The 144,179-nt window shown below is 38.8% G+C and overlaps 1 protein-coding gene across 8 annotated transcripts; it reads right to left on the bottom strand.

Moving 5' to 3' along the window:
• Positions 1-34,214: 34,214 nt before the first annotated feature.
• On the bottom strand, positions 34,215-104,543 carry GPRIN3 (GPRIN family member 3). 8 transcript variants are annotated; one of them, XM_023195434.3, is made up of 3 exons: positions 103,879-104,371; positions 56,941-57,010; positions 34,215-45,588 (listed from the first exon to the last, which is right to left on the bottom strand). In XM_023195434.3, exon 3 carries the CDS (start codon positions 45,460-45,462, stop codon positions 43,132-43,134), a length of 2,331 nt encoding a protein of 776 aa, XP_023051202.2. In that variant the 5' UTR covers positions 45,463-45,588; positions 56,941-57,010; positions 103,879-104,371; the 3' UTR covers positions 34,215-43,131. The 8 variants fall into 8 exon arrangements, 6 of the variants coding, with proteins under 6 accessions (XP_023051202.2, XP_023051203.2, XP_023051200.2 ...); XM_023195435.2 differs by lacking the exons at positions 56,941-57,010; positions 103,879-104,371 and adding an exon at positions 104,521-104,543; XM_023195432.3 differs by lacking the exon at positions 56,941-57,010 and having other exon boundaries at positions 103,879-104,370.
• Positions 104,544-144,179: the final 39,636 nt, after the last annotated feature.

Here is a 144,179-nt window from a genome sequence, read left to right on the forward strand (position 1 = left end):
AGTAGAGTCACCCAGGGCAGCCAGACAATCAGGAATACCTACATTGGGACTATATGTATATGCAAAAAGTCTTTATGGTGCTAAACCACTAAGATTTTTGGGTTGTACCAGAAATTATCCAGTAATTTCTTATAGTAAGATATGTTGTCTTAAATGTCCTAGGAGGCTCTTTAAATGTGCCAAGACAGCTACCACTTATTTTAGAATAATTTAACGATTAGCTACACATTTAAAATAAACAGCTTTGAAATGACGCACGCTGTTTTCCTCCTGCCATTGTCACTATAGAGAAGGAACAATGCCAAAAATACAAGTTGCTGTATGAACAAATAATATGAAAGCTGGAGATGAAACTAGATGTTTGAACTTGACTACATATGCCTCAGGGTTAGATGTTAGTGTGGACTATTTCCTTTGGCATGTTAAGGGTGACTAATTTCCAGGAAAATGCAAGGATTGGGCTTGCTTTTTCTAGCTGTGGTAGCTCAGCAAAATACATTTCTGATTGCTAGGACTCCTCAGATTTTATCAGTTTTAATCTTGGATTATGGTTGTCATGAAGAGTTGGGGTTTTAAAGATATTCTTTACCTTGAAGAATTTTTACTTTTCAAGTAGAACAATGAAATGAAAAAGATTTGAAATGTAGTAAATTTGGTGGGATGGATCTGAGCAGTTCAACCATTTAGATACTGAGAGGAACATAGGTGCCCTGAGACTGAAAACAAATAGCCGTGGGATGGTAGATGGCAGCCTTTCCAACATGTGAGGTCATGACTCAATCCAAACACTTTTTGGCCATCCCTGCCACACTGCCACCATCTCTTGCCTGGATTATTTAATAGCTTCCAGACTGTTCTGCCTGCTGCTGCCTTTGCTCATGGCTTCCCGTGTCACTCAGAGTAAAAGTCAACTCCGTAAAATGGCTTCCAGGTTTTCCACCATCTGTGTCCTTCTTCTCCCCCCATTCATTTCTCACCTCATCAACAGTCCCTCACTTTGCTCCAGTCACGCTGATTTCCTTGCTCTTTCTAGAATATATCATCCATGAATGACCTCAGGGCATGGAATTTGCTGCTTTCTCTACCAGGAACACTATTCCCTCTGTGGACTGAATGTCACTCCAATGTCACTTCATCAGTGAGACCTTCTCTGACCACCCTAAATATAGCAAACCCTTTCCTAGCACCCTGTCCTCTGGAGCACGTTCTACTCACCCTCTCAGTGGGTGCTCCTAATGCTGTCTACTCATTATATTTTCCCCTGTACCGCATATTACCACTTGATATTTTTATGTTTAAAAAATTTTTTTTTATTTTACTTTTGGGATACATGTGCTGAACGTGCAGGTTTACTACATAAGTATGCATGTGCCACGGTGGTTTGCCGCATGTATCAACCCATCATCTAGGTTATAAGCTCCGTATGCATTAGGTATTTGTACTAGTGCTCTCCCTCCCCTTGCCTCCAACTCCCCTCTAAGCCCCAGTGTGTGATGTTCCCCTCCCTGTGTCCATGTGTTCTCATTGCTCAGCTCCCACTTCTGAGTGAGAACATGCAGTGTTTGGTTTTCTGTTCCTGTGTTAGGTTGCTGAGAGTGATGGTTTCCGGCTTCATCCCATGTCCCTGCAAAGGACATGAACTCATTCTTTTTTGTGGCTGCATAGTATTCCATGGTGTATATGTGCCACATTTTCTTTATCCAGTCTATCATTGATGGGCATTTGGGTTGGTTCCAAGTCCTTGCTATTGTGAACAGTGCTGCAATAAACATACGTGTGGATGTGTCTTTATAGTAAAATAATTTATAATCCTTTGGGTATACACCCAGTAATGGGATTGCTGGGTCAAATGATATTTCTGGTTCTATATCCTTGAGGAATCACCACACTGTCTTCCACAATGGTTGAATTAATTAACACTCACAACAACAGTGTAAAAAGTTCCTATTTCTCCACATCCTTGCCAGCATCTGTTGTTTCCAGACTTTTTAATAATTATAATTCTAACTGGCATGAGATGGTATCTCATTGTGGTTTTGATTTACATTTCTCTAATGACCAGTAATAATGAGCTTTTGTTCATATGTTTGTTGTCCACATAAATGTCTTCTTTTGAGAAGTGTCTGTTCATATCCTTTGCTCACTTTTTGATGGGGTTGTTTTTTTCTTGTAAATTTGTTTAAGTTCCTTGTTGATTCTGGATATTAGACCATGTTTTTTGTCTCTTTTAAAAATCATCTTAACCATTTTTAAGTGTACAGTTTAGTAGTATTAAGTATATTCACATTCTTGTGCAACAGATCTCTAGAACTTTAGTTTTGCAAAATAGAAACTCTAAACCCATTAAACACTAATTGTCCCTCCTTCCAGCCCTTGACAACTACCTTTCTATTTTCTGTTTCTATGATTTTGACCATATTATATACTTAATATAAGTGGAATCATATAGTATTTATCTATTATGGCCGGATCATTTTGCTTAGCATAATGTCTTCAAGGTTCATCAATCTTGTAACATGTAATAGGATTTTCTTCTTTTTTCAGGCTATGTAATATTCCATTGTGTGTATACATCACATTTTCTTTACCCATCATCTGTTGATGGACACTTGGGTTGCTTCTGCTTCTTGGCAATTGTGAATAATGCTGCAATAAACATGGGTGTGAGAATATCTTTAGAGAGCTTGCTTTGAATTCTTTTGGATATGTACCCAGAAGGGAGATTTATCTCTTTTAAATTATCTATTCCCCCATCCCCAGAATGTAAGCCCCAAAAGGGAGGGAAGCTCTTTTATTCAAGACTACATGCCCAGTGCCTATACAGGAACATGCAAAACATGCCTGTTGAACAAATAAGTGAATATTATCTCTTTATTTGAAAACTCTCTGCCTTTCTACTAGAATGCAAGCTCTCTGAAGGCAGCCTTACTTTCTGTTTTGTTTACTGTGGTGGCCTTGGTACCAAGAACAGTTCTTGGTTTGTGATAGGCTCTTGTCCTAGTCTGTTTTGTGTTGCTATTAAGGAGTATCTGAGGCTGGGTAATTTATAAAGAAAAGTGGTTTATTTGGCTTATGGTTCTGTAGACTGTATACATGTATACAATAAGCATGGTATTGGCATGTCTAGTGAGGGCCTCAGGTTACCTCCACTCATGGTAGAAGGTGAAGTGGAGCCAGTGTGCGCAGAGATCACTTGGTGAGGGAAGAAAAGAGATGGGGGAATGTTGGCCCCTTTGTTTTAACAACCAGCTCCTGTGGGAACTTCTCTCACCCCTGAGGGAGGGCAGTAATCTATTAGTAAGGGATCCACTCCCATGACCCAAACACCTCCCATTAGGTTCCATCTCCAACATTGGGGATCAAATTTCAACATGAGGATTGGAGGGGACAAATATCCAAACCATATAGTTCTCAAAAAATATTATACATATTTTTAAATGAAAAAAATTAATGTTCTTACATGAGCAGACAGGTAACAGAGGAGCAAATATAAGTTGCCCAGAAAAATCTGAAAAACAACAAAATTATTCTATCTAGAGATAAAAATACAAATTTACATGAGACCATTTTGCCCTGTCAAATTAATACTTTTTCAAGCATGTGTTTCAAACTGTAAACTTAAAAGCGAAGTTGTGAGAATAGTACAATGAGCTGAATATCAGCTGCATTTGCCTTTGTTAGAATTTTTGTCAAATTTGCTTCTCTCTCTCTCTTATGTGCTCTCTTATTAGGAGCACATAATATCCTAATAATCCTCCTAATCTCTCTCTGTGTGTGTGTTTATTCATTTATTTTGCTGTACCATTTGAATTTGCTGCAGATATTATGACCCTTCATCTTTAAATACTTTGGCCTGTATCTTGTAAGAAAAAGGAAATTCTTGTACATAATCATTATTTAAAACTACACTCAGATAAATTATCATTAATATAGTACTACTATACAACTGTAGTCTGTATTAACTCATTTTCATGCTGCTAATAAAGACATACCCAAGACTGGGTAATTTATAAAGAAAAAGAGGTTTAATGGACTCACATTCTCACGTGGTTGGAGAGGCCTCACAATCATGATGGAAGAAAAAAGGCACATCTTACATGGAGGCAGACAAGAGAGAATTAGAACCAAGGGAAGGGATTTCCTCTTATAAAACAATCAGATTTCGTGAGACTTATTCGCTACCATGACAACAGTATGGGGGAAACTGTCCCCATGATTCAGTTATCTCCCACTGGCTCCATTCCACAACACATGGGAATTATAAGAGCTACAATTCAAAATGAAATTTGGCTGGGGACACAGCCAACCATATCATAGCCCCTATTCAAATTTTCCTACTTGTCCCAACCATGTTCTTTAATAGTATCTTTTAAAAAAAATCCAAGATCTACTCAAGGGTTATTCTTTGCATTTACTTATAATGTTCCTCTAAGTCTCCTTTAATCTAAAACAGTTTTCCAGCCACTTTTCCTCTTTCATGACTTTGGCATTTTTAAAAAGTCCTTGCCAGTTGCTTTGCACAATGTCTCTCAGTTAGGATTTGTTTGATTGCTTATTTAACATTATATTCAGGTTAATCATTTTTGCAGGAATATGTCTTGCCAGTTGCTTTGCACAGTGTCTCTCAGGATTTGTTTGATTGCTTATTTAACATTATATTCAGGTTAATCATTTTTGCAGGAATATTACAAAATTGGTATTGCATTCTCAGTGCCTCATAATAGGAGCACATAGTATCAGTTTGTCCCAAATTTTTAAAAAGTTAAATTTAACCTCAGGTTTAGCAAGAGTGCAGTTTCTAGGCACTCATATGCTGCTGTGTACTTCCATATTATCAATTTAAAAAACTTGTATGAATTTTAGACAGCATGTTTAGCAAATAAGTATTTTCTTTTGGAGGAAGGAAAGTCAACTGTTTTCCCCTCCCCTCCAGTGAAGAAGAAACTGAAAAGTTTGCCAAGTAGACACTGTGGACATTAGCTAAGGGAATTATAAATTTGAGATTCTAAGCACTGCAGCAGTTCCTGACATTGTCCTTGGACAGGTTATTTAGTTGCTGGTTGCCTTGTTTTGTCTTCAAAATGACGGGAAATCATGCCTGCTGCTTACCTGATCTCTTTCACAAAGGTTGTGGTTGTCTGGGTCAAACGAAGGCATTCAAATGGGTGCTAATTTTGTAGTGTAGATAAAAAACATGTAGAGGCAACACTCTAGTATTATACAGACTGTTTTCATAATTAGCTTAATAGCATTTTTTGGAAGCTGCAATTTCAATGTGTTGTACGTTTACTAAAAAGTAAACAACAGATGAGGCTGGAATGAGCATATCCTGAAGAGCAAATAATACCCTTCTCTCCAAAATCTTTCTGGTAGTGAAGAATCTACACTCTTAAATGCAATCCTGTAATTATAATTAAGTCTCATTTATTATGAAAAATTATATATTATTAATTGGCCTTTTGTACAAAAGTGGTGTATCAGTTTAATGGATCAAAGCCTATTAGACTGGATATTGTCATGATTCCAGATGTCAAGGTGTCGGGATGATGGCATTGCAATTGTTACACTAGTATCTGTGTAGAAAACAGATACCATGTAGCTGAACAAGATTAATTATATTTTAGCAATTATTTTTTAGATAAGGTCTACATAACTGTAAAAAGTGCACATAACTGCTAGTCAAGGTGCTCTTTCTTCTTCATTGTCTTTCTTGGGGTTGGTTCTTGACAAAGGGTAGTGCTCCATGCAGCAACTTGTTCTCCCAGATCCTCATGTACCAAAAAGACATAAAGGGCATTCTTTTAGTTGTCCCTTGCTTCCAGACCTTGGCTGTTTTACCATTGTGAAGCTTAGTCATCTAGCTAGAGCCTCTAAAATCCCATTTCTGCCAATAATCTGATGTTCTAAACTTTTGTCCATGTTTATTCAACATCTTGGGGTCTAGCTGACCCATCTGCCCCAATTCATGCAATTGGAAATTTCAAAGTATATAGTTAGAAAGATAGATTGAAAAATAGATAGAGAGACAGATAGATACGTAGGTAGATGGATGGATGGATAGATAGATAGATAGATAGATAGATAGATAGATAGATAGATAGATAGATAGAGATATGGTTTGGCTTTGTGTCCCCATCCAAATCTCATCTCAAATTGTAATGCCCTGGTGGGAAGTGATTGAATCATGGGGGTGGTTTCCCCCATACTGTTCTTGTGATAGTGTGTGAGTTCTCATGAGATGATCTTATAAGGGCTCTTCCCACTTCGTTCTCTCTCTTTCCTGCTGCCTTTTGAAGAGGCATCTGCTTCCTCTTCCTTTTCCGCCATGATTGTAAGTTTCCTGAGGCCTCCCCAGCCATGCAGAGCTGTGAGTCAATTAAACCTCTTTTGTTTATTAATTACCCAGTCTCAGGTAGTATCTTTATAGCAGTGTGAGAATGGATTAATATAGATAGCTAGCTAGGTAGATTATTACAGGGCCAGTTTCATGAGTATGCAACCTGTGCAGTTACACAGAGCTGTGCTTAGAAGGACCCATTACATGGTAGAATGTTCTGCTATTGCCATCTTGAAGTTCTTAATTTTTTAACAAAGTGCCTGTAGTTTCATTCTGCTCTGGGCCCCACAAATTATATAGGCAGTCTTGACATTTGTTACGAGTTTCCCAGGAAGGAGATTCTGAGATGAAGATTAGCAGAGGTTTATTGGGCATTGCTTTTGGTATTGCCACTTGTGGAAGTGAAAGGAAGGAAGAGCATTGAGCAAAGGGAGGAGCTGATATGCTGATATAAACAAAGGGAGGAGCTGAGTTCTGATATGGTTTTGATGGAGACCTCAACAACCCCATAAAAAACTCTGATCCTAGGATGGCCTTTCAGAATTGTTCCAAATTGAGGCAAAGGAGCCAAGCAATTAAACAACTATGTTACCCAGCCATTTGATATGGGACTTCCCAAGAAAGGAACATGGCCTTGGGAGAGCTTAATCTCTTTTCAGCCAAGGAAATTCCAAAGGCAGCTTACAGCTGAAGGCTGTCTCAGCAGCCAGGGGAATGTTGGCAGTGCACCACAGCATCCACTTCAACTATCCATTCAACAATTTAGCCTGTAGGTCTTCTTCAAATGCCATTCATCCAATAACCTCAAAACATTCCTTGGCACTTTGTCCTTGCAGGGACCCTGCTTTATATGAGAAATCGTCATGTCCATGTCCTTCCGCAACTGCTGTGGCTGAGTTGATATAAGTTCACCATATAACTCCCTTTTCTGGGGACAAAAGCAGACTACATTTTTCTTGTATTTAGGTTGAAACAGAGTCCTTGTCAATAGAAATGGATATAAAGTGCCACTTCCCATCTGAGACAGTTAAGTGTGGATATGGGTGCTTCCTGCTTTTTTATTTTTTCTCCATTGGTTGGCTATGAAGATCTCCAAGACTGGGCAGAGTTATGAGATAGAAGCAGCTCAGGACTGACTCACCTTTGGAGGAAAGCCTTGAGGGAGAACTGCGTTTACCATATTGGACTGTGATGAAAGTGACTGAAGCACTGCTCTTCTACTTTAAATTAAACCAAATCAAAACAACTCCATAATACCCTCCAGGAAACTTCAGGCTTTTACTTTCTGCTTGTATTTCCCCAAAGCTGTGGGTTCCTCTTGGCCGTCTGCCTTCCCAAGCCAGTCAGCAAATAATAGTTGATGAAAAGCAATCTTTCATCTATACCTTTATTTGCTTTGCACATTTTTCTCCTGCTGTATTCTCTCAGCAAAACCCAGCTCAAGAGCAATTCAGCAACCCACTTTTTCAACACCAGTGCCAGAATGGCTGAGGATTGCTGGAGACAATCACACAATTTATCTGAGTAACATCACTAAAAAGTCATGATTTCCATTCTCAGTGGAGTCTTTGGCATTGCCTGGAAGTCCTGGGTCAGAATCGTCCTCAATTACCTCAAAAACCTTTTCCCAGTTTACCTCTTTCATATGTTCTCTACTCAGTCCCTACCCCACTTAATCTTAGAATCTTGCTTTCTTTAAAAAAAAAAAAAAATGCTCTTTGAAGAATCTTCCTCTAACTTCCTTTAACTATAAACTTTTGAACCATACTCAAGACAGATATGGAGCAGAAAGCGTGATTTTGCCCCTTTAACTTTTTCTCCTTTGTGTTTTGAAACGAAATTACAAATTAAACTTGCCTTTGCCTTCCCATTCACCAGGACTGTGAAAAACTCAATCAAATTTTTGTCCTGAGATTGATCAAGGATCCTAGGAACTTGTGTGGGGCCTGGCCCATTGGGACTTCATCTGTTATGGCTGCTGTTGATACTTCAGTGTCCAAACCTGAGGCCTGGCAGCCCCATTATTTTGTTTCTACCCTCTGCTTGTACTCTGAGAGGTGGAGTATTTCTCTGCCTGATGTCCAGCATCCCTAGATTGGCCACATCTCATTCCCCTCTGAGTTTAAACCATCTCCTGAGATGCTTTCAAAGACTAGATAGTGGTAGTGGGTGGCAGTGGTGGTGGGGAGCATCATCTAGGTTTCTCTCCAGACAAGCCGACACCTCCGTGCCTTCCAAGTTTAGGAAAATTCCATCACTATTCTTCTCTGTTTCAGCCTCTCCTCTTAAAGTTTCTCAGCCTGTCTCCCTGCTTGCCAAAGGAATGACCTACTATTGACTCTCTCAGTGCATTTCAGCTTTCAAACACAAAAACCTGGGGCACTCTGTCTTCAAGAAAATTCTGCTTTCTGCTTCCGCTATGCAAATGCCCCTAAGGAAGAGAACACAAATGCTTGGCCACCTTATTGTGGAGAAAAATTTAATAAGATCAGATTCCAACTTCATAAATTTGTCACTTATTTTGCCACACTTAATTGTATCTATCTCCTTCCCCCCTTTCTTCAGGCTTAAGACAATTTCTTAAACTTTACCTGTATCTCTTCCCTTTCTTCTCCTCTGAAACATTAATAAGAAATGTCTTTTCTTTTTACAGCATTTTCAATGTTTCTCTCTCTTCTTCCATCACTCTGGAAACATGCTCCAGCCTCTTCCTGTCAAAAAATTGTCCTTCAATCCCATGTCCCTCTTGAGGCTTTCCACTTCTCTCTTCTCTTTTATATCCAGATATTCTCAGTCTTCACTTCCTTGTCTTGCATTCACTTCTTAAGACATTTATCTGTCTTCTGACCACGATTCACTAAAAGTACATCTGCTAAGATGACTTGTGACTTCCAGTTGCCGATGCCAGTTAGATAAAAAAAATTAATTCTGATTTCACTAGACTATCTTAATCCATTTAAAATTACTGATTGGCCCTCTTTCTGGAGACTGTCTACATGGTTTCTGCTTAACTCCAGTCTTTCTCTGACCCCTTGGAGGGCTCCTCTTCCTCTGGGGTCCTTTTACCTATTGGTGATTCCAAGGGACTGACCAAGAATCACTGCTTTCCTCATTGTGCTTAACTTTCCTGAGTTATTTCATCCACTCCCATGTTTCTTTTTTTAAACAGGTAAAAAATGGGTCAAAAATTTATATCCAGAGGTCTATTAAATCAAAAACTCCAACCCTAAGCTCTCTGCAAAGGCTCAGATGTTCATATCCAGTGGTTTACAGGGCATTTGTTCTGGGTGGGAAACAAATTTACTCTCAGAAACCTCCAAGTAGACATATATGGCAAAGTCCTACCACCTTGTTATGACATTTGCATATTGATTTAAAATATTGTCTCATAGATAGTACAAAAGTATATATATGAATATTTTAGAGACATTCACCAATCTTGCATGAATAGAATATAAGAGTTTAATGAGTTCTATAGGCTGCAACCTTTGTAATGGTGTTCTAAGCTGGATCCCACGGACCTGAAGTGTCCCATGGGCCTCAGGCAGTCTGGATTCTTTGATACCATATGATTAAAACAAGTGCTAGCCAAAGCTTATCTTTGGAATGGCTTTACACTTGCCTCAGGTGAAGCTTTTCATGAAAAGTATTTTTGGAGCTAAAGGATAAAGAGCTGAGACTTCTTCATTGTCTTTTCTCATCATTGTTAAAGAACAGGTTACACGACTGTGCTGTGCCTGTTTGCTAATTGTGGCAGACTGTATTTGCCAGAGCCAGCCAGCACAGATTGTATTTTCCCCAGAAAGATGTGACCTTGTCATTCTCCCAGTAAGATACAGCGGCCTCTTTCTTTACCCTGTTGAATCTGGAGAAGGCCTGTGGATGCTTTGGTGTTAGAATATGACAGAAATGACTCTGTGCCATTTCTGGGCATAGCCCTTAACTGGCCTGGCAGTTTTTGCTTCCAGTTGCCATGCTGTGGGGGGCCCAAGCTCTATGGAGAGAATGTGCATAGGTGTCCTGGCCCCAGCTGAGCTCCCAGCCAAAGTCATCATCAAAAACCAGCCATGTGAATAGCCATCTTGGATATTTAGTTCAATCCATCCTCCAGAACCCCAACTGGAATGACCCCTGGAAGTCCTCAAGAACAAACAATCCAGCTGAGATTGGTCATATGTCAGAATTGTAAGAGATAATAATCAAATTGTTTTCAATCCATTAGGTTTTAGGGTGGTTTGTTATGAGAATGGATAGCTAGAACACTAATAAATGTCTGTCTGTGCTACAGAGTTTGACGTGAGACTTGCTCTGTTTATAACCTGACATTGAAGTTTTAGGGACATTTAGTCCTTATCGCCTACCTCTGAACATTCTTGGTCATTGAGATATAGTAAAAAGAACCTTAGAGTTTTACATGACCAAGTTGACTTGGGTAGATAAGGTATTTTTCCCCAGTGCTAACAGAGCAAGAATTTCAAGGTCCATAGCTCAAATCTTAGGCCTGGGTGATGTGGTTTGTGGAATAGCAGAGCTGTGGCTTCAAATATTACCATAAGTTACTGGTACTGACATGGCTGAGAGTACAAAAGCCAACAAGCCCATAGATTCATAATTCTTTTGTCTTAGTGGGCAAAATTTCCATATACATTGCTAAGACAGAGCTTTTTTAAAATCTCCTTAAGATAAAAAGGAGACAAGGAGGATATATGTCAGCCATTTGCATCCTTATCTTTGCATTGCTTATTTGCTGCTTCAGAAGCAAGCCAAGCAGAAGCAACCTTGCATGAGTCCAAGTCAATATTCTCACCCGTTCTTGAATCTGGACCAGGTGGCCTAATGCAATACATCCACCTGAACACTCCACAGGCATCTCAAATGCATTGTGTTCCAAACAGGCATGTCATATTTCCTCCTAAACATACTGCTATTATTATCTTCTCTATCTCAGTAGGTGTTAATCTTCCACCTGTTCACCAGATTGCTCTTTCTACCTCACTTGGCACTTCCAAACAATACCTGAGGCCATCTAATATGACTTCCTAAACAGTTTTTAGGAATCCCTCCTAAATGTTGTGTCAAGAGTCTGTTCTTGATTGTGCTTTACCTGGATCTCCTGCTTCACCTCCCTGCCTCCTCTCAGCTAGCACAGTAAGCTATCCATCATGTAAATCTGACCACTTCATTTCCTAGCCTTAAATGCGTTGTACTAACGGCAGCACACTGGCATCCCTGCCCATCTCCCATGCCTCATTTCTCCCCACTCCTGTAGTCTGAACTTTCATACCGGGCCTTTTTTTAAAAAAAAAAAAAAAAAAATTCCCTTTTCTTAGAATGCCTTTCTTGCTAACCAAGCTCCTTCTTGTCTTAGTGCCTTTGCTCATGCTCTTCTCTGCTTGGCATAGCTTCTCTCTGTGCCCTTTCCCACCTTCTCTGTTTTCATCTTGGGTAGTTCCCATTCATTCCTTGAAGTATTAGAGCTTTAAAAAGTCCTTATGCATAGGCAACACCCCAGGTCAATTACTACAGAATGTAAGTGAGTGAATTAAAAAATATAAGAATCAGAGTTTGAATAATCAGTTTCCCAGGTGACTTCCATGGAAGCTATGGCTGAGAACACTGCTTTAGAGTCAGTTTAGTCATCCTCTCTCCAAGGATGCCTTATCTGATCTGACACTCTTTTTCTCCTCAGATTGAAACGCTCTTTTATGATACCATAATGTTCTATAACATCTCTATTATCGCACATTCCAGAATGCATTATAATGAGCTGTTTACAAGTTTGTCTCCCTAGAGGACATGAGCTCCTTTAGGGTAGGAGCTGTTTTCACTGTAGTTTGTATTTTCAGTATTTAGCTTAGTGACTGGTAGGTACCAAATTTTAACCAGCCTTTATGAAAGAACAAATGAATGAGAGAACAACTAAGCTTAGGCTAATAACATTTTCAGAATATTCATATATAAGTAAATGAAACTGTCCTCCTGTTTCACTCCAGTCCTGTTCATTTTTTTTGTAAGCTCCAAAGCACATAGGCATAAAAAATAAGGTTGGAATAAATAAAGTATGTTCTGTTAATTTTGGAATGAAGATGATATGGTTCAGATCCGTGTCCCCACCAAATCTCATGTTGAACTGTAATTCCCAATGATGGGGGTGAGGCCTGGTGGGAGGTGATTGGATTATGGGGTGGATTTCTCATGTATGGTTTAGCACCATCCTTTTGGTGTTGTCGTCCTTGTGATGGTGAGTTCTCGTGTGATCTGGTCGTTTACAAGTGTGTAGTGCCTCCCCCAACCTGCTCTTGAGCTTGCCATGTAAGACTCTGTTTCCCCTTTGCCATCCCCCATAATTCTAAGTTTCCTGAGGCCTCCCCAAAAGCTGACAAGATGCCAGCAGTATGCTTTCTTGTACAACCTGTGGAACTGTGAGCCAATTAAACCTCTTTTCTTCATAAATTACCCAGTCTCAGGTATTTCTTTATAGCAATTACCCAGTCTCAGGTATTTCTTTATAGCAATGTCAGGTATTGCTATAAAGAAGATATTACCAAAGGTGTGCACACACTGTGGGTTTTGAGTAGGGTCCCCTTGAAAAGGTACTGACAGGTCCGGGAGTGGGACCCAAGCTAGTGAGCTGGCAATGGGAGGTAAGGTCCTGCCTCATAGAGAGAAATAGAAAAGGGAAACATTTAGTATTTACTCAGCATTTTTGTAGAAAAAATGTCATTTATTTGCTGTAAGTTGACAAGAAACTTCAAAGGGATGGGCTAGATAGAATATAAATATGTACTTTTGAGAGTTGAAAATTGCATAAAAAAGACAACTCTAATTTAGAGCAGAATATTGGTAAAATGAGAATGTTTGACAAACATATAAACCTGAAAAACCATACTCTGAAACCACTTCAATTCACTAACCCATTTTTTGAGCATTCACATTTCAAGTTTCTATGAACTTCAACAAGAATGTCCCGGTGCCAAGAAACTTAGTTAATAATAATGGTAATGGAAACCACAATAGAATACATATTTTGAGCATCAACTATGTGCCAGATATTGTCCAAATATCCTTATGTGTGTATGTCATCTAATCTTCACAATAACTTATGGTTAACTTATTATCCTCACTTTTTTTAGATGAAGTGCCCAAGGCTTAGGGAAAGTAAGTCATTTGACTTAGGTTGGTAGAACTAGGATTTAAACTCATATTTTTCTGGTTCTAACCCATTCTGCCTTCCTAATAGGTGAAATTAAACATATACAAATGTCACCTAATAGGTGAAATTAAACATATAGTGATAAGATTTAGAATGTGCTATAAGAAATTTAAAAAGTCCATCAGAGAATGTACTATACAATTTTACTTGTAACCAAGGGTGTAGAAGCAGACATCATGGGGAAGGTAATATCAGTTAATAAATCTAACATGAGCAGTAATTTTCCCTATTGTTCTGAGTTTATTAACTCTCCTGAAATTTTTTCTTTAGAAAGTATTTATTACAGTTATATTCTGCATAAAGACATTTTGGTCAAGGATGGGCCACATAAATGCTATACCCATAAGATTATAATACCATACTTTAACTGTACCTTTTCTATGTTTAAATGCACAAATACTTACCATTGTATTTCAATTGCTTACAGTATTCAGTACAGTAACATGCCATGCAGGTTTGTAACTTAGGAGCAATAGGCTAGACCAGGGGTCCCCAATTCCTGGACCATGGACCAGTACGAGTACCGGGCCGCACAGCAGTCAGTGAGCCGTGGGCAAGCATCATTACCACCTAAGCTCCACCTCCTGTTTCAGGTCAACGGCAGCATTAAATTCTCATAGGGGCACTAACCCTATTGTGAATTGTGCACGCGAGGGATCTAGGTAGGTCGCAGACTTCTTATGAGAATCTAACTAATGCCAGATGATCTGAGGACAAACAGTTTCACCCCAAGACCATTCCCACCCCCTAGTCCCATCCGTGGAAAAATTGTCTTCCATGAAACTGGTACCTGGTGTCAAAAAGTTTGGGGACCACTGGGCTATACCATATAGCCTAGGTGTACAGGAGGCGATACCATCTGGATTTGTGTGAGCTCTATGATGTATGCACAATGATAAAATTGCCTAATGATGCATGTCTCAGAATGTATCCCAGCATTAAATGACACATGGCTGTATATTTGGATTTAGAGAAGACTTGTGTGGGAGACCAGAATACGCCTTACCATAGCATGAAGGACTGTTGAGTTGAAGGCATTTAAGAAGAAACAGATATAGCAGAGCTGTCTGCCTCCCTCTGTTTGCCTGAAAGCAGGACATAGATTTATAAACACAGAAGATATTCTGCCCTTACCCTTTATTCTTCCCCCGAGCAAGAGCAAAGTTTAACCCCTGAAGAGAGCTTTAGACCCTTATCTGCCTGGAGATGATACCAGAGGAATTTATATTAGCAAGCTTTACTCACTAGTCTTTATCTGCCATATATTTACCTTTCCCCACTTTGCTGTCCATAGAAACTCAGAGTTGTTTTCTTTTGTGTTGTTTCTTCTCTTAGAATGTACTATTCTTTGTTGAAAATGCCATATAAGCCAGAATTCAAAGCCACCTCTTTGAGCACTACTCATTTTCTGGGTGTCTTCCATGTATATATGAAATATACATGTTAATAAACTTCTGTTTGTTTTTTTCTTGTTAATCTGTCTTTTGTAACAGAAGTCTGTGTTCCAACCACAAATGTATGAGGGTTATGATTTCCCCTCTAAACTTGCAAACAATACACATAGAATTTATATCTATCCTTCACTCAATTTCCCCTCATGTTAACAATTTCCCCCTCATCTTATATATCCTTGGCACAACTAGAAAATTAATATTGATACAACACCATCGCTAAACTATAGGTTTTATTCAAATTTCTCCATTTTTCCACTAATGTTCTTTTTTCTGTTCTGGGCTCCAAGAAATAGAATTTTATTAAAAGATGAAAGAGGAGGATATTTGAGAGAAGGGGAAGTGCCTAATACTGAAAAGTAATGCAGTCCAGGATACATAGAAGATGATCAATAACACTTATTCAATCTAAATTACCCTATTAACAAGTAGAGAATTCTCTCTCTAGATTGCTGTTTTCTATCCTGCCAGTCAGCTCTGTCAGTTTGAATAGAAGGTGATAAATAAAGAGGAAAATAATTCATTTTGTGTCCTTGCTGCACTGTTGCATTTTCCTTCTGTACCACCAGTAAGAGAAAACTCGGCAGCATTTCAGTGCTAATGCACTCCAATGGTTTTTCTGCCTTGGACTTTCAGCTTTCGCCTCACTGCATCACACTACTGATTGGAGAAAAATATGCCAGTCTGTGCTGTGTTTTCCCAAGCAACTTTTTTATTTTACAGGGTAGAAAGAACTGATGATAACGTGCTCTATAAAAAGGGAAAAACAAAGGTATTTTCATCAAGGGCCTTCTTTCTAAAAGGCTTTCCAAATAGCCTATTTTTAAAAACGAACAAACACCCACAAACCCATAGAACAATAGTATACTAGACATACGTTTAAAGAGTATGTCTCCATTAAAAACAGCTATGTCACAAACAGGCACCTGAGTTTCTGGGGAAATATTCATGATAGAAAATCTTAAACCTGGCCAAGTTCTCCAAGTTAATCTTCTTTGTTCTTATAGGATTTGATGACATTCAACCATGTTCATCTACTTTTCCATCCTGTCCTACAGGTGGACTATCTATATATTTTTAAAAGAGAGTCAAAAAGAATTGATAGATTAAGAAAGGCTTTTTTAATCTTTATTTGTGGTAAAAGCATTTAAGATCGCTCTTAGAAAATTTCAAGTAAAAACACAGTACTGTTAACTCCAGTCACCATGCTGTATATTAGATTTAGATCCCCAGAACTTACTCATTTTATAACTGAAAGTTTATACACTTTGACCAATACCTCCCTATTTCCCCCACTCCCTTACCCCTGGCAAACACCATGCTACTTTCTATTTCTATGTGTTTACCTTTTTTAGGTTCCCTATATAAGTAAGACCATATAGCATTTGTTTTTCTGATTTTTTTTTTAAATAAAAGAGTTAGTGCCAATTTCCATTCTTTGACTTTGAGATTAAAAAGTGTGGATATATTGTGGTATGACCTAAGGTAGAGGCAGGGCTGCAAGCTAGAGGTGCCCCTGTGATCAAGGACAGTGGTGCACAGGTCACTAGTCATCACTATTTCCTGTCATCGGTGGGATTGCAAACTAGCACATTTTTAGTGACATTACTCATAAGCACACTGTGGTTGTTTAAATAGGTGGGAATGATAATGAGAGTAATTTGTGGGTAATTAAGTCTCTCCTTTACACCTGACAGTTATGCAAACTAGAAGGAGATGAACAGCATAGTTATGTGTTGCTTCAACTAAGAAGCATTTCATAAGAATTTTGAGTAATGTGGGTAGGTGATTAAAATGTTAAAGAGGAAAAAGTTAGAAACTGTTATGTTTTTAAAAAAGTTTTATTGAGGTATAATTTACATACCATAAAGCTCACCCATTTTAAGCATACAATTCATTGAATTTTAGTATATTTACAGAGTTGTATGGTCATCACAATCTAGTTTTAGAACATTTCCATTATTTAGGCCGGGCATGGTGGCTCAAGCCTGTAATCCTAGCACTTTGGGAGGCCGAGACGGGCGGATCACGAGGTCAGGAGATCGAGACCATCCTGGCTAACCCGGTGAAACCCCATCTCTACTAAAAAATAAAAATTAGCCGGGCGAGGTGGTGGGCGCCTGTAGTCCCAGCTACTCGGGAGGCTGAGCCAGGAGAATGGCGTAAACCTGGGAGGCGGAGCTTGCAGTGAGCTGAGATCCGGCCACTGCACTCCAGCCTGGGCGACAGAGCGAGACTCCGTCTCAAAAAAAAAAAAAAAAAAAAAAAAGAACATTTCCATTATTTAAAAAAAAATCCTTTGTGTCCATTTACAGTTACTCCCTATTTCCACCACCAGTCTTAGGCAGCCACTAATGTACTTTCTGTCTCTATATACGGTATTTATCTTTCCAGGACATTTCATTTAAATAAAATCATACAGGGGGTATTCTCTTGTGTCTGGCTTCTTTCATCAAGAATAATGTTATTGAGGTCCATCCACATATAATGATGTATATTAGCACTTCATTCCTTTTCATTGCTGAATAGTTCTCTATTTTGTGGATAGATCCCATTTTATCTGTCACTCATTAATAGATATTGGGGTTATTCCAGGTTTTGACCAACGTGAGTAATATTCTCATGAATATTTGTGTGCACATTTTTTATGACATTAAAGAGTGAAATTGCTGGCCAGCTGTGGTGGCTCACACCTGTAATCCCAGCGCTTTGGGAGGCTGAGGCAGGTGGCTCACCTGAGGTCAGGAGTTCGAGACCAGCCTGGCCAACATGGTGAAACCCCATCTCTACTACAAATACAAAAATTAGCTGGGCGTGGTGGCTCACGCCTCTAGTCCCAGCTACTTGGGAGGCTGAAACACGAGAATCGTTTGAACCTGGGAGGTGGAGATTGATTTTCTGTTCTTGCGACAGTTTGCTGAGAGTGATGGTTTCCAGCTGCATCCATGTCCCTACAAAGGACATGAACTCATCCTTTTTTATGGCTGCATGGTGTTCCATGGTGTATATGTGCCACATTTTCTTAATCCAGTCTGTCATTGATGGACATTTGGGTTGGTTCCAAGTCTTTGCTATTGTGAATAGTGCCGCAATAAACACACGTGTGCATGTGTCTTTACAGCAGCATGATTTATAATCCTTTGGGTATATACCCAGTAATGAGATGGCTGGGTCAAATGGTATTTCTAGTTCTACATCCTTGAGGAATCGCCACACTGTCTTCCACAATGGTTAAACTAGTTTACATTCCCACCAACAGTGTAAAAGTGTTCCTATTTCTCCACATCCTCTCCAGCACCTATTGTTTCCTGACTTTTTAATGATTGCCATTCTGACTGGTGTGAGATGGTATCTCATTGTGGTTTTGATTTGTATTTCTCTGATGGCTAGTGATGATGAGCATTTTCTCATGTGTCTGTTGGCTGCATAAATGTCTTCTTTTGAGAAGTGGCTGTTCATATCCTTCGTCCACTTTTTGATGGGGTTTTTTTTTCTTGTAAATTTGTTTGAGTTCTTTGTGGTTCTGGATATTAGCCCTTTGTCAGATGAGTAGACTGAAAAAATGTTCTCCCATTCTGTAGGTTGCCTTTTCACTCTGATGGTAGTTTCTTTTGCTTTGCAGAAGCTCTTTAGTTTAATTAGATCCCGTTTGTCAATTTTGGCTTTTGTTGCCAATGCTTTTGGTGTTTTAGATATGAAGTCCTTTTAAATTGGGTTATTCTCTTATTCATCTCCTTTTTACCTCCAGGATGGAAGCACTACCTCAATTTTTTTTTTTTTGAGAGGGAGTTTTACTCTTATTGCCAAGACTGGAGTGCAATGGTGTGATCTTGGCTCACTGCAACCTCTGCTGCCAGGTTCAAGCAATTCTCCTGTCTCAGCCTCCCGAGTAGCTGGGATTATAGGCATGAGCCACCACGTCTGGCTGATTTTGTGTTTTTCATAGAGATGGGGTTTCTCCATGTTGATCAGGCTGGTCTCAAACTCCTGACCTCAGGTGATCTGCCGGCCTTGACCTCCCAAAGTGCTGGGATTACAAGCATGAGCCACCGTGCCCTGCCAGCACTATGTCACATTTTAAGGTCATTATTCCTTTGCGTTAAAAAATTGTTTTCCACCACGTATTCCTAAACAACACGTTGTTTTGTTTTGCTTCTTTTCGAGCTTTATAGAAAATGGATTTATACTGCATGGAGTCTTTAACATAAAATCCTGAGTGTCTTCCTATATTAAGTTTTCATGCTGGGTGAAAACAACTGTTTTCCAACAATGGTACTATGATATTTAAAGCAGAAAGTTATCTTTAAGAAAGAAAAGATTACAAATGGAAAACAGGGCTGCTGATTCTTGTCTTTTGGAAGATTTAATGGAGTTATTGTAAGTGGGGTATAAGAACAACAAAAAGATGTTCTTAGGACTTATGAACATCAACTATTACACTCATTTGATATTAGAGTGTAGAGGTATTTGCCTCTAGGTAAGTCTCTCCTGCAGAGATTTTTTCACTTTGTGAGACTAATTTTTGTAGCTTTCATGTCTCTTCCTTATGCCAAATCTGTTAATTATATATCTTATTTTCTTTTATTTTTTGAGATGGAGTCTCACTCTGTCACCCAGGCTGGAGTGTAGTGGCACAATCTTGGCTCACTGCAAGCTCTGCCTCCTGGGTTCACACCATTCTCCTGCCTCAGCCTCCCGGGAACTACAGGCACCCGCCACCACACCTGGCTAATTTTTTTGTATTTTTAGTAGGGACGGGGTTTCACTGTGTTAACCAGGATGGTCTCGATCTCCTGACCTTGTGATCTGCCTGCCTTGGCCTCCCAAAGCGCTGGGATTACAGGCTTGAGCCACCACGCCCGGCCTAATTATATTTCTTATTAATTTCAGTGCTTTCAACATGCTGTTTCCTATCTGACACAGATTTAGAAAACAGATAATCTAGAATTGTGATAAGGATTAGACTGAATAGGCTCTGATTACGAGTCTGAGGAATTCCCTCTGGGATAAGTTAATGAGCTTTAGCACATGGACTTTGTGACATTTATTTTGGTTGCAGAGACATCTTTTTGTTTCCTTTCTTATTCTCAAGTTTTACTGAGCAGAAATGTGGGAGTATGGACTTGAAAACAAACACATTTGGTTTTGAGTCCTTGCTCTGTCATCTTACTGACATTTTTAAAGAATAAATCACTCCATTAAAAAAATTATCTAAATGAAGATAGGAATGTATTGATCACAGTATGACATAATATAAGATGATATCTTTAAAGCACTCAATTATCGGGGAAAACCCCATCCCCAATATTTAACGTGGGTTCTTTTCTATTTGCCTAAGTGTCTCGGCTGGTCTGAGAAATAGAGAGAAAGAGTACAAAGAGAGAAATTTTAAAGCTGGGTGTCCGAGGGAGACATCACATGTCGTTAGGTTCCGTGATGCTCTTTGAGCCGTAAAACCAGCAAGTTTTTATTAGCGATTTTCAAAAGGGGAGGGAGCACACGAATAGGGTGTGGGTCACAGAGATCACATACTTCACAAAGTAATAAAATATCACAAAGCAAGTGGAGGCAGGGCGAGATCACAGGAACACGGGATGGGGTGAAATTAAAATTGCTAATGAAGTTTTGGGTACGCATTGTCATTGATAACATCTTATCAGGAGACAGGGTTTGAGAGCAGACAACCTGTCTGACCGAAATTTATTAGGTAGGAATTTCCTAATAAGCCTGGGAGTGCTACAGGAGACTGGGGCTTATTTCATCCTTTCGGCTTCTACTGTAAAAGATGGCCGCCCCCAGGGGGCCATCCACAGACCTACCATCAGGGCGTATTCTCTTTCTCAGGGATGTTCCTTGCTGAGAAAAAGAATTCAGCAAGATTTCCCCTATTTGCTTTTGAAAGAAGAGAAATATGGCTCTGTTCCGTCTGGCTCACCGGCAGTCAGAGTCCAAGGCCATCTCCCTTGTTCCCTGAACATTGCTGTTATCCTGTTCCTTTTGTCAAGGTGCCCAGATTTCATATTGTTCAAGCACACATGCTCTGCAAACAATTTATGCAGTTAATGCAATCATCACAGGGTCCTGAGATGATATACATCCTCCTCAGCTTACGAAGATGACGGGATTAAGAGATTAAAGTAAAGACAGGCATAGAAAATCACAAGGGTATTGACAGGGGAAGTGATAAGTGTCCATGAAATCTTCACAATTTATGTTCAGAGATTGCAGTAAAGACAGGCATAAGAAATTATAAAAGTATTAATTTGGGGAACTAATAAATGCCCATGAAATCTTCACAATTTATGTTCTTCTGCCACAGCTTCAGCCAGTCCCTCCATTCAGGGTCCCTGACTTCCTGCAACACTCAACAAGTTATAAATATTATGTTTTTAATACATAAAGAGGCTTATCAACATCAAACTCTTAAATTGCTATTTGGTGACATCCAAGGGTAGGAAAAATAAGAAGAGTTTAGACAATAGAATACAAAAATTAGTCTCGCAAGCTGAAAAAAAAATCCCTGCAGTATAGAACTACCTAGAGACAAAGTGTACTTCATAGATGAGATATGTAATGCTTATTAGACAGGACAAGGGAGGAAAAATTGAGAATAAGTATTGGATTGGTTGGAAGTGGTAGTGGTAGGAATGGTGATAGGGAGGAAGTACTCCAGGAAAGTTAGATAAGAAAAACTTCCACATTCCTGGTGAGCAAGTTGATGTCAGAAGTTGTATCATCAAGAAAAAAAAGTCCTGTAGGGGGGCTTAAGCATAACATAGCTCAGGGTTCTCAAATTTGATCACCAGCAAGACTTTCTTTTATTACTTTTTCCTCCATCTACTCCATTGAATAAATCGGTTGACCAAGAGAGTTGATCTATCAGTGAATTAATAAGTAATGCGTGTGGGAGAACAGAATTTGGAGGGGGAGAGATTTTTTCTCCTTTTCCTCTCCAGATAATAAAGACAGGATGAGTTTGGGGCAGCAGAGACCATAAGATAGAGAGGTTAAGAGGAGGTGGACTTTTAGCTCTGAGTTTGGCCAAGATTTATGGGCTTTCTCTGAGCCTCACATAGAGACACCCTTGTTTTTCCTTACGTGCTGAATTGAGTTTAACTTAAGTGCAGTGAAACTATAGGGTTCATTAGCTCAAGGGTTTTGCAGCATTGGAAAGTCAGGGAGACAACTTCATGGACTTGGCAGACAATCCCCAGAAAGTACCTGGAGCTGTGGTAATGGTATTTATGATGGATTTGCAGACAGCAGAAACCATCTAAAAGCTAGGAGGGGAAGAATACAATTTTACTGTTTTGTGGTCATTTGTGTAACTCCCCAGGATTCTCGGAAGTAGCTATGGGAAATACGATTAAGGAGGTAGCTGATAATTGTACAGATGAGCGTGATAAATCAGATAAATTTTGGCTTAAATCATGATGTATGGTCATTCAAATCCACAGAAAGGTAAGAGCTCAAGGTTTTTGAATTATGTAAATAATTTATTTTTTCAAATGTATCAATCTAGGGCAAAAGTAATTATAATTATGTAATTATAATTAAATTCTTTAGAAATATGTTATTTTAGTTAGCATACACATTACCATTCATGCATGGGTCTCTTGTAGGGCACAGATCTTTTCTATTCTATTCTAGAATAGCTGTGTGTTAAAAGAAGATAACTCAGAGGCATGAGTGGATTGTACAGCGATCAGCTATGCTTGTAGCCTATTTTGCCCATCTCATCTCTACAGATAAAATACTTTAGTGTTTTGGGTGGAATTGGTGAAGAGACAGATGTCTCAGGCTTGTGGCAGAATGTCACCTTGGCAATTAATAGAGAAAGCAAAGATCTATGGCTTACGTACCACTAATTAAGAAGTCACAGCACAGACCTAAGGAGAAGAAAGATTTAGCATGGTGGCAGGCTGGAGCAGACAGGGTGGAGGCTGTAGCAACTAGCCGATGGGGCATTTATGTGCTTAGTTGTGTGAACAAATGTGAACTTGGAAAGGTCAATCCTTCAAAATGAATCCCAAGTGGCTAACTGGGCCTAAATTTAAAATAGAGCCAAGGAGCTATTTGCTGACTAAAGGTCATACACACACTCTGAGTTGCACAAAAAGCCACACTTTTTTAACTTTGGGACTTTCAGAACTCACCTGAACCAACCAGTCAGAGCCTGGCTCTTATCAGTCAATCAGAACTCAGCTGTGCCAGGCAATCAGAAATAAGAAGGTTTGAATCCTTTGTTTGCATAAAGGACCTGCTCGGGAAGCTGGGCTGAAACTTTTGCTACAAAACTCACACTCTTTCTTTGTTCTCTGGAACCGCCTTTGTTTTACACCTAAGGCTGTGTCTCAACAGTTTGCAAACTGTTCACTGGAATAAAGTCTCTTTCCGTCAAATTCCTTTTCAGAGAACTTTTGTTCACAGTTGGCAGGAGCGAGCGTGGAAGGAAACTACCTCTAGGGCCTACAAAGGGGTTTCAGAGACAGGTCATCCACACCTCTCCAGCAGAGGGCAGTCACAGCTTGGTTTTTCTCAGGCAACCCGTGGCTTAGTTCCTTGGGTTTCACCGCCTGGGCAAGGCTAACTCCAGGTTCCAACGCTTAGGGTAGGGCAGTTCCCTCTCTTCTTCTGTAATCCATGGATACAGAAAAGGCTTTTATTGAGGTCTCAAATTCCAGAGAAGACCTTGGTGATACTGTAACTACATTTTTTTTTCATGCAGGGTACAGAAATGAAGATATATCCACGTAGATTTTCTTTTTGCTTCTCTGCTCTCAAGTTTGATCAATGATCATGTTGGAACGTGTCTGTTCAGAATTTAATATGATTTAGACAAAGGCTTGAAGTTACGGTTGCTTAATTGAAAGTTTATTGTAAAAGAGAAAAAATTTGGACATTTGAGGGTGGAAAACTTTAAGACACTTAAGAAATATATGAGGACACTCCTTTCCCCCTCCACCGGCTTGAGGAACTTCAAACACCTAGAAGGCACTTATATTCAAATACTTATTTTGTTAGTGATTACTGATAATTTATTAAAGTCCATAGTCCAGAAATCTCTGTTAATTAATTTTATATTTGAAAATTAAAATGGAATGTTATGCCATTCTTATCAACAACTAGGTTTTAGATAACGATGTGGTATAAATGATTTCAGTTAATTACTGTTTCCTTCTCTTCTCTTATTTAAATTTAGGATTCAATATTTATTTTTGCCAAATTATTAAAAAAATTTTTTCCGTTTCATTAGGGAAGTTAGTTCGAGAGACTTAACCTCACAATAAACTGCCAAGCAGGCAGTCTTACATAGTGCATTCTTAATTTAAATATTATTCATTTCTAGCTGAACTTTCATGAATGATGTAAAGTGATTAGTTACCGATACTACAGCTGAGTAAAGTAAGTCTTTGGTTCCAATTGAACCAGTAGAGAAAGGTCATTATATTTCTAAGAACTGGGCCCGCCTTACCTTTGGAAGAAGGGCATGACAGCATAGATGTTATGTACTAAAGATGGCGGCACCAATATAGTTATCAAACTTGCATGCTTTCCTTACAAGGCGATTAACACACCTCAGAGTGGGGTTTGTTTTCTCCCCTTGAGTTTGGGCAGGGCTTGTAACTGCCTTGACTAATGGAGTATCTCAGAAGGGATGCTATACAATTTCTAGTGCTGGTTCATAAATGGGATGTAGTTTCTGCCTGTCTCTACTGGAGGGACCTATAGGAGTGGACTGGTGTGCCAGGTGTGGGGGACATCAAGGAGTGGTGTTGACAGCTACAAATGCTAACACTTTTAAGGTGTCAGCTTATATTATAGGCAGCATGTGGGCTTAGAAGATTTTAACATTACTGCTATTCATGTTATGGGGATAGAAACCATCTGAAATCTATAGATTGAATAGTCAAATTGTGAAAAGAGGATTTCTCTCTGGCTCTTTTAAATTAAACTGGGATAATTTTGATTTTGAAGATTCTTCAATATCCCAAGAGAATAGTAGAGACTAAAAAAGAAAACCCAGGCCACCATAACCTTGCCTCTTCCCATGACTAAGATATTACACAGATAAGAATCATGAAAAAGAACTGTACAACCTTTGACCATGTAGGACAAGGTTGGAAAAACAAACGTGTTGTCTCTCGAGAACTCGAAAGGATGTGTTAGATAGATTTAGACCAATGGCATAATATCTTATTCGTTCCTGTTGCTTCAATAACCGGGCAAGGCATGGACAGTGAGGAGCCCTGTTGTCTGAACAGGGCTGCTGATGCATTGGTATCTGCTGTCACAAGAGTACAGTCACTAAATTGCGTCTGCCTCAAATCCTGACATACCAAATTCCTGATGGCTGTGTGAGAACACTCCTTCTACACTGTAGTTCCTAGTGTGGGGGTGTGAGGATGCAGAGCACTTCAAGGCAAACCAAGTTAGAGGACCCCCAAGGTGAGCATGATGAGAAGTAGATTCCTGTATTAGACCAATTTTGTGTTGATTCACATGACTTCTCCACTCAAGAATATAATGTGATTTATTGTTTTTGTATTAGGAAACATTGAACACTGGGAGGCCATTTTCTTTTCTGCACTGACATCTGGCATTCTTTGTTATGTGTATGTTCCATAGATCACAAACACAATAGGTGAAAGCAAAAGGAAACAATGAGCCTTATACGTTTTGTAGGAAAAAAAAAGCACCTTCCTCAACTACTGGCTCCAAATATGATTTAGGGATTCTAAATAACGAAGGTTCATCTCTTCATGTCATATATCATACTGTATCATCTCCTCATATTATATATATATTATATAATACAAAATTTTTTTCTTTTCAGTGTTCATTCACGTAATGATTTTTCACATTACAGTCCACTTAAAAGTATCACATCTAATCAATTGTGTGACCTAAAAAAATTACATTAGTAAAAATTTATCTATGTGGTGGGTATTATGTGTCCAGTGACAAATGATTTATGACATTATAATACAAGAAACTATAAATATATAGGAGTGCAAATATACACACAGACAGTATGTACTGTGTTCTTCTATTTCCATTCTTTATTTTCATGATTGAACTCTATAGGCAGGGCCAGTGCTCATCTTCTGGGCTCCTAAAGTAACTGATAATGGCTCTGCCATCGCCTTTCTCATATTGCTGTGTTTAGTGGTTTATGTATCTGGGAGCCTCAGAAGGGTAAGAGCTGAGGGTCATTCAAATTCCTAACACATGTTCAGTGCAGGTGCTTAATATATGTCTATTAAGTAAAAGAGTGGTTCTTCTGATTTCATTTTGTTTGAGTCCATTTTGGGTTCTAGAATTCAGATTCAGGTTGACATTTGATCTAGTGTAGAAAAATTCTCCCAAATATAGGCAGAGCTGGTTATTATGCCCTGGAAAGTTTTCAGAAGGAGATATGATCTGTTCTTGTTTTTTCTAAATTGACCAGTTATCTAGCAAGTCATCTGTGTCAGTGCTTATTTCTTTAGTGTTTCTGATACTTTTCCCAAAGAATATTAATGCATTGTGTTTGTGACTTCCTTTCCTTCCTTTATAAAAACATTTATTTTTAAAAATTTCTCCCTAGCTTTATTGAGATATAATTAACAAATAAAAATTTTATATCTTGAGGGTGCACACCATGTTTTGAGATACATATGCATTGTGATGTGATGAACGCAATCAAACCTTCCTTCTTCACCTGTGTCAGATGTGTTGCTGGCTCCTGTTTTGTTGCAATGTGCCGCCTTTGAAAATAGATAAAAAATTGTCACAAAATGAAATGATTGCGTCACCTATAAATTCATAATTACTTTAAAGCCCTACCTTGGGCCAATGTTACTAAGATTAGTATCTTTAAATGAGTGGTTCACCTTCGAGGGAAAAAGGAAATTACATTAGGTCTTGGTTCTTTCATCAGGGAGCCTAGTGGTAAAATTAAAAATTTATTTATACCTTTCAATAATTTAATTAATTATTTTCAAATATGCTCAAGGCTTGTTCATGTATTTTATACGTTGCATGTATAAAGTTTATAAAAATTTAACTTAATTATCAAAACACTAGTGAGGGTAGAAAGTATTCCCATTTGCCACAATCTTATTTGCTACATGAGACAATACATAGCCTTTAGTTAATTTGTACAATTGTACTTCAGATTGAACATAAAATCCCTTCATACACTCATATGTTGTTTTCTTTTCCCAAGAAAAGGACAAGTAATTTTATAGCCTTTCTCTTTATATCTTTACATCGTTTCTTAGTGTTTTCCTATGTTTTATGCAGTCATGACATAAAATTGTTGTTAATGTGAATATAAGGTTTGCATAGAGTATAAGTGGATATTTTGATGGCTTAATCTGTTTTTTTTTCTTTTCTGCCACTTTTTTAGAGGAACTATATTTGAGTGATCCTTATTTACTTTCTAAAGGTAATTATTCCCCTTCTTATATTCTGACCTTGATTTAGGGAAAGTTGTTACTATATTTGTGACATCTAATAATTCTCTGAGTTAATAAAACATTGAGTTACTAAAACATTGTAATGGTCGATAGGAGAATGTATCAGGTAGGTCACAAGGAGAAAACCATTAGTGATTATGCTTTGATATTTTGTCCAGACTGTTTCAATTATTACTAATAATGGCCCAGGCATATTAAGTGTTTACTACACACTAGACATTATTCTATGTTTCTCACACATAGAATGCTGGGAGGGGCTGCTGTGAAGGTCACTGACATGCCCGTGAATTGGAGACATTTTCCTCATAGTCTTGGTGATTAATATTTGGCTCCTCATTACTTATGCAAATTTCTGCAGCCAGCTTGAATTTCTCCCCAGAAATGGGTTTTTCTTTTCTATTGGATTGTCAGGCTGCAAACTTTCCCAACTGTGTGTCCCCACCCAAATCTTGAATTGTAGCCCCCATAATTCCCATGTGTCATGGGAGGGACCCAGTAAGAGGTAACTGAATCATGAGGGTGGGTCTTTCTGGTGCTTTTCTCAGTGAATAAGTCTCATGATATGTGATGGTTTTATAAAGGAAAATTCCTCTGCACATGCTCTCTTCCTTGCCTGCCTCCTTGTAAGACATGACTTTGCTCCTCATTTGCCTCCCACTATGATTGTGAGGCCTCCCTAGCCATGTGGAAGTGTGAGTCCATTAATCCTCTTTCCTTTATAAATTACTCAGTCTCAGGTATGTCTTTATTAGCAGTGGGAAAACAGACTGATACAATTTATACATAAATTTAGTTGTGACCACAGACAAATAATACTAACTGTCCTATTTTTGTGAATGGGGAAAATGAGGCATACAATTTCATGAAATATTTATACACGAAGACATCTGTGACAAGTTAGTACCTACTTTACATCAGTAGCTTCTCTTTTACTGAAAATGACACTTTATTATATAGTAACGAAAATCATATATACATATGATCTACACTATTTACACAAAGAAATGCTTTTCAAATTTTATATAGTATTATCCCTAAAGGTGGGTGAGAATAGTAAACTAATAAAACTGGAGGGTAAAGAGGAATTGATGAAAAAAGACAGTCAAAGAAAAATCTGTCTAAAATCTCATGTTTTATCATTTGAAGACTGTGAATTTGTCCTTTGATGCCTGTATCAGTCAACTTCTGGCAGGAGACAGCTGTCATTTTCAAACTGAGTAATTGAGGAGAGTGTTATAAAGAGATTATTTATAAAGGTATAAGTAGGTTTTAGGGCAATCACAAAGTGATAGCCCAGTACTGTCTAGCAACACACTGGAGTCAGGCACATCACTCTTAGGTCTGACGAATCAAGGGGAAGGAGGAGTTGCCAGGACCCAGCCTAATGTATAGGTCTGCCTGGCAGGGGTTCTGACTTTGTTGAGCTTGACATGGCCAACATGAGGCATCCTATTAGGGGTGGGGGTGATTCAGGAAACAAATGCTCCAACCTTACTCTTCTCCCTGCCACCATCTCTAGTCAGCACTTCTGAATGGTTGAATGCAATAGATAGCAGGATGGCAAAGGAGCCTGTTGAATCTGCCTATGCAAGTCAGCCTCCAAGTGCATAGGACAAGATGAGTAAGGGTGAAGAATGGATAGAGAAGAACAAATGGAAGATATCCAGTACAATAAATTTATGTTTGCTACAATATTAAAATGACTTCAGCATTTACCCATTAAAACTACCATCACATTTTTCAGTAAAATTGATGCATCAGGATAGAAGGGTTTGTGTGTCCTGGTTGGGGTAGCATAGATATAAGCAAGTCCTTTACTACGAAATTGATCTTTGGCAATTTTGAATCCCTAATTGAGTTGAATGATGTTGTATTAGTTTTCTGTGACCACACAATTAACTACTGCAAACTTAGCAACTTAACATACTATAAATTCATTATCTCACAATTTCCGTAGTCTAGGCACAGGCTAGCTTGATTCTCTGGTTAGGGTTTTGTCTGGCTGAAATCAAGGTGACCATCAGGGCTGCAGTCTTCATCTGAGCTTGGGTGTCCTCTTCCAAGATGGTTGTTGGCAGAATTGATTTCCTTGCAATTGTATAATTGCATTCCTGTTTCCCTTCTAGCTATTAGCCAAGATCACTCTCAGCTCCTAGAGGTGGTCTGCAATTCCTGCAAATGTGGCCTCTGTAGGCAGTTCACAAGGATATTTGCTTTCTCCTAGGCCAGCTGAAGCATCTTGCTGACTTCCTCTTCTGGAACCAGTGGGAGAATACTCTGTCTTTTAAAGGGCTCATGCGATTATGTCAGGTCCACCCAGATAATCTCCCCAGTTACAACCTGTATTACATCCAGCAGTGACTGAATAACTGGGAAAAGGTGTGTGTACACCAGAGGCTGGGAATCTTGGGGAGCATCTTCAGGTTTTGCCTACCACAGTGGACCTTAAAAACATTGCAGCACGCTTTCTTTCCACTCCTTGTGGAGGATCTGATGTTGTTGCTGACCTCTAAAACCTACGGTAACTTTGGGGTCTCTAGAATCTAGCAGGAGCCACAAATGTAGACGCCTTTAGGGGCTAAGTAGATCTCATAATCATGGTAAGGTCATCATTAATGACAACATCTATTTCAGTTTTGGATACACTTCTTGATTCAGCCACAGGTCATTCAAAATTGCAAATATAGTCTCAATTCAAATTTAAAAAGCCAACTATCATGTAATAATCATGTAAGCAATACTGTAATACTTGCTTATAATTTAGGGTTCCCTCCTTACCAGCCCTATAGACCTATACTGGGGAGAGGGTTGTGATTTTGATTCTTTTCTCTTTCCATCCCTAGAGATTCCATTTCTGCCAAATAATCTGGTTGGAGACCAGGGAGGGAGAGGAAGAAGGAGGGTCTGGAAAGGTCACACTTTCCTGAGTGCTGTACTCTGCCTGTGGCAGGTGTTTACATTGAACTCTTCTCATGGGCTTCCAGGTTCTCTTTGGAGAACCTTCCCCCTACAGCCTCACTCAGACACTGATACGGTGAAGCTTTGTGTCCCCACCCAAATCTCATCTTGAATTGTAATGTCCACAACCCCATGTCCAGGGAGAGAGCAGGTGGAGGTAATCGAATCATGGGGGTGGTTTCCCCCATGCTGTTCTTGTGATAATGAGTGAGTTGTCACATGATCTGATGGTTTTATGAGGGGCTCTTCCCCCTTGCTGGGCACTTCTCCTTCTGCCTCCTTGTGAAGAAGGTATTTTGCTTCCCCTTAGGCTTCTGCCATGATTGTAAGTTTCCTGAGCCCTCCCCAGCCATGCTGAATTGTGAATCAATTAAGTCTTTTTCCTTTACAAATTACTCAGTCTTGGGTAGTTCTTTATAGCATATGAAAACAGACTAATACACACACTCCCACATCACCAGGTATCTCCAACTGGAAGATCTCTTAATACAGGCGAAGGACTCTCTTCTAACTCTTGCACATAAAGCTCTTAATTCAACTCCCATGAATCTGGACAGTTTCCCCCAGCAACATTAAACTGTGGGGATTAGAGATTTGTTAGTGAAGTTTAGCATATTTTCATATGTTTATGATGCTTGCTTATATAGTTTGAGTAATCTATTTTATTGTTCATCTTTTTAAACTAATTTGTAGGTGTTCTTTCTATTTTCTAGATTCCAGGACATGACTTCTCTTTCAATTTGTCTATAAAGGCTTTTTATCAAAGTTTTAAATGTTAATGTAGGTAAATTTACCAATTTTGTTCCCCTTTCCTCCCTTTTTGAATTGGTAATATTTTATTAATATTTAACTTTATATTTTAGAAATCACATTTAATGTGACCTAGTTAAATTTAATTTAAATGTTTTCCTAATTCTTAAAGGTCTGACAATTTTACATGTTTCAATGTATTGCCCTCATGTTTTAAGCAAAAGAGAAAATAATTTTAAAGTCACATTTTATGTCTCACAGTCATACATTAAAACCATTCTTAGGCTGGGTGTGGTGGCTCACGCCTATAATCCCAGCACTTTGGGAGGCCAAAGCAGGTGGATTACAAGGTCATGAGATCGAGACCATCCTGCCTAACATGGTGAAACCCTGTCTCTACCAAAAATACAAAAAATTAGCGGGGCGTGGTGGTGGGCATCTGTAGTCCCGGCTACTCAGGAGGTTGAGGCAGGGAGAATGGTGTGAACCCAGGAGGTGGAGCTTGTAGCGAGCTGAGATCACACCACTGCACACTCCAGCCTGGGTGACAGAGCGAGACTCTGAGGGGGGAAAAATTCTTAGTATTACCTAGATTTATTAAGTTTATTAAATAGAATAAAATGGCAAAATTCAAGGCTTTTAACAGTAGAGTGGTAAAGTTCAAGTGGAAGAAAGCAAAACTCAGAGGAGTAAGAGAAGAAAAGAACAATATTTTGCCTGTGCCATTTACTTCCCACCAATTTGCAAAGTGAGCATTATTATTCTTAGTTTCCAGATGAATGCACTGAAATAATTTGGATATTTTTCCTCTCCAAATTTCATGTTGAAATTTGGACGTGGGGTCTGGATGGAGGTGTTTTAGTTTACTCAGCCAAAGAATTTAGCTTGTTTGATTTGAAGCTGAGGTTTGAACCCAGGGTCCTTTGATTCTAAGCCCAGATATTTACCACAATATCTTGGTGATCATCCAATTTATATGTCTCAAGTATCTGTGCCACTGAAAAACTGAGAAACCATGTATGTATACATTATACCTCCAAAGGCTGAGACATAGGTGGAAGTGCCCAGAAAACCATTTGACACAAAGGCATTATTTTTTGTTTTGGCTTTGGGCTAAAAAAACATAGATTACAAGCAAATGCTTTTGAGCCCTTTAAGAAGTCTTATCTTGCTTTTAAACACCTATAATATCTTTGGCAATGATATTCTGCTTATTATTACTTTTAATGGCAGGTCAAAGCTCTTTTGTAGTTTGATTGAGAGGTGTCAAGCAGGACTAAAAAGGGTGTAGGGAAATACCATTCTTGAGATGCCAGTACTCCCACCAGAAATCTCTGCAAGCACTTTCAGCTTCCATCCAGACAATCAATTTCAACTATTGGTTAGACCTCTGTGATATATTTAGAAAAACTAGCTTCAGAACATTGTTAAGGTAGTTACAAGGGTCTAAACATTTCAGAACTCTGTAAATTAGCTCAGTGGTTGTGTAGAACGGTGTTGAAGAAAATTTAATAATGTTGGCATTCAGAAGTTCATTAAGAATGTGTGTGCTATGGTCTAAATGTCTATATCCCTCCAAAACTCCTGTTGAAATCTGAACTCCCATGGTGTTAGAAAATGGGGGCTTTGGGTGGTGATTAGGTGGTGGTCACAGAGCCCTCATGAGTGAGATTAGTGTCCTTTTGAAAGTGGCCCGGGAGGGACCGTTCATCCCTCTTACTGTGTGAGCACACAGCAAACAGGCACCGCATGTGAGCCAGCAAGTAGGCCCTCACCAGACACCAAATTAGCCTTGATTTTGGAGTTCCCAGCTTCCAAAACTATAAGAAATAAATTTATTTACAAGCCTCCCAGTTTATGATCCTTTACTATAGCAGCCCAGGGTGCTATAAACTCAGATAGGGTGGTTGACCGAAAGTGATCTTATATTGTTTACAAAAGGCAAACCTTTCACAAGAAACAAGAGGTATTTTGAGTTCACCATCAGTCCAGTGAAGCAAGATTATGCTAAGAAGGATGTTCTTCTGTTTGCTACTCAACATTGAAGATGTGAAGAATGAGAACATTTGGCTGGAAATGGCACCTAATGAAATAAGCACCCGCTGGTGGGACATATACAGCTATATGCATAAGAGAAACTATCTCAGCCCTCCTGAGACTTGCAGGATCTAACTTCTTCATGCATGGCATTTATATCGTTGGAAATGATGAGGTTTAATTTGGCCAAGAATAAATGTCTAAGTATGCAAGAGTTAGAGAATGGCAGCCACAGGGCACCATTTTGGGTTAAAATAGTGTGCATTTATACACACACACAGCAGTTGGAGGGAGAATATGGTTCTTGGAAATTCTGAAGCAATCACTATTTAAAGTTCATGGAAAATTCACTAAATCATTGTTTTGAGATTTGGGTTTCATATATCTTGTACCTCTCCTTCTTTATAGACCCTTGATGAATTGAAGACATTCAAGGAGGTAAAAGGGGATCAAATTATAGTGATAGTTTTACTACTGGTCAAGTCAAACTGGGGCATATGGCTGGGCTTTCCATCTCCTTCTAGGAATCCAGACTGCAGGATCCCAATTTATCTTCTCAGGAGTAAGCAGAAAGGCTGGAACTATACAGCGGACACCTGATGGCTCTGGATAAGAGTCATCTAAGCCTAGACAATAAGGCAATCTAAGTGCCCTGGACCCCTACTCAGCCCTGTTACCCCACCCCCACCTGTATTTTCACAATGCTCAGCTCTCATGATGCTCACCAAACAACACACACACAACACACAAACACACACACACTCTGCTCTGCTAAGTACAGGAAAAACCTCGCTTTTGATGACCAGGAGGCATTGTTGATTCTATGGGAATTCTATTTTAATTAAAGAAAAATGTTCTTTCATTGCAAATAATTCCAATTCCACTGCAGATTCCTAGCAGAAGTGTGTCACGTGGAAAATCAACTGATTCTGCGCATCCATGGTTAAAAGAACGATTTCAATAGCAATGGAAACAACAATAACATCAACAAAACCCAGAATAAATTGTATCTACATTACATTTATTATGAAAAGTGAGATGCAAAAAAATCATATTCTAAATTTTTTGAGGGTAAAACTAAGTCATTAGTTGAATTTCAGAATTTTAAGCATCCATTCAAAAATCAAATCCAAAATGAAGGTGTAAGTATATGCCATTCCAAAATCTTATTTCATCTTTGTATAAATTATAACATTTCTTCTTTTTTCTAGGAAATAAGTTTTATTGGTCAATATCTTGAGGATGAGAACTTTCTGAAATGATTTTATGACCTTTGTATATAGACATTATAAAAAAACATTACTTTAGATTTTAATATTAATACATTCATGAATGGACTTTCCATTTTGAATATTTTTTCTTCAGTGATTTAATATTATACCACACTTTTGATCTTTCTTAGTTGAATATTTACACACATAAATGATTCTCATATTGAAAACTGTAATTTTTAAAGTTATATTTTTTTCTTGGTATTATTTAAATTAATACACATCTTCCAAAAACAATCACATAAATTTGTCATTTAAGCAACCATAAGTATTGACAAACATCAAGATTTCAGGTATGCTGCACTTATAAACATCTATACTTCTATTAGTTAAAAAACACTGCCACTCTAGTTGTAATTGTAGTGTTCTTATATCTGGTTAATCTTTTATTTTTATTTAATATACAAAGATGGCACATTCATTCTCTAAAACATGAATATGTTTTTAAATGTCATTCTTAACTTTCTACTGAGAAGTGGTTGTTTGTACTTTGCCACATGGGTTCTCTATCAGGGGTGATTCTGGTATTTCCATTCATATTTTCTTTCTTTTTTTTTTTGAGATGGAGTCTTGCCCTGTCATCCAGGCTGGAGTACAATGGCATGATCTTGGCTCACTGCAACCTCTGCCTCCCAGGTTCAAGTGATTTTCCCACCTCAGCCTCCCAAGTAGCTGGGATCACAGGCACACACCACCTTGCCCAGCTAACTTTTGTATTTTTAGTGGAGACAAGGTTTTGCCATGTTGACCAGGCTGGTCTTGAACTCCTGACCTCAGGTGATCCGCCCACCTTGGCCTCCCAAAGTGCTGGGATTGCAGGAGTGAGCCACTGCGCTCAGCGTCCATGCATATTTTCAATCTGATACCCAGCCAACGTAATTTTTAGTGTCAAGGATTCAAGGTCAAATTGTGTTAGGTTTTAAGAACCAGGTCAGAATTTTTGATCCCTAATCGAGCACTTCCTTTCAGAAGAAATGAGATAAATTCCAACAATATCAATTAACTGGTTGGAATTGTGATAAGCTGACAAATCTTGTCCAGAGTTGACACTTGCCAGCTAATGATTCTACCATTGTTACCTAGTCCACACAGTATCACCTGTTACTGATAATACTAATTTTTTATTTGAGTCCATCTTAAGGAACTCAAGACATGAGGCAATTTAAGTGCCCTGGAACCCCACCCATGGGTTCATTGCTCATATCCTATTATCTCACCAACATCATCTGCCATTTTTCTCCATTTAAATCTTTGACTTCTCTTCAGTGTTGGTAAGCATAGTGTATAGTTTTGCTGAGCTCAAGAGAAGAATGCCTGTGATCATATTCACTTCGAGTGATTATACGTGCTTGAAATCTAGGGATCCATTTCCAAAAAATGTAGGGTTTTTATTGGTTTGTGCAAATCAACCCATTGATACATATCCAAAAGGAGTCTCCAAAACATAATTGGTTTTCATCACTGTTTGCCATTTCCAGATATAAAATTAGATGCTTAAAGAACAGCATTAATTCTCTGTAGCTACTCAGTTACCAATCTGTGCTTCAGAGGCTGGACTTTTCTAAGCACAAAATCTGCTACCAGGGAGTAACACCATTAAATGGGGGGCATCTGATCCAATAATAATATTTGTAAAACAGAGCAGTCATGGAAATATGTAGCTTTCAATTAGTGGTTTTAATTTGTGATTTATTTGAATATACTAGTATAAATAAAATGTATTATGTGTGCATATATATGTGAATAAGCTATTTACATTTTTATGTGTAGAAAATGAAAATATATATTGATTAGCCCTTTTGAGGCTTTTGAACAACTGTTTCATCTTCCTTCTTTCCTGCAACTGCTTTGAGGATTTAGATAATTCATACAAGGTATGTACACAATCACACCCATAGTATGTACATCCTAGTCACACACTTAACACAGAGAGGATGTGTGAGGAATGTAAATTATCCCAGTGGTCAAAGAACTGACCTTACCTGTGACTAATGGCATGGTTAATTAGCCCTGGCATATTTAATAATATGCCAATGTACTGATTACTATATTCAGCCTTTGTGATAATTATGTTACCTACTCAAGGAGACAATTAAAAAAAAAAACAGATCAAACAGCCCTTTCTGACCTTCAAAAATAAAAGGACAAATTCTGTTACTGAATACATGTGCATACTTTTGTTGGCTTTATTCATGTATTTACATGTGCCTGCCTGAATACAGAAATTGGCCTTTAAATGGGATATGACAAGTGATTTTTTTCTACACATAAAAATAGAAAACTGATCACTCAGACTGTACAACTCACAGAATGTATTGACATACCACGACCAGCTACAGTATTATGCATGACATATTGTTCACACATTAGTAAAGCAGAGATACACACATTTAGAAATTTAATAATTGCTAGTATATATTTTTCTTGTTTTCAGGCTGTGTTGGCCTTTTTCAACCTTAATAAAAGGAATCTCCAGGGGCCCTTAAAACAAGAATTAGTCTCTCCTCTCCTCTAGGGATCGGGGAGTATGACTATAATACTGCAATCTCCGGATATATCAGCATCATTTTAAGACACGATGGAAAGCATTAGGAAAAATAACTTACTTAAAGATGTGATCTAAAATAAATGTTAAGGAATCTAAACTAAAATCATTAAGGATGCCATTAACATGAGTAAGCCCTTTCTACTCATTTTATATAGTTTGCTCTACACACAGCCTTTACATGTTACTGAAAGTAATGATATGAATCAGAAAAAAATTGTTTAACTGTTCAAGAGTTTTTCTAAAGAAAGACAATTTTTAAAGCAACAAAGAACAATACTAGCAGCGATGTCAAAAAGCAAGCTATAATTTTCGCCCCAGAAATAAATGAATGACATCCCCATAGTTAAGAGATAAAGAAAGTTGTTAGCATTTCTCTCCCATTTAGTTCTTTCTAACATCATTAAATCACTGGGGTATCTCATTATAATTATTACCATGCAGGTTGATCATCAGTATCTTCTTCTAAAGTGTAAAATTTTTTATTCCTATTATTTTGCAGCCAATTAATTTTGAGCTTGAATCCAGAAAGATACTTGATGAAGAGTTAGCATTTAGAAGTGCCCATCTGGAGCATCGTTTTCTGTAAGGCATCATTTGAAGCCTCTTTGGATATAAGTACTCAAGTTTTAGTGATTTTACATCCGGGAGCCCATTTTTTCACAGCTAAAGCTGGTAATCCTCTGGGCAGAGTTAACTGAACTGCTTTCTACATGCTAGTGTCCAGAAAGAGTAATTACCAGAAGTTTAAAGTCTCCATTTCAACAAAACTTCTGGTTGCAGCTGTCTTGGGTTTTAAGCCAGCAAGACTTTGAGTGGCTCCTCTTCACTCTGGCCTCGCATACAAACATAGATGCCAACTGTATCCTTACTAATGATCATTAGTGCTGTACCTCTTTATGAAGTTTCTAAACAAGTTTTTCCAGGAAGAAAGCAGAAACTATGCCTTTGCTTATTTTATCCTGTGGGTTACAGTCAGTCTTCATAAAGCAAACCATCATTATATAATGGTGTGCCCGTAATAGAAGCATTTGCTGGTATAACTGCCTCTTTTTGGCACATTATTGCTTGACTTTAATTTCATATTCAACAGTCTTTATTCTCATTATTAGTATCTGAGATAGTTGTGTCTTAAAAAAACTTGTAAATAACATCTTGTTGCACCATTCTGGCCACCACAAGTCATTTCAACCAAGGTCCGTGGTTATTTGAATGTTGTTTATAATTATCATCGCTTTTACTTGCCTAACAGCCAAAAGTAATGTTTCAGGATTGTTTGTTGCTGCTTTCTACACATATATACAGATGTACTGGATTTACTTTGAGAGAGGTTATTTGGTTGTGGCAAGTGAGTAGTTTAGCTGGTGACTGTTCACAGTTAAAAGTAGCTGTAATGACCTCTGGCAGATGTCACTGATCACTTGGGAGACAGAATTTTTCCACTTCAATCCATCTTCATTTATGTCCTTGGACATTGCAAACCCAGCTTATTTGATTTTTGCAGCCAAGGAGAAATGTTTTCTTTCCAAAAGTAGGATAAAGTTCATGGAAATCTGTTTCAGTATTTACAAGACTATTTTTTCCCATTTGCAAAAATGTCTAAAATTTTATAGACATCCTTAAGCCCATGTATCTGGACAGATGACATTTGCAATTGCTCAGCCAGTTGAAGAATTTCATTAAGAAGGATATTGTTACAAGGATGGACAGGAGATTCAGCATATCCCCTGTTATTTGCCAGGCGGCAGCAGCTGACCCGAATTTGGAGAGAATCCACCAAAAAGGGACACGCACAACATCAAGAAGCATTGCTAACAGAAAACAAAATGCTCAGATACATATGTACAATAACAAACACTGAAGAGGATGTTTGACTTCTGATTTCACCATGTAGACAAAAACAGTGTGGGAATAAGGTAGTTGGCTCACTTCTCCAAGATACTGCTGAGTTCACTGTTCTATCACAAAGGGAAATTCACAGGCCTCATTTCTCAAACACCACTTAGAACAAAGCAGGAGAGAGTCAACAGCACCATCTCCATGGCAGCATTACAGATAATTAGTAAATCAGGCAGGGAGAGGTCTACACAAGGCTACAAGTACCCAGTTTTCAATAAAAACACATATACATATATGCAAACCTTATCCTAATGTATTCTTTTTCTTTATACTGATTCATAAAGGTAGACAAGGGATGTGGTGAATTATGTGTTACTAGGAGTAGACAAAATTTTAAACACTTGGCACAATATGTAGGAGGAAGAGAAGACACACATTTCTCACATTTTGGCAGCAAAACAGTAACAAAGTGGATGCAGAAAAGGCCAAACAATTTATATTAACAGCACACTTGCATATATCCTCTGTAAACACATTTTAAAGTAACATCTTATTCTGTTCTTGGTATGCTATATATAGGGATTCCCAGAATGACAGGCATTCCCAGAAATGAGAGGAAAAACATTAGTATAAGCTAGGAACAGTGAAACCTCAATACGCTATAATACAAACAAATGCTATTTTCCTCTTCTGCTTCCTACTTTAAGACAGTAAGCTCCTATTATGAATTTGGTTCTGAAATCCAGCCTCTAAGGTATACGTTATACATGCATATTTAGTTCAATTTACTTCAATTTTTATGTTTAACTGTATAACACGGTGAACACTGGTATTCAAAACAGTATCAGAGAATTCTCAAGATTAAAAAAATCATCAAAGATCAAATTACATTCAATATAGATGAACTTATCAAGGCAGGAAACATACTAACACATTTTATAAATATTTCATTTCCGACGTGAACAAAAAGTTTTCTGGTTAACCTTGACTTATCAATTGGTTCAACTTTTGCCAGTGACCCAAAGCACAAAGGTTAATCAATATTTTACTCTATGTAAAGTAGTTGGTCTGCGGCATTCAAAGTCAATAATCCAGAAATACATAATTAGAAAAGCGTTCAAGATAAACAAATGACAGCTAAAGCTGTCACATTTTTCTCATGGTCATAAAAATAGAACAATCAATCTTTAAATTAAAAATTTTAGTATCACTTGTTAAGTGGCAGAACATCTTAATATTTTAAATGTTGAATTGTCTTCCAGACATGGAGTTCTAACTCATCTTTTTCTACTGGTTTAAGGAATATTTTCTAATTCTTGATTCAATAAAATATTTCCTCCATATATTTCAAAACAAAATGCATGGAAAAGAACCAAATCATATCTAAGAGAAATGAAGGGTAAAACCAGGCAACTTTCAACCCAATGTGTGTCATGCAGGTAAAGTAAGGAAAAAACTGAGCAGGTTCAAAGAGTCTGCCACGAAAACTGTTTTGCAACTTCATCTGTTGAATGAACCTTAGGTTTTACACATAATGTATACTAAATGCCTAATGCTATGTCTTAGATTGAAGTGAAGGAAAATTCTCAAATAAGGTTTTATTGTAAGAGTAACTTAGGGGAGGTATCACAATATAAAAATGCTGCTGTCTTGAGTAGGTCCCTATCTTATTTATCCATCTGAAGATATATTTCTGTTATTGTCCTTAAAAGCTGTCAGTTCTATAGGACTTAATGAGCAACAAAACAAACAGTATTTTTGTAATATTTTGTGACAATCTCTTGAGTGTTGTACAAGTGAATAATTTGGTTCTAGCACCGAAGAAAACCAGTAAAACTTAGTACATTAAACAAATTTTCTTAAAGTTTTGAGAGGCATAACCACAATAGCAAAGCTAGCAATTTTAATGTATTTAATGTGAGACAAATGCCTACAACTCTCTCAGGCCTCTGCTTCATTTAACTGTTTACAAATCATGTGGTTACTCTAAAGTCATGAAAATAAATATTATTACCAGATGCGAAATTCCTTATTCTCACCTATTTTAGTGCAGGGACAGCCTGTTCTAGCCACTTCACAGCAGAGGATTACCTGGGGCCACCCATCTGGAGTAGGCACTGTTGACAGCTGCTACTGTGTACACAGGCTGTACTCTGTGTATACACAGCATGTATGCCCATGTGAGAGGGAGAAGCCAGCTAGCGAGAACTAGCAGAGAGATTATGTCCTGGCAGAGGCATCTGAGACAGAAGTGACACGAACACAACTACAAATGGGTATTTAAGGGCCAAAGAGAGAGTTTTAGGCTGAATCTCTAATCATTAATAGTAATTTGCTTGGTAATTTGATGGAAATTTTGCATTACATAGTATTGTTAATAGACACCAATGAGTAAGAAACTGAAAAATGTGCCTTATTAAAAAATTCCTTCTAATTTCCAAATATAACAACTGTAACAACTCTCAGGCTCTAAGGAATACTGGTTCATGTATGCAAGCTTTGTCTACAGTTAAACTGCTTCAGAATAAATCAAAGGCTTTTTAGGTTGTGCCGAGTGTAGGTTGTGCTGTTAAAGTTCAGGAATGATTTTTTTCCTGCATATGTTCAGAATGTGCAAAACAGAATTAAAGTGAAAAAAGCCAGAACAGATACTGTGGATTGACTGTACCCACAGGACACATGAGTCTCTAGAGAGAATACCTATGGTTAGATACTCTTTTCTAGTTCATTGTGGGGAATGAGTTCAAAGAGGGCAACGGTGCCCCTCCAGCATCTAAGTCTGGTTTTCTAAATGCAACATGGAGACCAGCACTTCCCCAACAACGTCTGCAGGAAGGGAAGCCTTCCCAGGGCCGTTGTTCATTTTTCCTTTCCACACTACCCCAGTTCTCAAGCCAATGCTGCTCATCCAGGCCAGTGCCTTGGAGGACACTCATGTGTCTTGGGACACGCATCTCTTTTGGAGACACGGTGGGGCCGGGGTCCCAGGAAGTATAATCCACCCAAATCACAAGCCATGTTTTCGTACAGGCCTCTTCTTTCATTGGGTTTGAAGGATATTATGGGTATTTCTCTTAAAATCAGTAAGTTTGCAGAAGTTACCTTTTTACTCCAGAGTATACACTTAAGCAATTAGATGATAGTAATCTATGTACAAAAATTGTAAAGAAGCTCACATTCTAATTTGGTGTTGATCACATTTGTTACTGGAAGTTACTGAACCAATTAAAAAAAATCACAAATTGCATCCTGTTTACAGGAGTCTAAATTAAACATTGTTGTTGTTACTTATGAGGCTTTTACCATCACAGAAAAAGCAGTGTTTGGTAATCTGCTATTTATAGTTCCTTACCAGAACCTTAGCATTCTCAGTAGAATGGAGAACACCTGCACAATATCAATTTAGTCTTATCCCTAATTTGATGATGCTTTTCAAGAATTCAGTCCCATGTACTTCCTCTAGGGTAAGAAAATATTAATATATTTGGTCAGAATCACAGAGAGGCGCCTTGCCTTCAGCGCAGGAAAATGTGTCTACATAAATCCATGTTTAATGTAGGCAGTTTTCATAGTCAAAAGCTTAGCTAATGTTCCTAATATAACTTTCTTATATTTATTAACAGCTATAAGAAGGTTTATAAAAAGAGTTGTCTGCAGATGTTTACAAACATCAATTCAGATTTCATATTTTACACATTTAACTGCTTTTATTTAATGTTGTCTGGCCTAGGAATGAGTCAAATTTGTTCTCATTTTTTTTTTTCATTCTGGTTCTTATCACCTATTTAAAATGTGTGTGGTTACAGCACTCTTACTGCAATAGGACTAGAAATTATAACAATGTTTTTACCAATAGTGTTTTTGCTACTTTCAATATGAAGCAGGGATTTTAATGGGAATACTATTGTGTGTTAAATTGAGGCAGTAATACAAAATAATACATGTATAATGAGATAATAATAATGCTATTTCTATGGACAACATCATATTTTTAAAAACCCAGTGAGTATTATTTTCAATTTATTAAGGTTGCAAACCTTCAGTGAAGCTTGTTTCTCTTCTCTTGTTCCTTCTTTCAAATTGAAGTGACATTTTTGTTTATAGAGCTCCAGGTCAAAGGATCTAACAATTTTTAATAGCAATTTCCTATAGCGAATACTTGCTTTTCTTTTCTAGTCTTGCAGCAAAAAACTAAGCAAGCTTTGACATAGAGGGACACATATGAATACCATAAATCTATACACAAACTCCCATAAATACTCCCTTTCAATCTAACACAGAAGAAGGGGCAGGGCGGACGCAGCAGTTGGGGCGTCGGAAGTTCTGCAGCATGGACTGGAAAACACTGTGCTGCCTTCCTTTGAGCTTCTTATTTGAAGAAGAATCTGAGGAGATGGATCTCCGGGTCTGGCTATTTTGAGTTTTGACTAATTTCTCATGTTCTCTGATTTGTCTTTGTAAATGGTTCTGGATCGCAATTCCCAGGGACTCTGCATCCAAGGACGCACCATACACTTCCCAGGTCATTCCCTGCTCATCCCACACGACGTCCCTGACACGCTTGGACTGTTTCAGCTGGACCTTGGAGTCTGCACCGAGCTGCTTTTTCTTATCTCCCGGAGTGAGTCCTACCTGAGCAGCAGCTGCTGTCACATTTAACTTTTGCTCCTTGAGGAACTCGCTGACGCGGCTGGGCCTGCGTGGGCTGGCTTTGACGGAGCGAGATGGGGTCTTCTTGCCGGAACCTGGGCTGGAGTCACCCATGGAATCAGATGGCAGGCTCAGGCTGGTGGCTGTCTTGGTCTGTCTGCTTTCTTCTAAGGTGCTCTCCTGGTTCTTCCTAATTGGGGAGGGTGTAGGATTAGCAGTTGATTCTGTGCCTCCACTTTCTTGAGATTTAGGATTGAGCAGTAGGGTTTTGGTATCCGAGGTATCAGTGCCAGCAGACTCTTTTTCGTTTACTACCTGAGGAGATGCAGGCTTCTTTTCCCTTGCATCTCCTTTATTAGTGGGATCCAAGCTCCCAGAATGGTCAGCTTTGCTGATAGAGCCACAAGAGTCAGATAGTTTGCAACCTGGGTCTGTTTTGTGGCCGTTTGTGGTTTTCTCTGCAAACGCAGATGGCCTGGTTTCAGATTTCCCCAATCCATAACTTGTTTCAGCTTGACTGCATGCACTGATAGAAATCTGGTCAATGGCGGTAGCTTTCAGGGAGCTGGAATTAGTACCTGCGAGCTTTTTAGCAGTTGATTCTTCCCCTGTTGGCGTCATTCCTGCTAACCTCCCATCTTCTTTACACGTATGCTGGGCATTACTGGAGGCCAAATTGATTGACGAGGTTTTAAGGACCCCACCTGGTAGGCTCACTAGTTTATTTTCCCTTTGGAAAGCGGTGGGCACAGCTGCAGCTGCCTGAATGTGCACCTGTGGCATGATGCCAGGGCACTGGCTGGACTCCTGGGGGGCTAGCGTGCTGTCAGAGAGCTCCAGTGTGTGGCTCCCACTGCTGTGGCAAATGACACGCAGCTGCTCTTGTTCAAAATGCTCAGGAGCAGGGCTTTCCTTCAGAAATGCGGTGAGGATACTGGGGCTGGTGGAGACGGATCTGCTCTCCACACTCGCCACTGCCTGCACCTCCGCATCTTGCCAAGCCCTGCTGGGAACTTCCTTGATTTCACCTTCAGCTTGGCTGGTCATCGTACTGGCTTCTTTGAACCTTGACATCGGATGCTGTGCTGACAGCAGCACCTTCTCTGGACCTGGGGGACATGCCGAAGGTTCGCTAGTGAGGGGGGCTGGTTGAGGTGTCACAGAAGTTGTGCCTTGGGGGCCTGAGGCAGTGACAGAGGGCTGCTTGTTCTCTGAACATCCAGATTCTCTAGTTAGAGGTTTACAGGACCTCATTTCAGAGTCACAGATGGCTCCCTGCCTTTCCCCTTCAGGTCCACCTACAGGAGAGGATGAGTGACTGACCACCCTGGTTGCTGTCACTGGAGTCTGCACTGTTCCCTGGATTGTTTCTGGGGAAGGAAACTCACAGGACACTTGATCTTTGCTGCTACTGAGGATGTCTCCCACAGGAAAACTTGGTTTCTCAGGTTGCTCTCTATTTGAGGCTCTCTGTGATCTCATCAGGGAATCTTCAGGTGCGGATGAGGTGATGGCATTGGGCTGATCACCTGGGATGGACTGGCGGGTGTACTGATTGGCAGGCATTGTCAATGGTGTGTGTATAAGATCCCTTCCTGCTGCAGAACTCGGGGCGGGTGCTGCGGGCTCGCTGCTCCCTGGCAGCTGGGAATTGCCGGGAGAGTTGAATGTGACAGGTGCTTTCTCCACTTCATTGAAGACACCAGGAGAAGACATAACTGGCTGGGTGGTCTCATGCTCACAAACCTGCATCAGAGCTTCGGCAGCTGTCCTGGGGCTGAGGTCTGGTTCTGCAGGGGCACTTGAAAAGCCATTGGCATTCTTACACAGGAGAGCTGGTTGATGCCGAGGTGAGGCAGCCTGTGGCTCTCCTAGATTCTCTTCTTTTCCGGAAGCTGCAATCAGGGAAGTTTTAGCTGATCTGAGAGGGTCAGGTACAGTCCCCATGGAATTTCTCTTCAGGAGCACTCCAGAGCTCTCTCTTGGGTAGTGTTCCCACTGGTAGGGGAGGGGGAGTGCAGTCAAAGCTCAGAGTGATGACACAGTCAGGGATGATTCCTCTGAAGAACCAGTCTGTGAATCAAGGAAAGAGCATCATTAATACAGTACATCGCTTAAGGATTGAAAAATAAACCAAACTGTCATTTTTATAAGAGCACATTAAAAACTTTTCTTCCTATATCTGTTGATATAAAAAATAGGCCTTGTGGGGAGGGAGAAGAAAAAACTAAATAAAAATAGACTTGAGAAAAAGATTTTGAAAAAATTTATAATTACAAAAATATTATTCTGATATATTAGTTTCTGCTTGCATCCCACTAATGTCTAGCAAATTGGTTTTTCTTGTATCTACCTAAGTTTGCTAACTACCTCAAAAGTTACTGGTGTAATCTGATTTAGCAGATATCAGAAAATCCTACAAAGCCACTCTAATTAAATCAATAAGTAAGTATTGAAATAGGCATAAACAGATATGTGAAATAGGAAATCTAGGGACAGATTCAAATACAAATGGGGATTTAATCTATGACAAAAGAGGCATTACAATTTGGTGGTGAAAGGCTGAGCTATTTCATAGAAGGAGCTGGCAAACTGTTTATTCATCTGGAAGAAAAGAAAAGTAGATCTTTATATTATACCAATTCCAAAAAGAAATCCTAGGTGGATGCAGTGGATTAAAGGTTAAAATATAAAATAAATAAATAAACTCATATAAGAAAACCTAGGAATTATAAATGTAATCTAGAGACAGGTGAGCAAGGCTTTTTCTGAGAAGGTAGACACACTGTAAGAGAAAACATAAACATAGGTGACTAAATAATATTCAAAACCTGAATTTTATGGCATGACAAAAGATGCCATAAAAAATACAAGATGTTTGGGGGAAATAAAAAGTGTATAACCCTTGAGGGCAGGCAAAAATACCTATAATATAGCAAGAGCTCTTGAACATTACCAAATAATCCATTGAAAAAATAGATAACAAATATAAGAACATAGTTTACAAGATACGAAATTTAAATAACCATCAAGCTTATGAAAAGACGATCAAATTCGTTTGTAGTCAAATAATGCAAATGAAGTAACAATGCAATTTTACTTCACACAAGTTACATCTCCAAAAACTTAAAAAACAATAGACTTTTAATAGTAAGCTCTAGGGAGACCTAGCAAAAGGAAGTGTTTTTATTAATTGTAGGTGCAAATAAATATGTATTGTTACAGCTTTCTTATGGAGGCAGTTTAACTTTTCAAACTAAAAATACACATTTCCTTGACTCAATGATACCAACTCTATCAACAGAAATAAAAACGCCAACATATATGAATATGGGGATGTTTCCTGACATGCTATTTATAGAAGAAAAGCAGACTGGTCTCTATAAATAGGGGGAATGATGGGATAAGTCATGACATATTTCTACTATGGCGTATTAGGCAACCAGTAAAGTAAATAATTCAGCTATAACTTTTCACATGGAAGAGATATCCTCAAGGTATGACTGAATGAGAAAAACAAGGTCCAGAAAACAGCATATACATTTTCATTTTTGTAAAACAATGACCTAAAACACTGCATATGTGTGCACACAAACAGGCACACACAGAGATATGTTTGTGTATGGTAACACAAATTCTAAAAACATTGGAATGAAACATATTAGGTTTTATTAAATAGAGGGGGAGTGATAAGCTGGGGACAGAGGGGGAGATGAAAGTACCCAAAGGTGGAGAAATGCTGAATTTAAAAAATCTGAAATGATTTAGGGCATAGGATTATGTAAAATTATATATGTGTGTTTATGTATAAACTTTTTTTCTTTTTTTGAGACAGAGTCTTGCTCTGTCACTTAGGCTGGAGTTCAGGGATGCAGTCATGGCTCACTGCAGCCTCTACCTCCCAGGCTCAAGCTATCTTCCCACTTCGGCCTCCCGAGTAGCTGGGACTACAGGTGAATGCCACCATGCTCAACTAATTTTTAAGTTTTTTTGTAGAGACAGGGTCTCTCCATGTTGCCCAGGGTAGTCTTCAACTCCTGGACTCAAGTGATCCTCCTGCCTCAGCCTCTGAAAGTGCTAGGATTATAGGTGTAAGCCCATGGACCTGACCTATAAGCATTTTTTAGAAAGGTAACTATACACTAGGTCATGTGGATAAAGCAATGGATCAGAAATTAGTGGATGACTCTGTTTTAGTATTTATTATTAATAAGCCATGTTACCTCAGGCTAATCACTTAATCTTTCTGAACCCCAAATTGACTCACTGGCAAAATGAATTAAATGATTTCTGAGGATCATTCCAGCTCCAAAATTCACGGATTCCAGTTCTTTGCACAGGATGAATAATACATCAAACTGTATGATCTTCACTCAGGCTACAAAGTGTCAAAATAAGGCAAAATCAAATCCGATTGGGCCCAGATTTTGAAAATACATAATTTTATCTTTTAGCTCAATGTAATCCAGCAGACCTACTATCACGTAAGACCTAACAATAATAGAATGTATTTTCTCCTCTACACAAGCTCTTCCTTCTAACTTCATTCTTTATATGAATAGGTTGAATATTTTCCCATCCCTGGTCTTAACTGCTTTCTGCTCAAACCATTTCTCTAGGTTTCTCTTCTGTTTCTTCCTTACCCCAGTATTCTGTTGCAAAATCATTTGCCCTGCCTCAGCCAGTCTTTCACTCTCTTTTGCATTTGCATTTTTTATACTTTTCCTCCCAATGTCTGCCCTCCTCATCCTCAAAAAACCTACCCATTCTTCAAGGCCCCACTTAAATCCCATTTTTTTCTGAAGCCCTCTAAAGCCTTCAAGTTATGAAGTCTCTCTTTTCTTAAAAAAAAAAAAAAAACTACTCCAGGTTGGTTGGTCATCTGTGTCCTCTGCATTGTTCTTTTCATGCACTGTTTTTGCACCATTGTTATTTACATAAATGCCTCATTTTTCCAAAAACACTGCAAGCCCCAGAAGGAAAAGAAAGAAGCATTTTGATTCTTTTCTGTTGACTCTACAGGACACAGTGCAGGGTCTTGTGTATAAAAAGTTGTTAATTGACCCTGTTACCCTCCAAAATGGCCATTATAGAAGCTCTGCCAAATTTCAAACTCACAGGAAAATTTGATCCATGGCACAAATAAAAACACAATGTAAAAGAGTGCTTTTGGAAGTGAGAAAATGGTGTTATCTTATTAAACTTTATGTATCTGTAATCCAGGTTTAGATAACTAAAACTAAGAACACTGAACACCTGCTATGAAAAGTTGGAAGGTCTCATAAAGCCAGGGACACAGAATATCTCCTGTGTTGTAAGGCTGGTGTCAAGGAAGCTTGTTCGCCAAAGAGGACTATAAAACATGAGCAGCTCAAAGTTCAGCAACTGAAAGTTAAAAGATTTAGATGAAGATGACTTCACAAAACTCTCAGAAGTCCATTGTGTTCACTTCCATTTCTAATACACAGCTGTTAGTTTAACTTTGAATGTGTGTTTTATTTCATTTGCTTTGGTAATAGAGGTTTAATTGTCCATCAGTTGAAGATCAAGAAGAAAAGCCCAAATTGCTTGGCTAATACCTGACACTCGAAATCTCTGTATTTATGCATAGATAACAAATCAATACTACTCTCCAATCTGTCTGCTAATGGAATTGTCACAGCATCTCCCCGAGAGACTCACCCAAACTCTGAACCAACCCTCCTTCCCTCCCTCACTGAATGTCAGAAATCTATGGGCTCCAGTAGGTCAGACAAATCGGACATTTAAAAAGTATAACTACTTGTTGGTTTAGAGTGGGGATTATATGTCTTTATCATCAACCAGAGTCCATTATGGTAAGATTTAATAACTTGCACTAAAAATAAGATGCAAACAGGTGGCTCCCAGACTGAATGAGTCTCTTCTACAGAAGGATGCGTTGCATCAGTGTGCGTGTGTATGTGTGTGTGTGTGGAGTGTGTGTGCTGCATGATTTTCTCTTCCTCTTTCCTTTCCCCTTCACCTTCCCTTTCTTTTTCCTTCTTTCTCTTTTTTTAAACTTTTTTTTAAGTTCAGGGGTAAATGTGTAGGTCTGTTATATGGGTAAACGCATGTCACAGGGGTTTGCCGCACAGATTATTTCATCACCCAGCTATTAAGCCTAGCACTCATTAGTTAGTTTTTTCTGACCCTCTCCTTCCTCCCACTCTCCACCCTCTGATAGGCCCTAGTGTCTGTTGTTCTCCTGTATATGTTCATGTGTTCTCATCATTTAGCTCCCACTGAAAAGTGAGAACATGCAGTATTTGATTTTCTGTTCCTGCATTAGTTTGCTAAGGATAATGGCCTCCAGCTCCATTCATGTTACTGCAAAAGACATGATCTCATTCTTTTTTTATGGCTGCATAGTATTCCATGGTGTATATGTATCACATGTTCTTTATCCAGTCTATCATTGTTGGGCATTTAGGTTGATTCCATGTCTTTGCTCTTGTGAATAGTGCCGCAAAGAACATCCACATGCATGTGTCTTTACGACAGAATGATTTATAATCCTTTGGAATAGACACAATAATAAGTGCTGGGTTGAATGGTAGTTCTCTTTTTAGGTCTTTGAGGAATCGCCACACTGTTTTCCATAGTGATGGAGCTCTTTCCCTATTCCCTTCCCTTTCTTTTCCTTCTTTTTCTTTTGAATTGAAGAGATCTTTCATACAAGTCCAGATTTCTCCCTTGCTTCTATTTATTGTAAGGTTTGCATTTCCAGATGGCAACAACTAGGTGGCACTGAGAAGAACTGTCCCTCTTGATGGGCAGGGACTCTCCAAGTGACCCATTCCCCAGGAGTCCTGCTACACTTGTTAACATTACTTAGCTGGGGTTGTATGTGCAGCTGGGTTTGAAGACCTTGCGCTAAGAGTACTGACAAAGTAGACTTTCCACTCTAATTTTCAGGCCTCTGAAAGGCAGTCTGACATTGTGTTTAAGAACATGGACTCTGGGGCAGCCTCCTTGGATTAGAATATCAGTTTCACTACCTAGCTTTAGCTCTGTGTGCTTGGACAAGTAACTCAACTTCTCAGGGCCCCAGTTTAATCTATAAACTGAGGATAATAATAGTACTGCCTCACTGGGTTGTCATGAGGAATAGATTTGGCCTTTAGAACAAACAGCATCTTGACACATATTAAGCACCATATAAGTGTTAGCCTCTTTTAGAAACCTTGGTAATTTAAGCTTTTATCTGTGTTAAAGAAAAAGTTATTCTGACACTTGTTAAAATGGTAAGAATACTTTATTCAGGACTTTTGTGATGGGTATCAAGAATATTGCAATAGGGTAGAGAGATGGGCCTCAAATTCAAATACAACAAGAACAAGTAGAGATATGTAGCCAAGGAGTGGGTTGTGGTGGGGGGCAGGTGTGTCAGTGGATTTAAAATTACTAAGAGGAGACATCAAGTGAAGGGGGATTTTTACTAAACCACTTAACAAATTCTTGTTGAAAGCATGGCTGACCAAAGTGATCAGATGTCAGGGATGGGGAATTCTCTCTAAACTGGCTTAATAAGATTCTTGCTAAAACTGGACTCTGCAAAAGATGAACAAAGATGCCTAAGGTCAAGACCTGGTTGAGAAGAGGGCTCAGCAAATAAGGATTTTCTTAAAAGACTTGCTGTAACATTATAAATTCTTCCTGAATTGAGCAGAAATCACACAGAAGCTAATGGTACTCTAAGTGAGTTTATCTTTAAGTTTAATGGGCACTGTCTCCTTAACAGCAGACTCTTTTGGCACCTATCCTTAAAATCATGAGCAAAGACTTAAAGCCTTGTTCTGGTAATACAGCGAGACTGCCGGGTAAACATTATCCACCTTTTACAGGGAAGGAAACTGAGGCCCAGAGGCTAAGTAACCCACTCAAGGTGGAATACCTGTAATTCTTGTTGAAATGAATTCTAACGGATGCTAATGCCTGGGCCCTTCCTATGCTGCTTCCTTATTAACTGTAACTCTGAGAAGAAAATGGAAAGAAAGAAAATTTTTTTTAATTTTTATAGATATCTATATATCTATACATATCTCCTTAGAGGAGAGGGAACCTTTTATTTGCAAGTTAGTTGCAATCCAGGGGCAGCCTAGATGGCATTAACATCCACTACAGTGACATTCATAACTGGTCACCTTAGGAAAAGTCCAGGAAGCTTGTTGAAAGCTGACACTGACACTGCCCATTCTGAAAATAATGAGTTCCGCTACTATGCCACACTGCCTATTTCCATAACAGACACCTGCACTTAATAAGAGAGGCAGCAGGGAATCTGAACCCTTTGTGACTTCCCCCAAAGCCTCGCTGATGGGAAGAGCATTAAGCAGAAAGGATGGGGAGAGGCGTGGTGGCCCTGGACTGACAGGAGGCTGATGCAGTGCAGGTCATGGTGATAATCCTGTGGGCAGCAATTATCTTAGCCCACTTCGGAACCACTGCACTGCTAGAACAAGGGCTCCGGGATGTCATCAAGCCTCTTTACTGATATTAAATAAGAGTTACAGGGACCTCAGTGAGCACCTTTCTTTCCAGCCATTAGATAGCTGTTTTTAGTAATCAGATAGCTCATGCAAAGACCCCCAGAGAACAGCAAGGCAAAAAGTAAGAGATTACTAATCCTCAAGAAAAGAGGAAAGAAAAACATCATCTGGCATCCTATTCAATCTGATCTAATTGCTCCCTTTAATTGGGAACTTTTGCCTGGGTCATTTGCATTCTGAACCCAGCAGATTGTGCCAGTGCAGAGTTTCAAGGAGAGGTGATTCAATCTCAGGAAACACCCACAGGCTGGGAAGAGCAGTCCCTTCTTTTTTCTTTAAAAACATCATACCCTGGTACTAACAGCTGCCTAAAATGCACTTTTTGAAGACACTAGCTGAAAAATTGTTTTGTCCCTTCAGACTGTGGCTAAAGCAAGTCAGAATGGCTGAAGAGAAAGGAAGGCTGCTTTGCTTAGTGCTACTAACAGTGTCATGTAGACTTTCAAATACAACAGTTACTTTAACAAAAGGCTCACGAGAAACAAGTTGCATCCCTTCTCCCCATCCAGTTGGTCTTTTCAACATTGTTCTAGAAAAACGAGTGCATGACCTGTTATCTTACTGAATTCCACTGTAAGCAGGACTGGATAAAAACTAAGAGGTTAAAAAAAAAGGGCTTTAAGAAGCATGATGACCCTAAATATCCTCCCTCTTTTGTCAAATACAATTTGAACAGATGGCTTCTAAATTCACAACAGATTAGAATCATGGGACAGCAAGCACTTATTTCTTGCTTTCTCTGTTGCAGACACTATTCTGTATGTGAACTCATTTACTCCTTAGAACAACTCTATAAGGATGGTCTTACTGCGTGCCCTGCTTGGCAGATCTGGAATCTGAGGCAAGGTCACACCACTAGTGAGTTGTGCAGACCAAATTTAAATCCAGACCAGCTGGCTCCTGAGTCCATGTTGTTCACCAGTTTTACACAGGGAAGAGAGACCTTTTTTATTTTTATTTTTTTGTGGAGGCAAGCTCAATGACTTGGGCAAGCAGCATTGTCAGACAATAGGAACAGTAACAGAAAACTCAAGAAGCATAGCGGTAGAGGAACACTCCTTTAAACCTATTACTAACCCAAGCTAATAAAGGTCAATTAGGCAGTGCAGAAATTCCTGCTCTTCATAATGATTAATCCAATTTGGACATTTTAAGAGCCTTAGACTCTTCTGAGAAGTTGATGAAAACCATGAACCCTCTAGAATCACATGCATGTACGTGTGCACACATGCATATTTGCAGATCATTTTAGAAGGTTTACGCTTGGTGTTGTAGGGGAGGGAAAATTCTTTTTCCTCTTGCCTTCCTGGGTTCTCTAGCTGGAGCCCTGAGAACGCAGGAAGGTAGTAGGAAAAAGAACTTCCAGACAAAAGTCAGATTATCAAAAGAAAAGCATATGACTGTATTTAATATAAGCTTTATGTGACATAGATGCCTTCATAAGGAAACGAAGACTTGCAGAAATCATTAAGTCTGAGCATTTTTTTTTTTTTTTTTTGAGACAGAGTCTTGCTCTGTCACCAGGCTGGAGTGCAGTGGCGCCATCCTGCAACCTCCACCTCCTGGGTTCAAGCAATTCTCGTGCCTCAGCCTTCCGAGTAGCTGGGATTACAGGCGCACGCCACCACACCCAGCTAATTTTTGTATTTTTGGTAGAGATGGGGTTTCACCATGTTAGCCAGGATGGTCTCCATCTCCTGATCTCGTGATCTGCCCCCTCGGCCTCCCAAAGTGCTGGGATTACAGGCATGAGCCACCATGCCTGGCCAAACCTGCGCATTTTTATAGTAGGGTTGATGAAGAATGGAAAATCATGGAAAGATATGATAAGACAAATGGGCAGAAGCTAAGAGTAGTAAACTGCAGGAAACTTAGCAAGGCCTGTTCCTTCACTTGGATTCCCTCTGGCTATGGGGAGGGTGCCCCTCACATGAAGGTCTTATGACCTGCTTTGGAGAGAAAGGGGCGTGAGGGTCCTTCCTGTACTTGCCATTTCTCAAATTTTTTCAGCTTAAAATAGTCACTCTGCCAAGGCGCCCTATTTCGGGGTAGTGTGTTCTGAGCCCTGCCACTGGCAGCCTTTCCACGGCTGTACATTAGTATCCTTTTCTCTGTGGCACTGGAAAACGTCACAAAATAAAATGGAACTGCTTCAAAGACTTGTTGTGAGCTCAAATGAAATAAGTTAAACACTTAGCATGCTGCTTAGAATATAATAAACAATCATGAGTTATTATTCCTAAAAATTAGTATTTTGGCATAATTCATCTATGGAGGCAGGAATTATGCAATATATTTTGCAGAGTCCATCTTACATGGTTCAACATTTAAGTAAGTGTACTACATGTTCCCCCAAACCCCAACCTAAAGACCATCACTTGAAGAGGTAACATTTAGCTAACTTGAAAATTAACCCACAATGGGCTTTATTCTTTTTCAATCGGGTGAGAGGAATAGACTTTTTTGCTTCGTTTTCAACAAAAACATTTTTTTTTTTAAACTTGAACTCTTCTCCAGAAGAGGTGATTAAAACATTTAGGTTTGTTATTCTTACCTTCTCTAATCAAGCTGGATCTTATCATCTACTTGGTTTGCCTGACGAATATTCAAATCTGAATATTTTCTTCTTTTGCAGCTCAGCTTTGAAGGACTTCAATTGCAAGCTTATTTTAATTGCAAAGAGAATGCAACAGGATCTCAGGGCTAAGTGGTGGTTAAACAACATGCTAATAGAAGTAAACTAGGCAGCCTCCATTTGCATGTTTTTGCATTTGCATTTTAAAATCCTGTGTTAGATATGATCAAAGCTGCTCTGCATCCCAATTTTCTACAGGATATATTTAGCACCAGTAAAGTGCCATTCAGCCTTAAGAACAAGTATTCTTGTCCTTGCTGCATTCTTGACCTCACTGATCTTGCTGCCTTTTTCCCTGGCTGCCACACTGCCCCCTTCTACCACCCCCAACTGAGTATTCCAGGTACTCATTAAAACAAGTCTTCCACTCCACTTGCTTGCCTTTTGGCAAAGGCATCTTCCAAATGCAGAGGTGGACACCTAAGTGGGAGACCCCTGCTATGCTGTAACAGGCTGAGAACTTATTGGTGATTTCTGCTTTTAGCTCACATCAGATACCACCAAGTCTTTCCTCTAGTTCCCCAACTTGGGTTTTTTTTTTTTTATTTTTATTTATTTATTTATTTATTTTTTTTTTTATTGAGATGGAGTCTCGCTATGTCGCCCAGGCTGGAGTGCAGTGGGGTGATCTCAGATCACTGCAACCTCCACCTCCCAGGTTCAAGCAATTCTCTTGCCTCAGCCTCCTGAGTAGCTGGGATTACAGGCATGTGCCACCACATCTGTTAATTTTTTTGTATTTTTAATAGAGACGGGGTTTTGTCATGCTGGCCAGGCTGGTCTAGAACTCCTGACCTCAGGTAATCCATCCACTTCAGCCTCCCAAAGTGCTGGGATTCCAGGCGTGAGCCACCGCGCCTGGCCCTACTTGGGTCTTTAATCACATTGGAGGATGGAAAAATGTCTGGTGGCAATATATATGCAGTGAGGAATCGAAGTGGAAAGGGAGCTGTTCACTGAGATGGTGCCTTGGGGCTCTTCCACTCTTAGAGAATACGGAGAAACCCAGGAATAGGCAAAGTTGTGAAGCAGATTCCTCAGGGTCTTGTGGTCTATACCTGCTCTGTGCTCCCCATTTGCTGTTTGCAAGGAGAACCAGGCTGCCTGAGAGAATTTGGGGTGCTCTGCTCTTGAGAACGAACAGCTTCTTTGCTGGGGCCACAATCTTCAGGTTTGGTCTGTCAGTTGTGATTAAAAGAGCAAGGGAGAGAAGGAAAGAACCCGTCACTCTCTTGCTTTACAGTCTGTAAAACATTAAGTTAGGCATCGCGAGTACATAAAGGTTTTGCTTTTTGCCCTTAAGGAGATATCAGTCTTTTTGAGGAGACAAGACAAATTCAATCAGAAGCTATAAGTGAGCAAGAATGTATATAATTAAGTGACTTAATGCGGTGGTAATAAACTACTTTAGAGATGTTCAAATCAGGGAAAAGGCCAATATTTCTAATTAAATTGATGTTTCCTGTATAGCTATTCTGTAGGCTAGAAAAAGTTGCCCCTATGTAAGTCTAAAGAAAAGTGAACATTTGAAATAAGAGAAAGGTGAATCAAGTAAGGGTGAAAAAGAATGGTTTTTGATTAAAGATAAAATAGCCCCTTAAATCACACAAAGACAATTAAGAAATACTGTTGACATCCATTCATTCATTTAAGAAGCTGACTGCCTTTTTGTGCCAGATATTCAGTATACAAATATAACTAAGATGCACTTATGTCTATGAGGAGCTCACATTTCCTGCATTAAACAGAATTAAACTGTTATAAAAGAAACAGAACACCCCCCCCCCCCCAAATGTACTATAGAAGTACAGAGGATTTGTCATTTTATTCAGCATAGATCTTAAATTAGAGTGGAGAATCCTAAGCTTTGTGAGATGTATTTAATATGATCAAGAGGAGCCAGATGTTAATCTAGGGTAGAGTTTCTCACCCTGGAACTATTGACATTTTGGACCAGATAGCTTGTGGCGGGGAAGGGAAGAAAGGAGGATTGTCCTATGCACCGTAGGATGTTTAGCAGCCCATCCCTGACCACTCCCTAGATCCCAGTAGTGCCCCCACTTCCAGCTGTGACAATCAAAAATGTCTCCAGACATTTCTGGTAGGACATAATTGTCCCTGATTGAGAGAACCACCAATCCAGGAGGTGAGCATATTCACCTTTGATAGACAGAAACGTCCTTAGAATGAATGCCTGTGAGTTGATGTAAAAGAACTTACTCCAGCTGGATATGACTTAATGATATAGTTTTCGGCTCTCCAGTCAAAGACAGCACTTCTCATACTTGACCTGTGAGAATGCAAATTAGTATAATTTCTATAAAGAACAACTCGACAATGTTTATCCAAAATACCAGGTTGTATACACACCGACTCTGCAACATTCACCTTAGGTACTAATGTTGTGAGTAAAATAAATAATGTGCTAATTGATATATGCACAAGGTTTTTCACTGCATGAAATAACAAAAGATTAGAAGCAATTTAAATGTCCATTAATAAGAGTTAGTTATAAAAATTATACTATTTTTATGTAATGAATACTAAGCAGCCATATTCAATAATGAGGAAGCTCTTTAAGAACTGATACAGGGCTGGGTGAGGTGGCTCCAGCTGTAATCCTAGGACTTTGGGAGGCTGTGAGGGGGCGGATCGCCTGAGCTTAGGAGTTCAAGACCAGCCTGGGCAACATGGTGAAACTCCGTCTCTACTAAAAATGCAAAAAAAAAAAAAAAAAAAAATGAGCCTGGCATGGTGGCACACACCTGTGGTCTCAGCTACTTGGTTGGGAGGCTGAGGTGGCAGAACTGTTTGAGCATGGGAGGCAGAGGTTGCAGTGAGCTAAGATGGTGCCACTGCATTCCAGCCTAGATGATAGAGTGAGACCCCGTCTCCAAAAAAAAAAAAAAAATTATTGATATGGAATAATCTCCAAAATACATTTTTAAGTAAAACAGCAACTAAAACAAAACAAAAATCCAAAAATAATAACAAAATTTCATAATACAGGCATATTTTATATGCTACCATTTGTATTAAGAAGAGAAAAATGAGTATATTTGCTTGTAGATATATAAAATATTGCTGCAAGGATTAATAAAAAATTGCTATCGAGAAGGAAAATGGTGCCTGGGGGACAGAACGGATGGAACAGTTTTCACTTAACATCCTTTTGTATTTTTGGAATTTTAAACTATATGAACTTATTACCTACTCAAAAATAATAAAAAAATTAAGATCTGGTGCTCCTCACCTAGGCAAAACTGAGCAAGCATGCACTCGGAAGTTTCTGTCAGTGATGATGGATTCGTGCTGGTCTATGCTTCAACACGCTTTCCATCTGCCCTTTGCTGTGCGGGGAGGTCAGCCTGGCCATGCAACTAAGGAAACCATAATTTTCTTATCCATCTGGGTTATCTAAAAGCTCCAAGCTGGGCAATGTGAGTAGTTTTCAAAATCAACAGCTGAGAAATGCTTTTTAAAGTAATGTCTGTTAGGTCACAAAATAGAAGTTTACTTAAGTTACTTTTCCCAGACTTTCTGACTCCTGTTTATTAGTTGATTTCTCTGCCCTGCCCACTCTCCACCACCCGCCTACTTTCCTATTCCTGGTAGCTCTAACAGTTGGTTTTCAAATCATACATTCCTCAAACAATAAATCCAAAGATGACCTAGACGAACAACTACGAAATTAAGTCAAAACATCAATAAAAATGATTAAGAAAAAAATGCGTTTATTTTTATTTCTCTAGTCCGTATTTTGGGAATTGACTAAATGTCAACATACAAAATTTAGAAAGACATATTTTAATTGCCAGTTATCAAATCCACCTCTTCTGTCAGTACTGGGCTTAACTGAATTTATCATATCTCATGAAAGCGCAATATTATACTAACTGGCCTCATTTAGTCAACGCTAAACACTTACCCTCCACTTGCTGCTAATGTTACCTTTGTAAAACAAACAAATATGCCACTTGTCTGCACAAAAAAAAAATGTTTTTTTTTTTTTTTTTGAGACAGAGTCTTGCTCTGTCGCCCGGGCTGGAGTGCAGTGGCCCGATCTCAGCTCACTGCAAGCTCCGCCTCCCGGGTTCCCGCCATTCTTCTGCCTCAGCCTCCCAAGTAGCTGGGACTACAGGCGCCTGCCACCTCGCCCGGCTAGTTTTTTGTATTTTTAGTAGAGACGGGGTTTCACCATGTTAGCCAGGATCGTCTCGATCTCCTGACCTCGTGATCCGCCCGTCTCGGCCTCCCAAAGTGCTGGGATTACAGGCTTGAGCCACCGTGCCGGGCCAAAAAGGTTCCCCGTTCATCTACAAAATAAGATGTATATATTTTGGCACAGTTTAAAAAATGTCCTTCACTATCTGATCCATTTCATTTTCTGATTGGTATGTTCTCTTATTGAGGTAGCCAGGTGGGAAGGGGGTCTCCAGAGAATCTCCAACCAGCCTGTGCACTGCAGGGAACGTGCACTGGGGTGGAGCCCCAGGAAGTCTGCACCATTTGCCTCAGGGAGGAGCCTGGCCCTTCCTCTTCCTGTGTAAAACCTGGGATTCAAACGCCAGGCAGGAAGTGCTCTTGTAGGGACTCAGGCCTTGGGAGAGTCCCTTTTTCCCCCTTTTCTTCCTTTTCACTCAGTAAAACCCTGTCTTACTAACCATTCAAATTGTCTGTGAGCCCGAATTTTCGTGGCTGTTGGACAAAGAACTCCATCTTTAGCTGAACTAAGGAAAAAGTCCTGCAGCATTATTGTCATTTGTCAGACTCTGTGTGTTATTTACGTATCTGAAAACAAGCTTCAAAGAAGGATTATGGTCTTCATTTTACAGATGAGGAAACTAAGGCCCAGAGAATTTCAGCTCATCTAAGGTGTGCATTTACTAAGTAGCAGAGTTGAAATTCAAAACCAAGTCTGACTCCCAAACATACGTTAAGTGTCTCCAAGAGTACAGAATGGGAAATAAACATGAACTCATGATGTATGTGGATAAAAGAAAATACAAACAAAAGGGGTAAATTTCAAAAGCATTTTTGAAAGGTAACTTTGCCCCAAGATCTTTTCTGATAACACTAAACAGCAGCAATTGTTCCATTTCTCTTCTTCTATATCAGTTTGTTGTTTTACCAACCCTCAGGACACTTTGTACATATTGCCTCTTCTGTAGTTTCGATGTTTGTCTTTCCAAACCTCATGTTGAAATTTAATCCCCAATGTTGGAGGTTGGGCCTAGTGAGATGTGTTTAGGTTATGGGGGTGGATCCCTTGTGAATAATGTCCTCCCTTGAAGATGAATGAGTTCTCCATTAGTTCCCATGAGAGCTGATAGATAAAAATTGAGTCTGGCACCTACTGTCCCTCTTTTCCTTCCTCTATCCCCATGTCATCTCCACACACACTGGCTCCCTCTTGCCTTCTACCATGAGTGGAAGCAGCCTGAAGCCTACTCCAGAAGCAGATACTGGTGCCAGGCTTTTTGTACAACCTGTAGAACTGTGAGTGAAATAAACCTCTTTTCTTTATAAGTTACCTAGCCTCAGGTATTCCTTTACAACAACACAGACAAACTAAGCCTTATACTTGGTTATTTTTTGGCTGCCTTCTCTTCCGTGCATGCTTGGGAAACAGAGTTCTAGGCAGAGGGTGCAGCTAGTGTAAAGGCCCTGTGCAGGGGCTCATGGGGAAGAGTGAGGAGTTCAGAATGGCAGCTGGAACCAACCATGTGAGGAGCGAATAAGGGGCAAGATTAGAGACACAAGGTGGAAGGATTATGCAGGGCTTTGCACATGCGTCCATTTGCAAAGAGGTTCCTGCAGACCAAACTATTTCAAACTGGAAGTCCACTGACTTCCACTCTCTGCCACTTCTGAAGCCCAGCTGAACTTATTATTTTTTTCCATAACATTAATCACCTAAAATGCCAAAACATTTACCCATTTATTGTGAGTATTATATGTGAAATATCTTCCCCTGCTGGAATGCAGGCTTCAAGGGGGCAAGATTTCGTCCTTTTTTGCTCATTGATACCCTAAGTGCCTAGATGAGGGAACAGCCCATGATAAGCTCTCAGCAAACACTTGTTAAATGAATAAATACTGCCTTTTGTGTTTTAGCCTGCATTTGTAGTACGCTACAGTTTTTATGGTTTTCAGTTAGCTTTTACTAATTGCACTCAAAGATAGATTTTTCTCTGAGGACATATATAGGTGAGGTAATCATACATCCTGGGTTTTTTGGGGATAATTATAGTTCAAATACTAAGCAATACTGCCACCATAAGTATTCTTACACTACTCTCAATTTTCACTTAAGATATGGTTTTAATATAAAGGGATATAGATCAGTGTTTTGGGGGGCTAATTTAGATAATAAATTCTATTCCTCTAAAGTCATCTGCTATGGAGACAGGAAATTTCTAATTCTATTTGTAGATAGGGTACATCTTATTTGGGGACTTGTAAGCAACTGATTACAATACCCCTTTTTGTTTAAAATACTTTGGAAAATGTAATAATAAATACATTTACAGAAAAATACCCCAAATTAAATAATATTCTTTCAAATTTGTCTTTCTAACCTAGGGAATACTTACTACAACTATATTTGCTCCTTGGACGTTTTCTGGAACACTGAAAACTTTGTGATGAGTTCATTAGGGTAGCAGTGGCTAGGAACATATGTTGACCTTGCAGACTACTATGCTTTAGAACAAAGCTAAACATTAAAATACTGTTTCCCTTCCAATAAAATTTCAACTGATGCTTATTTATTATACTATACCATGAATTATTGGGCTTGCCTGCCTTTTCCTTCCTTCCTTCCTTCCTTCCTTCCTTCCTTCCTTCCTTCCTTCCACCCTTCCTTCCTTTTTTCCCTTCTTCCCTTGCCCCTCCTTTTTATTTGGCATAGGCCTAATAGAATTTATTTGTCAATATTTTATAACAGAATCAATATGCTGTTTTTCATTACTTACTTTGTTACAATGTAATATAGTTTGTAACTGAAATGATAAGATACGACAATTTTTAAGCCACTTCTTAGGAGAAGTTGAAATGCACGCATGGGTGAGCTCCACATGTTATGTAATACCATACTCAGGTAAATTAACACAAAGCTCTGTATTTTTGTATATTTAATGTCAAAGATTAAGAATAATGTTCAGTTGTTGTAAGGGTGGGGTGCAGTATTCTCAGTACTGCTTATAGGAACACAAATTAACCAATGGATTAAGAATATTATCAATATTTATACCTTTTGAACCAGTAATTCTACCCCTTGGAATTGAATTTAAGATAGTTAACAAAATAACTGGTTAGGGTTTATGAGCAATCAAGTTCATTACAGGGTTATACAGAAGAAATTTTCTCAATAACCTGCCCCTAACAGACAGACAAGCTTTCTGTTCCCAAGGTAGGACTTCCTGAGGAGGCCATGACTCAAGGAATCGTGATAGCTGGTGGACCTCTCTCTGGCAGGCTGGCCCAGTACCTGTCACCGATATTGCACGAGACCAAGAGTAAGTGGCTCTTCATAAACTTATGCATGCCACTTACTCTTGTTCTTGTCACCACATAATTTGACTACAATTATATTATATAAAGGGGATGAAGTATGAGTTCAAAAAGTGTGCTTGTTCCTTTGAAATGAAGTTGAATGGTTTGGGAAAACTTGACAAAGGTGGGCTGCTAAAACCAAGTTGCTATTGAATTAAGGGTGAGTGAGACAGCTGTAAAAGATAGGAAAATCGTTGTGAACACCTAACATTCTTACTCTTAATTATGATTGCCTCTCTCCATTGTAACAAAATGGAAGCAGAAAAATACTGACGTTCCATAGTGAGTTTCTGTAAGAAAGATGAACCAAAACTCCAACCAATGGATCCATTCTTGAAGAAGACATCTGGCCTTATAAATGATTAGTGAATGATATAAACTCACTAAATCGTTAGTGAATGATACAAATTCAAGTGTTTTAAGTTGAAAGAAAAACCTTAGGAATATATGTATCATTTTTATAATTCTTCATTTTTACTAATTTTTGATAAATTATATCAATAAATTGTGATGCTACAGGCTGCAAGAAATTTATATCTAACATAACACGTAGAGAAATATATACGTAGAAAAAATATTGGAAGGAAGTAGACTAAATGTCAGTTGGTTACCATATGGTGGGGTTATGGGTGACTTTTAAAACTATTCTTTTGTATTTGAAAAACTCTGGAAACATAGTCTTATTTCAACTGTGTAAAATGTAGCGAAATGTAAAGAAGGGTAAAGCTGGGAAAACAAGATTCCTACCAAGTTGAACCCCATAGCCAAGAGGTTTCCCATTTTACAATCCTTGTTAAATCTTCCAAGTTAACCACCGCTAAGAATATTCATGGTGCAAAATTGAGAAGGGCGTTCCTCTCTGCAATTGCACTTTTGAATCTTGTTTTATCTCAACGCACTGTCTGGGTTTTCCAGTATTACACTCGTTCTTACTTTGTTTAAACCAGTTCTACACACGGGTATCAAGTATATAATTAGGCTCTACTAGATATCTGGGAAGAAATCTGGGATTAGACCTGCCAGCTTTAGAAGGTTCACTGTCACCCTGACAATGGAGGCACATGATGCCCCTGGTTCAACAGCATTAAAATCCCTTTTCTAGGAGTTGCTTTTCACCACTCCTCATTGGTCCTTAACATTCTTTCCTGTCTGGGCCCCAGTCCATCTCTGGCTTCTGGTGTAAGCCATATAGATGCCACAGTCTCTTTTACTTCTGATTTTAGGATCTATCTATTTTTTCTTCTTTTGTTATTAATGTCTATAAGTACTATATGCATTTGAGTTGGACTTTGAATAGGGAAGATTTCAACTGTACAGGAGGGAGGACATCAGAGAAACCTACACAAAGAAAGGTGCAGATGTTGGAGGAATATTCCACTTATTCAGGAAAGGGTGGGTTGTCCTGAAAGCTTCAGCATAGTATGTTCATAAGCAGAGGTATCATTAGAAACATTTATCATCTAGCATACACCTAGATGTGCCTGACTTATCAGATTGGGTGCTATTTTTAAAATCATAATACTCGGATGTAGTTACACAAAAGTGGCTATTACTGGGAGATAACAAACATCTTAGATTGAGTAAAATTGGAAAGCCTTAATAGCCTCAACAAGTTTGGGCTTTTGTGGTGGGCAATAAGAAGCTACTAGAGGTTTTCCAACAGACCAGTGAAACAATTAGAAAACTTACAAAGGAAGCAGATTTAAAGTTGCACTGATTAGCAGGGGAAAGTACACAGGTAGAGATATCAACTATGAGGCTATTTCCATACAAGAGATAGGAAAGAATCCATCAATGTTGTTAGTAAGAATACAAAGAGAAGAGACATAGAAATTATTACAGAAGTGGCATTGGCAGCATTTAATGACTGGTGGCATGTAGGAAGCAAGGCTAGAAAAAGAATCAGGGATGATGCTAAGATTTCAAAGCAGAGTGATTAGGAGAATGCTGGAGAGATTGCAAAGATGGTTCAAGCTCAGGGAACAAGGCTAGACTAGAAGATGTCTATGAGTAGCTATGCCAAGAGTAGGCAAAGAGCACAGGCTGGGCAGCTCTGCTACCCCTCCCGAATCCCCCCACAACTCACTTCAAATAAATGTATAATCCAATAAAAGCAGTGTACTTCCTATGAAGCCTCCCCTTCCAACTGAGTTGATCCTGAAATTCCCTTTTATGTAAAATTCCAAAGCCACTGCTAAAGTATACAAGTGTGGAAAGATGGGAATAGCAGGCCCACAACCAACTGTGTGGTGGAGCTGGCTCACAGAGCTGGTTGTGTTCATCTCTTCCCAACACCATGATCAGTGACATCTTGTAGGTAGCCTGAAACTGGGCCACTGTGGGAATATTCACACCCCAGAAATTGGCAAACCCTCTAAATTCAGGCACTTTTCCCCCAGAAAGCCAGTTACTAAATATTTATATCTCTCTTGAGGAACTGGCTATGAAAGCAAGAAAAATAGTGAAGTATTACATAACCCTTGAATGACTCTTAAGGTAAACTTTAAGAATATCAGCTGGAAGGAGAAAAAGGAGAAGCTCATGTGTTTGAGGTATGATTGATATGCATGACTATGAAAGTTCATGAAAGGTGGGATGGCAAATTTATTCCCTTGCAGAAGGGATCTCCAAATATTTCTAGGTTGGTCATTGGTACCTCGAGGAAAAAATTTCCTCTGATTTTTTAAACAATGTTTAATACTCTGGTACAAATAATGTTTTTCAAAGATGACCGTTGTTCCTGCTTCTCATTCTTCCTGTTAGAATGGTCCTGCTGGGTTTCCTTTACAAATTAGATGAATACTTAAATTGAGCAATAATGAATTTCTTCAGCAGGCTAGTCTGCTGAATGTGGGAAGCAATTATGAAGGAGATAGCAAATCACCATGGTAGTATAATCCTAAACTTCTCTTTCAGGGTATCTTTTCAGAACTAGATCTGTGTTACAACGTCCACACCGCCCCCTCTACAAGCCCCATCTGCACAGTCTTTCTCCTACCTCCTCCAAAAGGCTAGTGTATTTTGTACTCACTCTTTTCATAATGAATCATTTCTAAGGCTTAATCCTTCAACTGTGAAATTTATTACAGAAATTGTTCACTAGAGCAGGCAAGATACAAGAGATGATTATATCTAACTGATGTTTTGCTTGGATTAAGGTTAAGGTACCATGATTTAGAAACATATTCTCCTATACAAGACAAAATATGGTTCTTCAAGCCTAGTCAACTGTTGAAAAAAAGTGAGGATTGTGCAATAGGAATTTCCATTTCATCTTCAAGAAACATGATTAGGTGCTACAAAGTAATCCAGTTTCTTGCTGTGTGGTTTGAGCACATAACTGGTGCTCAAAAATGTTTATGGAAAGACTGGAATATTTTCCTGTAACAGTAAGTTTCCATTACACTAAGCTTTATATCAAATGTTTGAGGAACTAAGAGAATAAATGCCCTTTTAACTTAAAATAATGTTTTCAACTGTTGGATTAATTTACTCAATGAATAATATGCAAATCTTGAGTATTAATTCTCTTAGCTTGAGTATCTTTAATTCTCATTTAAGGAGAAAATATTTAGCATGATTTGTCAATTCATTACCATTTTAAAGTTACCAAAACAGAATACATGGTGACATTAAAAAATATAAAGAAAGTGACAAGAGAGATATGATGAATTTATTCACCATAAAAAGGGCAAAAGGAACAGAAGAAATAAAGATAAAAAGGCTTCCCTTTGTCTAGTGGTGCTACAGCTTCTCAGAAATAAAGATGGTAGATCTTCATTAACCTTACAAGGTTAATGTTCATGACTTGTAAGGTCTGTATAAAAAATCTGGTGAAGTCAGTCTCTCTTCAATTCTCTTTTATGCCAAAACAAGCAAACAAACAAACAAACAAACAAAAAAGTCAAAAAAACAAAAATGAGTTAACTGAAATCAAGTAACTTATCAAAGTTGTCAGACAAATGTGTACCTCTCTGGTAATTTAGGGGCACATCACTGCACCTGGCTATTTTTTTTCATATTTGAAGAGAGGAGGTTTCACCAGGTTGCCAAGGCTGGTTTGCTATAAATTTCATGCATCAAGATACACATAGGGGAAACAATAACTAATTAGACGTATTGCTAAGGGCCAAGTGAATGACAGAAGACAAAGGAGTAACAATAACTAATTAGACATATTGCTAACGGCCAAGTGAATGATAGAAAACAAAAAGTGCTACGCAGAAATTGGAACTTGGTGCAGCCTAAAAGAATAAATATGCATTGCGTAAGTGGCGACTGAAAGAGAAGACAAACATGTCAAAGGCTACAATGCTGAGGGATAGGTTCCATGGTCAGGCTGTGAAGCGGAAGGATCTGACTAGTGTTTTGAATACAATGTGTCAGACTATGGGAAGCTGATCAGTGGCCTGAAGAGTATACACCCCATCCTAGAGGTTAGCAATATATTATGATGTGGGAACATATTTTGTTGAACAGTTACTATGCTCTAGGTGCTTTTATGTTCTAAAGATTTCATAAGCATTATCTTTATTGAAACTTCACAATAATCCTAGGAGGTAGAACTCATTTAACTTATATTTTATAGTCAATGAAACTGAAGCTCAGAAAATTTAACCAACTTGCCCAAAGTCAAATAGCTAGTAAGAAATACTACTAACTTTAGAGCCTGCATTCTTTGTAAACTTATTGACATGGTACCATGATAGGAATGGCAGGATCAAAGACCCGTTGACAGTGCATGGTACAGACATACCATCATCCAGGACCCCCTTCGGACACCAAAATCCATGGATGCTCAAGCCCATTAAACAAAACATAGTATTTGCATATAACCTACATACATCCTTCCATGTATTTTACATTTTTTCTATATTACTTATAATATAAAATACAATGTAAATGCTATCTAAAGAGTTGTTATACGGTATTTTAAAAACTTGTATTTTTTAATTGTTGTATTGCTATCTTTTATTTTTATTTTTCGAGTAATAATTTTGATCCATGGTTGGAGGAATCCATGGATGTGAAATTCATGGATAGGGAGGGCTGGCTGTATTGGGGATAGTGGAGTAAAGGAGATGGACAAGCGGTTAAAATAATAGTCCCTGGACAAGCAATGAGAAGGGCAGTAAAGACAGAAAGACAAGAGTGCAATACATGTTTTGAAGCCAGAATGATCGGAACTTGCTCTCTATTACAGACTGAATATTTGTGTCTCCCCACAAGTCATATTGAAACCTCAAACCCAATGTGATGGTTATTTGGAGGTGGGGCCTTTGGGAAGTGATTAGGTCACGAGGTCAGGGACCTAATGAATTCTCAGATTATTGCTTTTGTAAAAGAGACCCCAGAAACCTCCTTCCACCATGTGAGGATGCAGCAAGAAGACAGCTGTCAATGAACCAGAAAGGGAGCCTTCTCGAGACACTGACTGCTGGCACCTTGACCTTGGACTTTCCAGCCTCCAGAAATAAATTTCTTCTGTTTGTAAGCTATGCTGTCTGTGGTATTCTGTTACAGCAGCCTGAAAGAACTAAGACAGACTAACGGGTTATGAAGGGTGGTGGAGGAAACAAGAACCTGGAGACAGGGCCTGGATCTTAGTGGGAAGGCTGTAAAAGTTGGGTTTCTAGAAAAAGACTGCAGGAAATGAGTGGAAAGAGGAAGGCAATGGACTCACAAAATGGCGATTGCTGGTGTTGGGTACTGAGTGGGATCATGCCTACCATATCACATACATCTCTGCTGACTCCATAAGCAATTTCCTTTTGAAGATTCATGATCAGTCATACCAGAGTGGCAATCATGATGATCACTGCATTTATCAGTTTAGAATTTATGAAAATGAAATTTATTTTGACATTCTCCATTACTCTTTGAGCGTTTAACTCAAACTTCCATTTCCCCTGAATTTGTTTGGTACTTTTCTGATGGTATGTTTCTGATTGTTTTAAAATGACTGTGGTTAGTAGAACTTTTGCTTTAATGGAATATTTAGGCTATCACAAACTTTCTCCGTTAATCAGCTATACCAGTGGATTTCATGCTTTTCTGACACCATCCAGCTTAAAAAAAAAAAAAGATATAACAACCCAGTACACACATTCATATTCAACCACCTACCTATTTTACCAAAATCCAGTGTTAATAAAACAACACTTACCTTCTCATATTTTCTACTCAATTCTATTCCATTTTAAAATGCTCACTGAAACTCTCCAAATTGACATCCAAAGTGACCCACAGATTGAAAACGGCAAGCTTAATTCAGAGCTCCATCCAAGTAGGCAACCATGTGTTCAGCTTGGGCTCTCTGCTATCACAGAAACTGGCACAAAGAGCTTTAGAAGTGTTGAAAACAAGAAAGAAGGAGTGAACCACATTTTTTTTTGTAGATCATTTATTTTTCTTAATTTAAGAAACATTCAGTAAATACATTACACGGCAATCTCACTACGTTTATGCCATCTGAAAATTTAATAAATTTGTTCCCAATCCCAAATTCAAGTTAATTGATAACCTCAGTTATAACTTGAATCCAATCACCACTAAAAATTGGAGCTTAAATCTACAAATTGGGGTTTACATCTCCTGAAGGTCATATTCATGACAAAGCAGAATATTACATCGATTTAGAACATAACATTAATTGATATAGAATTTCAACAAGCTGCAAAAAGTAGTTAATCTGGAGTCAAATATATGTATGGCAACACAATCTCACCATTCCTGCCTTGGTAATTGCTAGAACATATACTAATGTTAAAAAATGTGCCTGGTTCGGGCATGGTGGCTCACACCTACAATCCCAGCACTTTGGGAGGCCAAGGCAGGTGGATCACGAAGTCAGGAGTTCAATACCAGTTCAAGACCTGGCCAAGATGGTGAAACCCTGTCCCTACTAAAAATACAAAAATTAGCTGGGCGTGGTGGTGGGCACCTGTAATCCCAGCTACTCGGGAGGCTGAGGCAGGGAATTGCTTGAACCAGGGAGGCAGGGGTTGCAGTGAGCCGAGATCCGGCCACTGCACTCTAGCTTGGGCGACAGAGTGAGACTCCATCTCAAAAAACAAACAAGCAAACAAACAAACAAACAAAAACATGCCTCATGATTACAGAAACACTTTTTTCACAGGCGCTCTATTCCAGCAAGCAAATCTCTGTGATATGACCTCACGAACCCCCTAGAAATGACCTGTGTGTAAAACACCCATGACAATATGTTATGGTATGTGTCCCTCCTTCCATATGGTAGATCTGCTTCACTGTTATATCCAATGTCAGTTTAATTTAGTCCAATTAATTAAGCAATTGTATACTAAGAGCACTGAGGATACGACATGAGTAAACATAGACTCTGCCCTCAGGAAGCGTATTATGAAGTCAGAAAGGCAGATGTCTAAACAAATGATAATTCCAGAGTGGGAAAGGCAGACAATGAGAGGATGAGACAAATGGGGGAAGAGGGCTTGACTAAGACAGACAAAGATTCTGCCCGATGAGTGGTGTCATTTCTCTCATGACAAAGAATCTAGCACATACAGCAACACACCGAATAAACGATTGGTGATAGAAGACAAAATAACCCCAAAGTGCTACTTAACTGTGTTGTTGTCAAGGTGAAGTATGTTTGTGTTTAATTGTGCTTGTTGAGATGAAACACGTTTATTTTTGCCTGTTGCTGCTATCCTTACTAAGGTGTAGGATAACAGCAAGGAAGCTGATTATCTACTTGGAAGTTCTCAAAGTACAGTTCTTGGGCTTTTCTGGGGTTCCAGGGTCTCTTTTCGGGGGGTTTGTGAGGTCAAAATTTCTTTCCTAATTGTACTAAAAGTTACTTGCCTTTTTGACTATGTTGATATTTGCACTGACTGGACAAAAGGGTAATTATTTGATAGTAATCATCTTGATTTTCACAGTGTCCCTGAAGGCATGTCCAAAAGAAAACCTGCAACAAGGCAGCACAGGGCAATGGGGAAAACACTGTTATTTAGAAGACACAGACTTGATGTTTTTGGGGCCTTAGTATCTTCATCTGGAAAATGAGAAGGTTGGCCTAGATTGTGGATCCCAAACTTAGTTGTGCAGCAGAATGATCTGGAAGGCTTTAAAAAAATTACAAGTGTCAGGAACTTGTAGGATGAGGCAGAGATTGGGCCTTCTGGGATGATGCTGTGGGTGGGAAAGGGTAGAAATGACTACATTTGTCAGCAATTCTCTCCCAACCCCTTGTCTTTCCAGTGTTGCCTGCCTTCCTGAAAACCTTACAGAGCTAATGAGATTGGCACTGAGGTAGAGGAATGACAACAGGTAGCTGCTGTCCTACTCTGGAAAAGACTCATTACTGACAGGTAAATGAGGTAAACGAGGAGGCGTGGATGACTGGTGTTTGGCACCAAATATGAACACTGAGGCAGGATGGGTATAGGAGCTGTGGATGTGGCCAGAAGAGCTTCAGCCTCTTTGGCAAGCACTGTGTTCTGGTAGCTTCTATATTTTTCAGTAATGGACCAAGTAACTGTGTGTGTGTGTGTGTGTGTGTGCAAGCGCACGCATGTGCACAGTGTATGGTATGTGAGCCCACACATAGGGTATGGGTGGGAAACAATTACCCTAAGAGTAAAGCAATGACTTTGTTTGCAAAGAAGGCTCAATTGCAAGACAGGTTTGGCCCTGTGATTTGGGTAATAGAACAAAAGCTGCATATCTAATTTGAAATTTTTACCGATAATGTCTATATTTTGCTAGTCAAGATATTCTAATCTATGTTAAAATAGTAGTACCCTGCTGAGAGCCAGCAGCCAGTCAATGCTGGATTGAGTTAGCACATTCCTTGACCTTAGGTTATGTGGGTATCTTGGAATCAGTAGAAAAAGAGAATCAAAACAGACATAAAAGACAAAAAGATAGTTTTCCTCTTCTTTCTTCAGAACAGACTCCCTGACAGTTGGGTAAGATCTGCTCTGGCAGTTCGGTGCCCTGGCTAACAAGATAATAATTGCATCCACTCTTGGAGGAGCAGAATGCAGCTCTCCTTCCTCCTCTCACCCATTTCCTACCAGCCCTGCACAGAGCTGCCCAAGAAATGGTTGTGTAACCTTTGACTCAGTTGTTATTTTTTCCTTCCTTTAATGAAGTAGACCTTTGTTTGCCTCCTTGTCCACGTCACCAGCAATGACGAACTGTAATGCCGTCATGGTAATGCAATCTGGGATACTGATCAGATGGGTTAATATTTGCCAACACATTTCGCAAAGAAAAAACTCCAATCTGCCTAACTCACCTTAATGGGGGCCAGTTTTATGTGGAGCTCCCAGTTCCATAATGAATAATGTCTGCAATTAACCTAGGCCAGGCCGATTTAATTTCAAGGAAAGGTTCTGCGAGTTTTACCTGCTTCAAGAGAACTGAATTCCAAGAAATTCTTGCTATAATTAGTAGAATTGGGATAAACAGCAGTACTTTTCTCTGAGCCCAGAGCCCATCTTGTCCCTTGCCACACAGCAAATAATATACGGTATTTTTTGATGATAACAATGAATTTTGAATAGACCGGCCATTCTTTAACAGATACTTATTGAGTACCTACTATGCACCAGATAACATGTACAATTTTATTTTATATAATTTTTACTTCTCTTCTTATTTATTCTGCAACTTGTCTAGGCACTTTTAGGTGTCTTAAAAATATTTATTTTAGTAAGATTATTATAGTTCTTGATGATGATATTCTAATTCATCTTTTAATGGAATCTTTCATAATTACAGATCCCTTTTATTAGTACTGCACTAGTCACTTCAATTATCACCTAGATTTTGAATTTTGCTTTTGCTTATCATTTATATGCACAGACAGACTAGTTGAAAAAGGCACCATCAGCAATTTCTTTTGAAAAACTACCTATCTCTCTAGTGTTCCTCTGCAGAAAATACAGGTAATCTGTTACACGTGAGACATATAACCTCCCCTCACCTGAAAGCCTTGAAAAGTAAAAGAAGAAGATAATGTGAGTGCATTGCAAACCATTAAGAGATGAAGGAAGAAGTCAGAGACTATTATTCTTGTCAGGCCTATTAGCACAGTACAGTGTTTCCCAGCCACTTTCCTATTACCCCATGATGGGAGTTCAAAGTCGATGGCATCGTTTCTCCTACTCTCATTTGTGGAGGGGGCATGTTGGCTGGGTGGTGCTTCACCTACTGAGAATCTAGCAGGATGAGATGAGCTCCTGCAGCTCTAGTTAGAACGCATAATTAATATTCCTATATGGGGGTGGGAGGAGGATGTGTCCTATGAAATGAAAGCTCATAAAGATATGTGTCAAATATGCTGCTTTAGGTGGACCTATGTATAATAATTTACATTAAAAAGATAATTTTTAATGTCTTTTTTTACTTTTCAACTATTTATTCTGATACACGAGCTTCTCATACACATCTTGGGAGGAGTCTTCAGTACAAACAAAGAATTTTTCTCCTAGAACTATTAAAGTTGGAGGGTGCTGTGGCCTTAGAACAATCTATTTTCCATTGTAGTAGCTTTTGGGGTCAACTCAAAATAGTTTAGATCCAGGCCCAAATGGTAACCACAGTGGCCAGTATTCCCTTCATTTGTGGGCTAAATTCACAAGAAAACTGACAGAATTTGTCCAGGTGGGAGGCATGAGTGACGTGCAGGAGCAGAAGGTCCATCCCCAAGGAGACGTCTGCAGTCCACAGACTGGGCATGCCAGGGAAGGGACCAGGACACCCAGGGAAAGCAGGACTGAATATTTCCTATTCACTATCCCTGGCTGCTGACCCTCATTCCACCCACCAGGTCTACAGCTTAGCTTTGCCTCTTTTGTCACAGGACCTTATAGGGTCAGTGGACAATGCTGACCTTCAGGTTGCTTGTCTGCAACAAGGAGACTGCCTCGTCTGCCCTGTCAGCCGACTACTGAGTCACCTGACGTGAACATCTTAGTAATTCCAAACTCCTTTTTCATCCTCTGCCTTTGGGTGTCTGAGCCTTCTGGGCTCACTGCCTTGTCACCACTTGCCCATTGTTTGACTCAGAAAGTCCAGTCTTCATCACTGGAGTCGATCTAATTTCACGCTATGGTCACTGATGACCTTCATGTGGAGGGATCCAAAGGACTTTCTGCCCTCATCTTAGTTGACCTCTTAGCAACATGTGCATGTTTCTTCTTTGAAATATGTGCTTCTATTGGCCTCCATGACCCACACAGCCTATCTGTTTTCTTCTGTCTTTCTGCCTGGTTCATCTTGGGTAGTTCCTGCTCCTCAGCTAGATCTGTTCCTTGGTGTTTTTCACTACCCTCTATTTTCTCTGGGTGTTCTCACCTAATCCCACAGCTTTATAACCCCATGTATCAGTTAGCTATTGTTGCAATATTGCTATGTAACCAACTACCCTGAAACTCAGTGTCAGACAGAAGTTGGCATTTTCGGGAGTGAGGAAAGTGAGGCTCAGTGAGAAAAATGAACTTCTCGGGGACATGAGTGACATGTGTTCTAAATCAGATTTCCAGTTCACTGTATTTTCTACTGTGTTCTGAACTTAAAGAAAGGATCGATCATTATCTGTCTCATTTCTATGAACAGCTAATGAGCTACCATATTTCAAAAATTTTTCAAAAATCTCTCTCTTATTTTTGTTCTCCAAAATTCTGTAAAAACATGCCATTAGTGTCTCTCGTTAACTGCCTTTATCTGATTCTTAAATGAGAGCTTTCGTTCATTTGCCACAGCTATAATGACATATTTAAATTCTCCTTCTTTTTCCAAATTGTCAAAAATAATCAGTTTCTATAAAATTATTAATTATGTCTACATTTTCAAGTTCAGTACAATAAAATGTTACTAATTTGGAATAAAGGAGGCATCCATTAGGATTCTTTGGCAGCACACAGAAGAAAATATCCTGGCTAGCATACAGACAAGAAGAATTTATTAGAATAACAATAACCAGCACCTATAGCACTTTCTTTGATTAGGCACCATTCTAAGCACTGGACTCATTAATTTCTAGATTAATGCCTGTGTAGTAGGTACTGCTATTAGCCCCACTTTACAGGTGAGGAAATCAAGGCACATAGAAGTTAAGTAACTTGCTCCAGGTTGTGCAGTTAGGGTATGGCTAAATATGGATCTGAACCCAAGATGTGTAGCTCCAGAGTCTTAGGCACTACATCTTGTCCAAGGATCTGGGGCAGTCACAGAATTGAGGAGAAACCTATGGAAGCAGGTTCAAAGACAGTAGAAACCAAGTCATGGTAGAGGCCTGTCACTGGAAGAAACTTTAATCACTCTCATCTCCCAAACCCTTGATTCCATTTAAAGGCTCCAGATCCAAAGTCCTGGGAGAGAGGCCCAATTCAGCCTTGACGAGGAGAAGGCAGGGCACCTTGACTGGCAGTTTCACCAAAGGCTGAGCGCAGAGGGAAGAACCGGTTTCCCTAGAGAAGACAGGAGGATTATAAAAAGAAAACAATGAATTTGGGAGGTTGGACAGCAAAACACTGCCCATTACATGGAGCATGAAGGAAAGGAGATTTTTATTTCATATTAACAAATAGCTTACAATGACAGCTGTGTGAGACATTCCTCAACTGCCTTTAAAACGTGTCCTCAGTAGACTCCTTTATTTGGAAGAGATGTCCCAACTTTTTCCTGTCTCACCACCCATGCCCCGCCAACATGGTCACTCCATAGAGTCCATGTGTTCCCACCTCAGTTGGATGACAGGGTGCTCAAGCCTCTATCGTCAGGGAAAAGTCTTTCCTGGCCCATGTAGCTACTGACTTCTATACAGCTCTGCTTTCCTCACAACTCGACTTCTTAAAAAGACAGTCTACAATCCCCAAACTCCCCAATTCTTGCACAGTCACTCCAAAATCTACTATCATGTTGTTTCTTCATCATTTCTGCCATTCCACTGAAACTGCCCTTGCGCAAGCCACCAATCACTGGACTTCGCCAAAACAAATGAATATGTTTCTCTCCTTATTTTTGTTGCCTTCTCTGCAGCACTTGATATTCTGACCACTCTGTCCTCTGGAAGCTCTTATCTGCGCTAGGCTTTTACCTGGTTTTCCTCTTTTTTCTACAGAAGTCTCCTCCTTAACACCATTCTTCAGTTCTTTTTTCTCAGTTCATTTCCTAAATGTTGGCATTTTCCAGACCTTCTGTTCTTCTCATTCTATACACTCAACCTGGAGGACCTAATTACTTACATGTTCATAAATCTCAAAATTCATCTCCAGCCAGAGCTCCCTATCGATATCCAAAATAGCAACTCTACATTTAGAAGTCCTATTGCTATCTCAAATTAAGTATGTCCAAAACTGATCTGTTTTCACCTCTAAGCATGTTCTTCCTTCTTAATTATCTCAGCAAATGTCATCTTCATCTTCTCCTATCCAAGCCAGAAACTTCAAAGCCATTCTCGCCTCTCTCTTCTCATTCCTCACATCCAACTAAACACAAAGTCTTATAGACCCTTCCTTTGTAGTATTTCCTATATCTACCCACCTCCTCTCTAGTCTTCCTACTGATATAATGTAGGCTCTATCATTTCTTGCCAGAAATAAGCCTTCTTAAGTGATCTCTCTGCCTCCGATCTGTACCTTCTTCAATTCTCTACATTGCTGCCAGAGAAATTTTTCTAAAATGCAAATATGATCATGTAAGTCCCAGGATTAAAATCCTTTTATGGTACCCACATACTTCAAGATGAAGTTCAAATTCTTGAGTTTGGCACACAAGTGAGATGAGGCTTCTGTTGTCTCTTAAGTTTCATGCCTCTTGTTAGGTCCCCCAGAGTCTTTCAATACAACCATAAGGAAGGATCAATGGTTGCTCAAATATGTCATAGCCTCTCTGCCTTCTTCCATGCTGCTTCCTGTTTCTTGAATGCTCTCTACTGTATTGGACACTGTCCCCTAAAATTCAGGTCCACCTAGAACGGGTGAACGTGATTTTATTTGAAAATAGGTTTTTGTAGATATAATCAAGTTAGGACAAGGTCATACGGGGTTAGGGTGGGCCCTAAATCCAATATGACGGGTGTCCTTATAAGAAAGAAATTTGACATAGACACAGACACAGACGCAGACACACAAGCAAGAAGGGAAGAAAGTCCCATGTAAACTGCAACAGAGATTGAAGTGATGCATCTATTAACCAAAAAATACCAAGGATTGCTGGCAACCACCAGAAGTTAGAAGAGGGGCATTATATTAGGCTATTCCTGCATTGCTATAAAGGAATAGCTGAGACTGGATAATTTATAAAGAAAAGAGGTTGAGTTGGCTCACAGTTCTTCAGGCTTTATGGGAAGCATGGTGCTGGCATCTGCTAGGTTTCTGGGGAAGCCTCAGGAAACTTACAATCATGTTGGAAGGTGAAGGCGGGGATAAGCACATCACATAGCCGGAATAGGAGCAAGACAGAGAGCAAGGTGCCACATAGTTCTTTTATTTTTATTTTTTATTTTTTTTTGAGACAGAGTCTCACTCTTGTCACCCAGGCTGGAGTGCAATAGTGTGAACTCGGCTCACTGCAACCTCCACTTCCCGGGTTCAAGCGATTCCCCTGCCTCAGCCTCCCAAGTAGCTGGGATTACAGGTGCCTACCACCATACCTGGCTAATTTTTGTATTGTTAGTAGAGACTGGGTATCACCATGTTGGCCAGACTGGTGTTGAACTCCTGACCTCGTGATCTGCCCACTTCAGCCTCCCAAAGTGCTGGGATTACAGGTGTGGCCACCGCACCCAGCCACCACATAGCTTTAAACAGTCAGATCTCACTTCTCACAGAGAAGTCACTCACTGTCGTGAAGGCAGATCTAAGAGGATGACACTAAACCATGCAAGAGAAATCTGCCCGCATGATCCAATCACCTCCCACCAGACCCCATCTCCAACACTGGGGATTACATTTCAACATGAGATTTAGGCGGGGACACAGATCCAATCTACATCAGACATGGAACAAATTATCCCTCAGAGCCACTGGAAGGAACTAACCCTGCTGACACTTTGATCTCAGATCATTAGCCCACAGAACAAGGACAGAACACATTTCTGTTGTTTTAAGCCATCCAGTTTGTGGTATTTTGTTATGACAGCTCTAGGAAACTAAAATACCCTCCCTGCTCTTTCTTGCATTGCTAATAATCTCAACACGACTCAGCATTTTCTTCTATGGGAAGCCTTCCTTGCACTTTCCCATCCCTAAACTATTCCCCCTTATTTATAAGTCTTTCCTCTGTTGTCTCATTGCATTCTGAAGATCTTTATTATAATGCATTGCTATGCTGTCAGTTTTTTTTGTTTGTTTGTTTTTGGTCTCTTTAGTAAGAGTACTGTAGAGAGTGAGTGGGTGCCTACCTGGTAGTCTCAGTATCCTGCATGGCACTGGCAAGAAGAAAAAGAAGTGCAGTTACTGATTGGTGAATGTTAACATGCCTCAAAAGAAGTGTGATTTTTATTTCATTCAAATGGAGTATTACAAATCATTAAGTAGAGTGGACATGTTAATAGGAAAAATAAAATCTCATGTAAGGCCAATGAGTGTAATGCATTGCCAATAAAATTACTGTAACATAAAAGAATAGCTGTTTCTATTATTGAAGTTAATTATATTCACTAGCAATGATGAGAATTATGTTCATGCTATCTCAAATCATGAATTATTTGCTTCCAATTTATTTTACTGCTTTGAATAGTAGTTTATAACAAAAATCAATGTCATATGAGTATCTAAATAACAGAAATATCCTTTGTAAACAATAAGATACTGGGAGTCAGGAATGTTTCCAACATGACTTGTTACCTTGACCCTCAAGAGGTTATAATCTGTCACCTGCTTCAGCGGTGTGCATCTATTATTGGGATAAACTCACAAGTTTATAAGGCTCATTAGGAAAGGAAGGATCCAAAGTGTGTAGAACAAGCTTGTTCTTATGCAGCCTAGGACAGCTTTGAACATAGCCCAACACAAATCTGTAAACTTTCTTGAAATTTTATGTGATATATATATATTTTTTAGTTGATCAGCTATTGTTAGTGTTAGTGTGTTTTATGTGTTGCCCAAGACAATTCTTCTTCCAATGTGACCCAGGGAAGCCAAAAGACTGGACAACCCTGGTGTAGAACATCAGTCTGACAAATCACTTCTCAGAAGTATGGGATTTTTACCCAGTAAAAACTACCTCTTCGTGGCCCGAGGTGGCTCAGTGAGCTGTCCCCACTTTGCTGTCATGGGAACTATGAATCACAGTCTCAGAGTCTACATCGAAGACCTCACAAATATGTGGAAATTTGCCTAATAAAGATATAATAAGCTGGACTTGTAAGACTTCACTAATTTGATGACCTGCCACACATGCAATTATGTTACCCTCAGATGGTAATGGAGGACTGTTTTTCTGAAAGTGATAAGAACATTATGCACATATGTTTGGGCCTAAAAGACCAATTGTTATTAATATTAACAAAGATAGCCAAGGCCTTTAGTGTTTTGTTTGAAAATCCCTTGCTTCATTGAGGGCTATGAGATGAAGTAAAGCCAGGCCTTCAGAGTAATTATTTTTCTTATTCACTCAACTCATGCAGCTAAACAACAGGCCTAGGTAGCACAAACATAAAACATTACTTTTTAGACTATCCCAAATTGTTTAACATATACATTGTGCCAGTCCTGTGGTAGGTACTAGAGAGCCACAAAGACTCAATCCCTGCCTTCAGAGGCTCACATCTACTGGGGAGAAAGGTGATTTCATTGCCACAGATTTCAATGGTGACACAAGAGAAGAATGACTCATCCCAACTTTTGCAATCAGGGAAGGCTTCCGGGGAACCAGTGGAGATCTGCTGTAAAACAGGGAAGGAAAAAAATACCAGGAACAGAGTAAGTAATCACACAGATCATGGTACACACAAGGTGGGTGGAATCTGCCAGTCCTCACCTTCAGGAATTTCCTGTCTAGTGGGGGAGGCAGAAACATAAAGGGAGACTGGACTACAGCATAACGGTGAACCCTTCGGTAGAGCTTGGCATAGGGTGTTATGAGTGCACAATGCTGGCACATCTAAGAGAAGGCCCACCCAAGGCCTCTGAGTATAAGCAACAGCAATGCTGCCTTGAAAACTGAGCAAGACTTCACCAGTGGTGAGGAAAGGGCATTTCAGGTGCATATGGACAAAGCATGAACAGATATACAGGCAGCTGCTGGAGAAGTGGTTGAGGGTGGGGTGGGGCTGGAACAATATTTAGTTGGCATGGCTGCAGCTCCGGATGCAAGATATAGGGTTAAAGGGAGTGACAAAGTAAGACTGCGGGGGGCTTTGTAAGTGGAACTGTGAGAAGTAGGGCACTGGCAGCAGGAACTGAGGGAAGGATGGACCTAGAAATACTGAAGAGGTCAAATCAGCTGTGCCCTCTGATTGAATGTGAAGGATGAAAGAATGGAAGGATCCAAGGTTTTAAGACAAGGCAGAAAAGCAACTGTGCTGAGGTAAATGCTATGACAGATGGAATCACAAGGTACCCACCACAAGCTGGTGAGGTAAGAGCCTCAGCAGGATTCTGGAAAGGTGTGCTGGGCAGGATGAGCCCTGAAGGATGGGGAGTCAGCCAGGTGAAGGAATGGGTGGGTAGAAGAGGCCACTAAAGCAAATGAATGCATGAGCAGAGACAGGAGGCTGAAGACTACATGCTGGAGGACTGCCAGCCATTCAGAATTACTGTCCCTTACCTTCTGGAAACATTTCTCTGTGTGAGAGGCATGGTGGTTAACAATGCCTCTAGGATCAGATTATTCAGGTTCACATCTGGTTGGCCACTTGCAAGCTGTGTAGCCTCAGGCAAATTAGTTGACTCCCCAGTGCCTAAGGTTTGTAACACTGGCCACCCAGGAGTGAAAATAACACCTACCTCTAGGATTGTTATGCTTAGAAGAGAGCTTTGCATACAGATTAGCTAGCAGTGACAGTGATATTAGTGATCATGGTAGTATAATTACTTGGGCTTTCTTACTAACGGGAACTCACCATCAGGCCTACCTTCAAAGTTCACTGCCCCTTCCCTAGCTCCATTTTCTTATCCTGAAATCGTCTTTGCAAAAATTACATCAGTGAGACTATTATGGCAGTGGGGGAGATGTGATCTAGACAACCCAACTCCCCGTTCCTTGCCTTTAGCTTTCAAGCTGCCTTAATTATTCCTGGACTTAGGCCTAGGCCTAGCTAACTTTGGAAGACATTTAGGTTATAGTTTAAATGAGAATAATGAGACCATCAGGCCAGGGGAAGGAGAGGAGCCTGAATTCTGCTAATAGGCTGGTCACAAGATATGCAGCTTCCCCAATTACTCCTGCAAATACATCACCAATGTAGACTGGCCTTTTGAGATATCTTTTCAGGTTTTTTGCGTGTCTGACACTGATGGCTCCACCTGGTCCTGCCAAACTGCTCCTGTGGCCCCACAGAGCAGTGACTCAGCTCAAGAGGACAGACGGCTTTGACTCCCTATGATTTCATCTCCACCCCAACCAATCAGCAGCAAGCACCATTTCCTAGCCACTTCCACCCCTTCCCCCAAACTGCCTTTGAAAAATCCCTAACCACCTACACAGGGCACAGAACATCATACACCGGGGCGGGGGAGGGATAGTATTAGGAGAAATACCTAATGTAAATGACAAGTTGATGGGTGCAGCAAACCAACATGGCACATGTACACCTATGTAACAAACCTGCACCTTGTGCACATGTACTCCAGAACTTAAAGTATAATAATAATAAAAAAGAGAAATCCCCAACATATGAGCTTTTATGAGATTGATTTGAGTAATAACTTTGTCTACCATGTGGCATGGCCAGCCTCGCATCAATTAAACTCTTTCTTTACTGCAGTGCCATGGTCTTTATTTGTGCAGTGGGCAGGAAGAACCCTCTGGTGGTTTCAACCTCATCGATCCCACAATATAGAATAACCAAAAGATCAAAGACCATGCTTTATAACATGCCATTTTAATTCTGAAAATGTGTTGGACGCCTCAGGCTGCGTCACAAGTATCTCAACTTCCTGTTCTGTCACCCAGTTCACTTCTTTTTACTTTCCCCAAATTTTACTATCTCCTTTCTCCATAATTATTCTTAAAATATTCTTCTGTAAACAAACTGAAACTGAGAGAGATGGGGAAAAGGCATGTAAAGTAAATCAGTGTATCCAAGAAGAACTGGCTCATGAACTGGTGTTTGGGAGGGAATTACAAATGGATAAGTAGCTTGTTAGAATGTTCATTCTTTTGCCTGAATCTCCAACTCTGCTCCTCCAACTGCTTAATTTATCCTCAGGGGAAAGAGAAGCCATACACTAGTTCTTCATTTGGATTAGTCATTTTCTAGCTTGACTTCCTCAGTTGCACAGATTGTCAGCTCTCTCACTTTTTCTTTTGTGGGAACATGTCCTTTTCTTTAAATTTTAGACATTTTCCTTTTTGCAGAGGTTACTCAACTACATGTGTATGTACATATACGTAAACTAAGATGACATATTAATTTGTTAATAAAAATGAAGAAAAATAATGTTTGAATAGTTGTGTTATTCTCTGACTGTTTTAACAATGGTAGTGAATGGAGGCAGAAGTTAGGAGGAACAACAACTTGCAAAATGTGAGAATGTTTCAACTAAACTATGTTTTTTGCTGATGGTCTTATTAAAGTTGTACAGATGGCATCAGGCGGACGGTGTTCATTACAACTATGGTGTAATGATGGTCCCCAAAATCTTGTGCTCAACTTTTTGATTGCTTGTTCTTTGTCTAGGACCTGCTTGGGAATAACTTTGGTATTTCCCTTTCAGCCAAGTTTGCCTTTCACTGGTGCTTTCCTATACTGTGTCTTTATCACAGCGGGTATTTCTTTTCATTAGAGAATCTACCTCATCGTATTCAGAAAGCTTACTTTAAACAAGTTTATAGTTCTCTTGCCTTTTTTCTTCGTGTTTTTTAGAATGTGACTCCAATTTCATTTTTTTTGTTTCTTATGTACATACCTTTTTATACATTAATTTTCTCTTTTTCCTTTGAGAAAACAATACTCTCAAAGAAGAAAAGTCACCAATTACTGATGGGGAAAATATTTTCTTTCTCTCATTATAATAAAGACACCAAGACACTTAAAACACACAAAAAGAAACAACTATTAATCTTACAAGGATTTAGAAGGTAGTACCCCCAAAATACTTAGAAAGCAAATTATTTTTGAATTCTACTACTCCAGCTGGACCCAGTGGTATGTGCCTGTATTTCCCGGCACTTGGGAGGATGTGGCAGGAGGATCACTTGAGCCCAGGAGTTTGAGGCTATAGTGAGCTATGATCATGCCTGAGAATAGCCACTGCACTTTAGTCTGGGTAACATAAGGAGACCACGTCTCCAAAAAACTCTGGCCTCAGAATCTTGAGGAATTCAGTAGTGAACTCAATGGATAACTGAAATGAATTCAAGAACTATTTATTGAGGCTTCTTATGTATAAGGCATTGTGCTAAATTCTGTGGGGGCTATACAAAGATATATACAAGATATACAAAACTGGCCTCCAAAACTAAATATTTCAGAGAAGGTACACCATGAAAAATAACTCTTGTACTAGACATGTAGAGAAAAATGCCATGAGAGAGCAAGAAAGCAAATAGTTAATTAACATTAGGATGAACTTAAAAGGTATTTTGGAGGTATCTGGCAGAAATTTTTTAAAAATGCATATAATTTTATTTCCTTAAGCTATTGAAATTTTGGGGTTGTATGTTACAACCTGTGGTTAATACAATGAAACTGACCAAACTGAACTGTGTGCTATTTCCTAGCACAGGATAAATATTTGAGTTGGGTTTTAAAAGCTGAGCCTTTGGGCAGAGGGAAGACGCTAAGGAAATATTCAAAGGCAGGGAGGTACAGACTTACTGTGGTCCCTGTGGTACATTGTTACCAGGAACTTAAGAGTATATGTAGGAAGAGCTGGGGTGGGGAGAAAATGGGCTGGGGCTTGGGATACTCACTAGGAAATTCAGTTCTAGACACAAGCCTGTTATGAATAGACTTCAATACCAGGTTAAGGAAATGGATTTAATTCCAGAAACTGTTTCAAAGTTCTAACCCTGAAATGAGTAAAACATGAATGACCCCATTAAATAAAATGTGGAATGAAAGAGAAGAGAGAAATATTGGGGGTGTTTAGACGCATTATTGAATATCAGGAAAATCATAATAAATCCTAAAGTTAAGAAAGACTGATAGGCTGATGCCATGATAATCTTGATTTTTACTGATCCCTGCAAATATGGAAGAAAATTTGCATATTTTCAGCATCAGGCCAGCAAACTTATACCAGATAATGACAAAAAAATTGTTTTCATCAGTTTTCTTGGGAGTGCTCATGAGTTTTGACTGATCATTTGAACACGTGGAATAAGGTACTATCTAATTTCGGTGCCTCGAGGGCTCGTGCAGATCACAGAATCTTGCTCCTGGTGTTGGATAGTTTTTCCCAGAGCGGTAACAGCTGTCCCTGAGCCGTGTCTGTTTTCTCTCTGTGACATCTTAACTACATACATTTTTAAGGTGGCCGATTTGAGAAAACACATGTGATCCCAAAGAGAGGTTTTTTATTTTTTTCTCTGCAAAGCCAACTAGCTCTTGCTTGGCTTTCTAGATCAAGAATAAAATATAATCAATATGACATAAATAGATTTGATGGTTGTTCCATGCTGTCTTGGTCACTCACTTATAAGAAATTGTCGAAAGTGTATATATTAAACCAATATTCTTTTCACCTTTTTCCTTTTCACAAATGATTTTCTGGGTCAATTAAGTTTGCATAAATGCATCTCATTGCCACCTTCAGGAGTGAAATTCAGGTTTAATATATTCTACATGAGGGCAGCAGGCAGCTGATGAGCAAGTTGTGCTTATTCTGTGTACCTTGATAGGATTCAACTTTGGCCTGGATGAGGGGAATTTGTTTTTCCATGCAGGGCACTCTAATGAGAGTTTCCGAAAAACAATATGCTCTTGTCAGAACAGTATGCAGTTCTTCTAAAACTGGGGCTGAACTACATTTTACCCTTTTAAGGTCAGGAGATATTATTATGCAGCAAATTTAGCCTATGATTTATCTTAAAATAAAAAGGAATCATCACATATAACCCTCACAAGATCTGGGTAATGTTAAAAATGAGAATACATTTCAATAACAGTATAGCTCCTACTTTTTGGCCTCTTGTATATAAGAGATGGCACTCAGCACTGTCCCTTATTTACTCTCCACAACAAGCCCACAGGCAGGCATTAGTTTTTCAGTTTTAAGATCGAGAAATAAAAATAATTTTATTCTTCATCCACCTTGAACTCATGGCATTGTTTTTACCACCGGTTACCTCTCTGACATTTTCCTACATCGACTTTTCTTTCCACTTTCAGATCATCCCTTTGTAGCCTTAGATCAAACTAATCTCTTCTTGGACCCGAAATGTCAGTTTTACTGAAAATTCTCTCCTTTAGGCCTCTTGTTTCTTGTCCTTGATAATCTCGTCTAATCTTAGGATATCTAATGGTACTGACCTTAATTGCTCTCAATCCAGGCGTCTCCCTTTCCTCACGTGCCTGGTCCTCTTCTATTATATAATAAGTGTAGACCAGATATCTGATCTGCATATTCTGCCAGGGTCCCAAATAACATCCACCACTAGATTCAACATCATTCTGACAAAACAAACTTTCCCTCTTGACATCACTAATTCTGTTCATGGCACCAGCGTTCTCCGAGTCAAAACCTGAAGTCATTTTGACAGCTTCTGTCCCTTAGCTCCTAGAGTGACAGAGTCACTGACTCCTATGGTATCTCTCCAGAAACATTTGCAACCATCTTTCCAACATCTGAGACTCAAATGTCAATAACTGTTATGTTTATATAGCTCTTTAAAATAAAAGAAGCTCCCACAGATACTATTTCTTATAATTTCCACACTAACCTCACAGATACAAAAACCGAGGTTTCAGAAACGTATGAATTTTGTTATACAATGTAGAAGTGAAGTGAGGACTTGATCCCAGGTCTTCTGATTCCTGTTTCCAGGTGTAATAGTCCAACAACTGCCTGTACCTTCATGCGTGAGGTACAGCAGGTACAGCTGCCTCAGACACAGTTTTTCCACTGCTCCAATGCAGATTATGTAATCACTAATAGTGACTGTCTAATAATCATTTTAAATGACATCTTTTTTAAAACACAGATCTGATCACATCACTCTCAGTTCAAAAATCTGTCAGTAGCTTCTTAGACTGAAAAATGTTCAAATCACTTAACCTGGCACTCTCCAGTTTGTTTCCAACACCATTTTGAAACATTGCTTCCCATATCCTCCCATACACCAGCCAGGCTGAACTATTCTCGGTGTTTTTGTTTTGTTTTTGAGACAGGTCTCACCCTGACACCCAGGCTGGAGGGCAGTGGCGCACATTAGACTCCAGCCTGGGTGGACACAGTGAGACCTGGGCTACAGGCGCGTGTCATCATGCCTGGCTAATTTTTGTATTTTTTTGTAGAGATGGAGTTTTGCCATGTTGCCCAGGCTGGCCTCAAACCCCTGAGGCTCAACGTATCCTCTTGCGTAGGCCTCCCAAAGTGCTGGGATTACAGGAGTGAGCCACTGCACTTGGCCCTACTCTTAGTTTTTCAAATATGCTTGAAGCATTTGCCTGCATTCCTCTGCTTAGGCCATGCCCCCTGGAATGTCTTCTCTGCCTTTGAAAATGCTGATTGTTCTTTCTTTTATTCATTAATTAACACCAAAGCATTGATGGAGCAATAGTGTATCAGGGACTGGGCTAGGTATAGAAAAAAGCCGGTGAATAAGGCAGGAAGGATCCATCTCTCAAAGGGCTGGAAGCATTAAGTTTTAGAACAAATGCCATACTTTCCACAAAATAATCCTTTCTTGATACCCTCGGCCGGAAGTGAGGACTTTCTCTTCTCAACAGCCATAGAACAGTGAGGAAACCTCGATTATAGGATTTACCATAATCTGATTGGATTACAGTTATTGAGGCATATGTCTTATCTCTCATACTGTGTTATAAGCTCCATTTTTGATAGCGACTCTATGGATCTCCCTATTTAGCCCTCACAGCATGTAGTACAGGACTTCTCATTTAACAAGACCTCAATAAACAAATATTGGAATAAATAATTTCTCTCAGCTTCTATGAGTATGAGGTCGGGGAGAGCCTGCCGCATGCTCCATTCACACACAAACAGCAGAGGACACAGTGAGCACACACTACTCCCACACACGCTCACCAGATGGTGAACATAACATTATTTTAGGCAACAGAACTGTCAGCTGACATCCAGGGTCCCATGATACTTGCCTCCATCCATTTAAAGAGATGTTTGAGACAGAAACTAACCCAAGATTTCTGGATATCAGAGTGCAAATCTGTTCAGAGAGTACACTTTTCTGTGTCAATAAACAGAGAGCAGGGTTAACAGCTCCTCCATATGCCTGCTTTTCTGACCTCAGAACTAGAAATTCGCTATATTCCTGACCATGATTTGGGACTGGTATTTTTTCTTTAAGAATTAACACAAGTTACATTCGGTTATATTTACTCTTTTTTGGTGTACAGGTCTATGAGTTTTGACAAACGCTTCTGTGTAACCACCACCACAATCAAGACAGAATAATTTCCATTGTCCCCCACCAAGAAATTCCCCTTCATGACACTTTGTAGTCAAACTCTCCTTACCTTTAATGTGGACCTCTTTCTCCACCTGCATAGTTTTGTTTTCTCCAGAATGTCACATAAATATAAAAACACCTAGCTGTTTCAGTCTGGCTTCTTTAATTAGCATAATGTACTTGACATTCATCCCTGTTATTGTGCACATCAATACTTTGTTCCTTTTTATTTCTGGACATTGTTTCACTGCATGAATGTGCCACTGTTTGTTTATTCGTTTACTAGTTGAGGGACATTTGAGTTATTTCCGATTTTTGGAGACTATGAATAAAGCCACTATAAATAGGTTTTTATGTTATCATAGGTTTTCTCATCACTTAGCTAAATAAGAGTGGTCATATAGTAAGTGAATGTTTAACTTTATAAGAAACTGCCAAAATATCTTCCATGGTTTCTCTACCATATTTTGTATTCTCACCAGTAACATAGTAGCATTCCAGTTGCTTCACATCCTTACCAACACTTGGTACTGTCAGGGCTTTTTTTTTTCTTTTTAGTATATGGTTTATTTATTTATTTATTTGAGACAGAGTTTCTCTCTGTTGCCCAGGCTGGAGTGCAGTGGCACGATCTCGGCTCACCTCAACCTCTGCCTCCCAGGTTCAAGTGATTCTCCTGCCTCAGCCTTCCAAGTAGCTGGGATTACAGGCATGCGCCACCACACCCAGCTAATTTTGTATTTTTAGTAGAGACGGGGTTTCTCCATGTTGTTCAGGCTGGTCTTGAACTCCTGACCTCAAGTAATCCACCTGTCTCAGCCTCCCAAAGTGCTGGGATTATAGGCATGAGCCATCATGCCCGGCTTTTTTTGCTTTTTCTCTGCCATTCTTAGTATATAGCGTGGGATGGAATTTTAACATTTCATCTTTTTAGAACCAAAATATTTCTACTTTGATACTCAGCCCACATTCAGTTTTTCCTCTTCTCCCTTCATTTGGTTATTTGTATTAGCTCTCCCGCTAGACTAAAGGTTTCTTTGTGGGTAAGTCATCTTTGTATACATGAAGCTCTGCCACCCCATCCCAAGTGCAGGGTTTTGCAAATAACACATGCTACTTAAATAAATGCTTCTGTGTGATCAGATTAGCTTAATACATACAGTGACACAATTAATACATCCAAAGGCTAACCTAGCATTGGCTAATTTTGTCAATTGTGGAACACCAAAAGAATTTTAATAAAACTGTATACTTCCTTCCCTTTTCATGAATTTTTCCATTTTCATTTATATGTCTGAAAAAACAGATTTCTGTTTTCTTGCTTTACCAAGGGCTAAATTGGAAAATATATTTGGGATTGTGAAATATTTGTGTAACAAATTTCTTGTGCTTATACAGAAGACAAGATTGCTATTACTTGTACTTAAGTAAGAAATTAAGAATTATTGATTAATTAACTTCACAAATTAGATCACATATATTTCAATGTGTTTTTTAGGTGAGAGAGAAGGAATTGGAATTACAGAGGGGACCTGATCTGTACATACAATTTGTCAAGTGAGTTGGGGCAAAAAAGAGGTTGAGAGTCACTGATGAAGACTCAAAGAATCTTGAAAATGGAAAGGTTCTCAGAAGATACAGAGGCCAACCTCCCATTTATTGAAAGAATCCTGGCTATAGCATCTGGCTTCCACCATTGGTAAGCTCACCACTTCATACAGCACCAATTCATACATCCTTACAAGCAAGAGACTCAAAATAAAACAATAAATAAAAGAAACATGGGGGAGGCAACTTCTTAACTGAACTTTCATTTTTCTGTAACATTATATTATGTAAACTTTCTGTAGCATCTACAGAAATCTAAAAATGGAGATTAGAATCTATTGTGGCAGAAAATAAGTTTATCACTACATCAACCAGCCACATGGGAGTTAATCTCATTAACTTTTATATCACAGGATGATGCATACTTTAGAGAGATGAGTTCAGTGGTAAATGACATAAATCTTGGAATTTCTTTACATTAATATCTACTTCTTCTGAAACTTCAGTTTTTGAATGGAAGTAAACCAACAAGTTCTAGTTGTGTATAGAAGAAAATTTACATAAGTCTATAGAAGTCTACAGAAGAAAACTTCTTAAACGTAGTTCATGAGCAGCATGGATTAGTTATCCTTCAGTTGGAAGGTTTCTTGGAGAACTCAAAGCAAGGGATTTCCTGACTGCAAATATTTCTCCTTTTATGGGCTAGCATCCTCTGTGTTGGTTTTGTATCACTGTCTAGATCTGATGGAAACTCATTCCCAGAATTCCCTTTCCTAAATCGTTCTTCATTCCAGTTGGCTACAAGGGAAATTTGTGTGACCTTTGGAAGGTAAAAGTGAAACAACAGCATTCTTCCCTGAAGGTCAGTGTAGTCAACAAGTGCAGCTCACTGACCTCCCAGCTCACCTTGTCCATGTCAGGCAGCATCCAGGCTGCCGGACCTTTGGTTCCCCACAGATCTCCTCTTTTGGTTTCTGGGCCAGGTGCACGAATGGCTTTGCAGTGAAGAGTGCCAGTCCCTTTCAGGCTGTTCAAGTCAGGGTCATTGAGGATGGAGAAGTATGAGTCAAATACAAGTTCCAGTTTATCTTTATGGGTTTCATTCTCTCCTGCAGGTTCTAGTTTGCCCTTCCTCGGCTCTACTTCAAATTCAGCTTTTCTTCCCAATTGCCAGCTCTGCTAACCTATGATGACTTTAGCTCCATACCAGATGTGAAAGCAACTGCAAAGCTCCCACAATTGTGCAAGGTCTAAAACTGAAACTAAATCCATTATTCCATATTACCATAGTAGTTCTGCTTCTCTAAGTGATAGGGATTCCATTAAATCATTTCTATTCAGAATACGTACTGGGTTACAAATATTCTTTTGTGCATGCCTTTCTTTTTTAAAAATGTATGATACTGTCAAATGAAATAGTACTAATGTACTGAGCCTAAGTATGTTATTTTATTCTCTCTTGTTTTGGGAATAGGGACTTGGAATATGCTCTTTCACACAATTCCTCTCGAAACTGGTAAGCTGAGGAATTCGGAGTCTGCTCCATAACCAGAGAGTACAGAAAAACTAACAATTAATTTGAACATCAGTGTAAAAATGAGTTAAAAACTACCTGAGTGAATTAGCTGTTTCTTTGAAATATGTTTTAATGTGACACTTGGAAAGTTATATCACTCATGATGAAATCTAAACATTAACATTTTGATAACAGGCTGGGCATGGTGGCTCACATTTGTAATCTCAGCACTTTGGGAGGCAAAGGTGGGAGGATCAGTTGACACAGGAGTTTAAGACCAGCCTTGCCAACAAAATGAGACCCACCTCCTCTAAGAAAGAAAATTGAAACCAATTTCAGTTAATCAATTTTTATCATAATGTATGTGCATTGAGAATAAACGAATACTGCCATGAAGCATTTCGAACTTTTTACTTAAATTCCTAATGTTTTACATAATTTCTGAAGATTTTATGGTCTTTAAAGGCAGAGATGCATCTTCTCATTTTTACATCCTCCCATACTGGCACACAGATAAGTCCTTATTAAACATCAATTGAACTAAGTAAATAACACATTTCAGCTTCCTGTTTTTTACAAAAAAGAAAAGAGCAGCAGGGTGTGAGCAAACAACCACAACAACTACATCCTCTGATGCTTTTCTCACTATTATATAGAAACTCCAGCAGGAAACCACTGCTATATCCTTTTCACCACTATAGCAAAATCTTATGAATTGCTGGCAAGCATAAAACAGTTCCATTGACACCACATAAACGTTTGTGACAATTTATACTCACCACACTCAAATGCTGTAAAACATCTTAACAATGTTTCTTAAGGACAGATTCCCAAGGAAAAATAATCATATACCTTAACCACGTGTTTGGAGTTTAATTATATGAAAAAGCAATAAACACTATTGAAACTTGATTCCCCTCTCAATGTAGCTGATGTTTACAAAAAGCCCAAAAAACTGACAAGTGTTAAAATTCCTCATATGACTCAGACTTATAAAGATTTCTAACAAAGATGTATTAACAGCTACTCCAAAATAACGAAAGTACTAATTTTTTCCTTTTGTATTCAAAACGACCTAAGAATTAGACATTTCTAGCTATGAAATGTAGAACCCCCTTTTTTCCATTCTCACACATTATGCACTCATATGTATCTCAACATACATTTTAAATTTGTAACATGAGCCTTGATAATGCATTTTATCAATGAAGGGGCCTTCCATTGAAGATCTCTTAGTTGTCCAAGAACTACAAAGACAAGATGATGGCAGAAGTCCAGTCCTTTCGTTCAAGGGCTTTAACTTCAATGTGAAACATAGACAAATATACTCTATTTACCCAGAAGTCAGAGGTCTAGAACCCTGTAGCTTTCTTGCATGCCCACATTACCTAGCCCATAAGCTCTCCCTAGGGTATAGGGCTAAATGACTACATGCGTAAATGAATGAAGGCATACATGCTTGGTGATGATGAAGAGGGGGAGATAAGAAGGGTCGGTTTGGGTTCCAACAACGGCAGAAGGGGCCTAAAATTCAGAAAATAAGCCCATGAATGAAGAAGAAAACAAGCAAGATTTTAAAAAACAAGTGGTGGGGCATCCGAGCTAGAATTGATCTTAGAGATTTCTGGACCAGCCCTCTCATTTCTAGAGAGAACCTGAGGTGCCGTGGGCAATGAAATGACTTCAGGTACCACTCTCAGGGACTGTGACATTTGTGTACCCATTTCATGATTTTAGCCTCATGTGCTTCCTATCTAAACCATTTTTTCTTTTACTCAATTTTCCATTAAATTGACTTTAACTAGTGCACTGGTTGAAAACATTAGCCTTGTCCTAAAAAATAATATCTGAAATTACAGGTTTGATGTATTGGTTATATTATTTTTCATAGCAAAATTTTTTAAAAATATATTTTGAAATGTGTTCTGAACATATTTCTATATTTAAATAAATTCATAAGTATTAAAATCAGAAGGAAGTCTGTAGACTACCTGAGATCCTCTCACAGGTGGCTGCCGGAAATCTGCACTTGGAAAAGCAGTGCCCTCTACTGTGTTACCTCTGGAAACAAAGAGTTTGAATTCTGAAATGACATGAGGTGGCAAAGACATTCCAGAATGATTGAAAGGATCCAATTATAAGACTAATGCCTCTAGGTGACTTCTGTCCATTTTCTTTTACTAGAAAAAAAAACAATTGCTTATTAAGGAACTAAAAACTAAGGCAGAAATCATGGCTTTTTTCAGTTATTGGATTTTCACCTTCCAAATGGGCAGACAGGTATATTCATCCTCCTACCAAGTACCATTAATTCGTTATAACTATAGTTTTAAGAAGGAATTTGTCTCAAATGGGCCTCCTGTGCGTAGATTACCTTTTTTTTTTTTTTTTTAGTATTCCATTTGCAATGAGAACACTTAGCTGTAAGCTATAATAAGGAATCGCTTAACTTTCATAAGTAAATGAATGTCTATGATTAAAACATCAATCACGGAAACACTAGTTCTATAAATAGTTTCTAGGTCCAAAGTCCATAGGCAGTTAAACAAAGACACATGTTTGTTTTTTCTTGTTTGTGTATGTGTGCGTGCGTGTGTATATATGTGTGTGGGTGTGCACGCACATGTGTCATAAGAAAAGCAATTGGTTTTTCTTTTGAGAAACAAAGAAATGTTGTTTGCTGAACACATGTGTTACCTGGTATCTTGATAAAAAGTTATGTTTGCCAATTTTATCACCTATGCAATGCTCTATAAAATTTTAACCTAAAATACCTGTCCTTGAACTCATCCTGTTTTTTTTAATGTCTTATTGCTGATTTAGAAGTTTCACATTTGTTTTTTAAGCAATACAAGATGAAATCCAAGATAGAAGACAGAAGTTCATAAAATCATACTGAGTCCTTACATTTTGACCCACTGTGATTTGCATCACCAACAGAGTCCTGCAGTGCAGCATAGTGGTGAGGCTCATGGCCTTTGAAGTTGGACAGCTGAATTCACACAGCTCTGTTACCATCTGTGGGACTTTGGGCAAGTTATCTATTTCCTCATCTCTAGAATGGGGAATTATTAATGTGCTATTATTTAATAGTACAAACCTCAGAGATTTCTTTAAAGGAGAAGTAGTTTTAGCAAGATGACAGTGGCAGATAAGCCTGAAGAATAAAATTTTGAAGGATTTTTACATATCTATAGTCTAACCCTCACCCATTTCCTTTGGAAAGTAGATGGATATACGTGGATACACGTGTTAGGGTTCTCTTACGCTCTAGAATCAAGATGGCAAAGTGCCTCAAGTGTTTTTTTGTTTGTTTTGTTTTGTTTCTTGTTCCTTCTTTAATGAATTTTAAACCCTCTTCCTGCATGTGTTTAGCTGGTGTTTCATTCTTTTCCACTCATCATCATTAATTCTACAATGGAGGCTCCATTTCTTTTATTTCCCCTACACCACCATTCTCTGCGCTCCAAAGCAAAGGAGGCTCTCCTCCCAGTCGGGGAAAATACACAGAGATGGAATCACTTACTAGGCATTCCAGAGGCATGAATTACCACTTAAACTTCCAAAGATGAAACCCTGGAGAGGGAGACCAATGGAGAGTGGTGAGCACCTCCTCAGGATAAAAAGATAGCAAGAAGGCATGGGGTATTTCACAGAGCAGTTATGTAAACAGCTGGGTATTTACAGTACCATTGGAATGGGTACATTCTCCAATACTGATCTGACTCAAGATCATTCCCCAACAGTGGAAGAGCTTCCTGAGAGTCTAAGCAATTATCTAAAACAGTGGCCCTTAAACAGTCTTAAAATACACTCGTGTATCACAAAGAGTTTATGAGCAATGATAAAGTACCAATGACAGCAAATTATTAAAGTATAATTTAGAGCCGTTTTCTCTAATGAATTATATTAACCTCAAAAATCAAGTTATTGCTATAATAATGTCACTCTCACTCATCTCACTGGCATGTGTGGATATTTTCTTGAATAGGAAAAAAAATGGAAATGAAGTTACACTGAGGTTCTGGTATCCTGAGGAGAAAGAAATTTCTTGTAGTACACAGAGCAGCAGACTCTTAATAAGAATTCTACATCTTATATCTGTTCCATTTTTGTCACTTCTGCTACCCTCTGCTACTTAGTTGTTTTTAACAGAATTAAGTAAAAAATGCACGTGTCTGTGACTTTATTTTCAACAACATTAAGGAAGTGGAGTATGGGAAAGACGTATATTTTTCAAGTTAGCCTGGCAGGGAGGAAAGGAACCCAGGTGTGGCAAGCAGGTGGTGAAGCTGTGAAGAGGAACGGAAATGAAGCTGAATTGCTCAGCATACAGGAAGGATGAAAGAGGTACAGGGCTTCTTGGTTAGGACAGAGGAGGGACCCAGGTTGTTAAGCTACCAGGGGAATTCTCTGAGATCATGACCAGGAAAACAGCTCATTCTAATTTTGTTGAACTACATTTATTACTAAGCTTATTCCCATTATCTGGGAATTAGTTGAGAGTTCAGACTATGTATTATTCAATTTTGAGTCCCTAGCACACAGAACAGGGATACACACACACACACACACACACATAAAGTACTTGACACAGATTTATTAAATGATCCAAAGAATTCACCTTTCTTAAACCAGGGCCTTCTGCCAACCCCATTTCACATTCTATCTCTCACCTCCTAAATAAATTCCTATTTCCAGTTGGAGGAAAGCTTTGATTCAATTTGCAAAGTAAAAGGAGCTGACATGCCCTCAATCCAGTCCAGCTCAGGTTATTAACGTTTCCCCTCCCTCTCGGATACTCAGATTTCATCACTCAAAAGCCACAAACCCCACAGGGAGGATTTTTTAAAAACTTATCATTATAGTTCTAAACATCAAAATAGCCACCAGGGGAATAGCAGAACAGTTTCTTCATAAAAGAACATAAACATTTCAGTGAACTAAATTTGTGTTTTAAATGGCACTTTCAGAAATATAACTTTATCTCTAAGGACTTTTAACACCTATGGTCTATTATATATTATCAATTCATTTTAGGTGACAGGACGCCTGATACTTAAACACGGTCACCATTCTAAAAGGAAATGCCACTCTCTCCAAAGAAAGCGTAGAGTCAGTGTGGCACTGTGTCCTCCGTTAGTTTCGATCGGTACTATTCTCGGCACTGTCTTTAAGTGAAGTTGCTGAAGCACCGGCACTTTAGGATTAATAATTAGATGAGGGGATGTTTTTAGAAATAAAGTAGGAGGCACGAAGTGGGGGTGGTATGCTGCGAAGTGTGCATGAGGAAGGAAAGTGGCAGCAGAAGTTGAGAAGGCATGAGAGATTTCAGAGCGCTATGAAGACAGCTTTCCCTATGGAAGAGATCTGCCTGAGTTTTCCATCTTGTTGCCTCAAAAGGGCATTTGTCTTTGTTTGCAACATGAATAAATCAACCCTGATGCAGTCATCTCATTTTATAGCCATATTAACATAGCACAAGTGGCCAGACTGTGCAGTGATCTGCCTAGCCTCAGAGAGGGGTTGCAAACACTGCCTACTGCAATCAATAACTGAGCATTTCTAGGCTATACAGAAATACAAGCTGGGACACTAGTTGATACTACTCCTGAAAGTTCATCTCAACTGCCAGGCCTGCTAAATAAAATGCAGCATTACTTGAAAGATTGAGATATACTCTGGACTTTCAGGAAGCTATGCAAGTTTGGCCTATATGTTAAAAATTATACATAAGATAAAGATACGGTGCATTTAAAAGTACATAAAGCAATCCAATGTGAGATCTCAGTCATTGGTCTTTATGGTAAAGAAAAAATAAATTACATTATTGTTAAAACTGCTAATATTTTTTATTCACCACTTGTGGTACAGTAAAAAGCAAGCAAGTACACAGATAAAAAACTCTGTTATTCTTTAACAGACTACGTTAACTCAATTTTAATTTATTAAACTTTCATAGACTCTACATATTTTGATATTGTAAAATTTTGAGACCCTCACTATGGTTCATGGGGGTTAACTATATTTGGTGCCATTACCTTTTGGCTTTGTAGACACATCCATTTCGTGAGTATAGTAATAGCATTTTGGAGCTCAATGGTACTTAGAGAACACCTAAGTAGTCCAGACTTTACAGACTCAATACCTACAGGTTTGAGGTAGTAACACAATGAATTGAAGCTGTTAGGCTCAAGAGACTTAAATAAATGCTCAATGTCAGTGAGACATTGAGAAGTGGGGACTACAGCAAAATAATGAAGTAGCATATATATTGCTGTTCAGCTCCAGCCTAGAGAATGTGGGTGAGGGCTTCATTTCTTTTTATATAATAGATCTGATGTTTAAACGCTGGCTTAATTAAAAAATAAATACCTGGAGGTCACAGTTTTCCTGCTGGGCCTACAGACTGCCAATTTTCAATTCTGATTTGGTACGTACATCTCCAAATCTGAGGCCCAGACAGGTAAAGTGAAGTATACCAGGTCTCTCAGATGCTCACAGCAAAGCTTTCTTCTACTCTGAGAATCCACTTGGGTAGACAATCCCTCATGTGAAAGGAGACTGTAAATGCATTTTCACTCACTTAATCAGAGTTCAGCCCCTTACCCTGACAATGATAGACTTCTGCTCTCTGACTGTTTTCAGAACATGTTCGACATGAAAATAAGAACAATCATCCATACCTACTTGTCATAAGCAATTTTTACTCAATTTTTACTATGCAGGTGAAAATTGATGCAGGTGAAAATGAACATGCATTTACTAACTTTAGCCCCGGCTAAAATTTTTACTGGAATTTAGAATTCTTAATTTTAATTAACAATTAAAATTTTAGCTGCTTCATTTTTACCTGCATTTTTCAAGGAGAAATACCTTGTAGAAAAATTCAAAGAAAGGCATGCTTAATTAACAATACGACTAAGTATAAATTTAAGAATCATGATACGTATAAAACAAATTAGAAACAGGTCTTAAGGATTACGAAAGTTTTGCCGCAATCACGGAGCTGTAAGCCATGCTTTGAGTTGATTGAGAAACTAATTTGGAGTGAAGGAATGAGCATTTCAAAGTGATGTCATGGCAAAAGCAGAGAGCAAGCTCCAAGAAAGTGGAACTCACAACGAGTCAAATGTCTGTTGCATTTTTGAACAACAATTTTTTAAAAAAATGTATGCTGAGAAAGCACATTCACATTACAGAGTAAAAAAAATACAAGAAAAACTTCTATGTTATATTCAGCATATCTGTCCTATACAGTCATAATTCAGAATAAAGACACAGAGGCAATGCAAAATTTTGAATCTTGATAATATTTGCAGGCTGTTACATTTTAGAAAAACTGTCAACAAGAATTGAAACAAAAAATGCTCTGATTACTCAGAAAATATAGTTCACACAAACACTTTACTCCCTCAGGCATTTCATTTAACCAAAGTTATACATTATAAAGAAAGAGAGGAGTCTCCCATAGACACAATATGGTTATTTTAATTTTATGCTATTTAGAAACCATTAACAACTGATTTCTGAAAAACAACCAGGAATCTATTAACATAAAGCATCTGATTATTCTTCATAAACCAGATCTCCCACTTGGATGGACTATTTGCAATTCAAGTTTTAAAAAAATTATCTGTAACTCTTTTTTCCTCCAGAAAATTAACAGATGCAAACGTGATTGTCAAAGGAGCTTTGGAGATAGATCTCCGTCTGTCCATTACTTAATTAGCAACAATGCTGAGGTCTCCGGAGATGCCTAACACTGAGTTTTTACTCTCTAGCCTCCAGAATTTTTTTTAGGGTTCTCTTGCTTCTGTAAGAGTCACAAGGCTGTGAATCCTGACTAAACCAATCTTCTAGAGGTGGCTTGGTATCCACACTATTTAGGATCCAAGAATTAAACATTTTAAATGGAATCTGGTGTGTAAGTCCAATAAATTGTCTTGTCTTAGATCACCCAGCTGATCCCCACGATATTTCTGCTACACTAGACCCTTGGGACAGAGAAGAGATCATGGCATTGTCATTTAGGCAGACTTACTGAATTGACTCTCAATTTTGGAGGACGGGGTGCATAGTAACTGATTCTCCTCCCTCACCATGGAGAGGACTCTTGGACGTTGTCTTCAGGTCCTGGTCATTTTCCCCTTAGCCAAGAATTAATGGGGAATTAGAAAGAGGAGTTCTGGATTTTCAGCTTCAGCTCTATTAGTGACTAGAAACAGTTATTAACTTCCTTGGGACTCATCTGTAATCATTTAATTTCTTTGTAAATAAAGGCAGTGGTTTCCAAATCTGGGTACTGGAATCCTTTTGGGACCTTTATAAAAATACAGATTTCTAAGCCCCACCTCCAGATTCAGATTCAGATTAAGGTCATTTATAACTGCCTGGTAATAATTATTGGGGTCCCAGATTATGCTGCTAGCTTCAAAATAAAGCCAATAATTTAATTACTGACATGAACAATTAGAAAGCTGTTACTATGTTGCCAACTCCAATATGCCCAGTTAAAAAGCTGTGGAAACTTTTCTCACTGGCATTCAAGACAGTACGTGATTTAAATTGTAAGAGTATATACATTTTCTCCCTGAAATTCAGTAATTTCAGAATTTCAATCCAAATGCAGACTCTAAATGTTTTTATTATTCCAGACTTGATGCTTATGTGAAAAAAGTTAGTTTATCACTAATTTGAACACGCTGATATGGACAAGAAAGAGGTCCAAGTAATTTTTTTTTTAAAGCAAAGTGCCATATTTGGTTGCACTCCAACTAATTCAAGCAGACGAGTCTCTGACTTAACTGGCACTGTTCTTCTGTTTAAAGGTATAGCTTCATTTAAAAGGGTGTCAGTATCACAAAATTGTTCTATTCCAGAGAAAAGACAGTGAGAGCTGAATGAAGCCCACCAAGAAAATGTTCAGGAACACAAGTAAAGGTTTTCTTCTCTAACTTTTCCTCAGAATAACTGTTTTCCTCAGAATAACTTTTAGGGGACAGCAAAACACAAGAATAAAATGTCTAAAAATGCATACAAATATATTTAAATATCTAACTAAGAAGACGGACAAGTCACAGAGCAACTGACGAAAAGAAAATATGGCAGATGCTGCCCTTCCTTCAGGAGCTCATGGCTACCAAGCGATCTGGTTCATCTTCACAGCCTGTCAGTTCCTCACATGACCACCTCAGCCTTCTGTGCCAACGATTGTAGTTGCATTCTGAGAAATGAAATAATCACCCCACAATGTGGTGTATTTCGTAATGTCAATAGTTCAACAGCAAGATTCAACTGAACAAGGCCTAACCAGTAAATTACTGCAAAATAAATAAAAAGATGGCAGGGAATGGCAGATTTATGATATTATGGCCACTCTGGCTAGATTTTCTTAAAGTAGCAGTATTAGGAAAATAGATCTTAGTCATAAAATAATTAACAACTCAAAAAAGATCAAATATACAGAGACAGAGAATAAAACAGTAATTACCAGGGTGAAAATGGTCAGGGAGGAAAAGGGGACATCCAGGTCAAAGGATACAAAGTAGTAGATATAAAAGATGATGTATATGTTATTTGGTTCCACTACAGACACGTCACCATTTTACTATATAAACACACACACACACACGCACATATAATGTATATATCTTATAACATGTTGTATACCTTAAATATACACAATGAATTTTACTTTTATAAAAAGTAACTCACATAATATTTCAGTCCATCAGAAATTCTACTGCAATTCTCTTCCCCCAACTTGATACTTATTTTTTCTTTTCTTAATGATTCTTCAATATAACTGCCATTACTCCACTCATTCTTTGCTTCCTCCTTCTACAGACACAAAATCAGCACCCCTTCCTCACTGCCCATCCAGATCCACCCGTCTTTTATAAACTAACTCAAGGTTCCCCTCCTCCTTAAAGTCTTTCCAGACTAATTCAGTACCCAAGGATCTTGCTCTTTGACTTTACTGCCATGCAGTCGGTAAACCATAAGTCTTGCCTTCCTCTATCAGGCAATTATGCTATTCAGAATATTGCGGAAAATGCTTGTCTATCAGATCTGTCAGATCTCTTGGTCGGCTCTTGGCATCTTGCAAACTGGGAGCATCTCTTCTTTGTATCACATAAAGCAGGAGCTTTCAGACTTTTTGGAACATAATGTATAATGAGGTATACATTTTACATCACAGTCCATTATGCAGGCGTGCACACATACACACATATATGTATATATATTTAAGGAATTTCACGAACAATACTTACTCTTCTGTTTCACTCTTTTATTTTTCAAAAATAAAAATGCTGATCAGACCCACTAAACTGACTTCACAGTGTGTTGGTTTGAAAAGCACCATTCTTGAAGGGCACTTAATGATTACCACGGGATTACTGTAACTATTTCTCTCATTTAAAAAATAATTTTTAAAAATGTATGTGGCCTTTGGGGTCTCTTTAGCATGTGTTTCTGAGTTACTTGTTTGTTCAGTCTGTTTTTTACACTATCATACGTTTGCCTTTTGGAGTCATCTAGGACATGTAAATACTTAGAATATATACTATTTGTAATTCTTTTCCCCTGAACTCTATTCTCATAAAAGTAAGAATCCTTGAGTTTTTATAACTCATTTCTATAAAATTCAAACCTCTGCTCCCTCATTCTCTCTCTTATTTTTCTAATATGCAAAGTAGGTGGTAGACATTTGTGAATGAAATATTTGAGCCAAAAAGAATTAAGACTTTTCCCCGTTTAAGCAGCCTACTGTAAATTAAGGTAAATACAGTTTTCAGATATTTGAAGAATATAAATTTGGGTAATCTGAATACCATAGATCCTTAAAATGAATACATTCACCTAAGTCACCCTGATAAAATGGTTTACTGGGCTGGGCGCGGTGGCTCAAGCCTGTAATCCCAGCACTTTGGGAGGCCGAGACGGGCGGATCACGAGGTCAGGAGATCGAGACCATCCTGGCTAACACGGTGAAACCCCGTCTCTACTAAAAATACAAAAAAAAAACTAGCCGGGCGAGGTGGCAGGCGCCTGTAGTCCCAGCTACTCCGGAGGCTGAGGCAGGAGAATGGCATAAACCCGGGAGGCAGAGCTTGCAGTGAGCTGAGATCCGGCCACTGCACTCCAGTCCGGGCGACAGAGCGAGACTCTGCCTCAAAAAAAAAAAAAAAAAAATGGTTTACTGACCAGATGAGTTGGCAGGCCTTTTGGACTTCAGTTTGTAGGTGGATCCTGCTGCCCTCTCCATTCTCATCTTGCCATCTTTACATACTTACACTATTTTTCAACCACCTGGAGCTGCGTATTTTCCTTAGTCTCTGCTTATTTTGGTTCCCATGCCAAGAATGTCCTTTCCTCTCCTCTTCACTGGACTAGGTCCTCTCATCTTTCAAGTCCATGGGAAACTCTCCTTATTCTCTCCACCTCTACCCTGGCCTCCATAGCACCCGGTCAGGGCACTCCACCAGCGGTTGCTGGCAGTGTTCCTCCCAAGTTTTGCAGGCTGAGACTATGTCTTGTTTATTCTTCTATTCCACAATCTAGGACCATGTTTAGTCCAGGATTAAATATATGTTGAATGTATCAACATATATTCACGAAAAAGTGAATAAATGAGTGCATAAAGGGCAGGAGCAGCTGCCAATGAAAGAGCTCAAATATGAGCTGTGGCTTCTCTGAGCCCAATATTTTATAATTTTGTGATTCCAGGACCAATATTTCCATGCTTCTTGCAGGCTGCAGATTTTGCGACTGGAAATTCAAACGGTGAAGGATAGCTAGATCTAAATATAGTCTTTTAAGTATGTTGAGGCATAATTAAGAAAATGTTGCAGGAACAAATAATTAAGCATATTGGGCAATTCTTTTGAGGCAATTAAAACACTCAAATTTCAAAACAGCTTGCTGGAATCCAGCCTGTCCTCCAATTGACACTGATCTGACTCATATAATGCTTCAGTCCTCTACTTCCCATGTGAAGCTGATGCACTTGTGATTTTGTCCTAATCATTTTCGTAGGAGTCTAGTTAGTGATTAGGTAAAGGCTCACCACACCACAAAACACTGTACATAGCTCTCCATGAGTTCCTCTGCTGTTTCCAAAATAAATTTCAATCATATAACATCTAGACTTGCAATTGCAATTACTGGATTTTTTTTCTCTTTTGAGTCAATAACCTATTCCCCTGATTAAAGACACACAAAACTTGAAAAGTTAAACACACATAAAAACTTGAAAAATGTTCTTCCTGCTTCTATTTCAAAAGAACATTCTCTAATGCAAACTCCTGTCTTTTGCAGATAGCAGCAGAGATTTTCTGCTTTGGGCTGTGACTCATGTACCTTTATTCCCACAATTGTTACTCAGGGCAGGCCAATGGTGAGCACAATGGGAAAAGAAAGAATAGTTTATAACTGGAAAATAAGCACATACGGGAGAAGCACACTCAAAGCATTATCAAAGTAAAATATGCAGCAGCACCAACAAGAGCAAACAAAAGCCCACGCAGGAGATGTGTAAATATTTCATGAAGCTAAGCCTTAATCAACCCTCTCTCCCAAATCTTGCTGGTGTTGTAAACACTTCAGTTTCTTCCAGTCCCACCATGACCCAGATACCTTGCAAAAACAAAATAAAAACATAGTCCAATGGATCTTTAAACAAATGTGTTGTGAAAATATTTAGATGGCGCATATCCAAGTACTGCTTCAACCCAGAGGAAGAAGACACCTTACTCAAAGGTGGGTGCTTCTTGAGTGACTGCTCGGAGCTCCGTTTCTCCCCTCCCCCTCCAAGCCTTTTGCTCACCTCCTCGGCTGCTTTGTGGACATTCACATCATCTTAACCTTGAACTGTCTACACCCCAAGCGGTGATTTCTCCCAACGCCCCTCCAGCAAGCCCTTGAAACCTGGTCTGGATTCGATGCCTTCCCACCACCCAAATATCACTTCCCAGTGGCATATTAAGTACCTCTCCTTTTTTTCCTCTTTCACTATCCATTGTTGCGTCTGAAATGTTGTTTACATCGTCTCCATCTGCCTGGAGAGCATGAAGATCTTCTGTGTGTGTTGGCTGACAGGCTCCTTCAGATCTCTTCTAAAGCCAATCTTGAAAGAACTGTTTATCACCTCTAGTCTCTACCCTGATTTAATGTGGTTCCAAAGTTCGCCTCTATTAGTGAACAGGTCTCTACAACGATTTCCCTTTATCAACCCCTGCCCGCCCTTCTTCTTCTTTTTGCCTACCTCAAGAAAACCTATATACATACGAATGTATGTATGTATGTATAGGTACGTATGTATACACACACATACATAAATGCATATGTAATATATATTTCTATGGTGTTTTGACCTTAAAGGGGATAAGCATAGGAAAATGAGATAAATGTTACACACACACACACACACACACGCACACCCCATATTCGAATATTCGCAGTGTGCAGACCGGATTGATTATAAATCCCCCTGCCCACGATCAGCAGGCGTCTTCTCCCATTTACCTTCAAAGCCCGGCCTAAGAGAGCAATGACCTTGCAGAGAAATTCATCACCTGCCAGAAACACTGCCCCTCCTAGAGCGCAGGATGGGACGGAGACAAGAGCAACAGGCAAAGGATCCCTGGGCAAAATGTGGGATCGAATCCCTTCCGCATCCCTACAGAGCACACCACCAGGCTCCGGTACCCGGCGCTGGCCGCCGGGCGTAGGTGCGCAGGGGGCGTCTTCTCCCACGGCCGCGGGTCTCCTACCTGGTCTGCCCGGCTCCGCGGCGCGGCGGGGCCACTGCCTGCGCTGTGGCGGGGGCTCCCCGTCGCATATCCCAAGCACCGTCTCTCGGCGCCACACCGATGGCTCCGGCGGGCCCGCGAGCTGAGGTCCTTCTCAGCCCGGTCCCGGAGAGAGCTCCGTGCGTTCAGGAACTGAAATTACTATGCCAAGAGCAGAGGAGGCGCGCAGCAGTCGGGCGGAGACCGAGGGGGCTGCCCCCACCGCGGGGCTGCAGACGCCGCCGCCGCCGCCCCAGCCGGGCGCAGAGCCAGTTTGGAGGTGAGAGTTCACTTGCCCGACTGTTCATCCGTCAGGCCCGGGGTGCACCCATCTGTCCAGCGCTGCCCAGCCTGAGCATCCGCGAGAGGGGTGACAGCTTTGCAGGCGGCGGCGGCGGTGGCAGCAGCAGCGGCGGCAGCAGGAGGCCGAGCTCCGCCCCCTCCAAACCCCCTCCCCCGCCTTCCCGGTCCTGGGGGAAAGTGTTGCAGCCTAGGCTGCTGAGCGCCGGGCCGGAGAGCTGGGAAAGGGCTGGTGGGTTGCGGTTCTGCACCCCTGGAGACCAGAGACAGATGGAAAGTTAAGAAGGGATTAAGGAAGAGGGCTGGGGGCCCAGAGCGATTTACCAGGCATTCTGGCCCTTGCTCCCTCCCACAGGTCACCAGACTCCATGGCTGAGTCTAGACTCTAGCAGAAGGTTTCAAATAAAGCCACGTGCAGTGAAGATCTGAAAGCAAGATCATCCGATGAGTAATATGTTTTGCAAAATGTACAGTATCCTGCGTATTCCGAGAGGCACTGCTGACAGTGTTCCCGTCCCCACCCCTTTCCCCCTACCCCATGGGCTTGGAGGGCTTTATGGGCTTTGGAAATCGTCCCTGTTGAGCAGCTCCAGAATTCTGAATGGATGTTGTTGTATGGTTAGCAGCTGTAGATGGTGCGAAATGATATGATGAAAAGAGCTTCATTATTAACTGGGTATTTGTTGGAAGGCTCTGTGCAAAATGCCTTACATACAGCCTCAGCCTCTTTAATTCTTACTACAACCCATTGAGGTGCCTCACTATGTGGACTAGGAAACAGGCTTAGATGATCTAAACACTTTGCTTGAGGTCACACAGTAGTAACCTGCTCAGCTGGGATTCAAACCAATCCAAAATACATCCTCTCAACTAGTACACAGCACTCACCTAGGGGGTCTTGTTAAAATGCTGATTGTGATCCAATAGGTCTGGGGTAGGGACTGAGGAAACACTTCTTTAGTTTCTTTCTTTCTTTCTTTTTTTTTTTTTTTTTTGAGACGGAGACTCACTCTGTCTCCTAGGCTGGAGTGCAGTGGCACGATCTCGGCTCACTGCAAGCTCTGCCTCCCGGGGTCAAGCGATTCTCCTGCCTCAGTCTCCCAAGTAGCTGGGATTACAGGCGCCCACCATCACGCCCGGCTACTTTTTGTATTTTTAGTAGAGACAGGGTTTCTCCACGTTGGCCAGGCTGGTCTGGAACTCCTGACCTCAGGTGATCTCCCCGCCTCGGCCTCCCAAAGTGCTGGAATTACAGGCGTGAGCCACACCCAGCTCAGGATAGGCATTTCTGGCCTGGTAATGCCCAGGTAATGCCCGTACTACTGGCCAAAAGATCAAACTTTCTAAGCCACTAGATCAGGGATTTTAAATAAGGTTCTTCTTTTATGCCAGGTGTAGTTAATTGACAGCTGCTTCCTGAAGGTGGGTTAAGAAGGAGTCTTAGGCTGCGTCTGGGTTCTCGGGCTAGCCATGTTCATTTTGGTTGAAGATGAAGAGAGCTGGGTCATCTTCCCTACGCTAGGCTGCTTCTCAAAGGACATCTTTATTACAGGAGTGGTTGTGGCATAATATCTATGTCATCATCGTATTCATATCATAAATATGCTAAGCACAGATGTCTTTATTCTAGTTCTCCCCCTCATTAAGCAAACTAAGCCAACATTTTAGTCCTAACATTTGTATAGGATGAAACCCTTTACAAAGTGCTCATGTGAATAATTTTATTTGTCTTTATACAACACTGTAAGGCAGATATAATTTCACTTTACAGGAAAGGAAACTGAGATAGGGTGATTTTCCTGAGATTATACAATGAATATATTATATGTGTTGTAGGGACTAGATTGTGACCGAGCTCTAGTTCTGTCTAGGGCTGTTTTTACTATGTTACTGTATTCATTTCCTGTTGCTGCCAACAAAGTACCACTAACTGAATAAAATACAAATTCATTAGCTAACAGTTCTGGAAGACAGACATCTGAAAGTGGATCTTTTAGAGTTGAAATCAAAGGCCCGCAGAGGCTGTGCACTCTTTCTGGAGACTGAGGGGATCACCTGTTACCTCCTTGTCTTTTCCAGCTTCCAGAGGCTGCCTGCATTCCTTGGTCGGAGAACTCTAACTTCTACTTCTCTTGCCTCATCTCCTCCAACTCTGATCCTCCTGCACCCCTCCTGGAAGGACCCTTGTAATGACATGGGGTCCACCTGGATAACTCAGAGTAATCTCCCCATTTCAATGTTCTTAATCACATCTGCAAAGTCCCTTTGTTGTGTAAAGTAACATATTCATAGGTCCCAGGCTGTAGATATCACTGGGGAGGGTCATTATTCTGCCTATCAAAACCACATTTAGTACTTACACTGTAGTTTCTACTAGACCTTATTCATCCTTCTCCGCTGTTTCATTTCTCAGACTGCTGGGAAGTTTTTACACCTCAAAAATACACAGGAAAGTTATTCAAGATACAACAATAACAAATCAGTATTGGCAAGAAATATCCCAAAGTCATGAAAAAATCATGAAAATGACACATAGGATTATGATCATGAAAAAGACATATAAGATGTAGAGCTGCTTTTGGTCTGATTGACTCTGAGATGATCCTTGAGGGACATCCTGAATACAATTAAAGGACCTCTTTAGCAATACAAAGGTTTTAAAAATTCTGCAACTCAAACAGTACACAGTTCCATGATGAATAAGGTGATTCAAAACTCATGCAGAATTGAGTACAGCACCAAATTTTAAACAGGGTCATAGTTTTCAGAGTGATGATACACACTAAATCAGTCCATCAAATGAAATCAATAAATGCTGTTGAATGCCTTTTGTACTCAAAGCATTTGTAGAAAGACTGATATATGGAAGTTTGTCATTTCATTGGGAACACAGAATTTATAAAAAATGAAATCATAAAGGATTTAAACGGAAAAAACAATAGAAGCGACTTGACCTGGTATGTTGCTAATTGACAAGTGAGGTAGATTAAGTGAACATTTCATTTGCAAGTTAGGTTTATCCAGGGGAATGGAGACAAAACTAGAAACGTAGGTTGGAAGGTTGTATTGTAAGGATCTTAAATGTCAAGCTAAGGAGTTTAGACTTAATCCACAGTGATAACAATGGTAATAATACATTATGTTCACATAGTGCCAAGTAATTTACTAAGTGCTTTTTATGTATTTTCAGTCATTTAACCTCCTCTTCTCTCCCCCAAGACAAGCAGACCAGTGCGTGTGGGAGTGCATATACGCATACACACACACACACACTCACGCACACATACCCAACGTGGGAAAGGAAATGCAAGCCTCTTATCAAAGAGACTTTCTTGACTGTTCTATATAAATTAGCAGCTCCCCTCAACACTTACCTGGCATACTTTCTATCCTCCTTACCCTGCTTTATGTTTTTCTGTTGAACTTAGTACTACAGCTTGATAGGTATGCATTTGCTTATTATACGTCTACCTTCAGTGGGATAGAGATCTTTGGCTCTTTAGTTCATTGCTGTATTTCTATTGCCTAAAACAGTGTCCAACACTTATTAAATGCTCAGTAAATACTTGTTACTGAATTGTTACTCTCAGTTTGCCAATTAGGGAACCAAAATCCCAGATATGTAAGTGAACCTTTACAGTGTCCTACAGCTATTCAGTGACTTTATGAAGACTAAAATCCAATGTCCAGCCCAGTGCTTTTTGGACAATGTGCTTCCTTTCCAAGTGAAAGTGTTAGTGATGTTTAAGCAGCAGCAGCAATGAATTTTTAAAATATAAGGATTTGAGACTAGAATCTTCTCTAAATGTCACATCTTTCCTGAAAACTTCATCAGTTTAACTGGATTGGCAAGAAGAATTGGCAGGACAGAGTTACCAACAGTGGATTCTGGAGGGCTGCCATTGGTTCTGAGTTATTTGGCACTGAGTAATACTGTAAGTTGCTTTGTAATTTTTTCAAGTTAATTTGTGTGTGCACATCTTGACACTTGGTATTACAGGCTCTCTGGGCACAGGGACCATCACTTCTAATTCTTTTATATCCCTGCCTTCTGCCCAGTACTGGACTCAAAATAGACTTGTCACTGAATGACTATAAGGCGGCTGCCATCTTCCTAAAAATCATATCTTTACAAACTGCACACAAAGCCGGAAGAAATAGAATCTCAGTGAAAACAACAGTATATATATGTGTATATATATTATATATATATATTTATATTTATATATATATATTTATATATATCTGTCTTTCATGGAGGAAAATGTATTTTCTAGAACCCATCGCCTTCCCTTGAGCCATTGACCAGAATGTGGTCACCAGATCACTCAAGGAGGCTGTGGAAATAAGCACCAAGCATGCAGCCATGGTGTTGCCTTGCTTTTTCTAGGCTAGACATCTTGCTACCTCAATTAAAACTGAGCTTGTGTTGGTAACGCAGAAAGAAGGCACATTGTAGGATCATCCCACAGCAGTGTCTTTCCCAGAAAATCAGTGGAGAAACACTGAAGGCTCACATTAAAGTCCATTTTGATGTTACCTGAGTGTGTCTGGATTTCTGGAAGATCATGGCAAGCGTATAACTCAGGCTCCTGTTTATTACCTCCTTTCTCCCTCCTTCGCTTGCTCCCTCACTCCTTACTTCCTCCGTGCCTCTCTTCCCCTCTTATTCCCTTTCTTCTTTCCTTCCTCCCCTTCTTCTCTCTCCACCCCTTTCTATTTGTTACTAAATAAGGCTTCTCCAGCATCAATTTTTGGCCATACTTAGTATTCCATTGTACGTTTAATCAATGCCCTATTGTTGAGTGTTTAGATTGTCTCCATCTGGAATACTCTTAACATAGACTTGTTCAACTGCTTGGATAATAGATACTCGAATCGCTCCTTGTCCTACTGCCTCATCTTTTGTGACTCCTAATTTTACATGTTCCATTCCTGCAATAGTAGTTTTTATAACACACTAATATATTGTTTCACAACAACACGAATTTGTTATTTGTGCCCCACCCTATCTCCTCCTGAAATTCCCTTTCCTCGTAGTCACTTTTGTTATTCAGGGTTCTGCAGAAAAACAGAACCACTAGGAGATACAGAGATATAATAAAAGAGAGGTATGATGTTGATGGCTCACATGAATATGGAGGCTGGGCACTCCCATGATCTGCCATCTGTAAGTTGGAGGCCCAGGAAAGCTGGTGGCATAGTTCCCATCCAAACCCGAAGGTCCAAGAACCAGGAGTGCCGAAGTCCAAGGCGAGGAGAAGATGGATATCCCAGCTCAAGACAAGATCACAGTTGTCTTTCCATTGCCTTTTTATTGTATTCAGGACATCAATTGATGTATGGAAACATAAAATGCAGTATATATATATAATTTGTCAACAAAAGAGTGAAATAATGATATCAATATATGCTCCAGTTTGAAAATAGACAACAGACATTTCTGTAAAGAAGACATAAAAATGGCCAATAAGCACATAAAATAATGCTCAACATTATTAGCCATCAGGGAAATGCAAATCAAAACCATAATAAAGTGTAAAGTACCACCTTATACCCATTGAGATGTCTATTATCAAAAACCAGAAACTAGCAAGTGCTAGTGAGGATATGGGGAAACTGAGCACTCACACATTACTCATGAGCATGAAGAATGGTGAAGCTACTTCAGTTACCATATGACCCAGCAATTCAATCCTGAGTATATACCCTCGAGAAATGAAAACATATGTCCACACAAAAACTTGTACATAAATGTTCATGGCAACATTATAACTGATATCCACACAGAATAACCAACTCAAATATTTACCAACTGATGAATGAATGGATAAGTAAAATGTGGCATATTTATAAAATGGAATTTTGTTCAGAACTAAAAGAAACAAAGTATTGATACATGCTATAGCATGGATGAACCTTGAAATCACTACACTAAGTTAAAAAAAAAAAAAGCCAGTCGCAAAAGACCACATACTGCAGAATTCCATTAATATAAAATATCCAGAATAGTCAGATCTATTTGACAGAAAGTAGATTGGTGTTTGCCTAGGGCAGTAAGATTGAGGGAAAGAGGGAATGGGAACTGACTTCTAATAGGTATGAGATTTTTGTTGGGGAGATGAAATGTTCTAAAATTAGATTACGGTAATGGTTTCACAACCCTGTGGATGAACTAAACCATTGAATTGTATACATTAGAAAGGTGAATTGTATAGTGTGTGAGTTATATTTCAATAAAACTGCTTAAAAATATTATTTGAACAACTAATTTAGTCTGACAGAATACTTTTTAAGAATTCTTAACTACCATTACACTTAGGCTGAGCTCACTGAGCAACCTTTAATTTCTAACTCAGTTTCCTTGCTGTAGTACCCTGATCAATGACACTTATCCTGCCAAAATGTCAACTTATATAAATAAATGGATACTCTGGTTTTCATGTTCTTCTCTTACAGGTTTTTCCAGTCTAAATAATTTCCCCAGAGTGTGATCACACTTGGAGTGAACTGATAGAATTGACTTTAGCAAACCACACAACTAAACACCTGGCCTGTGTTAATCTCGCACAGGTACTACATCCCCAAGGAACCCTACTTAAAATAGCCCATGAACCAACCAGTTGGCCTCTTGCTCTTTCTTCTTGACAAGTCTAATCTGCCGTATATTAAATTGGATATTATTTTTTCAATGCAGAACTATAAATATTTCTGGTGGAAACATGTGGTATCACATAACAAGAGAAAAATAAAGCAAAATAAATTAAAACTAAAATATAGTTCTAGATTTTGTTTTCTGTAATGGATGTGAGAATAAAGCAAGAATAAACAGTGATTTGGCATTCAGCACCACCATTATATCAGTTAATGACTGAGTTAATGAATGAACTCATGCCATAAGCATAATGTTTATGGATTGATGAATGTGTTCAGTTTGCCCCAGATTGGTTAAGTTTGTCTGGTTATAATGAAATTGGACCACTCAATCAGTATGACTTGAATTATGCTCTTTGCAAATGTGGTGCCTTCTAGATTGTAGAAGATGGAAAGTCTGATTTACCCAATAAATCTTCTAGAATGGTACCTCAAAGAAATTTGGAACCTCAAAAAAAAAAATAGTTCTCTATATCCTATTTTTTCTGTTGCCTATTACATAGAATATATATATATACATATATGGATCCATAAATCTAGATACAAAAATAATATGTTTTATTCTATATAGATTGAAGGTGTCTCTAATACATTTGCCTAAATGCTACCAGATTTTATGGAAATCTTTTATACACATGAAAGATAAATACAAAAAAGCCTTGTCTAGTTAACAAAAACACTTAATTTTTCTAATCATTTAATTGAAAATCATTTCAATTTGTTATTTCAAGGAATGGCTTGTCTCTCTAATTATCCATTTACCATAGGAAATCCCCATGTTTGTAGAAGTTGAATCACAATGCATATCAGTGTGAAGTGGGTTCTTTTTCCCTATAGCAATAGTGTTGTAATTAGGCCTGTCTTCTCTGATCATGAATACAATAATAAAATAATTCAGAGTTTAAAAACTAACATTCTTTCATAGAAACAAATACTAAAATCTCTGCAGTCATTTAAAATAAGGTTATGTTCTAAAATCTATAAAAATAATACAAATAAGTTGTGTACATCAACTATTCAAGGAAACCCATTGTACCACGATGTACATATATAACCCTTAACAATTATAACACACACTCACATTTCTTATTTAAAACAAATATTGTAGCTCTAATAGCCATTGTTTTAATTACACATGATTCAAGGATTAATTTTGTTTGCATTCTTGTGATTCAGAAGATGATGGAGGAAATAATGTTTTGTTATATTTGCACTGAAACTGCTTAGGGAAGTTTGCATAATTTTTTTTCTTGATTTCCTGAAGCAAGAAGAAGCCTTAAAAATTATTGAAAAGTTCTGACTAGCAAACATTTAATAAGATTCTACAGTGTAGCAGACACAGTATATTAGGCAATGAAGATACAAATTTGAGTAATATGTAGCTTTGCCCTGGTCTTGTAGCAGATTTCCAAACAAGCATGAGTTATGCATGAGGCTCTATAGGGCACAGGGCAGCTAGAGTTTTGGGAAAAGAGAGGATCCTTGAAATGAGGATTTAAATGTAAGATAAAAACGGGTTAGTGAGGTGAGGAAGTGGAATGAACAGAGATAATTTAGAGAGTGGGTAATTCAGGCTCTGCTCAAGATTGGGTCATCAGAAAACAGAATCATTGCAATGTGCACATATTTGAAGTGCTTGTTAAGAAACATAATTCATTAAATAAAATGCCTACTGAGTGTTTTATTGTGTACTGGGCAATAGGTTCTAGGTGCTGCAAACATGATGATTAATGAAACAATAAAAAATCTCTGACCTTTTGGAAGTTAAACTCTAGTGTGGCAAACAGATAAAAACTGAACATACAAATAAATGTATGCCACCATGTCAGAGAATAATAAATGTCATAAAAGAAAAAAAGCAGGGTCAGGGCCTGGAAAGTGACAGGGTGCTATTCTAAATTGAGGGATAAGAGGTTAAGGAAATCCTCTCTAAACAGGCGGTTTTGAGCAGAGACCTGAATGAAGTTGGGGGCAAGCCATGTGACTGTCTAGTGAGGAAGAGCATTGCAGATACTAGGAACAGCCTGTACAAAAGCTCTGAGGCAGGACCATGGTTTGGTATGCTTAAGGATCAGCAAAGAGGCCAGAGTGTCTGGAGCAACCTAAATGAGTAGACGAATAACAGGAAATGAGTTGGCAGAAGTGGCTAGCTTATGCAAAGTCTTTGAATTTACCAAAGCTATTTTTTCTACTTCCTAATTAGGTAGCTATACTGTATTTCTCAGCATGCCTTGCAGTTAGGTATGTAGACACACGAAATATTTCTGCCTAGTGGAATGCATCACTTTCAGACTTGCTCATATAAATGCTGTGTGTGATTCTCTGTTTGCTTGCCAGATGCACAGGATCCCACAGAAGACCTGAAGGCTCTGGGGAGTCCTGGGTCTCCGATCACTTAACTAGGAATATTTACATTGGACTTTGTATAAGCACATAATACAGTTAATTATACTAAGGCACCAAAATGTGGGGGCCCTCACTAATAAAGCTTTGGAATAATTACGGTTTAAAAAGAAGTGTTTAATAAAGCTGACCCTTGAGTTTTTTTTTTTTTTTTTTTTTTCATTCTTTATCCTATATCCCTAGATTAGACAACCCTAGGGAAGCAAAGTGGCCACAGAAGATCAATTTGAAAGTTTTTGTCTTAAAGAGAAGAGGGATGGTCATCCTACTTTGTTTTAGTGATGTGGAGAGGTGCAGACATCAACTTCCAGGTTGTGAGGGTTCTCAGCTGCAGCCTCTGCCCACAACTGCCTCTACGAGATTCTTTTCCTGACCAGTTCCAACAAGAATAGCAGGAATGATCAGAACAAATCAGAAAAAGAAAAATATAGTTATCTATTAGAACTGAAGTTGGATCACCTCCTTTATAAGTAAAAAAAGATCATATGAGGAAAGTACTTGTGTATGGAAGAATTTGGCTCATTAATTAATAAATTCATCTTAAAATTTGCATAATGCTTTCCCTGCCTCTTCATCTTCTGGTGCAGACCTGTGGCTAAGACAGTTATTTTTGTGGTTCCCAACAATATTTTAAAACATTTCTTTTTTCTCCCTGTGGAAATGGTCCCCTAGCTGCATTTTAAACTTGCCTGTCTTTGGCAATTTTTTTTTTTTTTTTTTGGAGCCAGAGTTTTGCTCTTTTGCCCAGACTGGAGTGCAGTGGTGTGATCTCGGCTCACTGCAACCTCCACCTCCCAGGTTCAAACAATTCTCCTGCCTCAGCCTCCTGAGTAGCTGGAATTACAGGCATGCGCCACCATGCTTGGCTAATTTTGTATTTTTAGTAGACACAGGGTTTCTCCATGTTGGTCAGGCTGGTCTCAAACTCCTGACCTCAGGTGACCCACCCGCCTCGGCCTCCCAAAGTGCTGGGATGACAGGCATGAGCCACCGCGCCCGGTCGTCTTTGGCAAATTTAAAATGAAGTGCCATGTCACTACCAAGAATTGGGTGCTTTATTTTATTTTTTATTGCGCATGTACTCTGTTTCTGGCAGTCTTCTAGGTACTTGGAATACAAAACTCCCTGCTCTTGCGGAGCTCAGAAAAAAAAAGGCGTTTGATTATATTAAATAATATGACTTAGTTTGGTTTCACTTCTTGTATTAATTTCCAGTTACCATAGTTAGAAGCTTAGTGGCTAAAAACAGCACAAATTTATTCTCTTACAGTTCTGGAATGAGGCCTATGGCACTAAAATCGAGGGTTTGGAAAGACTGGTTCCTTCAGGAGGCCCCAGGAAAGCACCTGTGCTTTGTCTCTTCCAGCTTTTAGAGGCTGCTAGTATTCCTTGGCTTGTGACTACATCACTCCAATCTCTGCTTCTGTAATCAGATTACCCTCTCTTCTGCCTGACCTTCCTGTGTCCTTCTTATAAAGAAGCCTTGGGATTTTATTCAGGCTCACTGGAATAATCCCAGATAACCTCATCACAAGATCACTAACTTAATCACATTGCAAAGTGTCTTTTGCAATGGAAAATAACATATTCACAGGCTCTGAGGATTAGAATATAGATATTTTTGGGGAAAGGGAGCATGCTGTTTAGGCTACCACACTTTTTCAATATTTAAGACCAAAGAAAGTATTTTCTTTTTGGGAAAGCTTCAGTTAAAATGTCATACAAATTGTTTTATAGAAGAATGATTCCATTATCTTTCTCACAGATTGCGGGTAGACCACTATAGCATGAAGGCAAGTGTGAGTTCCATTATGCTATGGATCAGGGTGTTCAGAGATTCAGCTCTAATACACTGTTGTCTGGTGATCTCCAGCAAATTCTTTAGTCTCTGTGGCCCTTGGTTTCATCTTTCCACAGCAGTGATAATGGTACCTCCGTCAACTGTTGTCTGTTGTCTGAAGATCAACTGAGATAACTATGAAAACCAGTTGACATACTGTGGGTGGAGTTTCTCAAACTCTCATATGCAAATTTCCAGGGAATTAATAGTTTTTAATAGATTTTTGATTCTCTGGATTTACATGCAATTTTTGTTCGCATATGTGAACATGGGAGAAATATTATCTCTATTTTTCATTATATTTTCTGAGTCTACATGTTTTTCAAATACTAAAATCATTGCACTGGATAATTATAATGACATTTCTCTTTTTCTTTCAACTTCTCTAGGAATGGGATAGTTATATTCCCTTCCTTCATCAAAACCACAAAATTGACATGTAGGGAAACTCTTCTGATTGAACACTAATATCTGGAAACCGTAGTGGCACATCCTTTTCTCTTCCTACAATGGTAAATTTTGGAACACAGAACACACCCTGTTTAAAGTAGATGATATGCTTACTGAAAACATCAATATCCCCACGATATTGTTGCATTTAAAGTTTTATGCCCTGTTCCAACTTCCACTACTCCACTGAAGGGGATAAGTATGATTTTCACCACTGATAACAATTTAGCCTTGATCTGCCTGGATTACTCATCACATTCCCAACTGCATGCTTCAAAACTCATCAAGTCCTCCTATCCTCACTTTGCCAGCACTCACTGCCATATTTTTCTACCTGCCACACTCACCCCAACTCACTGAATCATGAGTGGCTTTGTGGACTAACGTGATTTGAATGGAGGTGCTTCATTGAGTCCCTGTTCATGGCTTGCTTACTCTAGTACACAACATGTCCTTAAAACCATGGCAGTATGATATAATCTTATAATCTTACCACATTGTATGATAGATTGCAAGTTCTGTTAGAGTGGAGCTCATATTTTGTCTACTTCCTTATCCTTGACACTGGATTTCATGCCTAGAAGAGCTCAGGAAATATTTTTTCATATTAAATAAAACATTTATTAATTTCAAACCCATTGTTTTTTTTCCTCAGGAAACCTATCTTACTTTCCATTTTCTTCTTTATTAATGGCATCACCCTCTAAACAGACATCTAATTTGAAACTGTGATAATTTATGTCAGGGGTCAATAGACTATGGCCCTCAGGCCAACTCCAGCTGCCACCTGTTTTTGTCAGTGAAGTTTAATTAGAACTCACCAGAGTTGAGTAGTTATGACAGGGACTGCAAAGGCTAAAATATTTTCTATCTTGCCCTCTATGGAAAATATTTTCCAACTGCTAATTTATGCGATAATGCCCAACCATGTTACCTCCTGTTCATATTACTTTCTTAAATATGAATCGTCTTCTTAATTCTTTCTCAACTCACCCTTAATCCCCACTTATATCAAGTGCTATATTGCACTCTCCGTAAGCCAAGAACAATAGATGTGAGCCCCTGATGACAGGAATCCAGTCACATTTACCTCGCATCCTCAAATGAACTCAGTCACTGTTGCTTGTGTGAAGTACGTTCTCTAAATATCTGGCCAAATATCTTACTACCTGTGGTCATCTCTAGGCTTTCCTGCAGGTATTTCATGTAGAGCATAAAGTTATTTAAAAGATATTTACCTGCACTTTTAGAAGCCTCTGTACAAATAGATGCTTCAGGGCTTATTAAAGGAGAGTCTTCACAGTGGGCAAAAAGCTTGGAAATGGCATTGTGGAAAATACAATGAGAAAATTATACAAAGGGATAAGAGTAAAATAACACTGATTTTCTGTAGAACTTTTAATGATTGTGTGTGTATTGTCCAGCAACTAAATAATCAATAACAGGAAGGAAAGGAAAATCTATGTGGCATGGAGCGGTATTTTTCAACTTTTATCTAAAAAAAAAAAAAAAAAACCCTGCTAATGTAAAAATAAGTGCAGAGTACTTATTTTGCAGTGTTAAGAAATACATGTTTTATTCCAGACTGATTGAATGACATTATTAACCCACAGAGGTTAAGATCCATGAGATCAAAGGATTTACAAATTTTTTCTCTTTCAGGACCCTCTCCAGATTTTAACCATGGGAAGAGTTGGTCTCCTCATCCTCTATGTTGTCAGTGCAGGAAGACTTAAAACCGATGAACCTATTTCCTCCTATATTCTATTGCTCTTGTGACAGAAATTGAAGCTTCATAGGGCTTCCTAGACTGTAAAGGGACCTCTTTGCTGTTCAATTTCAGAACTTTATGAGCGTACATGTAAACCTTTGGGACGTGTGAGGTAACATGTTTCTGTCAAAAAATGGATACAAAATAGCATTAAAATTATCAGGGCATTGAGAAAAATGGACTTTTCCCAAATCTGAGCTGATTACTATGCAAAGAAGTAAAAAGACAAGAAAGGTTGTCTCAGGGTAGGGATGGTTGGTAGGTAGGCATGGAGGGACACAGGGGCAAGAGTGTTCATTTGTTTTCTCTTTTGAATTTTTTTTCATGATTGTTGCAACATGGGCTAATTTTGTAATTCGAAAGAGATTTTAATACTAATGAACCTGGAGATGAGTATTTAAAAATTCTAAAATCTAGATATATCTTAGTTAATCAAAATTTGATCAAAATAATAAAATATGCACATATCAGAGACTTACACAAATGCATGCATGTATTTGCCTGCCTATCCATTTCTATCTATCTATCTATCTATCTATCTATCTATCTATCTAATCTAATCATCTATCATTCTACAGCAAATATCAATTTCAGAGCATTGTTGACAACTATGCATAGTTTAAAAACTATAATTACAGGCTGGATGCAGTGGCTCACACCTGTAATTCCAGCTCTTTGGGAGGTTGAGGCGGGTGGATTGTTTGAGCCCAGGGTTTCCAGACCAGCCTGGGCAATATGGTGAAACCTTGTCTCTATAAGAAATAAAAAAGTTTTAAAAAAATAGCCAGATGTGGTGGAACACGCCTGTTGTCCCAGCTACTTAGGAGGTGGAGATGAAAGGATTCCTTGAGCCTGGAAGGTCAAGGCTGCAGTGAGCCGTGGTGGTGTCACTGCACTCCAGCCTGGGTGACAAAATGAGACCCTGTCTCAAAACAAACCAACAGACAAAAAATCTATGGTTACAAGAGTAATGAAATCTGTACACGTTAGAGTGAACAGTAACAATATTTTTTAATATGTTGCTTAATAGTTGAAACCCAGGAAACAGACATTATACGTTTTTCACTCATAGGTTACAATGCATGTACTCTTTACCTTTTAGTCCATTCCAATCTATAATTGCCTTTGAGAGTCAATAGGCCCACTCCTGTAAGGGTAAAGATAACAGTTTAATGCATCACTAGAATCAGAGAGAAAAGGCACTGGATTCAGAAATACTATTTCTTCACTGATTTAATATATGAACCAACTCAATGATTAATCTCACTAAAAACATAAGGCCTAATTTCTCTTGGGCAATGTGTCAATGTTACAAGATTGTTGAATAACCATGGACAAGATTAACTTCTATGTTATTGTGAAGGGTAGGTCAATTTCTATAGCAGAGGGAGTCCACATAATTATGTAATATTTTAAAAGGAGTTAAGAGACAGTAATAAATCTCTGATCCTGAGTCTCTGTATATACCTTATTCTAACCTAGAAATGACTCCTCTGACAGCTCATGTTTAAATCTTATTAGGTATACACTTAAAATTATACCAAAACTCCACCCTGCCAACCACGCTATTACCCTCATCACCTCCTACATTCCTTCTATCTTACTTCGTATTTCTAAAACCTTTTTAATCTTATTGTTTCCTTCTCCCACTCTATCCCAAAGTTAGTACTTATTTTTGCTCCACTTTTTTTTGGATTTGAATATTATTCTGATTAAGGAGTGTCAAGCTTCAATCTCTAAGTTTTCCTTTGCTCAAACATCTTCTTCAACCCACTCAAATGCTTATCTCATCAGGGTCCCCATATGCCCTGCTGAGTTGGAGAGTCTAGGAATGTGGATTTTGCTGTATTTCTTATTGAAAATGTAGGCTGCAGCTTAAGTGAAACGCACAGCTTCCCCAGCTCTTCATTATTTCAACCTGAACAATAAAAAGAAAGCAAGCTATCTCCAAGGCCAGAGCAACAGCAATTTCTCTGAGGGTGGACGTCATTTTCAAACCTTCAATTTAGGTGTAATGTAGCCAGAGGATGGGGACTGTAAGCCAAAATAGGATTAGAAGAGAGGAGAAATCTGTACAGATCCCCTGAATCAACTGAGACACAAGTAGAAGTAATCTCTGTCCTTACCTTACCTGTGTGACTTTGGGCAAATTCTGGACTTCTGAGACTTATCACCTATAAAGGGCGTATCATAAGACCTATTGTGTAGGTCTTATGACTGGTCTTATTCTTGTGAGACTGGAAATAGCACACAGCCCAGTGCCTAGCATATAGGTGGAACTCATTTAATAGCAGTTATTGTTATTATTATTTGCTTTGCAGAGAGCAGGGCTTGTAAATGAATTAAGAAAGAATTAAAATTTCCAGAGGCATTGTGGCAAACATATACTTATCCTGGGGTATCAAGTAAATGTGGCAGGGAGTCTAAAGAGCTTGGCTCTGACAAGGGTAGTCTTTAGTACCCAATTATAAAGCTATCCCTATTAAATCTACTTAATATTTTTCTCACCAAGGCTCCCAAATGCCCTGCCAAGTTTGAGAGTCTAGTAATGTGTATTTCACCGTTCTTCCTATTGAAAATGTAGACTATAGGTTAAATAAAATTCACAACGAAAAGCAACAGTCTGCCTCTCTTGATCCATTAAACAATTGCCTCTCCTCAGGGACACGTTTTCTATCTTAATTAAAAAGTGTCCTATTGGAGTTGTACTCCAATGGTACATCATAACTTCTATTTTCTGTTGGGATATCTACAAAGTAACTGTGAGGTTTAACCCCAAGTTAGGGCAGAAGATGGCTTTGTTCCTTCAAGTACCATAGGCAGGGGGACATGACAGGCAGGTTACTGTGTTTCTTTCCAAAGGTCAATTGTACGACATTATTAAGTTAAAGAATTTAGGAATGTCTTGCAGATTTTCATTATTTGGACCTTTGAAATAGTTTGCCTTACTCCATTTGGAGAAAGTCACCTACACAGAACTCTATGAGACACAAGAAAATGACAGAGACAGTGAGGTCCCTGGTGCTGGCCTCACTTTTTCAGGTCACACTACATAGAGCCTGTTGACCACTGATGGTGATGGTGGTCGGGGGACAGTACCACTGAGTTCTGCTTTTCCTCTGTCAAGGCATGTGATCTCAGACAAGTCACAGTCTATCTGAGTCTCATATTTTTCATCCCCAAAATATGGGAGTTGGACTAGATGTCTACATTCCTTCTAGTCCTAACATTATATCAACATCATTATTTGTATTCTTGATCTGACCCTTCACATCCTCCAGGGACCGTAGATGCAGGAAATGAAAATTGAACAGGAAGTTAGAAGTCCTGTTGTCTTAGTAGTCAGTGGAGTGATGATGGTCACCTCATACTCTCTGGGCCTTGACTTCCTCTTTTGTAATGAAGTTCAGTGAAGAACAAACAAGGCAAGTTCTTTGCTCAGAGAGTAGGCCTGTGGGGTGTCGGGGGGAGAGCACAGGGCAGATGATGTCAATGTCCTTTCCACTTCTTGCATTCTCTGAGTCATCTTAGACACTCTCTCCACCATTAGGCAACCAAAGCTGAAATTAGAGATTTCATGAAATCCAAATTCCTGTTTTTTTGTTGTTCTGTGGTAGTTTTATTGTTTTTGTTAGCAGCTCTTCACAAGTAGAAAGAAAGGCTGGCTGGTAAGAAAATGACGACGCCTAAAATATTTTAAAAATCAATCTCCTGATATCATATAAAAGGACTTCTTATAAACCCAGGAATCAAAGCAATTCACAGAACAGAATTTCTCCGCAGAATTGTTTCTTATCTGTCTCTACTGCAAGAGTTTAATGAGCAACATTTGTTTAATGTCACTTTAAATTCTAGCCCTTACTTGTTAAGAAAAGCAAAGAGCAGAAAAACCCATATTGGGTTACTGTATGTTATTAGCCTTATTGATTGCTACTTCTCAGAATCACAAAGAACAACTAATCTTAGGGATCAAAGAAAGGTTGTGCATTGCTATTTACCACTGGATAATTTATGCGAATGCAATTAACTGCCCTTCTCAGCTCAGAGAACCCTGTGGCTTGGGAAGGACCTGTCATTGTTTTCTGTTTGGTAGATATCTATCGGTAAATAAGGAATCGAATTATCTTCTGTTCACATTTCAATTAAGTAGCAAGGAAGATAACCAAATAAAACTAAATATAGCTTTGTAGAAAAAACTCTTTTCGTTGTCTTCTTCAAAATTTCCCAAGCTCAGGCTGCTGTAAGAAATATGAACTAGAATCCTTTCTTCCAAGTTGTGTATATCAAGAGACCACTAGCTTCCATTTTATAGATTATCTGCAATCAGCTCAATTGAGTCATTAATGGGTAGAGGCATTGTAGCTGTGTATGAATAAGAAAAAGAATGTGTGAATAAAACAGATAAGCTATGACTTTTAAAACCATAGTATTTATCCTTATGAATTCCTTATGATTCCTCCGTATACAGTATGTTTAGGTCCCAAGGAATTCTTGTTTTTTTCTAACACAAGTATTAATTTCTCTGTTGTTTCTGTCTTGACACATGTAATATCAAAGTATGAATAGCTAGAAGTGTCTTTATTTTTTCTTGATAATGCTTTACTGTTTATAAGTACATAAAACACATTCAGGGACCCAGTGAAATTTCATAGTCATTATTAATGATAGGAAGGATGATACAGGAAAGGCTTCCCCTATTAAACACTTTGGTGAAAGATGGTTTTTAAATTATTTTCTTGGAAATATTTCTTAACACAAGGGCCATCCATTCAATATGTTTATCCAATATACTTAGCCTCTTGCCAACCCCTGTTCAGGTTGCTATATTTGATACTAATGTTTATCTGTTTCACCTTCACACATTTGACAATTCTAGAAGATAACAGCAATGAATAAAACTGTCCTCATGGAGCTTACAGACTGATTACATAAAATAAGTGCTAAAGTTGATGATACAGGGAAAAACTAGGAGCATTTCATTTGTAAGTTCTTTTTATTTATTTATTTTACTTTAAGTCTGGGATACATATGCAGAAAGTGCAGGTTTGTCACATAGGTATACATGTGCCATGGTGGTTTGCTGCACCTATCAACCCGTCATCTAAGTTTTAAGCCCCGCATGCATCAGGTATTTGTCCTAAAGCTCTCCCTCCTCTTGCCCCCCATCTCCCGACAGGCTTCTGATCACATACCAGGGCCAGAAGTACCTTTAAATAGGGTTCTGGTATTCTTAAAAAGTTAAATCAATTATTCTTAGGATTTCAAAAATACTAACTTTCTAAAGACATCACCTTTTATTTTAAAAGTATAAACTTAGCTCATTACAAAAAAAGAAAGAAAAGAAACAGTGATTTACTTAAGAAAGAAAGCTGACTTGGGTGCTTTAGTAATAAATGTAACTTTCCTTGAATGAAGAAAATAATATCTTTCTGGAGATTTCCACTTTATAAACTCCATTTCTTTTTCTCAAGTACTTTCCTCAGAGATTTATGATTAAGTCTCTTCAGAATCCCCGATTAATTCCCTTCAGAAGACATCAGAAGCCAGGTAAATGGAGAAGTAGAAGGAGTATCTTGCCAGAAGTACCTAGGCCTTCTCTGCATTGTGTCAAATCAGCCAAGTGAGTCGTGTGTTTTAAACCTTGGTGTTTGGCTATTGTAGTATAAAATCATTATCATGAGCCTTGAATGAGGGACCTTGATAGGGCCTCTGAGGCATCATCCCGAGGACAACAACATCCTTGAAGAAAGGGGCATAAGCTCATTTAGAACATTCTGAGAAGTCTCAGTGGATATAAACTAGTGTGCATGGTAACCCTTATATTGCCAGACTGTGGGGCCCTTGGGAACACTTAGAATTTCTACAATAATTGCAATAGTTATTTCCTTGACCTTCCCCGTCCCTTCTCCAGAATTCTCACTGGGATCCCAGCACTCTCTCCCACACTGAGTGGGCCCTGGGGACCCCATGTTCTTTCTCAGTGGCTGCTACAACTCAGCTTAGATCACCCCAGGCCAGTCACTGTTAGTGCTGCTGCTGCTGCTACTTCCATTCAGTAGTCTTGGTGCTCTCTCTCCCTATCAATACTTTGACTTGCCGTCAGAACTTCTGCTGTTGGTACCAACAGTGTCGGAGAGAAGTATTTCCATTACCAATGAATGCTTTCTGGACCTCTAAGGGTCCAATGTCCTGCTTTTTTTTTCATTAATACCACATTAGGAATTTCGAACATAATTGCCAAAGCCCAAGAGTAACGCAGCAAACATATTCCTCGCCAGTGATTGCTGAGTAACACAAAATGGGCACATGTTTGCCATATTTTGATAGCCTAAGACCCCTACCTTCTCTATATTATACTTCTGCAGCCTCTCCTCCTAGCCTCCCTTTTGGTGTGAGTGTGCTAACATCATCAACCTGAAGTTCAGGACCAAAGTTTCCTTCCCCAAAGCCCAGATAATCTTTCCAAAAGAACTCTGGGTGGTATTGTCTGAGTCTCCAGACTCTCCAAGACAAATATAGTGATTAAAATCCATATTAATTTTTTATTTCTTCTGTAACAAATCACTACACATGTCGTGACTTGAAACAACACAAATTTGTTATCTTATATTTTGCTGGTCAGAAGCCTGGTGTGTGTCTCATTAGACTAAAATCAAGATGCCAGCAGTCTGTTTCTTTTTGGAGGCTCCAGGGGAGAATATGGTTCTCAGGTTGTTGGCAGTTCCTTGTGGTTGGAGGACTGAGGTTGTCATTTTCTTCCTGCCTGCTGAAAGTCATTCTCAGCTTCTAGAGGACACATGTTCTTTGACTCATGGCCCACTTCCTTCATCTTCAAAGGGAAAGTATACTCCATGTTAGAATTTTTTGATTAATATATTGAATTAAAGAAAAAATAGATATTTATTAGGACATTAAATGAAGAAGTCTAGGTGACTTTAGGCACAGGTGGATGCAGGGGTTCAAACAGATCTTCAGGAATTTGCCTCTTTTCATCACTTGGTGCTCCTTTTCTCTGTGCTAATTACAAATTCAGGTAGGTTATCTCTTTGTCTGTAGGCGCTTTTGCCTCATCATTTGAGTAACTCCAGTGGAAAGACGGATTCTTTTTCTTATGCATTCCATCAAAAGTTTGGGTAACAATTATTTTACCCTGCAAGGTTATAGGATCATCTTGGAAACAATCACCTTGTGCCAGGGTAATACAATTCTTTGACTGGCTAGACCCAGTCAAAATCCAGACCCAAAATCCTAACTAAAATTCCCAGCTCTGGAGCCAGGAGATGGGGTAGGCCCACTTTAGTCATCTGGATTGAGGGTACACAGAGGTGCTATTTATTACCTGAAGTGGGTGTGAATGCCAAATAGGCAAGAACAACAGATGTCTACCATTGCTTCTTGGAATTTTGGGGAAACATCACATAGTCATGTAACATCTGAAGATAAAAATATAAGTGGCAGAAGTAAGAGAAAACAGAAGTAGTAGGTAGTCTTTAGAAAAATGCACATTGTAAATTATTCATGTGAACAAAACAAAGTGACTTTTATCTGTCATGTAAATATTACACACCCTTCCATATTCTATCTGTGCAACTTTAAGTAAAGTATTTAATCTCAAGTTTCTCATATGTAAAGATAATATCAATTACCTTTTGGAATTGTTGCAAGGACTCAAGATGATGCTTGTAAGGAATGCACTTCTGTGTCTGGCATTGTAGTTGATGTCCGATGAATGGCAGTTATCATTATCATTATGGTTATTATTTTAATGAATCTCAGCCTTTCTCATTCCTGAAGAACAGTCTGAACTCACCATATGTCTATATCTAAGTTTTCCTTGAGGGTAAATAAGCTACTGATAATGGCTTTGCTTTAATTGTCAGACTTGAAATAAAACTTCCATCAATTTGCTCTGAAGCCATTAGGCCTTTCTTTATTGATCCAGCTCTAAGGAAAACCCCAGAAGTCTTAAACAGAGCAATGCTGACTGAGGTTAATTTTTCTTTCACATAAATCAAAGGCAAAGTGAAGTTGGACTGGCAATGTTGCTGACATGAAATTCACATCCTTTTGAGGTGTTCTATCACTGCTACTCTTCATCAAAATCCAGTTTTATTTTATCAACCAAGAGGCATATGATTCTGAAACTATATATCTCTCTTCTCAATTCCAATTCTTACAGAATAGTTTCTCCTACTGAAAAGTAAGATTGCTAAGGCCTGAGACATGCTCTGGGCAGCAGGCTGCTGGAGTGGGTGTCAAGATGTGAGTCTGTGTGCATGGAGACTAGGCCCACGCAGATCAGGGGACAGAGTGGGCAGGAAGTGCTATGGATTCATGCACTGTGAGATTTGCTCAGGATTCTCCCCGAGGGGGCCAGTTATTGGGCAGATAATGGCACAACTTAATTTATGTTCCAGTAGAGAGTGGAACTGAAGGTCTTGACACACTTCCTGTTCCTTATCCTGATGTTCTCAGGGTCAAGAAAGGGCTCAGGGCTGCGGGCAGCCTGCAGTACACACTGAGTGTTAGTTCCTATGACTGTAACAAATTTTCACAAATTTGGTGGCTCAAAACAACACAGAGTTATTATCTTACAGTTCAGGAGTCAGAAGTCTAAAATGAGTTGGCAGGGCTGTGCTCCTTCTGGAGGCTCGAAGAGAAAAATGGATTTCCTTGCCTTTTCCAACTGTGTTCATTGGCTGTGGCCCCTTCCTGCCCACTCCATCCACAGCACTTGCTGCCCACTCCATCCACAGCACTTCCTGCCCACTCCATCCCGTTATCTGCATCTTCAAATACCTTTCTCTGTTTGAGTTCTGCTTCCATCATCACATCTTCTACTCAGACTCTCCTACCTCTTTCTTTCACTTACAAGGACCCTTGTGATAATATCATAATGACGGTCCATGGTAATCTCCCATCTCAACATCCTTAATTTAAGCCCATCTGCAAAGTCTCTTTACCACGTTAGGTAACATATCCACAGGTTCTGGGGATTATAATGTGGGCCTCTTTAGTGGGAGGGCATTATTCATTCAGCCAACCACACCCCATCCCAAATATAGGCTCAGTTATTTAATTCAAGAGCAAAAATATTAAATTCCCCTTACAAGAGAAACAAAGAAACATCACAGAGGAAGAATAATTTTTTGCGCAGAAGTTGTTACCAGTCCCCAGGATCCTCAGTGTGTGCTTACAACACACAACAACAGGGGTATGAGTCCTATTGTGAGATGTTAATATTTAGGACATTTTCCTTTTTTAAAAAAGATCTTATCAATGCCCAGAAAGGATTGTCTGATATGAAGAAAAAATTGGTAGATATGAACAAGAGATTATTTTTTAAACTTTTATAAAATCATGGTCATTTACGGGCATAAAATGAATCTTCCATTTTACCCAGACCCCAGTTAGGGGTTGTATTAGTTTACTAGACTTCCCTAACAAAGTAGTACAGACTGGGTAGTGAAACACAGAAATGTGTTTCCTTGTACTTCTACAGGCTAGAAATCTGAGATCAAGGTGACAGTAGGATTGGTTTCTTTCTAGGTCTTCCTCCTTGGTCTGTCTTCTCCTTGTGCCTTCACCTGGTCTTCCCTCTGTGCCTGTCTGCATCCCTAATCTCCTCTTCACACCAGTCATGTTAGACTAAGGCCCACCCACATGACCTTATTTTAAACTATTTGCCTCTTTTAAAACCTCATCTCAAAATATAGTCACATTTTGAGATGCTGGGGGTTAGGACTTTACCAGATGAATTTTGCAGGGACGCAATCTAGCCCAGAGCAGTGATCAACCAAATTTACTGGTTTACATTATCTTTTGGTGGAGTAATTTGTTCCTGCTGAAACTGTCTGTCTTCCTGGCAAACCCAGAGAAAAGGGTCAACATAGGGATAAACTTCCTTGCAGACACCAGGTGTTATTTCCAGACCTTGCCATCACTAGTCAGTGCCATAGTGAAACCAAGATAAGATCAGTTCATTCTGGGTCCATGTCTTTGTCAAAGTTACATAGAAACTTGGGGATTTAGAAGTTATCACAGAAAGTTATTTAAAGCTATCCAAGCTGTTATCTGTTCCTTTTTTAAGTGTTCATATTAACTCACAATTCTGTTAAAACAGAGGGTTATATTCTTTGGCTTTTCCTTTTTCTGTCATTTTATTTTCATATGTAGTGGGGTGGTTACTTAAAGTTATTGCTTAGAAATCCAGAAATGTAGTTTTATTTTCTGTACCTGAACTCACCTTACCCATAAGACCTCCGATTCTGGTCAAGAATGAGGAAAAAGTTGAAGTTGCCCGTCCACGTTTTCTCAGTCATTTTCAGTTTAAATCTTCTTCTTTTCCAGGGTGAGTCAGTGTTTCTGCTTCCTTCCCTTCCCCAGGATGAGATCCAGACCCTGGATGGAGAAGCCAGGGGGAAGGCTCCTAGTCCTCTCTCTGTCCTCTTGTCCTTTCTATTCCCTGAGGTGTCTCATGCCCAGGGTTGAATTTGCTATGTAGTTAATGAAGCTCAAACTACAGAGCTTCTCATTTGCAGGCTCTTAGAAAGGGCCTTAATGATGGATTCACATGGTCATAGTTTTTGTCACATTAATGAAAGTAAAACACTTTAACAGCAATTGATTGAGACACTGTTGCTCACCACTTGACTTCCCCTTCACTAAAACTGTCCGCCGTATAAAGTGGCTTTCGAGTGGCTGTAGGAATGTTGGTCATTTAAGGGGAAGGTGACATGGAGATACCCTCAGTTTGTATTTACTGTGATATATTTATATGGTTTGGAGTCACTTCCACAAATAGTTAAGTTATATGTTGGACAACCTTTGGTAATAATGGCTTCCAGAAATATTCCTGTCACTTGCTATACCTACTTACAATGTGCAGGGCTGGAGTGGTATCAGGATATACTGCCTAGAATGCCTGGCACCAGAAGTGTGTTGGGAGTGGAGGAGAAAAAGCCTTGAAAGAAGCCTATAGAAGTTTCCTCCAGTCATCTGAGGGGTAAAATAGTAACAGAGGATTCAATTCTCACTGACAACTGGATATACAGAAGTTTTCTCAGGCCAGGAATATACTGAATAATGTAGCATATATACTTGTAAATGTCATGCATACATATATTTTTTATGATGGAAATCATGCAAAATGGAACTCAGAATTTCTGTGTTTGTAGGACAGAGGTGTATCTATGCGTGAAGTCATGGGTTTTATGCTTTCCAATTATCAATAATAAAAAAAGTTTAGCATACTTGAGGAAAATGTGAATTATCTACCTTTTTATCCTCTCTATAGAAAATATTACAAAATAATTTTCCTATGCCGAGGTGATCAAAGAGTATGCAGTCCAAAATGTAGGAAAAATGTCTTACTAAGGCAAAACAAATAATTAATAAAAATGTTACCTAGATTTTGTTAGACTTCTAGTATTTGTAAGCTTTCTTACATTTTTTTTCTCAATTTAAAAAACAATTCACTTTTGGCAAGGCACAGTGGCTCAGGCCTGTAATCTCAGCACTTGGAGAGGCTGAGGTGGGAGAAGTGCTTGATGCAGGAGTTCGAGGCCAGTCTGGCCAACATGGTGAAACCCTATCTTTACTAAAAATACAAAAACTAGCCAGATATTGTGGCACATGCCTGTAATCTCAGCTACTCCGGTGGCTGAGGCAGGAGAAGAATTGCTTGATCCTGGGAGGTGATGGTTGCAGTGAATTGAGATGGTGCCACTGCACTCTAGCTTGCGCAACAGAGCGAGACTCCATCTCAAAATAAATAAATAAATAAATATTCACTTTCATTCTTAGAATGATATTGATCATTTTGTATACTTTTTTCTTAAAGTGGGCTCCTAAAATTCTATACACTTCAGGCCGTATGGACCTGACCTGGCCTTCTCTATGTCCCTTGATCAGTGAACATTGTGTGCTGACACGAGGGGCCCTGGACCCCAGCCTGAGGCAGCTCATTCTGCATTCTCAGTGTCCAGACCCCAGAAATGTCCTGGTCAGTGGTCCCTGAGAAGGAGCATTTCAGCACACCTCTGTCCATTTCTGAATTTCAGAAGCACTGGATGCCTCAGTGACATTCAGGATGCCCCACTGGCATCATGGGCATGTGAAACGTGGGGAGCAGAGGGCATGCGACTCCAAGGCCCCTTTCAGAACAAACACTCCATGCCAGAGCACTCACCAGTGTCAGGATGTGTGCGTGCACGTGTGGTGCTTGGTGGGGGTGCAGGTGGGCCCAGAGAGCCTTTGTGGAGTCATCTATTTTTTTGGTTAAACAGGGCTGCACTTTATTCAGTGATGAAAGGAAGACATGATGAGATGGGACAACTAGGTTTTGAGAGAATGCTTGACTTGGCATAAGACCAATTTTATTAACCAAGAATGACAAGACACATTGAACAGAGGTGTCAGACTTGTGAGAAGTATATAAAATAGAATTCCAGAACAGAGAAGGCAGTAGAACGAATGAAGAAAGTGACCCCTGCTCTGAAGTCGGCTTGTGCACTTAGTTTCTGTCCCTGGAATCAGACTCAGTGAGAATCAGAAACATTTCCTTAGTACAACAAAGTAATCACATCATGATGACCAAGAAAGAGACACTGGCACCATATAGAACATTTTATAAGTGTGAGGCCATCTTGACCCAGCCTCCTTTGCTTTGGAATTGCTAAACATGTCTGGAAATTTGTTGATCTACCCCCTCCAAGTGTTTGGCTCTCAGAAGGCAGACCAGTCTTATTCCTACCAACACTCTCCAAGCACCTCCTCCCAACTTCAGGATCAGCTTTTATAGCACTGTGGTGTAATTTTTAAGAGCACAAAATGGAAATAAATCAAAGGGGTCAAATACCAGCACCATCAATTACAAGCTGTATAATCTTGAGTAAATTACTTAACCTCTCTGAGCTTCAGTTTTCTTATCTGTACAAAAGATTGCTATAAGGATGAATGAGTTCATATATGCAAACTATGGAATACAAAATGTGTATGTTTTAACTGTTATAATCATCTCACTGTAGGACATGCACTTGTACCATCTATTCTTCCTCTTTTCTGGCCTATGACTTATAGTGAAAACAATGTGGTCAGGCCTTCAAGCTTTGTTCTCTGATATTTAAAAAGAAGCTTTTGGGATTTAGAACATTCTTTTCTATCTCAAAGACTAAGTAGTTACATTCAAAAGCCCTGACTTCAGGACTATTGTTCCTGAGATGGACTTCAAGTGCCTATTTTGGAAGTCTAGAAATGAACATGGATTTTTAGCTTCTGCATCAATCCCAGCTATAAAGATACTAAACTTCTCTGAGGCAATAGGCACTGCTGGCTAAAAGGAGAAAGATCATGAGCAAAGATGAAAAAAGGAGCAGTAAATAAAGTAATAACATATTTCAAAATGCTATACAAATAATAATGAAGGAGAACCAATATTTAAAATTTCCTTCAAAAGTGCCAGGTGTCAGGCCATGAAACATATATATATATATATTAACTTCATCTTTACAACCACCTATTATATGCATAGTTTTATTTTACTGGTGAGTAAACGAAGGTTTGTAGAGTTTTGTTACCACTCAAACAATACGGTGTGATAAGGGGTCGGCTATGATTCAAGCTGATGTTTTGCTTCCAAGGACACAGTCTTTCCACTCATTGTTCCTGGTACCCCACCCCCTGCTCTCTAAAATTTAATTCTCTGAATGAAAAGCATCTGCTGGAAAACAGCATTTTCTGTCAAGAGGTTTCCATCATCAGTTGGGAATGTATCAATTGTGGGGAGTATCTTCCTGAACCTTCAAAGCCTTTTCTCTGTCAGAAGAGAAATCTCAACCTCATCAGAGTCTAGGGTACTGGTTCCATCTGCAAGTTTGACATCTCAATATGATTAGGAAGGTAGTCAATTCTAATTAACTCCCCTCTTTTAGGCAATTCTTGTGGAAAACATCATTCCATCTCTCTCCAAATATTTGTTACTTTGACTCGAAGACCTCATATTTATCTTATCACAAATTCCTCAAGAAAATGGTTAAACTGATTATGCATAAGATGGTGACAACGAAATTTTGTTTACTTCAGAATGGAAATACAGACATCAAATATATGAACTCATTGCTCTGGCTAACGTTGAAAACCAGCACCATACAATCTGTCATATGATTTCAATCTTAATCCCAGGTGAGATTGTGAGGAAGACAAAATTTGTTTTTTATGGCCCACTCCCTCTTTTCCCTCCACCTGCCACCTCATCTTTATATCTCACCAACGACGCTGTATCTAACATTCACATTCATTCTTTACTTCTTTCTTCCAAGACCTGCTTGCAGGGATGAGTCTTGTAGACTCATTCATGCTAATGCCGTTCGATCCCAGCTTGCCCCTTATAGCTTCTTTCTCAGTTTCCCATATATAGATTCATAAATATGCTTGTCTCCCCATCACCTTCCAGCCTTCTTTTAGGATTGTTTCTCCTCTTGTCTTCAATTTAATTATAAAGGAGTTAGGAAGCGTCTAAATTCTTTCCATTTTACCACATGGAAGGGTTTAAAGATAGATAATTCTTCTCACAGTCACACGATCATTTATCAATGTTCTGCAAGTTCTGGTTAAGGTAGTAAGACTCAAATAGAAGCAAGTTGTGCATAAGTTTTGGAAAAGTGAAGACAACGTTATTTTTATTTGTAGATAGGAAGATATACCTAGAAAGTACATATGACTAAAGTCAAAAAATATTATGATAAAGTTTAGTAAAATGATATGTATGAAAACTATGTAACAAGAAATGTGGGTTATTCCAACAATTCACATTTAGAAAATATAATGAAAGATGAGCTCATTCACAGTATTGGCAAAATACTTGAAATAAGATAGAAATAAACTTATCAAACACCACAAGGCTTACATGAAGCAAACTAATTTTTTTAAATGAATAGGCAATATACCTAGAAGAGAATTGGAGAAACATGGCTTCCTCTATATATGAGGAGTCTGTATATGCCAATTTTTTTCTTCTAAATAAATATATATACAAACATAATACTAATAAATACTCAAATGGGATTACAAATCAACTTTGCAAATGCTTACAATGTTTATCCAGAAAAACTGACAGACAAAAACAACTAAATTTATTGCTAATAAAACTTAGTAAGGTTATACAAGTTTAAATAAAGCATGCCAAGAATTTGAGATAGATTAGATTTTAATAAATCACTACTTTTATATATGTTCATGTAGTACTTACAAGTTATAGAATTTCCCTAAGTCTTAGTAGCATGTTAAAATGAAGTCACATTAGTATTATTTTCCAAGTTATAGTGACTTAGCCTCTGCCTTTGATACTGAAGGACTTCTTCCATCCCCTGGTAAAGTCATCAGTAGTTATTTTTGGGATGTCAGGGTGTGTCACATGGTGGCTCGTGTTCTTCACTGAGTCACATCACCACGTCCTTTGCTGCTGGTATTCTTTATAGGAATCCCCCAAGGTGGTTTCTCTGAGCCCACAGACTGCCAAATCCCCCTCAGTGATCAATGACAAAGTTGGAGGACCCAGTGCAGTAACATTTATGCACACAGTCTCAGGCGTCTTTCATGAAAACATCTCCTGACCCTTCTGACCTTAATTCTCCTCATCATCAGGGCACGAATTTAGCTCCTCAAGCCAGAGAGAAGTAGATCTGAGTCACCTTGTCTTATCCAGCCCTGTCCCCCTCATCTTTCTTCTTTATTTCTTCTTTGACTTCTCCATTCCATTTCAGCCCCAAATAAAAACCCCCATGCTCATCAAATCATGCAAATAGGATAGATTACTAGTTCATCAAACAGGTAGGTTCTGAGTCCAAGTTTATGTTCAACAGAGGCACTGTGCTGTAAAAGAATAATCTCAACTGTATTATAAATCACTTATTAACAGTGAGTTATTATAGTGTATTAGAGGCTAGGCAGAGTACCCAGGTAAAAAGTCATGGCCTCTGTCCTCAAAGAAACTTATTGTCCAGGAGTCACAGTTATTATTTCACTAGGATATCAGGACAGGGCATATCAAGTGTGTTTCTAAAATACATAAACTATATTTTCCTACTTTACCAAATTAAATGTGTTATAAAAGAGCAATTAAATTGAGTCTGTCATAACTTGTTTTCAGTTAAGCTCCTAGAATTCTTTATTCCATTCTTTATGTTCTTAAAATTCATTTGATTGTATTTCTGAGAATCCACATCAAACTCACAAGAATGCAGTGAAAAAATCAAAACAAGGCTATTGCCAGTCTTTTAGCAGTTTTCCTGTTCTCTGTGGATCTTCAATAGTGTTTCACTGTCTGGCACACTCTGTTAATAGCTTTAAAATGATATACTAGACAGGATGCCGGAACTTTGAAAATAATCATGTGATTTCTTACATGATCTCTACCTATATTTTAGATTGACATGACATACTTATCAAATAAACATCTCAATGATCATAGGCTTTTAACTGGCAGTTGTGTTATGTACAGAGGAAATCTGGTAAACAAAACATGGTCTTATTCAAAGGTGTCTTGGTTTAGTGGAGAAGATAGGTTTATAAACAAATAATGAAGATGATAACGATGATAGTGACTATGATATGATATGATAATGATAGAAGTACAATGGGCAGAAGAATGCTTTTCATTCAATAAGTGGTGCTGGGCTAATTGGCTATTTAGCTGATCTCTCTCTCACACCAACCCCAAATCAATTTTGGGTGAATTATAGATTTAAATGTGAAAGTTAAAGCATAACTTCTTCATACCTTGGGTAGAAAAATATTTCATAATCCCCTCTTGAAGCCATATGCTCAGGACAACATTCTTTTAGACCACATTTCTACCCAAGGATCTTACCTCCAGTCTTGTAATATCTGCCCGTAATTATGTATGAGGGAACAAGAAGGACAAAGACCTAGATAATATAGTGTGTAATTCGGCAAATGAGACCTTACGCTGTAATATGGAAGCTAAATGGCAAATAGTGTCAATGTGAGTACATGGGAGTCTACAATGAGCCTCATGCCCAGCCCTATCTATTTTCTCAGGAGTCAAGAGATAAGTTTCAATTTCTGCCACCAAGGTTGCAGAATGAAATGGGTACAGTTTTAAAGGAAAGTGATCCCCAACCACATGTGTAAAATGGCTTATTATTATCATTTTATCTCCCCTCAAATATAAAAGAGTCAGAAGAGCCAGTTTGAAAACTGGGGAGAGTCAGGGTGCTCATTATCCACAGTAGCTTTTTTTGTGTGCTGCTGAAAGAGAGATGCAAGAGCTGGAATCAAATATTTGTAACCATGAGAGATGAGACTAGCTGTGATTCAGGGAGAAGAAGCAAGAGTTTAATGAGGAGTGCAAATGTAAGCACAATTGTGAAGAGAATTGGGGCAAGGATTGAAGTATGGGATATGTGGGGCAGATTAGGAAATGAAGTCATTTAATAAAATGTGTTGGATGTCGTTTTATTGTGATGTCCTGTTAAAACATCAGGTAAGGTTGGACTTTATTCATACCAAGTGTATATCCTTCCTGTTCTCTCTCTTTCTTTATTTATTTCTCTCTTTCTTGAAGGAAGATGTAAAAATTTACTTCCATTGGAGATCCAATTCTAGTCAGGGGTATAGTTGTTTTCCAGACAAAGCCCCTTCCCAGAATTCTTGCTATTTTCTTCTAATGTTGAACTGCGTTGGTCAACCTAAAGGACTCTTAAATCTTTTCTTTTCAATTAAAATTAATTCTTTAACCAAAGTGATCTGTCAATCAGTTACACCCGAATTACCTGGGGTAATTGTTAATTAAAATGCTAATTCCTGGGTTTGCTTGAGACTCCCTGAATCAGAATCTCCTAGAAGTAGGTTCTAGGCATCTATGTTTTAAACAAGCCCTGTTGATGATTCTCAGGAATTCTCAACTAGTAAGGAACTCTCCCAAGTGTCTTTTATCAGCTCTTCTTTTCTCTTAGCTTGGCCTCATCTCTTTAAGTCTCTAGAGCTGAAGATATTTTCCAGGCAGAGGATACACCACCAACAGGAAAACAAAACAAACAACTAATATGATCTTCTTAAAAATGTCAGACTGTGTTACTTTCCAATTTTAAAATATTCAGTGGCTTCCCAATGAACTGGGAATACAATATTTCCATGGCTACATGCCCTTAATTTCTGATCTCATTCTCTACTACTTCATCCATTCTGGCTTGATATCCTCTGATTATGCTGGCATAGGATCAGATCCTTCAACCTGCCAGGATCGTTTCTGTCTGGGAGCCTTTGAGGTTACTCACTCTCTGCATGGAAAACATGTTCCATGTCTTCCCACTGCTGGCATCATCATCATTCAGATCGCAGATCCTGCTTTACCTCAGGAAGTCCCTGACTTCCCTTTCTTGTGTGTGCGTGTACGTACAAATGTGTGTGCTCCACTTGTCATTCTCCAGTACATCAGATAATTTGAAGTTTACTTTCTGGCATTTATCACTTCTGAAATCAACTAATCAATCAATTAATCACTTTTTTCTATCCTTTTTAAAGAAAACTGACGTGTCTCCCTGCTTCCCAACTGCAAATGAATGAAAGAAGAATCTTCACGTATGTTAATCATTGCTATGCTTTTAGTGCCTAAGTGGTGCTTGGCACACAGTAAGTTTCTATAATTACTTAGTGAATGTTGAATTAAAAATACCAAAAGTTCAAGACATTAAAGGATTCTTATGGTCCCCAAATCAACCCTCAAACCATAATGACTCCAATTCTCCTAATTTTATAATTGCTCCCTTTTCTACCCAAGGATCTTACCTCCAGTCTTGTAATATCTGCCCGTAATTATGTATGAGGGAACAAGAAGGACAAAGACCTAGATAATATAGTGTGTAATTCGGCAAATGAGACCTTACGCTGTAATATGGAAGCTAAATGGCAAATAGTGTCAATGTAATTCCCTACATATAAAGTAAAGATATGGACCTTAAATTAATTAATTAATCAATTAAATCATTAATTCTACAAGTATTTATTGCTAACCAATTCTGTGCCGGGCCCTCTCCCAGTCAGGTAGAATACGTGAGTAAGTACAACAATGACTCCTGTCCTCATGGAGTTTACTCATATTCCTACCTGGTAGCTAGAACATGAGAACCTTCAAGTTATGGAGAGCTTGTCTTCTAGCCTGATTTATTGTCCTCAAATGTTTATTTGTAAATAATAGGGTTTTTGCTTAGAAACCTCAACTCTTCTTAGATATGCAAATAAGTTACTCTGAAATACACATTTCTAATTATCTCCAAAATACCATGCATTATACATTGAGGCAGGATGCGGTGGCTCATACCTGTAATCTCAGCACAATGGGAGGCTGAGGCAGGAGGATCACTTGAGCCCAGGAGTTCAAGATCAACCTAGGCAACAAGACCCCATCTCTACAAATAATTTAAAAATATAGCTGGGCACGATGGCATGTGCCTGTGGTCCCAGGTCCTCAAAATTCTGAGGTGGAAGGATCACTTGGGTCTGGGAGATCAAGCCTGGGTGACAGAGTAAGACCCTGTCTCAAACAAAAAAAAGAAAAAGAAACAGAAAAAGAAAAAAATGGAATGTGTATACCTATATTATTTCCAGCAGAAAATTATCTGCATAGCAATAGTTGTGGAAGTTAAGAAAGTAGATGAATTCAGAGGAAGAGTAGATTACAGCAATTATTCAGTTAGGGGATAAAAATGCCATTCAGGTATTAAGTCACTGTTCTATATTCATTGACAGTATCTATGAGTTTAACATTAATGTTAGAAAAAATTACTTGGACAAAACTCATAACTGAACTTGAATTCTATAGAGAGGTATTTATGTATATAAAATGATATTTTGAGAGTTTAATTCTATATCATCTGCAAATCTGAGGAATTAAAATAATTTGAGAAAATTACAGATTAAAATTAATTAAACATTTTAATCAACATATAGAAGGATAGATTTTTAAAATGCCAATCATTTAAACAAACCAAAGCACACATCCTTTATACACTAGAAAGACATGACCAAGCCATCTTTCATTCCTCTAGGTAGAAGAAAGGACCACTCTCCTTCTTGCCATCCTCAGTGTTGTACAGAACACTTATAAATATTTACTTTTCATTCTGTTACAGAGAGTAATATGCAAATAGGAATGGGATGAGATATAGAAAAATGGGAACTGTGAGTGCTTTTTCTCTAGGTACCAGTGGCTGGATGATTTTGCATTTGTGCTTTTTCAATAAACAACTCAAAAGCTGAGAAGAGGGGAGGACAGAACAAACATTGTTATGTTAATTAATTAATTAATTAATTAATTTTAGTTTTAATTTTTTTTTGAGACCAAGTCTCCCTCTGTCGCCCAGGCTGGAGTGCAGTGACACAATCTTGGCTCACTGAAACCTCTGCCTCCTGAGTTCAGGTGATTCTTGTGCCTCAGTCTCCCGGGTAGCTGGGATTACAGGTGCACACCACCACACTCGATTAATTTTGTATTTTTTGTAGAGATGGGGTTTTGTCATGTTGCTTAGGCTCGTCTTGAACTCCTGGCCTCAAGTGATCTGCCTGTCTTGGCCTCCCAAAGTTCTGGCTGGGATTACAGGCATGAGCCCCCATGCCTGGCCAAATTAATTTATTTTTTATTTTTAATTGACAAATAAAAATGACGTGTATTTATTATGTACAACATGATGTTTTGATATATGTATACATTGTGGAATAGCTAAATCGAGCTAATTAACATATGCATTACCACATACGGTTATATTTTTTATTGTTGTAAGAACACTTAAAATTGATCTCAGCAATTTTCAAGAATACAATACATTATTATTAACTGTAGTTACCATGTTGTACAATAGATCTCTTAAACTTACTCCTTTCATCTAACTGAAATTTTGGATCCTTTGACCAACATCTTCCCCAGCTTTCCCCCAGCCACTAGTAACCACCATTCCTCTCTCCACTTCTGCAAGGTCAACTATTTTAGATTCCATATATAAGTGAGAACATACAGTGTTTGTTTCTCTTTGTTTTAATTTTTATTTATTTATATTGACACTTATTAGATGTACATTTTTTGGGGTACATGTGATAATTGAATTTTTTTTATTTACTATTGAGTTTTTTGAGCTCCTTATAGATTGTGAGTATTTATGAATCCCTTTTCAGATGGCTAGTTTGCCAATTTTTCCCCCATTCTGTGGGTTGTCTCTTCATTTTGTTGATTATTTCCTTTATCTTCTATTCTGTTCCATCAGTCTATGTATCTGTTTTTATGTGAGTATCATGATGATTTGGTTACTATAGTTTTGTAGTATATTTTGAAGTCAGGTAGTGTGATGTTTCCAGCTTTGTTCTTTTTTCTCAGAATTGCTTTGGCTAGGCAGGGTAGTTTTTGTTACATACACATTTTAAGATTAATTTTTCTATTGCTGTGAAGAATGTCATTGGTAGTTTGATAGAAATTGTATTGAACTGGCAAATCAAATCTCTTTGGGTAGTATTGTCATTTTAACAATATTAATTTTCCATTCCATGAGCATGAAATATCTTTTATTAGTTTGCGTCCTCTTCAATTTCTTTCAACAGTGTTTTTTATAGTATTTCTTGTATAGATCTTTCACATCTTTGGTTAAATTGATTCCAAGTATTTTATATTCTTTGTAGCTATTGTATATTGGTATTGCTTTCTTGATTTCATTTTTAGATTGTTTGCTATTGGTTTATATCAACACTACTGATTTTTGTTTTGTTGAATTTATATCCTGTATCTTTGCTGAAATTTTTCAGTTCTGACAGTTTTCCTGTGGAGTCTGTACATATTTCTAAATATAAGGTCATGTCATCAGTGTACAAGACGAATTTGACTTCTTTTCCAACTTGGATGTCCTTTACTTTCTCTTGCCTAATTTCTCTGGCTGGGACTTCCAGTATTATGTTGAATAAAAGTGGTGAAAGTGGGCATTCTTGTCTTGTACAGACCTTAGAGAAAATACATTCAATTTTTCCCTGTCAGTATTATGTTGGCTGTGGACTTGTCATATGTGGCTTTAATTATTTTGCAGTATGCTTTTTCTATGCCCAGTTTGTTGAGGGTTTTTATCATAAAGTGCTGTGAATTTCATCAAATGTTTTTCCAGCATCTATTGAAATAACCATAAAGGTTTGTTCTTGTTTATGTTAACATGATGTTTCCCATTTATTGATTTGCATATGTTGAAACATCCTTGTATTTCTGGGATGAATCCCACTTGATCATAATGAATGATCTTTTTAATGTATTATTGAATTGGTTTGCTAGTATTTTGTTGAGGATTTTTGCATCTATGTTCATCAGTGATATTGGCCTGTAGTTTTCTTTTGTATTGTGTTTTTGTCTGGTTTTGGTATTAGGGTAATGCAGGCCACATATAATGAATTTGGAAGTATTCCCTTCTCAATTTTTTTGAAGAGTTTGAATAGAATTGATATTAACTCTTCTTTAAGTGTTTGGTATAATTCAATAGTGAAGCCATCATGTCCTGGGCTTTGCTTTGCTGAGAGAGTTTTTATTACAGCTTCGGTTCTTGTTACTTGTTATATAGGTTTGTCGAGGTTTTTAAATTTCTTCATGGTTCAATCTTGGTAGGTTGTATGTGTCCAGAAATTTGTCCATTTCTTCCAGGTTTTCCAATTTGTTGGCATATATCTGTTCATAATAGTCATTGGTTCTATGTATTTCTGTGGTCTCAGCTTTTACATCTCCTTTTTCATTTTTGATTTTATTTATTTGGGTGTTTTCCTTTTTTCTTAGTCTCGCTAAAGGTTTGCCAATTTAATCTTTTCAAAAAACCAACTTTTTGTTTTGTTGATTTGTATTGTTCATTTAGTCTCAATTTCTTTTATTTCTGCTCTGGTATTTATTATTTCTTTCCTTCTACTAACTTGGGGTTTGGTTTGTGCTTGCTTTTCTGTTTCCTTGAGGTATATCATTAGGTTGTTTATTTAAGGTATTTCAACTTTCTTCATGTAGGTGTTTATTGCTATAAACTACTCTCCCCATGCCGCTTTTGCTGTATCCCATAGATTTTGGTATGTTGTATTTCCATTTTAATTTGTTTAAAAGCTTTTTAAATTTCATTCTTAATTTCTTTAAGAATGAAGCATGTTGTTGAATTTCCACGTGCCTGTGTAGTTTCTAAGGTCCCTCTTGTTGATTTCTACTTTAATTCCAATGTGGTCAGAAAATATACTTTCTATAATTTCTGCTTTTTTGAATTTTTTCAGACTTATTTTGTGGCCTAAAATTTTGTCGAATCTAGAGAATCTTCCATGTGCTGATGAAAACAATGTGTATTCTGCAGCAGTTGGGTAAGATGCTCTGTAAAGGTCAGTGAGGCCTTTTTCGTCTAGTATGGAGTTCAACTCCGATGTTTCTTTGTTGATGTTCTGTATGGATGATCTGTCTCTTACTGAGAGTGAGGTGTTGAAAACCCTTACTATTATTGTATTGCAGTCTGTCTCTCCCTTTAGATCTATTAATGTTTGCATTATATACTTAGGAGCTTTGGTGTTGGATGCATACATATTTATAATTGCTATATCCTCTTGCTAAATTGATCTTTTTATCATTATGTAGTTACTATCTTTGTCTCTTTTTCTATACCTTGACTTGTCGTCTATTTTACCTGATATAAATACAGCTACTCCTGCTCTTTTTTGGTTTCCACTTTCCACTTGCATGGAATGTCTTTTTCCATACTTTCACTTTTAGTTCGCGAAAAGTCTTTGTAGGTGAGGTGAGTTTCTTGTAGGCACCATATAGTTGGGTTTTTTTTTCTTAATTCATTCATCTACTTTATGTATTTTAATTGGAGGATTCATTCTGTTTATATTCAGTGTTATTGTTGATAAGCGATACTTATCTTTGATAAGAAAAACTTACTACTGCTATTTTATTCCTCATTTTCTGGTTGTTTTGTTAACTCGAGTCTTTTCCTTCATTTCTTTCATATTGAAATCTTTTGTGGTTAAGTGATTTTCTTTCTAAGTATGTTCTAATTTATTTAGTTTGCATTTTTAGTATGTATTATAGAATTTTGCATTGTGAATACTATGTGGCTTATAGAAACCATCTCATAGATACAACCAGTTATTTTAAAGAAATGACAATTGATATGTTTTGCATATTTGTCCTCTCCAAATCTCATGTTGAAATATAATCCCCAGTGTTGAACGTAAGGCCTGGTAGGAGATGTCTAGATCAAGGGGACAGATCCCTCATAAATGGCTTAGTGTCATCCCCTTGGAGATGAGTGAATTACTCTGAGTTCAGGTGAGATCTAATTGTCTAAAAGTGTATAGCACCTCTCCCCTCTTTCTCTCGCTCCTACTCTCACTGTGTGATATGCCTGCTCCCCCTTCACCTTCTGCCATGACTGTAGGCTTCATGAGGCCCTCATCAAAAGCTTAGCAAATGCCAGCACTGTGCTTCCTGTACAGTCTGCGGAACTGTGAGCCAGTTAAACTTATTCTCTATACAAATTGCGCAGCCTCAAATATTGATTTATAACCACACAAAAATGGCCTAATACAACAACTTATCTTAGATAACAAAAAAGGATACAAACAAAAAGCAACAACATTTTATTCTTTAGCTGCACCCCAGTCCTTCCCCAATCCATTTGACTTTTTGTCACCTCAATTTACTTTTTTTTTTTTTTGAGACAAGGTCTCACTCTGTCATCCAGGCTGGAGTGCAGTGGTGTGATTATGGCTCACTGAAGCCTCTAACTCCAAGGCTCAACTGTTTCTCCCACTTCAGTCTCCTGAGTCACTAGGACTATAGCGGGTGCATTCTACCACATCTGACTAATGTTTTAATATTTTGTAGAGATGGGGTCTTGCTATGTTGTCCAGGCTGGTCTTGGCCTTCTGGCCTCAAGCAATCCCCCTGCCTTGGCCTCCCAGAGTCCTGGGATTACAGGCATGAGCTAGTGTCCAGTCTCAATTTATGTATTTTTATACTGTCTATTTCTTAATAGGTTGCAGTAGTTATTGTTTTTGATAGATTTGTCTTACAGGCTTCTTACTAGAGTTGTAAGTGTATTTCACACCATAATTACAGTATGGGAGTATTCTGGGGTTGTCTATATTGTTTTCCAGTGGGTTTTCTACCTTCAAATGTTTTCTTTTTACGCATTAGGGATTTTTTTCCCTTCTGCTTGAAGAACTTCCTTTAGCATTTCTTATGAGATGGGGCGTTGTATGAGTTTTTCAACTTTTGTTTATCTAGAAAAGACTTTATACCTCCTTTATATTGTAAAGATAGCTTGTCTGGATAAGATATTCTTACATGGTAGTTTTTTTTTTTTGTTTGCTTGCTTCAGCACTTTGAAAACGTTGTTCTACTCCCTCCTGGCCTATGTGGTTTCTGTTGAGCACTCTGTTGCCAGGTAAATTGATATATATTATTTTGTATGTTATTAGCTTCTTTTCTCTTGCTGCCTTTAGGATCTTCCCTCTCTTTGTCCTTGACCTTTGAGAATTTGATGATTAAACTCTGAAAATTTAAACATTTCTGCCTTGGGATAGTCTCGTTGGGGTCAAATCTGTTTGGTGTTCTCTGACTTTCTTTTACCTAGATATTTGTATCTCCTCAAGTTTTGGAAAGTTGTCAGTTATTATTTCTTTAAGCTTTCCATCCCTTGTTCTTGCTTGGTTCCCTCTTGAATGCCAATACTTCTTAGATTTTTTTTAAGGTAATTTTCTCTATTGTGTAGGCAATCTTCATTTATTTTTATTCTTTTTTTCTTCTTTGACTGTATTTTCAAATAGCTTGTCTTCGAATTCACTGATTCTTTCCTCTTCTAAGATCTAGTCTGCTGTTGAGAGCTTCTAATGAATTTTTCTATTTAGCAAATATATTTCTCAGTTACAGGATTTCAGTTTGATTTTTAAAATTATTTTAATCTTTTTGTTAAATTTTTATGATACATTTCCAAATTTCTCTTCTGTATTATCTTGGAAATCACTGAGTCTCCTTAAAATTGCTGTTTTGAATTCTTGTGTCAGAGAGCTCATATATCACTATCTTGTTAGTGTTAGTCACTGGTTTATTGCTTTTTTTATTTGGGGAGGTCATGATTTCCTCTTTGCTATTGTTTCTTGTAGATATACATCTATGTCTTTGCATTGAAGGATTATTCATTTATTCCAGTCTTCTCTGTCTGGCTTGGTTTGGTTTTTATTAGAAATGTTTGCTTAAGAATTATTTAGAATTTACTTGTTGAATTTCTTTTTTTTTTTTTTTTTCCTCCCCTAGGTCACTGCCTCCTTTTTAGTACGAATGGTGCCTTAAGTCCAGGTTTGCTTTGGCTCTAGTAAATGATAGGAGTCCTATTCTGCATCCTGAATATGGAGGTCCACAAGAGGATATCCCAGTAGTGTGAAAAGTCTGGCCAGGAGTTCGTGCCCAGGGGAACCGTGAAACATACTTCCTACAGCATGGTACTGCTGAACAGTCACTGATTTGGCATCCTCTTTAGTTGAGTCACAGAGCAGTTTCCAAGGCTGGAAATGGTAGTCCTACCTCCCACCTTTGTCTCTGGCTGTCCTCAGAGATATGTCTTCCTTCAGGAACTCATGATGTCTCCTACAGTTTGAGGTATGGGCAGGTCTCCTGTCAAAGAACTCAAGATTGTGTGGAAGGTAGTTTTGCACCCTGACCTCACTTTTTTCCAGTTTAGAAACCACAAGTTATGGGAAATTTTCTATGTACTTGGTGCTAGGAAGATTGAGGGGAGGGATTGCATGCATATAAAAAAAGCTGATTCTCTTGTTTTTATTATTATTATACTTTCAGTTCTA

This window comes from Piliocolobus tephrosceles, chromosome 3, assembly GCF_002776525.5.
Source record: "Piliocolobus tephrosceles isolate RC106 chromosome 3, ASM277652v3, whole genome shotgun sequence".
Classification (NCBI taxonomy): domain Eukaryota; kingdom Metazoa; phylum Chordata; class Mammalia; order Primates; family Cercopithecidae; genus Piliocolobus; species Piliocolobus tephrosceles.

What these genes read in the sequence shown, in the direction of transcription:
- GPRIN3 (XM_023195435.2), bottom strand. Translation starts at nt 45,462, where the DNA reads ATGGGGACTGTACCTGACCCTCTCAGATCAGCTAAAACTTCCCTGATT.